Source organism: Sander vitreus, chromosome 18 (assembly GCF_031162955.1).
Source record: "Sander vitreus isolate 19-12246 chromosome 18, sanVit1, whole genome shotgun sequence".
In the NCBI taxonomy this organism is placed as follows: Eukaryota; Metazoa; Chordata; class Actinopteri; order Perciformes; family Percidae; genus Sander; species Sander vitreus.
This window is the reverse complement of record NC_135872.1, coordinates 17,182,210-17,326,388: the sequence shown is the minus strand read 5'-3', so window position 1 is coordinate 17,326,388 and position 144,179 is coordinate 17,182,210. Positions and strand designations below refer to the sequence as shown.

At 40.5% G+C, this 144,179-nt stretch overlaps 6 protein-coding genes across 25 annotated transcripts in view; 2 read left to right on the top strand and 4 right to left on the bottom strand.

Annotated features, from left to right (window-relative positions):
- epb41l2 (erythrocyte membrane protein band 4.1 like 2) overlaps positions 1-23,321 on the bottom strand; it is a 50,469-nt gene extending 27,148 nt beyond the window's left edge. For 9 of the 16 annotated variants that reach the window (XM_078275115.1, XM_078275111.1, XM_078275119.1 and 6 more), the window contains exons 1-4: positions 20,532-20,668; positions 4,972-5,195; positions 4,605-4,802; positions 3,057-3,335 (exon numbers count right to left, since the gene is read on the bottom strand). In XM_078275115.1, the coding sequence (XP_078131241.1) occupies positions 3,057-3,335; positions 4,605-4,802; positions 4,972-5,181 (687 nt within the window). In that variant the 5' untranslated portion in view covers positions 5,182-5,195; positions 20,532-20,668. Of the gene's footprint in view, positions 1-3,056; positions 3,336-4,604; positions 4,803-4,971; positions 5,196-8,646; positions 8,846-20,531; positions 20,670-23,238 lie in introns of those variants that run through there. The other 7 variants (XM_078275124.1, XM_078275123.1, XM_078275125.1 and 4 more) reach the window with 4 other exon arrangements.
- Positions 23,322-29,814: 6,493 nt separating this feature from the next.
- Positions 29,815-58,357, top strand: LOC144533015 (inositol-trisphosphate 3-kinase B-like). 2 transcript variants are annotated; one of them, XM_078274042.1, is made up of 12 exons: positions 29,815-30,304; positions 35,021-35,219; positions 35,827-35,989; positions 37,096-37,380; positions 38,706-39,683; positions 50,967-51,066; positions 51,255-51,292; positions 51,415-51,590; positions 53,050-53,254; positions 54,703-54,804; positions 55,514-55,585; positions 56,169-58,357. In XM_078274042.1, the coding sequence occupies exons 2-12, from the start codon at positions 35,173-35,175 to the stop codon at positions 56,376-56,378; spliced, it is 2,376 nt and encodes a 791-aa protein (XP_078130168.1). In that variant the 5' UTR covers positions 29,815-30,304; positions 35,021-35,172; the 3' UTR covers positions 56,379-58,357. The 2 variants fall into 2 exon arrangements, with proteins under 2 accessions (XP_078130168.1, XP_078130167.1); XM_078274041.1 differs by having other exon boundaries at positions 35,824-35,989.
- Positions 58,358-60,333: 1,976 nt separating this feature from the next.
- coq8aa (coenzyme Q8A, genome duplicate a) lies at positions 60,334-87,403 on the top strand. Of its 4 annotated transcripts, none has more exons than XM_078274068.1 (18): positions 60,334-60,876; positions 66,503-66,572; positions 68,033-68,132; positions 68,726-68,808; positions 68,951-69,210; positions 69,306-69,483; positions 69,618-69,684; positions 74,547-74,624; positions 75,382-75,510; positions 78,901-78,986; positions 79,205-79,345; positions 80,119-80,200; positions 80,411-80,504; positions 81,947-82,088; positions 82,746-82,853; positions 82,979-83,044; positions 83,405-83,491; positions 85,502-87,403. In XM_078274068.1, exons 3-18 carry the CDS (start codon positions 68,039-68,041, stop codon positions 85,790-85,792), a joined length of 1,986 nt encoding a protein of 661 aa, XP_078130194.1. In that variant the 5' UTR covers positions 60,334-60,876; positions 66,503-66,572; positions 68,033-68,038; the 3' UTR covers positions 85,793-87,403. The 4 variants fall into 4 exon arrangements, with proteins under 4 accessions (XP_078130194.1, XP_078130192.1, XP_078130193.1 ...); XM_078274066.1 differs by having other exon boundaries at positions 66,503-66,659; XM_078274067.1 differs by having other exon boundaries at positions 66,503-66,754.
- A 7,327-nt stretch (positions 87,404-94,730) lies between these two features.
- On the bottom strand, positions 94,731-108,007 carry stum (stum, mechanosensory transduction mediator homolog). Its single transcript, XM_078275414.1, has 4 exons — positions 107,619-108,007; positions 107,016-107,262; positions 98,553-98,735; positions 94,731-94,765 (listed from the first exon to the last, which is right to left on the bottom strand). The coding sequence occupies exons 2-4, from the start codon at positions 107,212-107,214 to the stop codon at positions 94,731-94,733; spliced, it is 417 nt and encodes a 138-aa protein (XP_078131540.1). The 5' UTR covers positions 107,215-107,262; positions 107,619-108,007.
- A 6,366-nt stretch (positions 108,008-114,373) lies between these two features.
- LOC144533636 (C-C motif chemokine 4-like) lies at positions 114,374-115,821 on the bottom strand. Its single transcript, XM_078275151.1, has 3 exons — positions 115,644-115,821; positions 114,976-115,087; positions 114,374-114,611 (listed from the first exon to the last, which is right to left on the bottom strand). Exons 1-3 carry the CDS (start codon positions 115,726-115,728, stop codon positions 114,515-114,517), a joined length of 294 nt encoding a protein of 97 aa, XP_078131277.1. The 5' UTR covers positions 115,729-115,821; the 3' UTR covers positions 114,374-114,514.
- A 16,676-nt stretch (positions 115,822-132,497) lies between these two features.
- The window catches only part of ehd3 (EH-domain containing 3), a 15,833-nt gene continuing 4,151 nt past the window's right edge, over positions 132,498-144,179 (bottom strand). The window contains exons 2-8 of the mRNA XM_078275024.1: positions 143,841-144,017; positions 143,090-143,187; positions 137,804-137,945; positions 137,540-137,639; positions 136,795-136,965; positions 135,242-135,406; positions 132,498-135,140 (exon numbers count right to left, since the gene is read on the bottom strand). Of these exons, the coding sequence (XP_078131150.1) occupies positions 134,613-135,140; positions 135,242-135,406; positions 136,795-136,965; positions 137,540-137,639; positions 137,804-137,945; positions 143,090-143,187; positions 143,841-144,017 (1,381 nt within the window). The 3' untranslated portion in view covers positions 132,498-134,612. The remainder of the gene's footprint in view (positions 135,141-135,241; positions 135,407-136,794; positions 136,966-137,539; positions 137,640-137,803; positions 137,946-143,089; positions 143,188-143,840; positions 144,018-144,179) is intronic.

Here is a 144,179-nt window from a genome sequence, read left to right as displayed (position 1 = left end):
AGTTAAAAAGAAAAAAAAAAAAAGGGTACTAAACAACAGTTGGTGACATTAAAGAACGGCTTGTTTATTGCTAAGGCCATATGGTCAAAATGAAATGATATAATAATAATAATAATAATAATAATAATAATGTAATAACTATAACTTATTTCACTAGTAAATTGCTGTTGAATGAGAAAAACAACCACCAGATGGGAAAAGGGCCTTTAACAACAACTTTGAATGCACCACGAGGCTGTAGGTTACCAGTTTCATTGAACGCACCGTCTGAGTTTTTTCGACAACGGCAGCGGCACATTGCATCCCGGTGTTGAATCCTCTACAGTAAAATACAGTCACACTTTACACCGTTTAGCGTTAGCTGTCAGCATTGTAACCGTGTTTAATCCAGCTACTAGCTAGCGGTAGGCTAACGTTAGCTGCTGCGGTGTTTCTGTTTTCTGCCCTAATTTTTATACATTTTATTTATCAGAACTTGAATATATTTTGATGTTCCTCTGTTCCGATGTGACAATAAAACACACAGGTTTATTTTTAAACTGCATTATCATATTATTTTAGTGAGGGCTCATAAATAACGTTAAAATAACTAATGTTAGGGAAATCTGTTTGTTTTGTTACGCGTTCCTGGATTTAAAAAAAATATATATATCGGCCGATATATCGGATTTTTAAATCACCAAATATTTGTATCGATATCGGCTTTAAAAATCCTTTATCGGTCGGGCTCTAATATACAGTACAAAAATGGCTTTTAAACACTTTCCCATTTTACAGCCTGTACTCCAAGCAACAGAAATGACGAAAAGTTGAATCCCTACAGTCACCAAGAACCAAACTGCTCGAAACGTGAGATTCATTCGAATGGATTAATTTGAATATCATGAAGAAGTCTAAGACCATAAACCGATCATATAAGAGCTAGATGGCTAAGATGTATCTTGTTTTTCTGTGTAAACATGCACTGCTCTATGCATCAAACCTAAAGCAACTGTGTCTTGACTCATGTCTGAAACCTAATGAATTCTATGTAACGGTACTTAAACCGTGTGACACCAAAATCCTGCTGAAACCAATACTAATGGAATTCTTAGAAACAGCATTAAGACCATGTGACACTAAGACTCTCCTATGAAATCCAGCGAGAGGCAGAAAACCTCTGGACAAGATTTTCATTCAGGGCATTACAACTAATAAAAGATGCATTAAGTTATTACACTGGAATAGATGTGATGCCATTGGTTAATAAATAGGACAGATGGATAATAGAAGAATAGAAGTTAAGAGTTTGAGTAGAAACTGGCGTGTGTGTGTGTGTGTGTGTGTGTGTGTGTGTGTGTGTTGGAGGCCTGCTGGGCAAAACAGAAAATTTAATCTCTGGAATGCATTGTGCATCTCTCCCTCTCGCGACCTAACTATGTGAGTGTGTGGAGAATGGGATGGATGTGGATGTGGATGTGTGTGTGTGTGTGTGTGTGTGTGTGTGTGTGTGTGTGTGTGTGTGTGTGTGTGTGAGAGAGACAATAGTTAGTCGCAGTATCAGCGTTTTCGGTTGTGAGACAAAGCAGCTAGTGTTCAAACAACCGTAGACACTCACAGGCACGCTGTTGGGCGTTGGCATACTGTAGATTAGGGTAAAAGGGGTTTCGCTGTGGTAAAGTTGCCAGTTGAAATCCCCAAACCAAATGGGAAAACCGAGACCTGTTGAAATGCTCCTATTCTGTCGAGAGACCCTTGAACCAGGCACTTAACTGTTAACAGTTCCAGTGGACCTGGAAGGTGGCTATTCTGGGCAGCTTCCCACTGAATGTGAGCGAGTGTGGGAATGTGAGGAGGAGTGTTGCTTAAAAAAAATAAAAAATAAAAAGTGAATGCTGCTTGGGAAACAAGTTTTTTAACCAGAAGATGTGGAAATAATGAGAAAAACACTCATGTAAAAAAGGACCATCAGATAATAAGCGATAGTGGAGAGACATTTCTCGTCAAATTATTTATTCTTCTCTCACTAGATTTTTAGCAAAGTAAATACCAAATTAAAACATGTATGGGGTTGTCACTCAGGGAGCTACTAGAGAAATAGTTTTAATCACTATTGATAATAAATGGTTACAACAGAACCTGTGACACCAGCATGTGATGTTGTGTGTAGAGGGGTAAAGGACACGTGCTTGTGAGGGAGTAACAGATGCAGGAAACTAATCTGGAGGGACCCCCATAATCTGCCAGGTTTCTGGGTTTCTGTGTGTGTGTGTGTGTGTGTGTGTGTGTGTGTGTGTGTGTGTGTGTGTGTGTGTGTGTGTGTGTGTGTGTGTGTGTGTGTGTGTGTGTGTGTGTGTGTGTGTGTGTGTGTGTGTGTGTGTGTTCTGGTCACCAGACAAGCCCCTGTAGCGCGCTCTGCATTTATCCCCTAAACCACGCCCCAAACAATGTGAGCGGGTGCTTCTGCCATAACTGCACTTTGAGTCTAAAAGTTAAATACCCCCATGCTCATACTTACACAGACACACACACACACACACACACACACACACACACACACCAAATCTGATCCTATTAGCAATTGCATCATTGACACACTGCCACTCACGTGTGGCCTACTCGACTAGCAAGAGGACACAAGACGGACAATGTGTAAATCTCCGTCAGTAGCTACTTGAAACCTTCAAAAAGACAACAGCCTGGTGATTTTCCCATCGATTCCCATTACAGAATGCACAGTATGTCAGTGTCTAATCGGTCACTCATACACTGAAGTGGCCGCATCAAATGGAGAAACGCAGATTAGTTATAGAGATTCTTTTTTTTTTTTTTTTTTATCTTGCATCATGACACTTCAAAGTGGAAAATATTAAAGTGGAGAACTACAAACATTCTCCATGTTCTAACAGATTCCGCAATTTTGTATACATAACACATTGATTAAATCCAATGTGATCGGAACACAACTAACCTCTATCCACTTGTTTTTCTGATCTAAACAGATGTTAAGGAAATGTGCTTTAACACGTGGCAGCAGCATCACAGCAACCCGCCTCAGAGTTTTGGCAAAGTCTTACCTCCACCTCGCAGGTGAAGTCGGTCCCGTCCAGGAGGGCCACGTGACAAGCCATCAGCTTCATCTTGGTCTTCCTCACCAGACGAAGAGGAGACTGGAAAATTGAGGTGTGGCCTTCTTCTTCTTCTCCTCCTCCTCCTCCTCCTCCTCCTCCTCCTCCTTCTTCCTCCTCTCCTTCTTGCTCCTTCTTCTGCTCCTCTGCCCCCTCTCCCTCTGTTGTCACCGTGGTCTCGTCTGGAACTTTCTCAGCACTCTCTTCCACCTTCTCCTCCTTGGCAGGCTATCGGAGTTTGCAAAGGAAAAATAGCAGAACAACACAATTATATCAAACCACAGTTACACACAGGGCTCCCCACTGTGGCTGTCATGTAAAAAAGTCATCATTTGTTTAGTAGCGAAGGAAATCACATAAAATCTGACTGTCCAAAGTAAGTAACAGGGAAGACTGTTCTCTCTCTCTCTCTCTCTCTCTCTCTCGTTATTCCCCTTCTAGTCTGAATTTGCTCTTAAAAACGGCAGGCGTTTCTGTTGGCCTGATTACTGAAATGTTGATGTCACTGGGTGGGCCTGGGTGGCCTGATGTGATCACTGGATGGAGCAGTGTGTGTGTGTGTGTGTGTGTGTGTGTGTGTGTGTGTGTGTGTGAGAGAGGTGTGTGTTTTAAACAGTCGGTGTGTGCTACCGTGCCTTTACATGATTTGAGCATTGTGAAAGATGCTATCTGACTATCTAACAACCTCTCATCCCTAGGTTTGTTGTTCATTGCAAGCATGAGTAACTGAAGTCGGTGTGTGCAAAACAATATGCGGCTGACTGACAAAGGAGGACATCTGTTTATGCAAAAATACTTTTCACCAGCTTACTGTGTCTGGTAGTTTCTCTTTACGAACTAACTCGCAGCAGTTTTGCTATAAATCCAATATTGCCAATAAATAAGGTCAGTTATAATGCCACAATCAAACTCTTTTAGCTCTATTCACAATAGAATCTGAATGGCCAAGCCATTCCTTATACATTTACGTACTGTACACATTTCCTTTGGTTTAATCAGAGTAAACTAAATATATGCATGTCTTCTGAAAAGCAGTATGGTTATAGGTGGGCCAAACTACTGCAGTATACTTTCACCGGCAGTGATTCTCCTCTTCATATGCAAATGATTATGTTAAAGGAATAGTTCGACATTTTGGGAAATTCACTTATTCGCCTTTCATGCTGAGAGTTAAATGAAAACGTCGACAGAGGTTCCCAAACCCTGGTCCGCGGACCAGTACTGAGAACATATGCAACTGGGCCACAAGAAAACCATATGATTTGGCATGAAAGCTGATTAATAATCAAGTGAATTTGTACTCAATTACAGGCTATTTTTTTGCCATTACCTTAAAAACTCTGCACAGCCTGTGCTGTGTTTGGGGGGGGTTGTTGTTGGGACAGACCTGCCCCCACTGCTAAAAATCCTGAAGGAAACACTGCCCCTGTCTACTTTATCTTCCAGCATGTGTACTGACGCCGTCTGGAGAGAAATGACGCTACGTCCTACCAATACCTCAGTGTCTGCGCTGGCGGTGGAATGAGATTCTGCTTCTTTTTCCTTCACTTGCTCTGAATTTACTGCCTCCTTCTCTTCCTCCTCTTCCTCCTCTTCCTCTGCGTGACCGTTGACTTCTGGGGCAGGCCCGTCCTCTTCCTGTGTCACCTTGCTGACCGCTTCCTCTGTGGGTGGGACCTCCTTGGTCGGCGAGGTCTTCATGGGTCAGAAAAAAAGAACAGACATTAAAAATCTGTTAAAAACAGTTATGACTGGAACATAAAACGATTGCTGCTTAATATAATAACTTATGTTAATAACTTAAGCAAGGTTTTCTGATCCGCCATGCCAATATACTGTAGTAAGTCTATAATGTGAATTGTACCTGGCTCTGAGACTTCTGCTTCTTAAGCCATGTTGGCAGGTATCGAGCTATTCCTTTCCCCTCTTTCTCCTTCTCTTTCTCCTTCTCCTCTCCCTCAGCGTTGGGTACTTCCTGGGTTTCTTCCTTTACCTTCTCCGATTGGTCCGGCTGAGCGGCTGACTCCTCGGCTTTCTCCTTCACCTCCGTCTCAGAGCCCGCTTCGGTTGTCATGGTGACAGGTCAACCTGCAAAGTGAGGAAGAAGAGCGATGGAAGAGCGTCAGATTTTAAAGTATCACATAGTGACAAAAGTATTCCGTGCGAGTATTTTTTTTTTTTTTCTATGAATATGGAGACATATCTTATATTTAGGTTTATTATTTATTGGATCTTAAAGGATTTGTGCAGAAATTCTTTTTTTATATTCTGTGATATTCATATCTTAATGATAGCATTTTGTTTTGGCTGCTGGTATATCACCAAGAGCTGGAGAAAAATCAGACTGCCCCACTGAATGTGGCACAAATATAAATTCTTTCTTACTTGAATTTTAGTCTGGAATAAAATCAAAAAAAAATTATAAATGAGCCACATGGTCCCATGGCTTTTTGAGAGTGATCAATGTTTCCTTCTACAATGGGAGTAAGACAGAATGGTAGACAAATATACCAATATAAAAAATATCTCTGGAAATATAAAGTGAATAGGTCCTTTAGTCATGTCATGTGGGGAATATGACACAAATATGAAATATATTAGGGTTGTTAGTTATCTGATTCTGGCCCTTTGGCTCATAGCTGTTAGCACATGAGCTCATATCTGTTTGAAACATTAGCTCTTGGATTGGAGTCATCCAAGTCCTTTTTACACGAGAACACAAAAACAGAGTTGAGGATGTCATTATGTCATACAACGAGTTTCATCTGGGTCAACAGCTGGTCACGAGGAGAGACACACATACACACACACACACACACACTATGAGGGGAAATTACTCAATTCTTAATATCTGAGTCATTGGTTTTACCCTGCAGCTGTGATCAACACACACACACACTTCAACCCAAATATCTTTGGCAGCGCTGTCCACACACACCCTATCAAGGCACAGCCATAGTTATTCAGCATGACACTAATTTGTTGATAACACTAGATGACCATGGCGGTCTTGCGGGGACATTGAGGTCATAATGTGCAAACCAGCCCACTGAGGGTGTCTACCTACATAGTCTGCTTTGCTTTGGTACAGTGTGTGTGTGTTGTGTGTGTGTGTGTGTGTGTGTGTGTGTGTGTGTGTGTGTGTGTGTGTTCCTGAGTGGTTTTACACAAGCAGGCTGAGGGTTAAGCATTATTCATATACCTTTAAGCCAGTGTCATGTCTTTTCAATCTTTCTCAGCCCGTTTTCCTTACACCATGTCTCTCTGGCTCCCCTCCCCCTAATTCAATTATTCATTACGTTGCATGCATTTTACTTTCTAACCATCTCACCAGTTCTCAGACTCTCTCTTTTCTGCCCTGCCACCTTCAATAAGAGCGGACACACATACACATCCACAGTGCAGCAGCGGTGTGTAGGGAGGGGGCGGGGGTAAAAATAGTACAGGTCTCCTCACGCATGATCGGCTAATGAGGCAGTGAGGGGGGGTGGATAGAGAGAGGTGTATGTAGGTGTGTGCAAATGTCAGAGAGGCAATAGAATACTATGTGTGCTTGTGCAGATAAGGAGAAAAAATGCAAATACAACTGACCAGTGACATAACAGAACAAACTGTACTCGGCCCCAAGTCCTTCGGTTCCTATTAAAGCATAACATAAATATTCAAATCACGTCGCAAATAATTTTTTTAACCAGTGTGGCTGTAGGGATGCAGGGCAATATCTGTCCATTTCAACAACCATTGGATGGATTACCCTGACATTTGCAACAGTCCTTTCTGATGGCAAGAGGATGAATCCTAGCGACTTTGGTGATCCCTTACTTTCCATCTAGCGCCACCAGCAGGTCAACATTTTCACTTAAAGTATCTATATCTAGTATCTATATGAAGACATTCATGGCTCAAAGAGGATACATCTTGGTGACTCTGCTGAGTTTAATCCATGTTGAACCACCTTGGCACTGACCAAAGTGTAGCTGTAACACAGGGTTTTAAATGTGCAATACTTTGCGAAAGTGTGCAGGCTGCCATCTGTGCATCCAAATACATTTTAGATAAACTTGAGCATATTTTTGACCCTGTGTATGAAACGATAGATTTGGGTCATCACCAATTTGTTCCTTCATTTGTCCAGCCCTTAAGTCAAGTCATCAAAACAGGCCCGCTAGTACCTACTTACTGCATTTCCCACTCCTCTAAGACACTGCTTTTCTCAATGAACTAGCTAGCAGAGCATCTGCGTGTGTGAGTTGGCATCAGAGTGCAGCTTTTTGCAAGATGTTCGTCACGGCCTCTTAGGCCTGCTTTAAACCATCTCTCTCTCTCTCTCTCTCTCTCTCTCTTCCCCCCCCACCGGGAACCTTGTTCTACCTCTCTCACAACTTAGCACTAGCACACCCTCTCCTCTCTCTCTCTCTCTCTCTCTCTCTCTCTTCTACTCTCCAGCCCAGGGTTCCTCATTCTCTTTTCCACTAAATCTCTGCACTCATCTCTTTCCTCTCCCAATCCCTTTCTTCCGGGCCCCCTTTCAAAGCCCTCCAATCGTCCGCTCGCATTATCTCCCCCTAAACCCCTCCCCTGCCTCTCTTCTTCCCACAGTCCATATAAACAATACCAGTGATATTAGTATTTTCTGTCTCTTCATATAAACACATATGCACACACGGAATGGTTTGTGACAGTAAAATCATCTGCATAGCATCTAATGTAAGTCAGTGTTGGGGGCTGTCATCACAGTACAGTATTCTAGTATGCGACAGCAGGTTTTTTTTTTTTTTAATGAATGGGTAAAACATGCTTTCAGCAGAACTGCGTCATAAACTTCTCTCCTGTATGAAAGGGGTTGAACTATTTCCAGACATTATGCGTTTTCTTGTTTCATCATGAAAGTATCTCTACATTTGCCTAGAGGCGAGTACTACCCCTAACTGTCGTGCTGTTTTCTCCGACTATTTCACAGTCAATTAGCAGCGTTCAAGTAACCCAGTTGTCCAAATAGGCAGGAGAAAGGCCTGCAGATTCATGATAAAAACTCAAGACACACAACTACTCCTGCCAGTTGATTCAGACGAAGTATTTCTGTGTTTGGGTACATGCTTTTTTTCCTCTCTCCATCGGTTTCTCTCACCTAGCATATCTCGACTCTCCTCCTCATCTTATCTATAAGCTTACATATATGCCGGCCCTTGCTCTTGGAAGCAGCTTATCAGTATTTATTTTAGTTTTAGTTAGTATTACTTTAATCTTATTATTTGCTTAACTCAAAATCAGATTAGAATATGATGTTTTCTTGACACAAATTCCTCCTGCTGTAAGTATCCGATGAACAGCTGTTGCATATGATCGTCACAGCAAAGATGAAAAAGTAACTTCTACAGGGATTTACAATGACTGGACTCTTTAATCTTTGCCTTAGTAAACAGCTCCTTCAGGCTTTACTGCTGTACGACACAAGACACTAAATCCAGCCTTCTAACACCCGTTACTTTTTTTCAAATGAATGGTTGAATGAACTGATGGACACAACTAATGACCTTACCTATCGTTGCTTCTGTTGCTCTCTTTTTTTCCCCCTGTAACTTTCCTTTTTGCCTCTTCTCTTTACTTCTTCTCACCTCCCGTTTTCCTTCTATTTGTCCTCACTTTCTTTTACTCTTTTTCTCTTGCCTATGTCTGTCTTTCCTTCACTTCCCACCTTTTAGCAAAATGTCTGCCCTACAAACCGTCATTGCCATTTTCTCTCTTCCATCCTCTCTCGGAGCTCAGCGTCTGCTTCCCTCGGGACTATCGCTCAGAGAAACAGGGCGGCGAACGAGAGGGTGGGGGGGGTGAAAGAGAGGAGCAGAGCACAGGCAAACGGAGTGCTGGAGGAAGAGAGATGGAGGAAGGAGAAAGGACAGAGAGAGAGAAAGGACAGAGAGAGAGAGAGAGAGAGAGAGAGAGAGAGAGAGAGACCACACCCAGTGTGCATGCCTCCTGTGGCAGATTACTAATGGATACTACCATGGACTATCCAAAATCCCTCAGGGAATCTCCTCAACACTGAGCGGCCATTACCTCACGTTTTTGGCCTGCAATATTTTGCAATTACATCTTCTAAGGAAAGAAAACATTACTAAATAAAATAATCAATTAAACAGAGACCTTTCAGACAATAACACCAGGGAAGAAACACGATACAAACGCTCTCCCACTTACAACTTTATTGCTGTCTGGGTTATAGGGGTTGTCGTCATAGTAACAACAACTTCCTGCCCTGGCCTGTGGCCCAGAGATAAAAGTTTACGGAAGGACAGACACAAGACTAAGTGCAAGAAAAGGAGAGAAAAGACAGAGTTAACCTACTGGCTTTAATGGTTTTCGCATTTGTGTTCGGTTACTATCCGATAAAGCAGATATGACAACTCGCAGTCTAATAAAAAGAAAACTCAATCTAAGGGGCAGAATGGGGGCAGAGAGGGGAGGAACTGGTTTCCATGGCAACGACATTCATGGCCTACAACAATAAATCCCCATGGAGACAAGAGATTACCACAGCAAAAATACAGATTAGTGGACCAGCGTGGAAGTGACAATGGAGATTATTACCGTGCCTAAACCCATTTTAAACCACATCAGATTTAAAGCAGATATTACATGCTGCTGGACGTACAGGAACTGCAGCAGCTACTTGCCCCTCCCTCCTCTCATCCTTGCTGATGCACCACACCCACTTGAACAGGGTGCTTGGCTTACAGCAGGCCTGCAAATGATACTTATGATATCCGTCCGCTCTATGTCATTAGTAGTAGTAGCAGTTGCTCCATGTTGAGTGCGTTGAGCTACTTCATTGTTCACTGTGAATTTTCAAACCAAGCTTCTCGGCTTCTAATACTTGATCCTCCATCAGAACAATCAAGCGAGTATGTTGCAACAACTACAACCATTGCAACCCTCCAACCCACTGGACAAAGTACCAGAGAGAGGGTTTGATGAACTATTCACAAAGCCAAAAGGGCAGAGAACAACAAAACCATCCCACTTGTTTAGATTCTGGCCCGATGTCATTTCCAACCATACAGCTATTCATTCAACACAAACCTCTAAACCGCTTGATAAAATTTGAGAAGTGGGCAGTGATTCAGACGTCTGAAAACAGGCTAACCAGCCTTGTGTGTGAAAGTAGTTACAGGTGTTTTTATACCACAACATACACATCTTTTCAAGGGATGTGTGTGTACACATGTGCATGTGCATGTCCCACACACACACGCACGCACACACACACACACACACGCCACACACAACACTGCCGACAGCGAAGACCCCAAATACTGAAAAGTATATTAAACCTCAATCACAGTTTGTAACCAGCAGCACTTCAGGGGTGTAGTCTACATGTAAAACTTTGTTGAAATAGATGCAAAATAACCCATGTATCCCTAAAGCTGCATTGTTTGCTGTCAGTGTGGATATTATTAATTGCCGTTTGTTCGTGTCACTGCTGTGTGTTAAACAGTTAGTGTTTTAATTCAGCTAAAAGGGTTGTTTTTGACAGTTGGTGAACACTAAGGGCAAAAGGGTTCCAATAAACATTGGAAATCGACTGGCCATCATTCAGCTCAGACTAATGAATTAAAACTCCAATCCAGCAGATCGCACTGGGACATCCCAAATGCTGAACGACCGCCACCACGGTCCAACAGCTGACAGCTACTGGCTCCCAGTTTGGTTTTGAAATAACCACACACATACATACACACACACGCAGAGTGCAGAATCCTAATCTGTGCTGTTCTCTTGTATGATCTGTCCATCTGTCACACAATGACACATGCATACACAGGCACATATACCAAACACACATGTAGGCACATACTCACAAAATCACTGATATACACACCAGCTATGGGATCACACACACACACACACACACACACGGTGTGAAAAATTTGACCATGCTTGTCCCTTTACACTGCACTCTGACCCTCAAACTGCGGATTACACAAAGGATAATCCCTGTGTGTGTTTGTGTGTCTGTCTGCCTGCCTGTCTATCCATTCATCCCTTCATCTTCCTCTCAGTCTCCGTCCATCTCTCCCAGCTACACCTGCTTTCAACACTTCCCCGCCTTCAAAGAATACATGCACTGACACAAACTATGTCTCTTTGCTGCCTTCAGTTTGAGCTAAGCTTAAATGAACGGTCAGCTCATAAGGTATGTTTAAATGACCAATACTATGTCATTACTTTTGTTACCGTATTATTACGGTCATAACTGCTATTGTCAGCTGCAAAACTATGTGGCAGAACCAATTGAGTTTTACTCTTCAACAACACCAAGACGCTCTATGCTACTATAACTAATAATCATCACTTTAATATGGATATGTATGGATGCTATGTCTTGCTATTTTGCTAATGCTTTTATTGCAAAGTAGAACAAAATTCCATTCAATTAGTTTTGCATTATTGGTAAACACTATGAAATACATTTGTGGGAAATGTTGGATGAAAAAAGAAATGTATTAGCAACTACTACAACTAGATTAAATAATACCACGACATTTTTATGAACCCTACCTTCTAGCAATATAAGTCTGTGTGTGTGTGTGTGTGTGTGTGTGTGTAATGGGTAAGCTCATAATGACTATTGTTAGCTGCTAAACTCCCCTATTCAACGATTAAAGCAGTCAGGCGCAAGTGCCCTGTCTGTGTGAATGACTGTGTGTGTGTGTGTGTGTGTGTGTGTGTGTGTGTGTGTGAGAGAATGACTGTGCGTGAGAGCGATAAAGAGCGAAAGTTTGGGTCGGTCTCACATATGCACATGAGATACAGTTTGCAGTGTGTGTGTGTGTGTGTGTGTGTGTGTGTGTGAGTGAGTGAGAGAGAGACAGGGAGTGAAAAAGAGGGGAGAGAGGAAGAAAGCAGGCATTATCTGGGAGGAGAGAAAGAGGGAGCATGTGAAAGAGAAAGAAAGACAGTGCAACTCGTGGTGGAAAAAAAAACGCTCGCCGTGGTCTCTCCAGAGTAGCAGTGGGTGTGGTGTTACTATGGCAACATACATCCCATAGAGGGTGGTAACAACAGGTGCCTTGGCAAAACAAAATTATATTATAGCCATCGATGCTCACTATTACAGCTGCCTGGTGAAGCAAGCAAGTAAAAACACATGAAGTGAACATCCTACCCCTCAGGCACAGATAGACGGAGAGCTTTCAAATCTGTTAGCACACTGTTGAAACATGGTATTTTTAAGAGCAAACTGGATTTCTTAACACAATAAATCACCCTTATCCAGACTAATGTCACTAATAGGACACAACAAATAAGAAGGTGGCGCCACATCCTAGAATTAATGGCACATATGTAATCATTTAGTAACAAGATGAGAGGCATCGGGTTCGTTTTAGCTCTGCAGGTGATTGATCGATTGATCACATCTTACATTTGCTTCACAGCGATTAATCAGAGAAGCACATCACAATGTCAGAGGAAAAGAAACCCCTACAAGTAAATAGAACCTTTATTAGGATGTGACCATGCATTTATAGCTGCATCAGTAAATATAATGCAACAAGTAGCAAGCTTGGTCAGGAGCAGTGATGCAATAGTGGGAATGTAAGGTACTCCGACACACACCAACTCAGAGCTGCCTGACATTTTCTAACTACTAACCTTTACCCCGTACTCTAAGATTAGCCATTCCCCTTGTGAATGTCATAAGATGTCCTCATTACTGAACATCATCCGGTTTTTCTCAATTACTGTGAGGACACGTCGCCTCTAAAGTCACATTATGTGAAATATGTTGCCGCAACCGGCTCTCCGCATTTGGTCAATGACATGACCAGACAGAGTCAGCCTAGTATCAGTTAATCCCAGACCGGTGACCCCCTGACCCCTAACCAGGAAACAGGAAGTGTGGCAAAGGGGGCAACTTTAAAGCCGGCTTCTCCCGTTTCGCTCGGTTAATCTCCATCTTTGTCTTCAATTCTCATTTTTAGCCACACGTAATATCTCAGTATCTGCGTCCCTCTCCTTCGCTCTCATTAGGAACCTGTCAACATAAAAACAGGAAGTGACAGAGTGCAAAACATCCGTACAATCTCAATTTTTCTCTGAACATTTGTGGATAAGGAAAACACACACACACACACACACACACACACACACACACACACACACACACCCCTATTTGGGTGTTTCCCACACACAGGCTACATCGTGGCACACAGAGAGCCCAAGTTACACCCCTTCTCCTAGTTAACTAACTTCTGTCACTGAATAGGTATTCTCGTAGTTTTGACCTGTGGGAAAAAACTGTCTATTGACCCTGCTTTCTGCCCCCCCCCGCTCCCTCATTCACAAACACACACAGTTCACTGGGTTCTTTACACTCTAAGATGTTTTACAAACTTCAGAGCTGCTCAAAGGCTACTAATGAGAACAAGTTAGATGGTCTGCACTCCATCTCAACCCTGTTGCCCCAGACACTCCTCTCACTTCCGTTTCCTCCCCTCATCCCTTCCTCATTATCGCTGCGCACTGGTATCCCACCTCCTCTGTGCTCCCCACTTCTCTTCCCTTCCCGACTTTTGTGACAGCCCGACTGTATGAACCAACGAATGGATATTCAACACATGATGAATGAAGTTAAAAGGTATGCTAAGCAGCTTCAGTTATTTTGTCAAACAGCTACCCCTAGAGTCGCTGTGGAGTACTTTTATTTCACGTTACGGTTGTAAATACCACTCACGCAGAGCCGTCTCTGCACTCACGGCCTGATTCCCCCGTAGGACTGGTCTTATTATCAACAATGGACGAATCAACAACTTTGTGTAAAAACTGACATACAACAAGCAAGCGCAACAACATACAACACAGAACGCAAGCAAGTTTACTTGACATGTTGATCAAATGTCGGGAGTACAGTCTTCAAGATGGCCTTATTAAAGTCTCCTGCGATTATGTGAACACCGTCGGGGTGGGCCCGCCGCTGTTCGTTTATGGTGTTCAGCAGGAGAGAGAGAGAGCGCCGCGTTTACATTGGCGTCGGGTGGAATATACACAGCCGGTACGATCACTACCGTTAGCTCTCTCGGTAGAAAAAAAGGCCGGCATCTTACAGACATGTACTCGGGAACAGCGTTTATCTATAATTGTCCCGTTATTACACTAGTTCTCATGCACGTACATACAGAACCAACCTCTGCTGTTACCGGAGTCCTTAGTCCTGTCCCAGCGGAGCAGAGCGCGGCCTGCTAGCTGCATGCTAGCATCGGGTATCCCCGGGTGAAGCCAAGTTTCAGTGATAATCAAAACACAGCAGTCACAAACATAGTGATTTCCAGTGCGTTGTAATTCCAAGTTGTCCGTTTTATGCACCAGGGATCTGGCGCTGGAGAGATACAGGCTCGGTAGAGATGGCGTGTGTGCTATGGTAGCCTTAGCATAACACCGGACCTGCGGCTCCGCTATTCCTCTCCCTCCTCCGTCTGCGTCGCCTCCTAGACCCGGAAACAATCCATATGAGAGCCCGGCGGTCTCGCTATGTCGTCTGGGATGTTGTGCGTATGATGAAAGACACTCCAAATGGATATCTGGTGCTGGTCAGCGATGTCCAAAAGGTTCTGGCGGGTGTAGCGGATGTTCGCAGAACCGATAGCAGTAAAGCAATTTGTGATTCGCGCGAGATTTTGGCAGGGCGCCATCTCTCAAACCTGCATTGCTGGTTTGGCCAGCAGCGTCCCGCCACCGCTGCGTTGCTATCGGGATGATTCGCCCTACTACGAGTTTGTTTACCATCGCAATGACTTCGAAGCTCTTATTTTAAAAAGGTACAAATCTTGCATAGTGTGCCTTTAACGCACAAATGGTTAAATGAATGAAATGATTAAAGAATCCTTCAGTCATCAATCAGTAAATGAGTGAATTTAAAATGTGTCACTATGTTCTATCATTTTATATGAACTGAACTGATTGATCGATTTAATCGTTAGTGGAAGCCCTTGGAGTTGGCCGTTTTAGAGTACAGAATTTTGATTCATTTATTTTGACATTACTGTAGGTCCATTATCCCACTTTTGGTGTGTGTTTGCTGTCCTCTTATGGTCTTGTCACATATAAATAAGCCATCTAACCATCTCATCTTGATATCCTGAACTTGCGTCAAATACCATAAAGGGATGTTGACATCTGATCTCAGTATAGCACAACATGAGCCGTTTTTCTGCTGATCTAAACCTCAGCGCCAACATTTCCTCCTGTTGCTCACAAAGATGTGGCCTTTAAAAGATGAAGGCTGTGCCTCGTCCTGCCATGCTCTGTTCAGCCTCTCTCTGGGAGAATGTGACCCTATGCTGATTAATCTGTTTTTAACTGTGTTTGGCCCCCTGCCAAAGCCACAGGCCCACGCTCTTTCTCTGTTTTTTATTCTATCGCTTCTTTCAGAGCTGGTCACTTGTGGGTGAAGGCAGTCGGCCCTCTCTTTATGCGACCCTCTCTGATGTAAAATGTTACCCTTCAACACAAGGATTTTCTATTCTCCTCTAATAGGCCCTCTTGTTAAACTAGAAAAATAGACTAATCTCCACAAACACACTATCAAACTCTATTCTATTTAATTAGATTAAGCTCGTTAGTTCAACGCAGTTAAGATAACATTTATTCTCAACTTTACAGGCTACAATAAAGTTTGTTTTACTATCTACACTCTAGTTTTCACGTTTAATTTTTTTTGGCATTTAGCTGACCCTCTTACCCAGAGAAACTACACTCCCTCCCTCCCTCTCCCTTTTTGTCCCCTCCATCACACACACACACACACACACACACACGTCCTCTACATCTCTATCCCCCTTTCACTCTCCCCACCCTCACCCTCTCTCACCCGCCCTCCTTCCCTCACTGTCTCTGTGGCTGTAATAAGCTGAACATTGCAGTACAGTTTCCATTCATCCGTGCCGCTCTGATCTTCTTTGCATGAATGCCAGTCCTGTGGTGCCCGCTGGCCGAGCGGCTCTGAAAGCTAGAGGCTAACACCCGCTGGTCACGGCTGACTGCTACACTGTAAAATATGTCCACCTTTAGTAATTGTTGTGAGGAGATGAATGCTTTGAATTGTGATTTGGACTTGAAGATAAGATGTGCTAGTAATCCACACTGTAATCAATCTTTTTCAGAAGGAAACATGGGTGACAGCTTCAAGGAGAATTACGTTTCTCTGTATATGCTTATTTTCTAAAAAACACAGTCAGCACTCAATCTGATGTGACAGTAGGGCTGTGTGTCGGAACACACACACACACACACACACGTTCCCATAGCCTTTCCGAATGGTTAAGCAATATCTCTCACTCTCTGTCGCTCTCACTCAGTCTCTCATTCTCCTCTTGTGTCCAACTCTTCTCACTTCCTCGCTGCTGTGTCTGTATTCCCACCTTTCTCATTTTGTCACTCCATCTCTGGTTTCCTGTTTTTGTCTCTCTGTGTCTGTCCAACTTGCCCATGCGCCCCTCAGAGAGTGAGAGAAAAGTACAGAGTACCGTACGTGCATTATGAAAGTTTTCCTTAAACCAATGCGGCAGTGTGACAACACATCTAAGTTATAAAATATGAAAATAAAAGCGTGATTCCGTTATACTGTCCCCTTAAGACAGTGACAAGTTAGTCCTTTCTTTCACAGCGCAAGCAAGATACCTACTGTTCCTAATTATTTATAGCCAACACCCGTTTCCAAGATTTTATCAATTCTTCTGATTCAATTTCTACAGTTCTGACACCCAAGTTTTGTGACGTTAGAAAGAACCAAGCCACTGTAAATACATACAAAAAAAGAATTCCATGAAACACACAGATGCCAAAATGACCAAAAACAAATGGTTTTGCCCAACAACTGCGATATTGAGAGGGAGAAAAATCATGCACACATTCTGGCTAACCCAGACTTAGTTCCAGCTTCCTTTAATGAGCAGATTCTCCCACCAGAACAACCAATTAAGGCTTCTCATTAGTGGGTTGGACAGAGCTGCCACTGTTCTCCACATCCTGAGAGTCTGAGAATGAACATGGCGCTGATGATTATAGATAAACTGTACACACCGTGACAGACGTTCTCACTGCTGGATTTCCCTAATAACTTACCAAACCAAGAGTCCTTCCTGCTTAGTACTATGTTGAGTATTGAATATTTGTTTAATATCTGTTTTCATGATGGCCGTTGTGTGTATCCACACTAGAGCTGGGCAATATATCGATATCGTGATATGAGAGTAGATTTTGGATATCGTAATATGGCATAAGTGTTGTCTTTTCCTGGTTTTAAAGGCTGTATTACAGTAAAGTGACGTCATTTTCTGAACTTACCAGACTGTTGTAACTGTTCTATTATTTGCCTTTTACCCACTTAGTCATTATAGCCACATTACTGATGATTATTTATCAAAAATCTCATTGTGTAAATATTTTGTGAAAGCACCAATAGGCAACCCTCCAACATCGTTGCTGTATCGATAGGTATTTGGTCAAAAATATCATATTTGATTTTCTCCATATCGCCCAGCCCTAATCTGCACATTGACCACCCAAATGTCCCTGTTCCCATGTTCCTATGCATATTATTTGTTCTATGAGGCTGTATATGTATCATGAAAGCTTTAACCTATACTGAGGTGGGTTTTCTTGTTCTTGATTCCAAGCGCACCCAACATGTGTGGCTGTGCTAAATAACCTGAACACCTGTAACACAATATCACACAATAGCGCTGCAGAAAATAATACCTTTGTGAAGCATGCAATGTTCAACTGCTGTTGAGACTTTGCAGAGAGGGGTGTATTTAATTAACACTATGGTCATTTCCGGGTGCTTAGTTTGTTTGTGCCGTTGTACTGGATTATTTGTCTCCATTCACAAACTGATCAGTGGGAACACATTCGTAACGCCGAAAGACCTTCGAATATTTGGATACAAACCTTAGAAAAGTCTGTTTGTTTAATATATGCCTCAGTCAGAAATCCACACAGAACGAAGAAATTCATATTTAGCTGGCTGGCTGTGTGGCTAAATGGATGGATGCTGACTCTGTTATGCAACTTGTTCAATTCCACAGGGTTTCCATTGGGCTCTTAGAGAGGTTTAGGTACCGGGTATGTGCAGAAAGATTATAGTCTTGTCTCCATATTCAAACAAAAATAGAGATGGGTTTACATGAAAAAAAAAGAAAAAAAAAGATCGTATGTGTAAAAAAATGTCACGTTGTATAGTTTATGCCCATCACATTAGAATAAATAGTTATGAAAAGTCAAACAGGGTCTACGGTCTTTAGCAGGTATCCTTGTGTATTTTGGAAGTCATAGGAGGAGAAATGTGACTTGGTGATTGCTTTGTGCTCATTTTTCATGGAAAACAATGCAATTGTTACAATGACATACAATAAAAGCATGAATAGACATTTTCGTAGTTCCGAAGTCCCACATTCATCACCACAGCCGATGACATTGTCCCCGCCCTGATGTCCTCCATTTCTGTCTAACCTACCTTCCATTCCCTCAGAGGAGAAAAGACAAGAAGGCGGCAGGCACCAGAGCCGAGTTGTGCTGATTAAACTAATGAGTAGTTAGCCACACACACACACACACACACACACACACACACACACACGTAAGGGTGATTGTTAGACGCATAGCCCTAATATTAGTCTGTCTTTGTTGTTCTCAGGCATGGTAATGCTGCAGCACACATCAAACTCTGAATTACAAAAGCAGGAGTATCAAACTGCATTACATCTGACTGTGGCACCATACATACATTGATTTAGTTCCTCAAAATTGAATTACGTCGATGTAAAATATATGTTTGCCAACTGCCACTGACTTCTTACACGTCATCACAATCTAAGCTCAGTCCAGTGTGTCTGCCAGCCTTCCCATTTGCCGGTGAACTATTAGAAAACATGACATCTGTCAAACAAAGTATGACTTCTAATACTCCGCCTGGGAATAAATATACACACACGTTAAGTACACACAGTTCTGTCTGCAGATAAGTAGTGGTAAGAGTATGACGAGAAAGAAAGACAGAAACTGTGGTGGTGCAAAGGCAGACCTGTCAAAATTGAAACAAACTTAGTTTCAATTTCAATTTTAACGGCTTTAAATCCATTTAAAGCCGTTAAAATCAATACTTTACTGCAGAAATGTTTCCATACATGGTATGGTTAACATCATCTTCTAGTTACATGGTCAAATTCGAGCCAATTTGAGCCACTTATCAAGCAAAAAAGGTTTGCTGATTACTTTTCTCAGTTTCATATCTTTATAAATTAAATACTAATGTTTTCGGGATGATAGTCAAACTAAAAGGCTTTAACACGTCAGTTTTGGCTCTGATAAGTTGGTATGGGATGTCCTCAACCTTTTTATATTATCTTTAAAATAATCAATAAGGTACACAACAGACTAATTGTTAATGGATAATACCATTCCACAAATACTGTTAATTCTTAATTCGGGTGGATGCTCTCTGAATATCTCGGTTGCCACCGTCCCACCTGGGACGAAACCCCTTTGGAATTCCGTAGCCAAATAGGACTGCCTTTCCCAGAAATCTGTGTGAACCACTTTCCAGAATTAAACCATATGAAACGAATCCCTTCATAACAGTAAAACGTGTTCCAGTGTTGCTAACGTTACTGCTAAAAGAGGAAGCACTGTCTATACACAAGGAAACGGACACGCGACAACGACAGACAAAACGGCTTTAAATTAAATGTTGTAAAACAGCTTGATGCCTTCAAACAACCACCTACTAACGTGACTTGTTATCTCGGCGTTAACAAACAGCTTCATGAATCGTCCCACCAAAACTGTGACGGATGTTTGAACGGTCTTCAAACGTAACGAGTGCACGATTAGGAGAAGAAACCGCCAACGTTAACTCACCGTTAACGTGACATAGCAGTAGTATTCACCTAGCTACACCAGGAAATACAACCACCACCAGCAACGGACCGGGGTCTATTCATTTAGAAAATGGCTTTTAACTAAACATGTAATTTACCCTGGTTTTACCTAGCTAAGCTAACGTTAAGTGTCTCCACGAAACCTCTGATGCTAACCGCATAAAACCCATCCGAGCGAGATGAAGCGGGACATGAAAGTAGTTTATATGATGTGAAGAAGATAGTCGCCATGAAAAGCATTATATCGAAGGTATGACTGCGACTCCAGATAACGGATTTCAATAGGAAGTGTGCGGTTTGCTTGACCATTTCGAAAACTGCTTCTGGTTACTGTGGTTGTTAGTGCAGGTTGTGCACCTAACGTTATACCTACATACGGCAACAAAATCGACATTAAAAACGCTAAATACCCAAAAGGCATTGAAGCAATCGCCAATGTATAGCTAAATCGCGTGATTTAAAAGGTGGTGAAATCAAACGTTACCTGTTGTGATTTTCAACGATGCGCGTGGGAAACTTTTCCAAACGTGGCCTCTCACTGTGTTCTCCTCCAAAAAATAACGTACGTCCCACTATCTCAGCCTCCAAAATCTCCACTACACACCGAAAATCTGGCCAGGGCTCAAAGCAGACGTATCCATCATCTTCAAGAACCGCCCAATACAGTGAAAAAACATCTTTTAGCGGTCTCTCATTGGCTCAGATAGGGCACTGTATTAGATCCTGAGATGTGATTGGTCGCCCGCACTGTCCATTCGCGTAGGGAGGGACGTTCGATGCAGATATGGCAGTGCTAGCGTGGCAGCCCCCTCTAGAGGACGAATAGCATCACTGCAATATGGTGATCACTGTTTTTATTTTATTTTTTCTAAAAATTTTAAATTCAGAATTTTGTGACCACAGTTGTAGTTACAATTGGAAAGGTGGTTACAATTTTTGTTTTTCAAATCAATCAATACATTTCTGGCTGGAATTAATTGAAAATTAATGGATCTTTGCCCTTTTGTTCAAGACATATTGCCTCTCAAACTTTTTTCAACTTTACTTGTATTATTTATTGATAGAAGTTGATGAAGCTCATCTCTTCTGCTTTGACTTTGCTAACCATTTTTTTCTCAGCCAGTTCTGAAATTTGAAAAAATTGAAAATAGGCATATTTGCGAATAATGTACAACCCCGCATTTGAGAAACAATCTAGTTCAGTGATATGAATATTAATGATCGGTTGTCAGCAGTGACCCCTTGATGAAGCTACGTTTGGTAATTTGGTGTTCTGTAAATCACAGTATAGGAGGGTTTTAATTTCTTTTCTTTTTTTGATGATGATTTTTGATTGATGATTTTTTTTGGGGGCTTTTTCCGCCTTTAATTGACAGGATAGGTGAGAAAGGGGAGAGACAGGGGAAAGACATGCAGGGAATCGTCACAGGTCGGAGTCGAACCCTAGACCTCTGAGTCGAGGCATAAACTTCTAAATATACACTACCGGTCAAAAGTTTGGGGTCACTTAGAAATGTCCATTCCACTCCATTAGAGACAGAATACCAGCTGAGATCAGTTGCATTGTTTTTTTTTTAAACCAGGGCAGCAGTTTTCAGATTACATTATGTGTTTAACTGCAAAAGGGTTCTCGACTGTTGTAGACAGAAGTGGCTGAAGAAACGCTTGAAATCCATGCTTTTTGGTCTAAACGTCATACCCAAATGAAAAGTGGTACAGCTCCCATATACTTTGACACTCTGGGGTTTGCCTGATATCATTGAGATGTGATTGGTGTGGGTGTGTTTGTGTATTTGAGAAGTGTTGTATTTTTTAGTTTTTTGGCTTTTTTCTTTGCACCTTTCAAATTGAAATAAAAAAAAACATTTTTGAGTCTTTTGGCTTCTGGATTTTTTTCTGTAGTAAGCTGAGACATGTGGCTAATGCCCTGTGTTGTCTGTTGCCTGTCAGATGTGTTTACAGCAGTGTATTCTAATCATTTTACAGATGTATGACTTGGACGGAAATAAAAAACCTCCATTCTAGGCTCTGTAACTCTGTCAGTAAGGCCTAGAATCACCCTGACACTTGTAACAAAAACTTGAGAATGTTTCCTTTCTAATGATATCAGGCACACCCCAGAGTGTCAAAGTATATGGGAGCTGTACCACTTTTTATTTGGGTATGACGTCTTCAGCCACTTCTGTCTACAACAGTCGAGAACCCTTTTGCAATTATGTAAGCACATAATGTAATCTGAAAACTGCTGCCCTGGTTAAACAATGCAACTGATCTCAGCTGGTATTCTGTCTGGAATGGAGTGGAATGGAAATTTCTAAGTGACCCCAAACTTCTGACCGGTTGGGTTTGTGCGCCTGCTCTACCCACTGAGCCAAAGAGTTTTAATTTCTGAGCACCGAGGAAATAAAAATATATGTACAAGGTATGAAATTGTTAGAAAATAGCAACTGATGCTTAACATCCGTGTTAAAAATATCACACTTAAAATCTTTGATGATGATGGACACAATAATTGATCATTTGATTGTGTTGATCTACTTCTTCAACACAGTTATTCTTTCTCTTCTCAACATATTCTTAATTTATTTGCGACGTGTATTATGGTTCGGATTAAGATGCTCAAATGCAGTTTTCTAATTAATTAACGTGGAACACATGACAATTGAGCCATTGTGAGAAGCAGTTCATAGTATGTGAGGTGCTAGGCAGTTGCCACACATGTGATTATGCAAAACAAACAAACTTCTGAGTATCTTTCTGTTTAAGCTTTCTTAAGGCAAGACACACCTATGACTGTTTACTCATCACACACACACACACACACACACACACACACACACACACACACACACACACACACACACACACACACACACACACACACACACACACACACACTACTGTATACACCAACACCCACACTCAGATTAGAGAAGCTCAAGTAATTGGCTTATAGCGTAAGGCAGCGTGGAGATTTGACATCTACAAAAGAGGAGGAGTTAACAACCACATTCCCAATGTATACTTGAGAAATACAAACAACTATAAGAGAAAGTGGAGTGAGTGGAATAGGCTACTAATAATACTAATTAAAATATGTTATCACAAAAACTGTCAATAGAAAAAACAATTAGATTTTAAGCAGAAATAATCAATTTTGCAGCAGGTAGGGTGTGTTTTAGTGAACTCACCATTAGTAGAGTAGCATGGATCCAGCAGAGCAGCACAGCAGGCCAGTAGAGTGTGCACACACAAACACAGAGGAATGGAGAACAGAAAATCAGACATTTCTTTAAACTCCAGGCACATCTACATGTTTATTTTCTGAGCTGCATCTGCTACAGTTGCATTCCTCAGATTTAGGTGCATTTCATGCAATAACATTACACAGATACAAAAGGTTGCACTGGCTGTTTTGTTACAGTTACACAATCCCTACATTATGAAGAGAAAAAAAGTGACACAGCCGATTCCTGTCCACCCGTGACTCTGAGCATCCAGACCAGTCATGAGGAAAAAAGACAACACGCAGCAGATCTCCTCTCTGGTTTGACAGCAAACAGTCTGCTATCAGTCTAATTCTATTAGCATCCACATGTTAGGAGAGTGACAGGAAACACACCCACATTGGAACATTTAGTCACACAAATAATAAAGAGCTGAGTGAATAAAGGTCTCCTCCCTCTGTTCTGTCCCTGAAGTCATTCACCCTTTGGCCTCACCAGTCCGTAAATTGAATTGCAATTTACTGAGGAGGACGCACACAGAACAGTTTGACCTTTATCAGTCTCAGTTTGGATCACAGGGTGCCTAGAGGGTAATATCACAATGAAAAATGTGAAACCCTTTTCTAAAGCAAAACCTGAGAGAATATAGAAGACTTAAATCCCAATATATCATAGAGAATATAACAATAGAATCAATGTGTTTCTTATGGTTTTCTGGGTTCTCCTGCTTTTTATTTTACCATCCGTTCACAAGATATGACATTTAGAGCACTGATAAGGTTACAATAAAGACACTAGTGACAGAAATATAGAGCTACTCCTGCATGTTGTTCCAGAGCTCTAATGGAATAAAAAAAAAGTCAAGAAAGTCAGAAAGGTGTACCTGCTTGTCAAAGGTCCCATATTGCAGAAATAGTTCCCACACTGAGATTAAGTCTTGACTCTACACCTAATCAGCCTGACCTTATCTTTTACCTAAGGTCTCTATCTATCTCTCTGTCTCTCTCTGTCTCTCTCTCTCTCTCTCTCTCTCTCTCTCTCTCTCTCTCTCTCTCTCTCTCTCTCCTGTGCTAAGTCTCTCAGAACACACAACAGTTACCTCTTTGCCTTATGCTGAACGCTTAGCCTCACAGTGTGGAACTGATCGACTTGCAGTGTCCTGGCTGTAAATCAACAGATCGTGCTAGTGTCGATAAGCATAACAGATTTGGCTATCAGAAACACAGTGTCCTAGCCAAGGAGCTACAGTAGGCTAGCTGTGCGGTTTCTCGTGCAGGCATGCCAGAAGCCAGTGCAGATTCTCTGGAGGATTAGTGGCGAGCCCTTCTGAGCGGGAATTACCCTGACACAGCCATCTGGACAGCAAAACATTGCCCACTGGACCAACTATAGTCCTGCCAAGTCTGTGTGCTGATGGAGCAGTGACATTTTGCTCAGTCATTCTACTATCTTGACCTGAGAACAGCAAAATTATTCAACCCTGCACCCTGGTTTAAGAAACTATCCATTCACCGGGTACATAGTAATTGAATGCATGCTTAATTTGTTTTTATATTTTATGTTGATTGTAGCGACAAAAGTGAGTTATTTCATTTAAAGTTCAATATGTTTACATGTAGCACTCTTTCGGAGATTATATTTAAGTTATTCCTGATTGGAATATAAATAGTACTTCATTATCAGTCTGAGCTTTATGATGTGAGATCTTAGAGATTGTTGTGTAATGTTCAAAGATTTTAAGGCTACAGTGCTCTACAGTTAGGATCCCAAAATGATGATGTTTTTTCATTCACTGTCTCCCGTTTTTAGCTTTTACGCAGTGTTTAACGCAGGTATTTTCCTCATCATTAAAGCTTCTCTGTCCCATCAGCTAAACAGTAATAACATCACTCTAGTATAAGTGAACACGCTACCAGAACATTCCACGTGCTCCATAAGAACTCAGCTGAACGCTACCACATCCTCCCAACCCATTAGCCAGTTCACTTGAATGAAGCCTATTTTTGAATTTTGAATCAATTTATCAAGTAAAAAATATATATTTTTATCTTACTATTACTATTGTGAAGGTGTGTCAAAGTGATTTCCAAAAGCTTCTTTTTACTCTGGGCAAATAATACCCATCCATACCACAACATGTAGCAGCAAATACCACATACATATTGTTATCTATTATATTCCTTCAGACACCGCAATGCTGGAGGAAACATATCCTGTTAATCATGTTTAACACAAATAAACCAAAACTCTTACCACATACCTTATCGTAATGCAAAAACCACCATATGTGGTCAACAGTGAAGGAGATACTCTTTGCTAATTTTTCTGACATTTTACTGTCAATAAACATCAAAACTGCAAACTAAGTGGTATTTTCTATAATCTTATGGATACAGCCAATGTCTGCGCTATTTTCTGAACTCAATTATAGAAATATCATACTTCAGTATGCTTGGATACAAAGACACATGCACAAACATCCACCCTGAAAACCTGCACTCAGTGTTAACTAGTACAACACACACATCAAACTGTATGTTACCTGAAAACCAATTGATAATCAGCTGGAACAAGCTGCTTGACTGGACTGAGCATTTCCTTGTAGGACTCCACTTATCTCACTTGCCCTATCTTCATGTGTGTGTCACACAAATACCAAGACACTGAACAAATACTCTCTCTCTCTCTCTCTCTCTCTCTCTCTCTCTCTAACCACCAGCTCCCTTCCTCCCTCGCTCGCTTCCTCTTGCATGTCTTTGTGTTTGTTGTAACTCTAAACTGCCGATCAGGTGTCAGCTAAGGAAGAGAGAGATGGAATGTAGTAAAGTGAAACAACAACCTGATGGACAGAAAGATAAAGAATACGGTACACTGAGAGAAGAGTAGGCAATAAATATAGAGAGAGAGAGCTTTTTGCAGGGTGCACCCATGGGTGGCACCTCTACCTTATCAGGACAGGGTATTCAAATTTTAGTTTACACTAAAAACTTGTTCTTACATACTGCATATGTCATTTTGCCTGTGCTACAATAGTATAAATTTAATCAAAGGTTTTAACTCTGTATGTGTGTGTGTGTGTGTGTGTGTGTGTGTGTGTGTGTGTGGGTGTGTGTGTGTTTGTATGATGAGTAAACAGCGATAGGTGTGTCTTGCCTTAAGAAAGCTTAAACAGAAAGATACTCCGAAGTTTGTTTTGCATAATTACATGTGTGAGTATGGCAACTGCCTAGCACCTCACACCCATATACTATGAACTGCCTCTCACAATGTTCCACGTTAAATAAACTGCATGTGAGCATCTTAATCCGAACCATAATACACATTGCAAATAAACTAAGCACTAACTCAAAAGGAAAGGAGTAACTTTGTGAGCCGTACTTGCTGTACAGATTGTATCCTGGTACTGAATGCCCTATAACAGACAGGCAGTGGTGGAAGAAGTGCTCAGAACTCAGTGCCACAGTGTCGAAATACTCTGTATTACAAGTAAAGTCATGTATTCAAAATTGTACTTGTATAAAAGCACAAAAGTATTAGCAGCATACTTTTCTTAAAGTACCAAAAATTATAAATATAAATTGTTATGCAGTATGCGTATTATAGATTGGATTATGATTATCGATCCATTAATGTGCATATAATATTTCATGCCTACTCATACTACTATATATTTTATATGGTATTGTGGTATATAATGTTGATCTTTAACTGGAAAACTTAATGATTTACCACACTTAAATTTCTGTTTCCTCACATGACTTTTTAACTCAATTTTCCAAAAGCCCTGTGCAGTGGTAAAGAAGAGCAGCCTCACTGACAGCCTATAATACTGAGAGACCACTAGGGGACAGCAGCTCCTCTTTACATTACTAGGGTCTCATCTTCAGAATTAATGACAACAAAAGGGGGGGGGGGGGAGAGACAGCTTCAGTGTCACTGTATTTGGACCAAGTGTGATGAGTGTAAAAAATATACTAGATTATCTTTTAAAAAAAAAAAAAAATAAAGATTTGAATTAATTTGTCTGTGAGAAGAGCCTTGTTTTCCTCAAGTGGTAGACCACTGGATGTGGCCTTGTTTTTTTTGTTTTTTTTATTCTTTCGCACTCTACACAAAGTCACACAGTCTTACTGAAGCCTTCCCAGAAAAATGTGAGGAATTTTGTGTATTTCATACCAAGAGAGCTGAGAGGAAACATGTCTCAGCCCAGCTAAATACTGTAACTGATTATGCTTGTAGGAAACCCCGACAAATGTCGTAGGAATGTCCATGTTACTGACTTAAAATGGGATGGAATTAAATGTTAAGAACATTAATGTGAAATCAAAATGATTACTTTATAAGGGGTTGACACGTCTTTGGCTGACTTACATCACTACTCTTCCATGTCATACATCACATTGTGAGAAGTAAAAAATATTATTCCCAACGCCTCAACATGTACATATATTTGTTCTGTCAAATATGAAGGTTGTGCAATGCTGTTTATTTCAGCTGGATGGTATTTCCAGTTGTACTTTACTTCAGCTTTTTATCCGTTTTATTCTAAATCATCTTAGATGTTGAGGAGGAGCTCTATAGATTCTTCCAGCAAACGGTTGTCCAGACTCTGCCCCCGCATGTCTCAGACAAACTTGATGTGAGTGTTTCCTATGACACTGGAAAGAATTTCATCCTCCAGTATCCATGGCAACTTCCACAACCAGGATTGAATCTTGATTCTGGGGTTTTTATATCTACTGTAGTTCCCCGAGGAGATTGCAGTGTGATTTCCCAATAAAGATACTTAGGCCTACTTGTCATCCTTTAAAAAAATTGGGTACCACTATACCAATCACTATTTCACATATCTACAGCACACACTATTGAAGAGGTGTGTCTATCCTTAAAGTGTTCCTTGAATCAGAGGACTGCATCCACACCTGTGGTCAACATTTCTCCACCCCTGATAAAAACAGCCTGGGCAAAGTCATAACGCACCCTCCTGAGTTATCCGATGGTGTACCAGGACCTCTTAGAGGCCAAAGTCCCTTTATGTGGCCTTCCCAAACAATTCCCAGCCGTACTCTTGAGTACAGATATTCATTCGTGGACACGTGAACAAAAACACACACAGGTACCTCAGTTGTAACGACTTTTGCCTGCTTTAGTATCTTTTAGGGGAAACGTATTGTTATTTAGAGGTTTTATGATAAAACAACTGAATTGTACTTGTGCTATTAAAAGTGTTCCCTTTTTTGCTTAAATGTTATGGTTTGAAAGTGAGCAGTTGATGACTAAACACATTCATTTATTTAATATGCATAATGTAATAATAACATCAATTGGGATATTAAAGGTATTGAAACAGGATTTTGACGCATGGCCCCTCAGCGAAACAGGACCTCATGACAACCCATAATTCACCCATACAGGTGTTTTCACTTATGGTGCCTGATTGGACCTTTCTCAAGACTGTGTGGGTTGTACAGACTGTCCTTGATTGACAGCTTCGTAACGCTTTTCTCAGCTCTAAAGGCTCTTTTAATCACAAACGACATGCCCCATGTGAACCTGAGCCTTTATTATACTTGTGTAGTTGTATAGTCTAGTAGCTTTTAGTGCATGCTGTATAGTGTATAAAGAGTGATAATGTGTGGATCAGGTGTCGTCTTTTTATACATTCTTGCAGTTGTGATAAGAACTGCAAGATAAGAACTGTGATAAAAATACATTTACTCAACTACTGTACTTGTACTAGCTTTTCCACAACTTGCTACAACATTAAAATGGGTTTACATGTTAATGCATCGGTATTAATACTCCAATAACATAATAGGCTAGATACTAATACAACACTCTGAAGGCGACCTTTCTGCATAATGAGTAGGCCTACTTTTTGATACTTAGCCTGCATTACATACAAAAGTAAATTTAGCTACTTCTACTTGTAATGAAGTTTGTTTGTTTTTTACAATGGGGAAGCATGATTGGTAGAAGTATAGCCTACTCGGATCTGTTACTCAAGTAAGCAAAGTAGCAATACTACAGTATAAAAATACTCTGTTACAAGTCCTTACAAGGCGACATTATTTTATTGGTAATATTACATTAGTATTAGCATCAAAATATGCCTAGAATACCAAAAGTAGATGTAGTCTAGGCCTACTCAATATGCAGAATCCTGTCATATCACTAGATAAGTATAGCCTACCCTAATTAGTGAAGTTGATATATTAATGTGTAATGTACTTATATACCTGAAAAGTAGCCTACATATGCAAGTCTGGAGAATCTCTGTCACTGTTAATGGGAAGTTAAAGTAGTATTTTCACTTTTTTGAGTGCTGGCCCTTCTGATTAAGTTCCTCACGCGCTTGGATACATTACATCTGAGGGCTTCCCTGTACTGCACGTGCGTGTACAGACTTGCAACTTCAAACTTTTCATCGTTTCAAACAGAGAGAGAGAGAGAGAGAGAGAGAGAGAGAGAGAGAGAGAGAGAGAGAGAGAGACACACACACACACACACACACACACACACACTGTCTAGTCGCTTCCGGCTTCAAACTCGCAGACAAACAGCGCTTTACTACGAGCACAGAGGTGTCGAGCAGCAGCACGTATGACAACAGAAACCTCCCAAGAAAACTATGTATCCTGAGAGCAAACTGTGAGAGGATTTCACTGGTCGGTACGAAATGCTTTAAAGTTTTCCTGAAATAAACCATAGAGACAAAGACATTTTGAAATATACTTCTTTTACTGTGGAGGAGGATTTTTTTTGGTGAAAAGGCGAAGAAGCGAGAAAGGACCGGCGGCAGCGTCGAACAAGTTCGTTTATGGAAGAAACCAAAAACACAACACAAGAGGAGCAGATGATAAGTTGTTTTGGTGCACAAGGAGCCGTATCTTTGTATGTTTTGTGTTCCAAGTGTCAGACACAGAGACAGAGAAGAGTCATCCTCGGCTTGTTGGTATCTGGCTGTAATATTACTCAGACCAATACAAGTGTCCGGGAGAAGCCTTGGAGAGGACGGGGCAGCGCTGAGGTAAGATAACACAGAGCCTGCTGTCATGTCAGGACCTCCATCTGCGGAGATTATTGTTGTTGGAGAAGGTTTATTACACTTGAATACACCCACCTCTATTGTAGATGCAGAGGTAACCGTGAAAGTTGTCAGGATTATAGGCCTAGTTATCCGTTCAGTGGTGGGGAAATGTGGAAACCAAACAATTTTGAGTAGTGTTAAAATAATTTGATCCTGTATCTCATTTTTAATTAAACGGGTGTCCTACTTCAAAAGTATATGTCTTCTTCTTGAGTCTTATGGATTTACCTCTTAATATATGTTTTGTGATGACAGATGAACTCATTTTTAAATTACATTTGCTTTCCAATGTAATACAGCACTAGCCTATATATAAAACTGTATATAGTAATAAAAAAGATAAGGTTATTGGACATGATTTTATGCCATCTGAATCAAGAATTGAATCATTTTATCAGTGCCAGATCATTTCAAATATCTTACCAAACCCATGTATGTTTAGCTTTCAACAACTGTATGTTACAAAAGTTATTTACGCTAAAGAACTGAAATTTAAATATTGACAACCAAATAACTGAAACTCAGGTTTTTCCATGTTTTGTACAAAGTTGCTCTTCAGCTAAACAACTACCTCTATGTTTTTTTTGTACATCACTGTTTATTCATAAAAAAAAAAAAAAAAAATAAAAAAACAGCTGGAGCAGACAACATATTTGTCAGACCTGGGGCTTAATTCATGATTTTATTAGCTTGCAACCAGATGCAAAATGGGACCAGCAATAGGAACCCAGCGTTGCATTATATTAGCATTAGATCATTAGACTGAGAGGTTAACTCTGTAGCTAATGACTATTTTCATTATTGATCAGTCTGCCAGTTCTTTTCTCCATGAATGGATTTATTGTTCGGCCTATAAAATGTCTGATAATAATGAATAATGGTCATCACAGTTTTCCAAATGTCAGTTTATTTGCTCCAAAACCCAAAGATATTCAGTTAACATTCATATCAGAGAAAAACAGCAAATGCTCATATTGGAGAAGATGGAACTGTCAATTTGGTGCTTAAATAAAATTACTTTAACGATTAATCAATTATCAAAATAGTGGCTGATACATTTTTTTGTCAATCGACTAATTGATTAATCGACCAAATGGTTTATGCTCTAGTTATTCCTACTTTTGTTTATTCCCCCTCAATGTCCTCCTGAGGCTTTTTCTCCTTCTGGGAACCATTGAGCTTTAAGTGGTGTTCTCTGCTTTGAGTATTCCATCTGCTAGGAGAAGGTCTATTGTGGTATAATTAAAGATCGCACTATTGATTGTGGTATAGTCAATTATCTAGAAATCCCACAGGGGCAATGTGGATTAACACATTAAATTAACAGATATCAATGTGTGTTTGTGGCCAATCTTGAGTTAAATACCCAACATTAATGCAAAAATCATATAAAAAAAATCCAAATTAGTCCTGCTCATTGATGTGTAACATTGTGTCTATATATATATATATATATATATATACAAAATATCTGTGTATATCATCTCATTGTATTATGCTGCCATATTGCCCTATCCTGCCTGCCATCTGCTTTTCAATTTCAAGGAACAATCAGCATCAGCATCTTTAAAACTTTTTCTCAGCTGAGTTGCTTTTAGCATTCTGTACGTGGGTTTATTGCCCACTTGTGTAGGCAAGTGGACAATTTGAATACTCATGCAGTCCCACTCAATCTGACATTAGGCCGCGCTGAAACACAGACAGCACTCGGGAGGTAGTTTACATGTGCGATTATATCAGACTCATCGCAACCAGTATTTGTTGTTTAAATTTTAGAGTGCTACTGGCTGTATTTTTTTATGATCATTATGGCATATCAGCACAGTACAAAGCCATGGTCAGAGCCGTGGTTTGCTTCACTATCCTGCTTCACGGCTGTTGTTAATTGGTACTAATATGATATCTTAAAATGTTTGGAATGTTAACATAGTGATGGGTACTCCAGCATACTTTCTGCTGAAAGTTTTCTCCCAAGATATGTACTGCATTTGTATTTAAGCTGGCTAGGGTGCAGTGGATGTCCTCTACGGTGAAGGCATTTTGTCTTATGAAGCAACTTTAAATGATGGATTGACCAAGAACTGAATCAACACAGACTTTAAAAATCCCTTCTTTTTTTTTTTATACCTTTCTATACTTTAATAACGAATGAAACCTAGTTGATCCCAGTGGGGGAATCTGACCTTTTGGCAAGCACAGAATTCAAAGAAGCTGAGCCAGAACTGTCCTTTAGTGCAAAGAAGAATGAAAAGTCTTTGGGATTCAGCAAACCATGTGCAACATGCAGTGTGAAAATGGTTCTTGATGCCCAGTGCTGCTTCATTACAGCAACTGAGCCGTTTCACTGAAAGTAAATCCGCTACTTCTGCATGAAAGACTCAGAATAGACAACTAAACCAAAATAGCCTATAAACACCTCTCCTTCCCTCCTCGCTCTTCTTTCTGTCTCTCTCTCTCTCTTTGTCCCTGTCTTGCACTGTCTCCTTTCCTCACTCTTTCTCTTAATCTACTCTAGGCCTGAATCGTGTTGCTTTCACTGAAACTTAGGGGAAGTTAGTGTCCAATAAACAGATAGAAGTGATTATACAGTGTGAAAAAAGCTGCACTGGTGGTTAGTAAACTACTTTAGAGACCAGCCATTAAGATTGTTTCCTGCCTCTCTCTAACTGCGTCACTCCCCAACAAGGAAATCCCATGTTTACCCTGTAGTTCATGACCTGATGTCTTAACTTTTCTGGAATCAAAACACATCCCAAGGCATTTTTGGCAGCTCAGCACATGACAAGAATGCTGGTATACTTGAATGAGCCACAGAACTGGACTGAAAAGCATTTGTTTACTAGATGTTGGCGCTTGAGTTTGTTCTGCAAGACAGAAGTGTTTACATGGTGTGGCAAAAAATATACAATGTGTTTCTCTTCAACACACGTATCCCATTTCACTGCCAGTGTACTGAAGTATGAAAGAAAAAAATGATCCGATATGTATTTTAAATTCTCATCAATTCCTGAGAAAATGATGACTTGGCATTTGAAATTTGCAAATGTGCCATTGGGAAATTGCAAGTGTTGTGTAGTTTGACCACTGTGCATCAAATACCAGTTGACAGTGACGGTTCTTTGCGTAGCTTATTTGAGTTGTCACTACCTGTTTTTAGCAGGACATGATACTACAACCGGCTGCTCTGTTTAGAGTGTAAACTGAACCACATAAAGCACTGAAATGATGATTGACAACTGTGTTGTGCTGTATTGTGAGTGGAGCCCAAGTGTGTCCATCTAATTTACTCTGCAAATAGAAGATTGTAGAGTAGTTTACCTTCCGACCGATCCTGATTCAGGAGCTAAAAAGACGGCTTTTGGTTCCTCAAGGTTGTTTCTTACCAAGAGTACAAGACCCCTGCACTGTTGCACAGCTAAAAAAAAGAAAGCACAGTACTTGATTTATTCTGAAAATCAAACTTAACTCTTTTTTTAATTAAATGATCCTAAGATTCTGTATCATTACAAGCACGGGACAACCTAATTTTCAACAGAAAACGTAACAAACCCAACACAGCATTAGTCTCCTGTGACATGATAATTACTTACAATTTCTTTAAACAATCTTGATAAATCTGAATACAAGACCAAAACCATGCTATAGTGAACACGCTGTCTTTTTCGGTGCTAATTCAGTGACTCTGGGTGTCTCTACACGTCTTTATCAGCGTCGGGGAGATTCCACAGCTGAACTTTTGCCTTTTCTGTGTGTTTTCCTTACTCTCTAGCTTTCTTTTACCATCTGTGTTTAATTTTGCTGGCACTTTTTATCTGTATTTCTCTCTCTGTGTGCCTCTCTCTCTCTCTACCTCCTGCCCTTTCTTATTTTCCCTTTCGGCATGTTTCTCTATATCTCCATCTTTTTGCCTTTTTCCATGTGCCTCCCTCATTTTCTCCCTGAAAGAATGTTACCTTAAAGAAGCAAATTTCAAACATACAGTGTGGTGCTGCATGGAGCAAATTATTGTCACAGTTTGGTCAAGCTGAACTTTGGCCATCGTGTTGCTGCTCCTTTTAGAACAAAGACGAGTTGGGTACAGCTATGAAACAAGAGCACGGAAAGGTTTATACAGTTAAATATATGAAACTCTAAGAGGGTTTTTTAAAGACATTCTGGTGTTGATTTACTAGTTGCATACTTTCGAGAGGAGGATTGTACTAACATTGTAATAAAACAGCTGTTTGATTCAAATAAGCATTATATAAATCTCAATTTCTATCAAACATTAACAGGAGAAAAGGCAAATTATTTCCAGTGATGTCCCATACTAATTTTCTTCCAATATTATCTGATCCCCTTTCAGTTTCCCCTTTCACGTTCTCTCTTTTATTTAGTTTTAATCCCAGCAGGAACAATGATATCATTTATTCCGAGTTAACAACAGGACTACATGAATAATCTTCTTTGTCCATGACGCAGTTAGGGATGGCTTTCCAGGAATGGAACATTTCATTTCCAGTGTCTGTCCTTTTTGAAAAAGGGCTCTTTAGATTTTTCTTCTAAAAGAATGTTTCTGATTTTGAAACTTACCCTTTGGTTGTTTTTTTTTTAAATAATTAGAAAGACTGGACACAGTAAAATTAACTTTCCTGGCTTTATTTTTTATTTTTTCAGTGGCGGGTGCAGATTTCCTCGTAGTGTGGAGGTGCCGCTGCTGACTGAATGCAGAGGAAACACTGAAAGCTGTTCTCCAGGCCTCCCTGCAGCTTCAGGGGAGATTGTCAGATGTGTACCCAGCATTCAAAGCCCCTGGTCTGGCCACGGGGATGGCAGCCTCTGCCCTGAACCTGAATGGCCTTGGAGTCATGAACAGGTCAGTGCTTTTTTTTCTTTTTTCTTTTACAGCATATGCTACATTTATGGCGTTTATTGTTTAAGACTACGTTGCTTTTTTTGGAGAGTTTTAGAGGAAATTCATACTTAAACATGTTGGTTGTATGGTTCGTTGCAGTTGATAACCTGTTTGACTGGACTGGTAATATTACTTTTTATTTATAATACATTGTGAAACAATTGATAAAGCCATTCTGCAAGATTGTAATGATTTACAGGAAAATATTCTATGCATAAAATATCCCTCTATTCAACAAGCAATTTCTCTATTTCTTTTCATCTGTAATCTAAGCTTTTGGAGCTTCACACTATGAATGTATGATGTTATGATCAGTTGTCAGATTACAGGTTACCAATGCAATTACTTTTCTGTCCAGATGCTTAGACATGAGACTTGTTACATTATGTGATACCAACATTATTTAAGTTTTCAAGCTATAACCTACTACAGTATGACATTTCTGGGTATATTTTTTCTGTGAAGAAGCACCAAAAGGCAACATTTACTGTATAATTCAATAGTTATAGTCTACTGTAGCTACACACAAACCAACCAACCCTCTCTTTTCCTCTCCTCTCCACAGCAGTAATCAGTTTCACACCCAAGCAGGCTCCTCTAGTACCACCTCTCGAACTAGAACCAGTCCGGTCGGTCGACCTGTGCTGCCAGTTCCAGATCGGAGCACCTACTGTCAGTTACTGGGCGGGGGAACGCCGGGTGGAGGTATCTACAGCCCAACCAGCCCTAAGGTATCTCAACTGCCACATCCAACCTGAGAGAGCTAAATCTGAAAACACTATTTATGTGTTTTTTCATTATTGATTTCCATGTCAAAAGTTCACAGTTTTTTTACTGGGTAAATTACTGCACTTTACTGACATATTGCTCCAGCAGCTATAACACTAAATCTTCAGAGAAAATTCTCCTGATGGTCCCAATCATCCCAATCTGCCTTTTCCTTTCACGCCCCGCAAGCTTGGAATGAGCTGCCAGGCATACTGAACCTGTTCTTACAGAACAAAGTTATTGCTTTCAACAGGTGCCATTATTTGCCATGATTTCCTTTGCCTCTGATACCTGTATGTTTTGTGTCTGTTGTTGTGTTTTGGTATGCTTTTTTTGGGATCCTATCTGTCCCTGTATGTACTTAATGTATATGAAACTTCTTTTTTGCTGCCCATCTTGACCAGGACCCTTTGGCAGAAGAGATATTGTATCTCAATGGGACCTTTTTGGTTAAATAAAGGGTAAATTAAAAAAAGTGATTGACTGGAGAATATAAACAAAAAGATCCATCTTAGTGTGAATTAAAAGGCAACACAGTTACATGAGGATAGTGCCCTTTAAAGCAAGACTATATCACTGTGAAAGACAAAATAGTACATATCTTCGCTTACAAATGACAAGTTGAACTCATAAGCAATAAAATGCAGTTTATCGGTGTTTTAAGCCGAACAGGCGGCCTGGAAGGAGACGTTGGGGGCTTAAAACAACATCGAACTAAAATGCACCATTGGTCAACTCAGTACACTCAGAGGTTTTGCTGCTACAGCCTTACTTGGTCTGGTATGACCAGTAGCTTATGGTGGATGATGTTATCAAACTTTAGATATATATTGTTGTATCACTGACAATACAACTCTTGTCTACTTGTGCCACTGTTTCACTGTGTTTTAGTATTTAGCGTAATGCTGTAAGAAAAATAAGTAACTGCTTTTGGTTGTGTTGGTAGTTTTTGCAAGATGTTGCCAAATAACTGCAGACCATTGTCTCTCAACCAGAATATTAACATCAATTGATATTAATGAGTCGTTTTTGGAGCCCCCTTAATCCCGTGTTGTGTGTTTGCTCCTAGACGAGCCCCCGAACCCTGGGTCCAACCTTTGTCTTCCCTCCTTCATCCTCGCTTTCCCCCAGCCCCACCCCTCGTGCTCGCTCCCCCTCCCCGCGAAGCCCGGAGCTCCTAGGAGTCAATGTGGGCCAGCGGGTTCGACGACTGAGCTCGCCCAGCGCTGAGGAGAGAGGGGAAGGAGAAGGGCAGGAGGAGAGGGTAGGAGAGACGGGAGGAGGAGAGAGGCGAGAGGAAAGGAGACGTCAGGCACAGCTGCTGCAGATACACAGAGAGCTGCAGAACGTTGAGGTGATTTCACATGTGCTTCTCTGCTTAACCACTACATCTATCCCTCTCTGTCTTTATCTAGGAATGCAATACTTAAGCAATATAGAGCAATGTATTCAAGCTCTGAAGAATTTACTGCTTCATTTTAAATTGGCTGGGCAAGTCAGAACAATGGCAGTAAGAACTACTCTCACCCTTCTCCGGTAATTCCGAAATGCTACAGTCAAGCCGCCTATACATGATAGGCGGCAAAACCGCTTTGCGCCGGCCGTTCCATTGATTTCCTATGGGGAGGGCGGTGCCGCCCAACTATGCGCTGCGCTACCCCTGGCGTTGCGCACTGCTCAGATTAGCCACTTTGCGCTGCGCTCAAAATTCAAATTATTTCAACTTTGACCTAGTTGCCGTTGACCTTTCGAAAGCGCAACCAATGAGATAACAGCATGTTGTTACCTAGCAACGGGAAATAGCTTCCTTGCCACCCTTGATGACGAATACTTGCGCTGCGCTTTGCGCTCTGCCCCTTGCTCTGCACCCTACCTAGCGGCGCGCAAAGAGCAAATCGCTTATCATGTGTAGGCGGCATTACTGAATCTTTGAAAGCTTAGCAGAACAAAAAGGAAAAGTGGTAAACCACACAAGTGTTTGGACTGGTGCTCATACAGTAGTCATCTTTTTCTTTTATGTTTTTACGATCAGAAAGATGGAAAATTGGACTTCCATTCTGTCATAATGAGAATGGGCTGTCATGCTTACTCTAATTCATTTGAGCTTTTTCTACCATCATCATCATCCATCATGCCTAAACTCAGAAAATAATCTCTTCAGTAATTGAGTGTGATGCCATGTGACTTTTGTTTTGCTTTGGAATGTTTGTAAAATGTAAATTAGTGCATTGGTTAACATAACTATAGACCACAATGTGGTCATCAGATATCAGTACAGACTACTTGGTAATAAAATTGTGATATGATCAATATACAGTATAGTGCATTACAACACTGCGTTATCTATTTAGTTTCATATTTGTACACTTGTTCTTCTTTGTATTTAGTTGAAATCAATGCACATTTGCAGACTGCATACAGCCACACATTGAATGTGTAGATACCAACAGTTCAGTCTGTTTAATGCCAAATATTGGAAATCTCCAAAGGTTATTTTAATTGTCTTAATATTGGTAGTATTACCAATATTAGTATTAGGTGATGACTTTCTGTCTCACACCAGTGCTCCTATGAAATGATAAGCACCTAAACCAAATATGAAAAAAATGTGTATACAGTTAGACCAAGGAAACCAAACTGTAGCTGCATTTAGACTGTTATTTTCTCTATGTCTTCCAGGTCAGGGGAAAAGTGGGCATTTTCGAGGCCCACATTTCCGGAATTCGTGCCCAAGTGCTAAACACTGAGCTCCAGCGCAGCCCTCGATCTCCAAGACGATCGACTAGCCAAACCCCTTCCCATCCCAGCCAACAAAACACAGCCCTTGACTGCCCAATGACCCACCCGCTCGAGAGTAAAGTTACCTCCGTTGTCCAAAATGGAAGAGAAAGGGAGGAAGACACAATGGAAGGAGAAAGGAGAGAAGGAGGAAGTGAAGATGATGAGAAGGACAATAGTGCTACTAAAACCAACACTGAGAACAAGACACTGATTGGTCAAAATGGCCGCCATTCAGAAACAACAATGCAAACTTCCTTAGTAGACAGAGCGTTTGTCGTTCCAGGTTCCCTTGAGACATTAAACCCAGATGCAACAACAGACAGAGAGAAAAAAGAAGGAGAAAGACGGGAAAAGGAGGGAGAAAAAGACAGAGGGGAGGTAGAGAACACACAAATGTCGGGAGACGAAAGAGAACAGACAGAGAGAGAAGTGAGAGATAAGAAAGAGGACCAGTCATGTCTTGAGATGCTGCTTAAGACAGAGACTGACAGGTTGGAGGTTAACCCAGGAACAAATGCTTTTCCTCAGGCGCAAAGCAGTGAGAGCACCCCTTGTTTGCTGGACACCGATCACACCTCCAACCACTCTCCCTCCATCCCTGCAGTCATTATAACTGACCACGGTTTGGAAAGCCAGCCTCAAAATTCTGAAGGCCCTGGCTCAGACCAGGGACTAGGCTGCACCTCAAGCCCCAGTTCTAGCCCTGCCTTCGGGACAAACTCCTCCACCCGCTCTCTCAGGAAGCTGTCGTCCTCCTCTGCCTCCTCGGCCGGTTTCTCCTCGTCTTGGGAAGAGTCGGAAGAGGATATTTCTAGTGATACAGAGAAAGGAGAGCAGCTTCTCAACCCTGCAGTCCTCACTTCTCAACAGAGAGCAGTAAGTGGAGCAATGGCAATGACCTTTGGAAACTGCATTAGCCTAGATTGCCAAATATCATTCACACAGGAAAAGTCAGAGAAATAGATTATCTGGGAAAGTCAGGGGATAACTGAGATTTTTGTCACTTCACAGGAATATACCAACATATTCTTAGCCATGCAATGACATGGCTCTAGGAATGGAAATGTTGGCCTGTAGGTCGGACCACCACTTTGGTCCAGACTAAAATGTACAGTATCTGTATCTCAACAGATCCTATCTGATGGATTGCCATGACATTTTGTATAGACATGCTTGGTCCCCAGAGCATGAAGCCTACTGACTTTGGTAATCCTGTGACCTTTCCTCTAGCGCCACCAGCAGGGGAAACATTTTACCTATCCTTTGAAATATCTTAACATCTATTACATAGATTGGATTGTAGTAGATTAGCGCAACATTTGGTACAGTACTAATTACATGCTAATGTTAGCATGCTAACACGCTAAACTAAGATGGTAGACATGGTACTTGATAAACATCAGCATGTTAGTGTTGTCATTGTGAGCATGTTAGCATGCTGATGTTAGCATTAAGCTCAAAGCCCCTATACAGGCTCACAAAGCTGTTATATGGCTGTGGACTCTGGTTTCATATTCATTGCATCCATTTATTGCATTCGATCATAATTTTCAGATGCTACATTGTATAGTTTAATTTTGACAGCAAGTTCAGCTGTATTGGAACACATACAGGAACACATTTTTTAGGTCACAGAAGTATTCATTTGTGAAAAAAGTAGGGCTGTCAAAATAACGCGTTAATTTTGATTAATTAATCTGAGAAAAAATAATGCATTAAAAAAAATAGCGCAGATTAATCTATTCCATATTGACGTTTGACCCGGAGCCGTTCTAGCCACCATTCGACTGTAAAATGAAGGAGGGAGATGAGAATGTGTTGCCTGGATCATTGATTGGAACATTTACTTGTAAAAATCTTCTTCCTGAATAGGGTTGGCTACCGAAATCTGGTGCCACTGATATGTCTCTCTGATGCTCTGAAGACGATACAGGCAACACAAACACCGCTGCACGTGACGCTAGTTAACACTATACTCAACAGCAGCTAACGTTAGCCTACCGCTAGCTAGTAGCTGGATTAAAAACGGTTAAAATGCTGACAGCTAACGCTAAACGATGTAAAGTTTGACTGTGTTTTACTGTAGAGGATTCAACACCGGGATGTAACAATCTGCAGCTGCTGTTGTCGGAAAAAAACACAGACGGTGTGTTCAATGAAACTGGTAAACTACAGCCTCGTGGTGCGTTCGAAGTTATTGTTAAATGTCCTTTTCCCATCTGGTGGTTGTTTTTGTCGTTCAACAGCAATTTATTAGTGAAATAAGTTATTGTTATTGTTATACATTATTATTAAATAATTTTACCATATGGCTTTAGCAATAAACAAGCCATTCTTTAATGTCGCCAACTGTTGTTTAGTACCCTTCTTTTTTTTTCTTTTTTTTTTTACTTTCTTAAAAAGTATCGGTTCAGGCACCGTTAATTATTTATGCGATTCATTTTGATTAATTAATCACAGAGTATGTAATTAATTAGATTACATTTTTTAATCGATTGACAGCCCTAGAAAAAAGTAAAAGTTCCTGTACATTTCTTGGTAGGAACCTTGATATTTCTGATAATTTTAAATAGGAGTTTGACAAAGGTCATAAATCAAAACTCAAAACCTAACTACTGCAGAACTGGTGATTTTGCAACTAATCTTGCCAAATCTGGGAAAGTGTGTGTCTCGACGTGGATCTCTGTCACGATTGTGCCTGAAAATGTGTGTATGTCAGTGTATGTGTATGTATGTGTGTGTTGTTTGTTTGAATGTGCCCATGCATGTTGCTGGGTGCTCCTGTGTTAAATTGGCCACTGTTCTCTGCCTGAGTATTGGTTGACATTCAAAGTAACAAAGCTAGCTCTGTGCCCCGACCTGTGTGTGTGTGTGTGTGTGTGTGTGTGTGTGTGTGTGTGTGTGTGTGTGTGTGTGTGTGTGTTATTAGTGTGTAGGTAATGTGAGGGTGTGTGTAAGAGAGAGAGCACAGGTGATAGAAAAAGGGAAAGCAAGAGAATTTGCCAGTCACACACACTTAGGCTTTGCCTGCATTTGGGCGCTGTTCAAAGAGGAGGCTGAGGCCTGTTAGGGTATGTGTGTGTGTGTGTGTGTGTGTGTGTGTGTGTGTGTGTGTGTGTGTGTGTGTGTGTGTGTGTGTGTGTGTGTGTGTGTGTGTGTGTAGGTGGGTGGGTGGATGTGTTTTGATTTGTAGCCAGGATGAGTTCATGGGGCCATTTCACTTCTGCTTTGAAACACTAAACCTTTTTTAGGACTTAACAAAAATATTTATTTGGGCTCATATTGAATTTTTATCAGTTGAACTATCACGAATCATATATGAGCTTTAAAACTAAGCAATGTGCATTCACCCTGCAATCAATACGGCATCACTTATTTCTACAAATATTTTGGAGATAACATTTTTTAATCTTGTCATGATTTACGAGACTCCAGGTTATGTATGATGGATGCAGTTTTCTCGCATGGTTAGTCAATTGACCCCTCCCTAAACCAATGTCCCAGCTCTCCCAGGTGAAATGAATTCCAAAGTATTTGTTTAAATGAATTTGGCTGATGGATTTGAATAGTGTTTGTCTTGCTCTTTGCATATTTCCGGGCGTTGTTTTTTTTGCTTAATCCAGGCAAAGAGACAGAAGCTCCTGTTTGAGGTTGCAGCTGACTGAAGGATGGGGTTTATAGTTGCTAGTAAAAGTCTGGATTTCCCCCATCGTAGCACAAAGATGTCAAACATGCGGGTGCTTTGTGTTTTTATCTGTAGCCTGTCACAGCCCCTGTTCTGTAGTTTTAAGGAAACCTGGTGTATTTATGCAAGAGGCAAACATGCAGAAACACATAAAGAATGCTTGCTTGTGTGGGAGGTGTGTAGGAAAGAGGAGAGGGACAGAGAGAAGAGGAGTGTACTGAAAGAGATAGAGAGGAGAAACAGAGTGAGCTTAAGACTGGCAGAACGAGAAAGACATGAGAGCATATATTTACCTTATTATATTGTTAGCCAGGTTGTCTTGACATTAAGGGAAACATATCTCTGTTTCTCATGGCTATGTATTGCAGGAGTGACTTGACTTTATTTGGCATATAACATTAAACACAACACTTTATTATTACATTATTCATACTCTGGGAAATACACAGACGTATAAGATAAGTGTAGCTCTGGTAATATTATATACACACCAAAGTTGCAGAGAAAGATAGATGCATGCTTCGTCAAAAATATAATAATAAGACCAGTGCTTTCTGCAGAATCCATTTATCACAGTTATTGGTTTACATTCTGTATTGAAGAGCTCTGCATTTTCTTTATCCTCACAGCTGAATTCATCCTCCCCAGTAGTTTTAATCCATTAATGGTCCTTTGTGTTATTCACCCAAGTAAGCATGACATTTTTATTTTCCGTTTAAACACATCTGCTTTGCTATGGTCATCAGCTTTTGGACTCATTTTTTGAAGAGTGTACACGCTTAACTGGTAGCGGCTGGAATCTGAACAGAGCCATATATAGATACTACTTGGCTGATCTTTTGACGGTTGGGCATCTTTCCAAGGTTAGAAGGCACATATGTACTGCCAGTGTTTAATTGACAGCAAAAGGGCACCTGCAATAGATTGGCATCTTTGTTTTTTTGTCAACATTTCTGTTGAGTTCTGGGGAATGAAAAGAGAAATATCTACCAGCAGCAGAGGTACGTCTTTGGTGAGGTGACACCCTGCTGTTTGCTTTTATGTGTAATTTTACCTTTAAGCATCAGCTCTGCACCCATCAGAGTAGTTTTAAACTAACTCAATCGATTACAGGATCTAAGACAATAAAAAAGTGTTTGACTACAAAATGTAGCAATGTAGCAATAGCAATAAAACTGATGATTATGTGCATAAACGAGTAGGCCTGACTAACATGCAATTGTACTTGCTAATAAAAATGTAATCACCTTATTTCATTAGTTTTAACAATTAGTCAATTGATCAATAATCTTCTACAGAAGATTAATCTCAAACCAACTTTGGCATTCCATTAATACTTTTAACTTAATTATCAAGCACAACATGCTTAACAGGTTCTTGCCTCTCTAGTTTGAAGTTTTCTGCTATTATACGTTCCATGTCATAATAGAATTAATGTCTTTGGGGATGGACTGTTGCACTGACAAAAACAACAGTGTGCTTTCAAGTCTACGCCTTGGACTAACTTGGATAATTTGTACTGCTTTTATGGCATTTTATAATCTAAAAAATGAAAGATAAATTGTTCGTTGCAGCCCTAAATAACTGAACAGCACTTTTTTTTACATTCTACAGCTTCAATTAGTTTTTAATATAAACTTGCTGTCAAAACTTAGTGGGAGCTGCGCTTAAACTTGTGCTAGGTACAGAAAACCTCAGCATCATGTTTCAGCTTTTCAGAAAGATTGATGAAAGAAACTAAAGCTAGTGAAGTAGAAGCTACAGTAGAACGGAAGTGGACTTATGAAGGTCTCATTATAAATGATGCTGTTACTCATGCTGTCTGTACTGTAATTAAAGCTCGGGACGCAACTTTACATTTTTGGACACATTTCGATACACCTGTGGTTCTCAAAAATATGCATCCATTAAATAAACAGATGTGTCTTTTGGAATGCAGACTGCACCCATAACGTGAAAAACACACTCACATATGCCAACACCGACACACCCTCTGCGCACTCCACATAGTCTGCAGAACCACAAAATACTGTATACACACAGAAAGTGTTTTCTCTAACTACCCTACTGTAGCTAATGTCACACTGACTCACATCCCTTTTTCAGGATCCCTTGAAAAGTGGTCACACACTGACCCAAACATTAATCTTCACCTCCACCTCCTGTTTATTCAACCGTGAATGTGAGCTCATTTCCAATACCAAAAAAAGAGTTTTTGTGGTGGACTGGACAAAAACTCATTTTTATGTCATTTTAACTCAAGTAACTCTCTCACACACACACACACACACACACACACACACACACACACACACACGTACCGTTTTCACAGCAGTGGAAAATCTTCACTACCACGGCGGCCGGTTGCCTAGCAACCCTGTGACGTCAAACTGAGTTTCCCTCTCACAGCTGTGTGTGTGTGTGTGTGTGTGTGTGTGTGTGAGAGAGACAGTGAGTCTAAGTTTGTGAGTGCATGTCCAACTCTGTGCGTGCGTGCGTGCGTGCGTGCGTGCGTGCGTGTGTGGGTGTGTGTGTGTGTGTGTGTGCGTGTGTGTGTGTGTGTGTGTGTGTGTGTGTGTGTGTGTGTGTGTGTGTGTGTGTGTGTGTTACAGAGTGCCTTTTTGGTTAACTGTGAGAGGGGAAACACCGGTCAATTCTTCATTTGGTATTTCTGTGTGAAGTAGCTGGTAAGAGTATGTGCATGTGCATGTTCAAGTAACCCCCCAGCTATGAAGGAGTCGGGTCAGCCTGCAGTTACTGAAGCTGACATTTTTGGTGAAAGAGTGTATAGTATGGGATCCAGTGCAGAAGTGAAGTGTGGTTTCACATGGTTTCAGAGCTGTCAGAGACACACTGGGGAAACCCTCCTGGGATACATGAATGCAAGGGTTGTGTTTGTGCAGAAAAAGGGATGTATAGTACGTCTCATAGACTGGAGATCCATGGGTTTCTAAATGCAATGGCTACTGTATATTATCAATACAATTTGTCAAGACTTTTTGGTTTATTTCTGTGCTGTTTTCATAAGCCAGATTTGATAATTGCATATTAACATGACCATGATTTAATATGTTATTCTGCTTGTTAGTGAGCAAGTGAAGAAAACATTAAAAATCAAATTGTGTTTTCTGAGTTGAGGCTAGATCTAAAGTCAGATGTGCTCTTTAATGTTCCATAGTGACCTCAATTTGGAAAAGTCTTCAGACTACAATATTTAGTTACAATATCACAAATACCTAACCCCCGTTTTATTTTAGGTGTCCCTTTTTCTTGCCCTCATATTGCTGTCGATTTTGCAAAGCTATTTTTCCACTGGCCAGCCTTGGTTGCTAAGAGATTTGTCATGCACTCTCCAAGCATCTAATGCACGTTGTTTAGCCTGCATCACACTCCCTGCAGTTTAATTTTATCTGTGTGTGTTTTGAGTGCGGTGTGTATGCGTGTGCCTCTCAGTCTAAACTTTGCAGACTCAGACAGTTGCAATATTTGTATCTGCAAGGGGACCTTGTGGTGAGCGATATCAGGGTTGTTGTTTCCTCAGTGCTTCTCTGTTGAAAACATCAGCATGCATCAGTGTTTCCCCTGCTTCTTCACAGTACACATTTGTAACCCAGAGTTACCCTTTGCCCCAAGGTTTTTTTCACCATTCTCACCACTTTCCGCCTCTTTTCATTCCTCCCTGCATGCAAATGAGTGATCTGGTTGACCTATGTAACCCTACTTCTCCTGGTAAAAAGAAAACCTCTAAATTTCCTTACGTTTATGCAAATTGTTTGTAGCAACACCCTTTTCAATACTATATGTGATATTTGCACAACTTAATAAATAACTTGTCTTGTGCAAATGTATGTTGTGTTAAAACATCTGCAGATGTTGAAAACCTTGATGCACATTTCTAGAAGATAATCAAGGGGCCAATAGAAACTCTTAGCCTCATTGCTTCTTTTTTCCTCCGTGCTCTTTCTGTTGTTTACAGAGGGCAAGGCCTTTTTTTAGTTTCTTTTTTTGTTTGTAGTCAGCGGCGGATGTGGAAAATACTGTCGCTGAGGCAAGCGGCAACCCCCCCACTTCCTGTCTGCAAGAAGTTCCTTCTCTTACCATTTCCTCTCCTTCTCTCTCTCTCTCTCAATGGAAACTTTACTGTTTTTCCTTCTTTTCTCATGTCATCCAGCTGGTCTGGGGATAGAGATAGGAGAGACAGAGAGACAGAGAAACAGCGGGAGAGCAATTAGCCGACAGACAGCAGAGCAACAGACAGGCTGACTTTGAGGCACGTTTTAGGCAGAGAGAGAGAGAGAGATTAAACACTCAATAAACTACATGAAGCTGGAGAGTTTTGAGTTTTGATTTCCTGGTGGAGACATCCATTTCTTCCCGTGTGTCCGATGATTGACAGTCAGCACACACTGATATGGGAAAAAAAACACGTAAACACAGGCACTCAGAATACCAAATTAGATGGATCATCAAGGAAAGGGAATTTTCAAGTCTGTCAAAGTTAGTTTTTAATACTGTGTGGAAATGAACAGCAACAAATGTCTTCTGTAAAGGTAGGAGTATCTCAATGAAGGCTATACTGTGTATTGATTATTTGCATAAACCACCTGAAATGATATAAAGGAGAAAAAGTGTAGAAGATTATCTTTATTAAAAAAAAAAACTGCAGTATTATGATTATTTTAATCAGGATAAAAAGCTCAAAATGACAGCAAAGAGGGAGCTACCCTTTAGAACAATTTGCCTAAGATTGGACTGGACAGATTGACTTTAACTAGATAACAACATTTGATTTCTGCTTGGATATTTAATATGTAGTGCTCTAATTCGTGAGCTGGATTCAGCTGTAAAGGCAGGGTTACAATTCTGGATCGTTGATTTTCACACATGGTTTCCTGCTTTCTTTTATCTGTACTCGTTTATTTTTTAAATTGCATCATTTCTTCTTAAATCTTTTGTGTATGTAAATCATGTAAATCTCCTTCTCTGTGTCTTTCAAATGCTGTGACCTGTGTGGAGATTTGCATGTGCAGATTATGTTTGTCCTCTGTTTTGCCACTCAAATGATGCACAATTGTTTATCCCTGTACAAACACACACACACACACACACACACACACACACACACACACACACACACACACACACACACACACATACACACACGTGTAAATCTTGTGGGGCATAGAAAAAGGAGCATGTTCTAGCCTGACATACTTAGTTTTCACAGCAGAGAGTTTGGGTGTGTTGAGGAGAGCTGAACAGATTTGACATTTGACGTCAGTTTGTCTGACAGAAAGCCCATCGGCCATGATGTGGTCTGCATGGCTGTTTTCAGTGTGGAGTGTTGTTGTGTCAGTCGGAGCCATCTTTATAATTGCCATCATCCACCTCCGCACCAGCCACCTGCAGGTATTGTCAGCCATATAGCCAGTGTTCAGGTTTGCATTTACTGTCAAAGGATGCTTCTTATACTTGGATTTAGTTCTTGTTTGGGGATGTTTGACAGCTCTCTTGTTAAAGTTAGATTTTATTGAGCAATAATAATCCTGGTAATAGTTGTAGTCATTATTTTTTTTCATTACACACAAACCAAACTTCTCCTTTTCTTTCCTCCTCCTGATTGCATCTTAATGCCTCTAGCTCCTAAATCTACACACTGTGACATCTGTTATTACTCAAACTTGAGCTAGTCCAGACTTTCTCTTTTCTGTCTCTCTCTTGCCCTCCGCACCTCTTTCACACAAACACACACACCCTAGCTGTAAGTGGGCAACATGGGAGATGGATGACAGTCTGAGTTGACAGAGAAAGTCCAGACCCTGGCTACTTACCAAGATGTAGCCTGATACTCTTGCACTCTTGCTAACGTTCTTAAGATGGTGGAAAAAATGAGGAGGGGAATACCATTCAGTTTGACTTATCCGTGCCTTTCTGATGGTCTGAAAAACGTAATCAGAATCGTATTTTTATTTTTTTTTTATAACTAGAAGCCAGAAACAGTGATTGACAATCTGCTGATGAAAATGTGGATCTAATGACAGCGGATCAGAGGGCAAATACAAATCACAAAAGAGTCGATTTCAACCTTTATTTATTTAGAGAAAACTGTCAGTGCATGTGTTTCTAGTCATACCTACGCATAGACACATGGAGATTTCCAGTACAAGCTGCTGGATGTTACCTTTCGCCTCCAGGTCACCTTACTTGAAACCATATTTAATCTCTCTTTTCTCTCTTTAATCTGAAATTACAAAAACAGCATTCTGTTGTATATCAGCTGAAGCACAGCGTGGTACAGAATCATTTCAAAGGATTTGTGTCCATGAAATCAATTTGGTAGACTTCTAGAAATATGGAGCATTGCGATCAAACTTTGCTTTCAACAGGCAAATGCCAATAATATTGTATAATGTAATACTGTAATATGTGTATTGTAATATCACAGGGTCATGATATCTCTGAGACACATTTCAGCTGACCTACACTGCAGTTAGTTTCCACCATGTGATCTGCTCATGTGTGTGTGTGTGTCTTACTTTTTGTAGGGGGGTGAGTTTTTTTCAGTGGTGGAGAGAAAAAACCTTCATGTGACTCTTCACTACCTTAACAGAAAGAGAGGGAGAGGGATAAGAAAGTGTGTGTGTGTGTGTGTGTGTGTGTGTGTGTGTGTGTGTGTGTGTGTGTGTGTGTGTGTGTGTGTGTGTGTGTGTGTGTGTGTGTGTGTGTGTGTGTGTGTGTGTGTGTGTGTGTGTGCACGCATCTAACCATAGATAGTCATGCTATCAGCTGATGAATTTTCATCAGGTCCAGATTATGTGACATGGGTTGTATTTCTCCTTCTATGGTCTGCTTCTCTCTTATCTTATCCATCCTCTCCTCTCATCTCTATTCTTCTCTCCTCTGGTTATTTGTAGACATAATATTATTTCTCCCGGTATTTGGAGACCAGAGGAAATGTTCTGTGTCTGAGATCCCACCATTAACAGATATTTTGCACCTGTGTAGGATAGGGAAGTTTAGCATTAATATTATATTACACTAGATGCAATCACTCACCAGATGTGATCATTTATTTTTACATTTTTACATATATTATAATATTTTAATTTAATGTTGTAGGGGAAACTCACAAAACATTCAGAATTTTCTCAGTTTTTAGTGCTGCTTCATCCACTTTTACCTCTGTCACAATGTTGCACAGCCAAGCATTGTTTAAACCCACATAACAAGACATCTGGAGTTTTTCCATCTGATGTAATGCTGCAGGCTTTGGTTTGAATATGTTATTCAATAAGAGTGTGATATACTGTAGCTTCAATTAAGTATTGCAACATGTAGGAAAATAATAGATTTGAACAGGATGATTTAGGAGAAGTAACTTTCGGCTTGTGTTTTTGCTCATCTCAATATGTCACACAATTCTTTTTTTAACTTGTCATGTACTTATCCAGAAACATAACAGGGAACAGAGAGTTCTTTCAGAGAGTTAACAGTTAGGTATTTATGTATCTGTAGAAGGAAAGTCTTTCCATCACAAAGACCGAGAACTGGACTGGAGAGCTGGAGAAAGTGAGAACTAGACTTGAATCAGTCTGTAGTCACTGAGATGAAAACGGTTGATGAAAACAACTTGCTGTTTGTGTTTGTGTGTTGAAGACAGCATATGTCTTAGTTTGTCAATGTGTTTGTTTGTGTGTGTGGCAGGAGTCCCGCAGTTCAATTTATCCTTGCCAGGGACAAGGAAAGCCCTTGGAGAAACTTTGTTTGGGTGTTTGTGTGTGTGTGTGTGTGTGTGTGTGTGTGTCTGTGTTTGGTTGTGTGTTACCAGGGGAAACCCCAGCTTGATCCTTCATAGTTTAGTTAAAAGAGTAAGAAAGAGAGAGAAAAAAAGAGTCTGGGAGAACCAGACAGAGAGAAACTGAAGATGGCTTCCCCCGGGTCAGGGATGTGCCACAGTGTGTGTGTGTGTGTGTGTGCGTGTGCGTGTGCGTGTGCGTGCATGTACTGTATGTATTAAAAACTTGTTTTGCTCATGGCCATTAAACGAAACAGTAAAAAAGCGCTGGATCAGCCAAAAGTTTCAGAGCAGAACTTAAACTACTGGTAATCTGTTTCCTGGGTTATTTTACTGCACATTGCCATCTGAGCGATTGAGCATTTGGTGGAGTCGCCTAAATTTTTAAGTTTGCACAGAGTTGGTAAACTGCCTTATACCATAATCATACAGTATGCCATGTCTTCAAAAGGGTCCAAATAGTTAGCATAACCACAAAACATTGACTCAAATCAATTTTACAAACTGTTTGGTTAAAACATGTTCATGGTGAACCCGAGGCCACCGATCATAAATACGAGTCAGGCAGGCCGCATTACGGTAACACTAAAGCAGATTCTGGTGGAGCATACGGTTGTTAAATTCCTGATTCAAAAGCACATTGTTGGTGAAACATCATTCTGTTTGTGTGTGTTTGTAGCACAAGTCTTGGAAGAAGATTAAGAACATGGTCCACTGGTCACCGTTTGTCATGTCCTTCAAGAAGAAATATCCCTGGATACAACTGGCTGGGCATGCAGGTGTGTGTAGATACAAATAACATGGTTCATAAGAATAACACGATCAGGCTCATAACACACACATGTTGATGGTCAGCTGGCCAAAGTTGTTATACTGTTTTTTTAAGGCTAGTTTTTTGAGGTCAGGGCCGATCACTGTATCGTAACACTTTCTGCAGCTGCTTCACAGTAAAAGTGTGTCTTTACAGGAAGCTTCAAGGCGGGAGCAAACGGCCGTATATTAAAAGTAAGACCCTTCCACCAATCACACCTTCTTTGTCATTGCACAGAGGTACCACATATTGTTAATACTGATATACTGTAGCCATGGGTATATAACTACAATAACGTGTTGTGGATATCCTTTAGAAACACTGTGAATGTGAGCAGCGCTGTTTGTCCCTCCTGATGAGGGACGTACTGCGCCCGTACGTCCCTGGTTACCATGGAGACGTAGAGAAGGATGGCCAGAAATACAACCAGATGGAGGATCTGCTGGCCGAGTTTGACTTCCCATGTGTGATGGACTGTAAGATGGGAGTGAGGTGAGAAGACACATGGCACGACATGGTATACATTTTTACATAGCAGGGTGGTGTTTATTTGCAAAGTGCCAGAAGTGGGAGTAAGTCACACATGTGCAAGTCACAAGTCTTAACCTTTAAGTCTCAAGTCACTGTGGTGAGAATCAAGCAAGTCAAGTCGAGTCCCTGCTATAAGTCAAGCAAGTCACGAGTCAAGTCATACAAAAAATTGCCGTTAACCGTAGCTAAAAGACACATTCACGTACATTCGTTTGTGTTGCTTGAAATTAAGTTGGATGTTGTGGTTCTCGTGTCTGTAATTTTGGAGTTACAATCCTTGCACACCGCTGTTCTTTTCTTACAACGAGCATCGACTAAAAACTCCTTAAATCCGAATTTCACTATTTTGGGCGTAATGACGACTGCCTCCTACGTTTGTCTCTGATTGTCTGCCACACTCTGGAAGGTTGTCTAGCAACTTGACAGGGTGGCGCGTCGTGAGGTTCCGAAAACAAAACGTAACTTTTCAATACCTTGAAAAAAGGTATACGGACCTGGCTAATACATTAATAAAAAGTCAAGTCCTTTCAAGTCACCTGTCTCAAGTCAAAGTCAAGTCTCAAGTCTTGTGTACCAAGTCAAAGTCAAGTCGAGTCATTTATCAATGTTAGTCAAGCAAGTCTCAAGTCGTCAAATTGGCGACTCGAGTCAGACTCAAGTCAAGTTGTGCGACTCGAGTCCCCCACCCTTTGAAAGTGCCACTTAACCTCAGAAAACAATGATGAATTGCCTTTAATGTACTTTACTGTGATTCCCCACAGACACACAATAAACTACACACTTTTCTGTTTCTTTAATCTGCAAGGAGATAGACAATTAAAGGTGTTTAATTTTAAACGTGGGTCTTATAGTTTTGACCATCATTTTTTATTGATAATGATACTATTATACTGGCAAAAATAATTGTTGAGATGTGGAAATAGGGCGACAATGTTACAACAAAACGAAATACTGTAGGCTAACAAACCCAAGCATTCCCCCCTTTATTTGGAGTTGAAGGCCAAAGTGTGAGCACCTGAAATGTCATGTAATAATCCCTCATTGCATACAAAAACTGCGGCAAGTCCGAGCCGTGTCTGTAAACTGTGATGGATGTTTGTGTAATGATTTTTGTTGCGTCTTCCAAATAACTTTGGTTTCTTTATAACCTGTATGATCGTCTCACTGCTCACATTTCTTGCCTTGCCAGACTTCTTTTTTATCGATGTCACTGTGTTCCCAGATCTCAGCACTTGTAATAGATCTCAGCTGTGTATAACTGTTTGGAAAGAGACATCTCTTCTTCACACCTTTGCTTTCACACTCTCTGCTCAGCTATACCACCTCATCCTCTTCCCTGTGCTCATGTCTGTCACCCATCCTTTCTTCTTTTCTGTCTTCTTCACCGTCCACCACCTGTTTTTTTTCCCTCACGCTTCAGGACCTACCTTGAGGAAGAGCTGACTAAGGCTCGTAAGAAACCCTCCCCGAGACCCGACATGTATCAGAAAATGGTTGAGGTTGATCCCGAGGCGGCTACGCCAGAGGAAAACCTCCAGAAAGCCGTGACCAAACCTAGATACATGCAGTGGAGAGAGACCATAAGCTCAACAGCCACCCTGGGATTTAGGATAGAGGGAGTCAAGGTAAGTCTCACAAAGAGAAAGGTGTGTGTGACCTTCCTTCCCTCCTTTCTTCCAGTATTTTGTGTGTGTGTGTGTGTGTGTGTGTGTCCTTCAAAGGCATGATCTTGCGTCCTGTTTTGAACAGAAACTTCCTCTGAAGTATATGTTTGTTCATGAAATCCTTTGTCGCACGTGAGGCCTGTCCGTGGCAGCTCTATATGCCTTGGCATCTGGCACTGACGTTGTACACACACACACACACACACACACACACAGATCTCTCTGTCTCTGCTGTCTTTATTTGAGGGTTGTGGCTATATAAGGACATTCACGGTCTCCCGGTGGTCTGTTGCCATGACACTGAGGGTTATCCCCAGAAACAGACATATGTGTGTGTGTGTGTGTGTGTGTGTGTGTGTGTGTGTGTGTGTGTGTGTGTGTGTGTGTGTGTGTGTGTGTGTGTGTGTGTGTGTGTGTGTGAAGAAATATAAAGTGTGGATGTGCAGTTCATGAAGTTCATGTGGAGTTCAAGCTCTGTTTTTGTAATTGTGTGTCTTTGTATCTGTGCGTATTATATAAATTGTGTAAGCTCTAATGTTTGTGAACAGTGTGTGGTATTAATTAGGTGTGTTGAGAGAGAGAGAGAGAGAGAGAGAGAGAGAGAGAGAGAGACCTAGCTGTACTCAGACCTGGACCATAAAGGGAAAAATAGTTTTTTCTCCAAATAGTATCTAGTTGCCTGGCAGCGATCAGAATAAGAAACACTCATTTATTCTCTGACTTCTTGTACTGCTTCTGATGCTATCTACTGTACTATTGTTACTACTGTACATGTGCTACTGATACTAATGCTATAAATCCAGTACTAATACTACTATTGTCCCACTACTATCTCTACTAGTGCTTCCACTTTGCTATCCCCAAAGGTGGAGAGTAACGTTTACATGCTTTGCTATATTGTTATGTATGTTGTAATAGTTTGCTTGATTAGTTCTTTTTCGTGAGACCAGATATTTTGACTCCACAACATTTCATAAGAAAATAACTAAAGGCTTGTTACCAGGACCCCAGAGACAGAACTGTGCATTGATTCGACGTCGACTTCAGAACTGCAGGTCACACGATGCCCTCAGCTACAACAGCTGTAAAGGCTGAAACGATAACACAATCAGCCGATCAACAGAAAATCAATGGCCAACTAATTTGATTATCGATTAATTGTTAAAGTCATTTTTTTAACTAAATATCTTAAGGTTTTAGACTGACAGACAAAACAAACAACTCTGGGAAACCAGGATGGCCATTTGTCACTATTTTTTGAAGACGTAGCTGTGTCTCTGATCAGTGAAACCAAGTCAAAGACCCTTTCCTGCTTTAATTCCTGGCTAAATCTCTAAAAATAAATTCCGCTCCCTCCTTCCTTTCCTCCCCTTATTGTTTCCTCTCCTCTCCTCTCCTGTGCTCTGTAGAAGGAGGACGGGACAGTCAACAGAGATTTTAAGAAAACAAAGACGAGAGCGCAAGTCACTGAGGCCTTCCATGACTTTGTCAAAGGAAATAAGGACATTCTGGTGAGTGTGTTTGTAGTTTGCTACAAATCAGGGCTTTTAATGTTTCCAAAAAATGCATGTCTGTTTTTATTTTAAGTATGCCCACCCCAGTTCTTCAGTCTACCATCTGAAAATACAGAGCAGACCTGAGGCAGGACGACAGATGACCCACTTACTGACTGTGTGTGTGTGTGTGTGTGTGTGTGTGTGTGTGTGTGTGTCTCAGAGTGTTGCTACCTGAACAGTTATGTGATTTTCACACACACACACACACACACACACACACACACACACACACACACACACACACACACACACACACTAAGCTTCCTTGGCCAGAAGAGAAGGGAAGTCCTTGGGAACTCCCTGGGCCTCTTCACACACACATACACACACACACACACACACACACACACACACACACACACACATGCACACTATTAGTATGTCACAGCATTGTGTACATGTGTATGCTTGTAAGGGTGTGTTTTGTTTTTTTTACTTAAATACATGCATTACATTTTGAAATTAATCCAACACCCATGTTTTAATTAAAAGCATAAAAAGCATGTTTTAATATTTACTTTGCAGCAGACTGGGCTGAGAACAGATCATCCATGATGCCATCAGCAGCCCAGTTCTAGTACAGACAGCACAATTGGCTGCACCAGAAGTGGGCAAAACTGGGCGAACAAAAAATAAAAGCTTGTTTTTTTTTGTTTTTTTTCAGAACGGTTATCTAAGCAGGCTGAAGGAAGTAAGAGACACTCTAGAAATTTCCCCGTTCTTCAAAACCCACGAGGTAAAGACAGACTGTTGTTCATGTGGTGCAACTCCAAGACATACTTAATAAACTTAAAACTGTCATTTGTTTTAAAAGAAAAAAGGAAAAAATAAAACATTATTTACAAAGAAATTATGTGAAAAATGTGTTTGTATGTATGTAATATCATGTATATTATAGACATGCTAAGACCCATTTTTAGGCTTCCTAATGCCTGTGTAACTATTTTGATAATCGATTAGTCCGTTTTTTTTAATGAAAAAAAGTCAAACTTCTCTGATTGCAGCTTCTTAAATGTGAATATTTTCTAGTTCCTTCACTCCTTTATGACAGTAAACTGAATATCTTTGAGTGGTGGACACAACAAGACATTTGAGGACGTCATCTTGGGCTATGGAAAATAATGATCATGACATTTGACACGACATTTTATAGACCCAACAACTAATCACTTAATCGAGAAAATAATTGACAGATTAATCATCTATAAAAAATAATTGGGACACAAACACGTAATGTTTAGTAAAAAAAGAAAGAAAACTGTTTGAGTAATTATTTCCTGTTTTCTTATTCATCCCATTGTCTTGCTGGGTCTCTGTAGGTGATTGGCAGCTCCTTGTTATTTGTTCACGACAGTAAGGGACGGGCCAAAGTCTGGATGATCGATTTTGGGAAAACTACGCCTCTTCCTGAAGGGGAAGAACTAACCCACCGAGCATCATGGCAAGAGGGCAACAGAGAGGATGGTTACCTTTCTGGACTTGATAGTTTGGTGGACATCATTTTATCCATGGTGAACTCTGAGACTTGAAGTCTGAGGGTTTTTAAAACGAAATCCAATTGAACATTTGGACACACAACAACCACTTCCATTCATTCTTCCTCTCTCTCGGGAACACTTTGGACTTCCTCAGGATTCCTTCACAGGCATTTGTCCTCATCCACCAAACCACATCATCACAAAACAATGCGTGGCCAAATCCATTCATGGATGCAGCCTTTCTATTCATATACAGTGGTTATCAATATCATGCTCTTTCCCATCCATAGCCCTTTTGATCCGATACCCTCAAGGGCAGGCTGTAATAGGCCATTTTTTAAGACTAACTTTTGAACTTTAAATATTAAAGATAGCTCAGTTCCATTATGTCTCCCAGTAAGCCATCCCTGTAAAAAAAAAAAATTATTATACCTGCAAGACAACCTTTTTACTAAAGAAATTACACTTAAAAGCAAAACAATGTAGATTGCCTAATCCAAAAGTGAAGGCTGGTGATATGATTATATTTTTTTGTTATTGTAAACAAATCCCATAAAAAGACCAAAACAATCATGTGTTACAGTTTGTTTTTCTATATCTGCCCAGCCTGTCTGTGGCTCTCACCCCCAAGACCATTTGTTCCAGCCGAAGATGTGAACCTTTAAAAAAAAAAAAAAAAAAGGATTACACATATATGGTTTCAGATTTGATAAAACAGCTGGACACTTCTTTTTTTTTTTTTTACATTTCTGACTTTGGCGCTACCTGGTGGTAATATCAAAAAAGACACTAATTGTCTGATTTTCTATATGACGCTATCCTAATTTGAAAGATGCTGTAATCACATACAAAATGTAACATGTCATGGCTTTTAAAACTCCCTTATTTGACATTAAATGTCTTGATTGGGTACACCCCCGCTCTCATGACTTTTAAACAGTTATACTCCTTTGTATATCTGTTAGATGTATCCCCATTCAATCAGAGTTAGATTGTATTTCTTCCTCAGCTCATCTGAACTCAATTTTATTGAAGTTTTTTTGTCTGTTTGATAAGTTTGACCACAACTTCAGCACATTGCCCTTTCTTTTAAAAAAACAATCTGCACTTGATTACATTTCCGCTGTTAGAGATTGTACAGTTAAGTGTGTTTTACAGTGGAAAACAAAACTAGTCTTTTAGCTGTTTTTTAACCTCTGTTTAACCAGTCACACTTTAGATACTGTAGGTTGGTCGGTGAGGTTTTCAGTGGCAGCCATGTTTGCTCCACAATAATCTGGCAATGACTGGCAATTATGTGGAGCTAAATTGTACATCTCACAGTAGTTTCAGTATGTTATGGAGGGCAGTGTTTCATATGTAACATATTTACAGTGGTAGTACTTCCCTGGCCAATCACCCTATTCACACTTTTGTTGGGATTGTTCACAATGTACAATGAGATTTATTATGTTTGATGTAGTTTTTGTAACATTATTTTAGTGTACTCAAATCCTGTGGAACACTTACAGCCATGAACAATCTTATTTAAGCTATACAGTGCCTTGACATTACAAAGCCAAGTCAGACAACTGAAAATATGTTCTTATTGTAAATGTTATGATGGACTTTTCTCCTAGTCTTAACTGTCAGTTTTTGTGTGTAGTCTTGGGTGCATGTTTATTATCCTCTTAAAGTTCGGGCTTAATTTGTATTTCATTCTGTTTTTATTTATAACATCATATTATGTGTTTTTTTTTAGTTATTGGGATACTGTGACATTTTGAACTTTGGGCTGTTATGTGGTTTTGTCTTCAAGCATGTGTTACAAGATGAGTGGAAGTCAAACTGTGGGGCAGGTCAGTGACATTGTGGACATTATTGAAAACATTGAATATGGCTAAAGAAAAGATTGATAATGTTCAGATAATGATTCCCATTTACTTTAATGGAGAATGCAAATATTCACTTTGAAAATGGTTGGGCAGGAGGGGGCGAAAAATATGTCTCATAATGTATGGTTCTTGATGAACAATAAAATCTAAATAGTTCCATTAGTAATTTGTTCCACTCTACCACATATTTAAAATACCATGGTTTTCATTTGATGTTTGCAGTGACATTAGACGCAGAAAGGACTGATAATAATTCCATGCAGTGCCTTCTTAAAGAAGTAGTTTGACATTTTGGAAAATAAAACGTATGCTTATTAGCTGTTTTGATGAGAGTTAGATGGGAAGATTGATACCACTCTCATGTCTGTTTGCTAAATATGAAGCATTTGCCAGCAACTGGTTAGCTTAGCTTAGCATAAAGACTGGAAACGGAGAAACAAAACCAAGTTTTTTGATTAAACATTGAAGATATAACAATGATATGTGAACTAGTGAGCTTTAATGTTATGGGTCAGCAGATTTTATTTCCCATGGACAGAGGCTAGCTGTTTTCCCCTGTTTCCAGTCTTTTCCTTTATGACAACCATTTTAGCTATTGCATATGCTCCCCAATGTGCACTTAGGGTTGTTTGTTAGTACTGTAGGTATTATATTGTTTTGGCTATGCAGGCTTGTGTATTTATTATTTGTTGCTTTAAAAAAGTGTGTACTTGGTAAACAAAGAAAATCCTGCTCCATGCGTGACTTCAGTACATTTCTGGGATCTTATCATAGAGGTCTTAGCATCATCTATCTGTCAAATGTCAATGAAAATATCAAATCATCAGTCAAGTGTTTGATTAATCCATACTAAAACTTGTAGGAAATACGGTTTATAACGAAACAGCTCAGAGTATTTGATCTGCTAGGAGGATCCAAACCTGACCTGACCTTGTCCTGACCTGCAAACCCAGCAGCGTGGTCACATTCATTATTGTGGTTGCATGGACGTCGTTTGCCATTCAAATCACACCTGTCCACAACAGCAGCAGCATCTGGAGCTGGTGGGAAAGAAATGACATCATTCAGGAGCAGAGAGGTTGTGGATGGAGAAAACACAGCTGAGATGTGATTTTTTTCATGGAGAGGGGTGTGGAAGGAGAACTCTTTAGGGTCTTTTGAACATGCAGCTCCTACTGTACACATTTCGAAAGATATTTACACTTTTTTATACTCTCTGGCCACTCATTGCCCATTTTGTGCATTTTTTAAAGTTGTTATATTTTATAACTAAAATGACCTACACATATACTCTTTGCATTAGCTATGTCCCCACATGACAGAAGTTTTAGTATCCTTAAGCCTTTATGTCCCCTAGTTTAGAGCCTGTATGTGAGACAGGAGTTGTCAAACTCAAGAGGACCAGTGAGCTCATTTAGTCTGGGAAAAAGTTTTAACCTCCTTTACATAACAATGACATGCTGTGTGGCTCTGTGGCGCACTCTGCTGTCACTTTAATGACACTGCGGAGAGACAATCATCTCAAAAAGTCAAAGTCAGGACCCAAATTTGCATTATGACAGGATTTTAAAAGAAACTTTTAATTATTGTCTGAGGAAATTGCTTATAACTTATAATTATTTATATTGCAGTTGTGCATTTATGTGTACATTTTACTACAGTTATTATTTTAACTGCTTCATTATTACTGATATTATATTTTAATGTCAAATTATCACATTGTTAAAGCTATAATTTCTTATGTTAATTGATTAGTAACAGTCAAACAGGGCAGTGTCGGGGTGCAGCTGTCCTACCAACAACAGATGGCAGCAGAGGCTAATTTCAAAGCCGAGGTTATTATTTGTATGGTTTGGTTATGGTTTGTGTTGAAATGTGTCTTTTTCTTTTTTTATTGGTCGTGTGGCCCTTGTATATCTGGAATTAATTCTCGACAGAGAGACCGCAGATTATCTTTGTTCTCAATACAGCGTCAGGCTTTGAGATGCAGCACAAACTTTGTTTTTCTTGCGTGCTCGACCAATGAGAAGCCGCGTTTCAATCCCAACTTCCTGTCAACAGACGACAAGGACCAATAGGAGAGGATGAGTGGGAGGGAGGAGAAACACCAGAACCGTGCATACATAAAGTTGAGCAAAGCAGGCATGGCGCATGTCTGCACGTGGAGATAAACTGTAGCCTACTGCGTCTATACGTGCTGAAATGAGGTCAGGTTAGATTTGAAGGCGAATTAATGATTAGAGGGGGGACGGAAGGGAAGAAAGGGAGAGAGAGTACAGGTCTGATCTGCAAAAAACACTGTAGCTTAATTATTGAAATGCATACATGTACTGTATAAATGTTAAGCAAAATGTGCATGGTAAGCGCCTGTGTGCTAAACAATAGAGAGCGGGTCAGGTAGTGGGTTGCGTCAATGCACGGCTCTGGCTGCTCTGTGAAGTTGGTAAATAAGGCTTGACCGCGCGAGAGAGAGAGAGAGAGAGAGAGCGAGAGAGAGAGAGAGAGAGGCCAGCAGCTAGCATAGAGAGGAGGGCGACAAACAACCAACCTGCAACTCCTGCTGCAAGCAAACGCAAAACGTGCTGTTGCATACTAAATAAAGAGCGGTTAGTTTGACTCGCGCTCAGACCGTTGACCTCTTCAGTTGGAGAAACAAACGGAGACGACAGCTGCTGGTGAGTATCTAAAATGCTATCACTAATTAATATGCATTAGCTACTAAATATGCGAATTAAAATAGCAGTCGTTTGGTTAGTCCTGTAGCTTCGACATCCTACAATAACAAATTATCTGCAGCGTGCAGACGTGCCTGTCGTCTATGGCTGCTTTGTCACTTCTGAAAACTCTACCTACCCACGTAGTGCTGATTTATTTTACTATTTAAAGTACAGTTACCTGAGAAGTATAACTTGCTCTCTTTTTTCAATCTCAGTCGGTTATTCTGATAATATGCGCATGCTTTCTTTTTACAGGAGCTGTATTGTTTTTAAATAATGACCAACTATCAGCGTGGCACGCGTTTGTTATTGCGGTCTCGTGGCTACACTCCAAGGAACGAGGAAGTTTATAATCACAGATTTGACATGTGCCAGCTTTGTTGGTTTGTTGGAGTTATGTGGAATAACGCTCATAAAGTGACACGGTAGTAGGCTACCGTACTGCGCTGGAGGTGTATTAAAGAAGTTTATATTTCTGAAATATGATATGCTGAGAAGCCAGCTAACCAGTTCTGAACGTAAACAGTGTTGACGCCATTTGTAAAGTTACTCCTTGCCCAACAGAAAACCGTTTTGCCTTGTAGCATAAATCATAGTCGAATATTTGCATTGATTCAGATATGTGTCAAATAGTTTATGTACCTTTTTTGCATAGTATATATGTCTTTTAGGGTGTGTGAAAAATCTACTTAGGGACCATTAATGGACAAAATAGGCTTTGGGCCTAATCTTTTTTTTATGTATGTGAACATATCTCTTACATACAGTAATTAAACATAATGCAATGTGTACACTTTTAGGGCATTTACATTACTGTTAATCAGTCATCACTTGATTACATATTGTATTGTTCTCATCTCTGCTGAGACAAAATAGACATGCCATTTCCAAAATCTTTCATTTATTGTCAGAAATACCATATTTTCAAAAGCATCACTTTCATCAAATTGTATATGACATATTTCCAGTAGGCAACTGACTGCAAGTAGGCACATCAGGACACAAACGAGCAGTCTTATGTGCTGGGGCTGAGCCTCGGAGAGCCCCGGCCCAATTTAACCACTGGTTGTAGTCTATATTGTCGACGTTCCACTTCCAGGATTGCGCCGGTGCCGCAGGAAATTCCGCCGGATGCATGTCTCTTTGCCAATGTCCGCTTCCTTCTGCTTTCTTTGTATTGGAATTTTAAACTCTGGTGGATTTATGAGGACTATGGTTAACTGCTCCTCAGGTCTCTGCATCATAAATTAAGACAGCTAGCTAGACTATCTGTCCAATCTGAGTTTTCTCTCGCACGACTAAAACAACTTTTGAACGTACGCGTTCCACCAAAACAAGTTCCATCCCGAGGCTATTTTGCAGCGGCTCCGTGCGGAGCGTGGCACCGCCCAAGACGATTGTGATTGGTTTAAAGAAATGCCAATAAACCAGAGCACGTTTTTCTCCCATCCCGAAAGCAAGTTTTTTTTTTGTTTGTTTGTTTTGCAGGATGGTAGGTAGAGATGGTCCGATACCATTATTTGCTTCCCGATACCGATTCCGATACCTGAAATTGCGTATCGGCCGATACCGAGTACCGATTCGATACCAGTGTGTCATATATTTTATTATGTTTGAACAACTGTATACCACTATCCCTGTATGGATGTGATATGATTTATATCTTTGTTGTCGGTCTGGCTCAGGTTAAACTCTTTGTGAAACATGAACAAACACAAACAATGAATGCCACAGAACTTTCTTTTATTATCCAGTTTGACAGTCGGTCATAACGGAAAAAGAACATAAATAAACTACTTTAACGTAGATTTTCTGTAGGGCTTTATTACGTGGTATCGGATCGGTGCATAAACTCCAGTACTTCCCGATACCAGCGTTTTAGGCAGTATCGGAGCCGATACCGGAACATCTCTAATGGTAGGGGAAGACTCATGATTATTCATTAGGGAACTCATCCCTGATTGGCTAAACCTGACATTCTTACCCTAACCATAACCAATCCTACTCCTCTTGCCTAAACATAACCAATCCCACCAGAGCAGGCAACGAGTACTAGCCATTCAGAGGGAGAGTAGGGCGGGTTCTTCCCCTACCATCCTGCAAAAATCCCGAAATGCTGTGTGGACTAGCTAGACCCTCCTCCGCTCCGCAGCGTGTGGATGGTCTGGCAAAGCGAGACTAGTATAGTTGTGACTAGAGCTGGGCAATATATCGATATTATATCGATATGAGACTAGATATCGTCTTAGATTTTGGATATCGTAATATCGTAATATGGCATAAGTGTTGTCTTTTCCTGGTTTTAAAGGCTGCATTACAGTAAAGTGATGTCATTTTCTGAACTTACCAGACTGTTGTAACTGTTCTATTATTTGCCTTTACCCACTTAGTCATTATATCCACATTACTGATGATTATTGATCAAAATCTCATGGTGTAAATATTTTGTGAAAGCACCAATAGTCAACACTACAATATCGTTGCGGTATCGATATCGAGGTATTTGGTCAAAAATATCGTGATATTTGAATTTCTCCATATCGCCCAGCCCTAGTTGTGACAGTCAATAAGTAGGAAATTGCAGCACAGAAATGCTGTACTTGATGATGTACTTTACATAGTTTGTTCATTAAATCTATCAATCAAAATCAAATAAAAAAAATCCAGTAATGATCAGGCAATCAACTGATAATTTCCATTCTGTTGTGGCCAATACAATACATTAACTGTCACAATTATTTTTGCCAAATCATTTATGTAAATTAATCTATCATCTGCCTGTGACAGTATACTTTCAGTGTTTTGTAATAGTCACAGTTAATAAGGCTTGATGTTATCGGGCACAATTATCAGAAACAGAAAATTGGAACTATAACAATAATTTTCTTATTTGCTGAAGGCCACAGACATTCTGTATCCTGCATCCCTACCGTATGTTACAGTACTCGTCTGGGTTTTAGTATAGGTTCTTATCACAATAATTAATTATTGGGTAATTTCTTAAAATAAAACAGACTGTCCTTTGCTCTGTATTGTAGGCTTCCCTGTTAGTGGTGGTGAAGCTGCAATAATAGGGGAAATATTTTCCACTTTTGGCTCATGATCAGTAGCGAAGGGCAGTGACGGGAGGCTGTGGGTCAGCCATGAGTGTACTGAACAACAGCATTCAGATATAGACACATACTCAGGCTGCGATGCCTGGCTATTTACATAGCAGTGAGTCAACAGCTTGTGGAGCCCAGACAACAACTGAGGCTTAAGTGTGTGTGTGCATGTGTGCCTGTGTGTGCGTTTGTTGCCATGTGTAATCGCAGGCTGTGCTTTCACAAATAGGCTACCTTGTAGTGGCTTCTCACCCACTGGGCATCAACATTGACCTTTTTAGTTTTCCTGTCTGTTACATTTGAACTCAGGTTTTAATATGTAGATAGTGTCCTCTCCTCTGTTTCTGATAGTTGACTTGTTAGCACTGATGCAGAGAAAGAAAGCAGCTTGTAAATAAACTACTGAGGCAACACACCCACATTGACAAATGGGAAGTTGCTCAATCGATTACATTTGGCAACAAACAGAATATTTTACCCTGTTGTATCAGATCTTCCAACTTGCATATCCTGCAGAAATTCACATTGATTAAAGTAACATTTTAAGTATGTTGTTGGAGCCATGCCTGCAGCATGAGACTAAACGTCTTCCATTTGCATTGTGCAGCTTTGTGTTGGTAGGTTTCTTTGCGTCAGTACAAACTTCCTACCTAAATTCCCAACCTACATTATGCAGGATCTTGCTGCAGTGCTGCGTTGACTCAGCACAGTATTGTCATAATTGTTGTGACAATAAAGTACAAAGAACTTGTATTGATATTTCAAACATGCTGATACCTGCAGCATTACTGCAGTCTATAGTCTGTGTATTTGCAAAGCACTGACTTTTAATCATTATTCTTTGGGTCCAAAGACAATCATTTCTGTTTTTTATTTAAGTGGAGATACTAAGTTTGGCACATCCAATCATTAATTTGTTCTAATCACTTGCTCAGCATTTGTATCGATGATATTGTTATATAACTCTGTGTGTCGTCCGCATGATTATGGTAAGATATTTTGTTGTTTTAAATAATCAGCGTTGGTAAGAGCATCTAGATGTTGAACAGATGAGGCCTGAGAATAAAGCCTTAAATGTTGAGACCCTTGAGATGGTTAAGTGCAGAGTGTGCCTCTTATTGTGTGGGCTTTGTCACATGCTGAGTCACTATGTAGTTCTCCAGAGTACCACTAGGCATGGGCCGGTATGAGATTCTGACGGTATGATAACCTTCAGCAGAAATATCACGGTATTACAATTGCAGCTATAAATGTATTATTTTTTAAATGTCTGGGTAAAAAAACAACTTTTTTTTCCATTGAACACAATGTATTTTATTTTTAAACGCACTGCACACTGGCAGGGACAGGGATTTCTAAACTGCACTTTGTCCTTTTACGACTCAAAGAAACAGCTCATGCCTTAGGAACGGTATGACAGAAGTTAGTTAGTGGTTAGTGGTTTTGAAACTGTGACTTTTTCAAACCGCACTATACCTTGAAACCGGTAACCGGCCCATGCCTAAGTACAGCACAGCTTTTCAGTGCTGCTGTCCTGGGTGTTGTCAACATGAATGTTAAAATCATTAACAATCACTTAACAGCAGTTAAGCACAGTCATCAAAAAAGTTTGCGCAATATTTACAGCAAGTGGCCTGTCGATTTTTAAGAATACAGCTTGATATGTGGAATTGACCTGAAGAGCAACATATTCAGACGAAGCACGCGTTAACAGTTAAATGATTTATTTTTATTTATTTATTTTTTCACTCTTGCACATTGTACAAAGCTGCAGAGAGAGTCTGAGATGTGTTTCTGTTATTTATCATCTTGGACATAAATTGCCAATGATTAAAATAAGATACAAATCAGGGCTTTTAATCAGTCTGTTTTTATTTTAAGTATGCCCACCCCAGTTCTTCAGTCTACCGTCTGAAAATACAGAGCAGACCTGAAGCAGGACGGATGACCCACGTTGTGTGGGTGTGGGTGTTTGGGTGTGTGTGTTTGGGTGGGTGGGGGTGTGTGTGGCAACAGCTTTTCCATTGGCCCGACTCCCAGCTGAGCCTTGTTGAAGCATGTCGCCACACCCACGAAACAGAACCTGTAACACACTAACAAATGTACTCTGGAATATTGCAGATTGCAACAGAAAGGAATACACAGTGTTTCCCACAGATTAGAAAGCAATTTGTGGCGCGCGGGGGGGGAGGAAAATACTTATTTTCGTAACAATGAAGTATCAAAAACTGAGGAGGACACGCTGTTGGATGCTGTCCTCCTTTCCTACTCTTTCTTCAATGCCTAACAAATCTCTCTTTCTCTCCCAGTGACCCTTTCTTTCTGGATTGACATAACATTATATTCAGCACTTTTTAATATGCGATTGTGTAAAAGTGTTCACGCGATACCAACCTTTCGTGAACTTGTGAATTTCACCAGCCGTCTTTCTCTCGTTTTGTGTGTGTGTGTGTGTGTGTGTGTGTGTGTGTGTCCCGCAGTTTCCACCAGCTGCGGATTGGCTCCGCTGCGTGTCAGCCCCGTGCTTGGCCGTCCTTCAATACCCACCAGGTCCGGATTTGTTGTGGAACGGCTGCGGCCATGATTGACAGCTGAAGTCACGAGGACCCACGAGATCTCGCAAATTCACATATGATCGTACAATATAACCGGATGTAGTTTCTATAAACAGAACCACAAAACCAACAACAGTTTGTTTCAGGCCTGTCTCTGCCCATTATGACGTTTTCAAGGTGTAGTGCAGGGAAATATGATCCGCCGTGAGCACGGTCTATTTTATTTTGAAAATTAAGCGGATGTTTTAATTTGTTTCTGTGCTCGACTTCCTGTCCCGCACAATCTGCCCTGTGCTGAATTCCTGCGAAGCTCTCCGGCATCTGGGAAAAATAGAAGCTCTGCGTATCTGCTCCAGAGGGCTGCGGATCGCCGGAGCTAGGACGGAGTCAGAACGCAGTCAGTGAAAATACACACATTGACTTTAATGGAAACGTAATGACTCCGCCGCCGTTCCGGAGTGGATCCGCAGCCGTTCCGCAGTTGGTGGAAATTGAGAGACGGAGGAGAGCAGGGAAAGGAAATGCAGCTGAATGAATACGCTGCGTGTTTTAAATAGCGTTAAAAAAACAAAACAAAATGCAATATGTGGTGGCCGGTGTTGATTGTATGGCGCACCGCCACAAATTGGTCTGTGTGTGGGAAACACTGATACAGATGGAGCTCTGTTGTTTAGATAGATTGCTTTTACTTGTGTCCTTAATGGACCTTGAGATATGTTCACAAGCATTATCATGTTACAGTTGAAGTTAGTCGTAACTATGAAAAGATACACTGGATGATTCTTGGAAAAACATGGTAGAACATTTTAAGATGGGCCTTTTTAATAGAAAACCATCTCCCAGTCCTATCAGTTGCAGAGATTTTGGGAGAGGTGACGTGTAAACCTTGTACATGAATTAAACGTGCACCCACATTCACTCGTGCACAGAAGTAGCTGGAACAGGCCACAGCCAGCAACTCTCAAACTCCGCCCTCCTAGTTTCCAATGACATTTTCACACCCAGCCTTGGACCACATGCACATATCTGCACAGCACACATGCATGCACAGCATATACCTCCTTCCTTTCGTGTGTGTGTGCGTGGGGCTTGCTTACACAGGGATTGGAGGTCATGAGTATTTTTAGACAAAGTATTAAGGTTACCTCAAGATGTGACCGCTGTGTGCGTGTTTCTGTTTGGCAGCAAATTTGTGTTGACAACGTTTTATTTCTCTTTCCATCTGCTTGAGATCGTCCATCAGTATGCCTTTGTGCTCCTCTCATCTTTATTGACAAGTTGTTGTTACACACTTAGATATCTGACCTAATTTTTGTCTATATGATATTGTTAGTGAACACTACAGTATGTACCTTTTTTTTTTTTTTTTTTTTTTTTTTTATAAATGCTTCCCGGCCTTTGGAAAGAGACGTAGCATAACTAATGGTATTTTCCTGTCCTTGTCTCTGTCTCCAGTCCATCATGGCAGGCGATATGATGTTACTCATGCGAGGCTTGGCAAAGTTGAGCCAGGCAGTGGTAGAAACTCAGGGTAGCACCCTGCGCAGTGGAACAGGTGAGTTCAATATACCGGTTTAGTTCCTTAATTGGACACATTGTCATACGATGGGAAAAAAAATGTTCAGCATTTGTCTTGAAGCCAGTCTTTACTGCCTTGTTAGCATTCAGTGTTCTGCATTAAAACCTTTAGCTAACTTGCATATTGCTAATACAGTATTTTTGTACATTGTAACCTGTTGTACAAATAAAATGCTTTAATTAAAAAAGGTTTTGTTTTTAAAAAGTATTATAATAAAGCAATATTTTAAATACTAATTTATGATAAATACATAATGCTGTTTTTCAGCTCAAAGACTTGTACATTATAGTGAATTATTCCGTAAAAATAAAAAGCTATACAACTAAATGTCAATAAATTTTAACACGGCTAATAAGCCATAGTTTTGTAAGCAGAAATGGTGATACAACTTCCAAATTATTGTGATTAGATAGCATTTAGTTTGTTTAAACGGAGTCTGACTTTCATTTTTATTATGAGGCAGGCACTTATTTTGCACAGTAACATTAATATGTTGCTGTATGGTTAGTTTGTAGTCTACTGAAGTGCTAGTAACGCTAATAACAGTTATTTTGTTAATTGTAACTCAGGGGTTGCAGGAGTTGATGCTGCAGTCCAAAGTGTCCAATTGGCTGCTGAGCAAGGCCTCTCTGCCGCTATGATGAAAATGCAGGTGTGTGTAGGTGTAAAAACTACTGTGCAAATTGGCCGCATGGTTTAGCATTGATAAAGAACTGTATATCGCGTTTGATGTCAAAAGAATACTACGAGTATGTTTTCATTTTGTAAGATTCTTCACATATGTGTCTGTCCAGGAGCTGACTGGCCAGCAGCAGACCTCTTCATCAGAGTCCGAATTTGACTTTCCTCAGGATGAAAGTGCATTTGCAGCTTCAGAGTTCAGGGAGGAAGGTGTAGACTTCACAGCAGATCACACTGGAAGTAGTGATGATGCCGCAGCCCTTCACAGCGCAGCAGCAGGAGCTGGCCATATCAAACGGTCATTGTTTGAGGGATACAAAGATCCCAGCAAACAGTTTAGTGGACACACCAGATCTTACCACCAAAATACCAGGTATAAAAGGTCTCGTACTCAATTGCAATCTACGGTATACACATTTTTGCTGTTTTGGAGGATAAAGGTAATAATTTTTGCTTTGGGTGTGACAGACATTTCTACAACCACAGTCTGAACAGGCATTTGTGGGGACAGCTGTACTGTCAGCATCAGGTCAGTCCACTCAGGAGCTACCATCAGGACCCGTCCACAGTTGGAGGGCTGACGGCTGAAGACATCGAGAAAGCAAGACGGGGCAAGAAGGCTGAGATCAAATCACACAAACAAATGGTAATTCCTGTTCCTCAGTTCCTATTTTTAAACACAAACCTACATCAACATAGACATTGATGTAAACATGTACCTTTCCATACTCACTTTGACATTTTTAAAGAAAGGTATCTTTACTTTTCTGTCTTCTTTAGTTGAGTGATAGAGCCAGAGAGAGGAAAGTTCCGGTGACTCGGCTCGGCAGACTGGCCAACTTTGGAGGTACAGTAATACAACTCTTTGTTACTCTGTCTGAATGCTGATTCATCGGCTGTGCGTCTGACTGTATCTGCAGGCATGTGTGTCTGCGTGCAGGTCTGCAAGTACAACTTTCTGTCTTTTTCTGTGGATACATACATGCATACATACTTAAGTAGCGCAGAGCAAAGTTTTGGTGAGCAGGCATATATGGAGATGCGGTGTGTCAGATCCATGGAAAAGAGAAGGCAAACTGTTTTGTAATTAAGGTTTTAGAATTAGAAGTCACTCTTGCTGATTAACAGGGCTCAGTGGGCAAACATGTCACTCCCCCAGAAACCTCTCTAAATGCACAGTAGGGCGCAGATTCTAGAGTTTTTTTTTTTTGTTTTTTTTTAACAACATCTTAGTTAAAAACGCCCTATCAGAACTAACTTACTAATATCGGTGTAGGAAAAACCACATCCCTTCAATCGTTGGCTGTGTGTCAACACTGCATGTCCTTCTCAAAGTCTATACAGTAATTAATGTCAAGACGACACCACTGCATGTACTGTATATACAGTATGTACAGACACATTCAAATGCCAACAAACTCAAAACAACAGAGTTAAAAGGAAATAAAGGAAAAGAAGGAAACATAACATACAGGAATGTAACTAAGATAAGTGTTTGTCAAGTATCAGACCCTAGACCTGCACTTAAACAAACACTCTCAGAAATGAGATCAAGCATATCTAGCCGTTGTTAATGGACGTGCCCCTGTCAAGATAACAACACTCCTTGATAACCAGCTACAGACTGAGAGTACAGCAGCAGCTGTAATAAAATCTTTGTGTGTTTGCGCTGCAGATTGTTGTGCGTTAGTTAATCTTCTGTTTGACCATGGTGTCTGTTTTCTAAGCCTATTAGCTTTTACATAGCGATAAGATTATCCAGCCAAAACAAATCACCAAGCACATTGAAAATCTCACAACTAGCCTCAGACGTAGTTTAACATGACAGATCAGAGTTTGTACTTAGATCAGAAGCTTGTAGCTTAATTTCAGATGGATGCGTTAACAGGTGGCATAATGTTGGACAGGTTGGACGGATAAGCTAAAAGCACAGAGTGAGGGTAAACAAACTGTGTACAGAAGTGAACCCAGAACAGAGTCTCAGATGAGACAGACTGGACTGCCAACACAAATAACACGCAGCAGAATTTAGCCGCAGCTCATACCAAATAAACTGCACTTACACAGGCAGGCTACAATGCGACGCAAAAAGCAGAGCCGAGTTGATACAGCATTTTGACAGTGGTAACATTTAGAAGGTGTTGGAGAAAGGTGGGGAGGGGGTGGAGGAATGTGTCCTCTGGCTGTCCTTTGTTCTCCTGCAACATTTGTTGACAAAGTTATTCAAGTGATTTTTTTTTTTTTTTTTTTTGTTCTTCAGCTTGTGCTGTTTTATTCACAGCGGCGAGTGGAGATAATGAATGCAGGTTTTAGTCAGTTTAGGTGAGAGGACAAGCAGCAAAGTGATTTATAGCATCATAAATATGTCGGCATGTTTCCTGGCAACAGCGATTATAGCAACCTTGCTTAGACATTCCTCACTGTTTTCATGCATATCGCCACTTTGAAAGGTTTTGCTGAGATTTGTGAGGAAACAGGACTACATATTAAGGTTTTTCTGGTTCTGAATATTAAATGAAGAAACGGTAATTGTCTTTAAAGCTTGTAAGTCGTAACTTGTCAGCCTGTGTAAGATAATACTACATAAGGTTACACAAGGTAATACACACACATGCACAAAACAAAGTGTGATTCACACCCTTATCTCCTTTCTGTCCTGTCTTCAACAATAGAGGTGATGACACACATTTGACCAATGAAGACATGCTCAGCCAACTTGTATACAAGGCACTGAAGCATGCTGTGTCCTTATTTGACCATCTACTGTTGGATCTCAGATTTGTCGCTTCAGAGACGGCTGACTAACTGATTATGTAATGCTGAGTTATGTAAGATAGAGACCAGGCTTGGAGGAACTCACGTTATCTGCTAAAATAACCCTCTAACCTTTTCAAAGGATTAAGTATTTTATGAGCTTAATTGTTAATATGATTAACATGATTTCCATGTGCTCTGTTGGGTTGGCAGTGGAGCTGTTACAGTTCTGTCATTGCACACTGCCGAGTTGATCAAAGTGCTTATCTGCCCTTGTTTTATTCCTCGTATGTTCAGTTTCATATGTTGTTTTGATGGGAATCACATTCTTCGGAGGCAACAGAGACATTACTGAACACTGAAATATTCTTACAGATTTATGGTGAAGGTCCCATTGAGGCATGAACGCATGACTGTGCTTTTATGTCTATCATTTTACAACATGTTCTGTTACATTATTACATTGTGTTTGATTAGATAGGTACTTTATTATTGCCACGCAACAATATATATATATATATATATATATATATATATATATATATATATATATATATATATATATATATATATACACACACACACACAGAGAATGTATTAAAAATAAGAGAGTAAGAATTAAGATAAAAAGAGCAGATTAAGTAAAAAAACTGTCCTTGTGACGTGAGGTTTTGGTCTTGATGGACCTCAGCCTCCTGCCAGAGGGGAGTGGCTTAAAGAGTTTGTTGCCGGGGTGGGAGGGGTCAGCCACAATCTTTTCAGCACATTTCAGAGTCCTGATGGCGTAAAGGTCCTGGAGCAGCGGCAGATTGCAGCCAATCACCTTCTCAACTGACCGAATGACACGCTGCAGTCTGCCCTTGTCCTTGGCTGTGCTAGCAGCGTACCAGATGGTGATGGAGGATGTGAGGATGGACTCAATAATGGCTGTGTAGAAGTGCACCATCATTGTCTTTGGCAGGTTGAATTTCTTCAGCTGCCACAGGAAGTACATCCTCTGTTGTGCTTTCTTGAGGAGGGAGCTGATGTTCAGCTCCCACTTGAGGTCCTGGGAGATGGTAGTTCCCAGGAAGCAGAAAGACTCCACAATGTCAATTGTGGAGCCACAGAGGCTGATGGGGGCAGGTGAGGCTGAGTTCCTCCTGAAGTCCACAACCATCTCCACTGTCTTTAGAGCATTGAGCTCTAGGTTGTTTTGCTTGCACCACTTCACCAGGTCGTCAGCCTCCGACCTGTAGGCGGGCTTGTCTCCATCAGAGATGAGTCCGATGAGGGAGGTATCGTCCGCAAACTTCAGAAGCTTGACAGACTGGTGACTGGAGGTGCAGCTGTTGGTGTACAGGGAGAAGAGCAGGGGGGAAAGAACACAGCCCTGAGGGGATCCGGTGCTGATGGTCTGTGAGTCGGAGAAGTCTTTCCCCAGCTTCACATGCTGCTTCCTGTCAGACAGGAAGTCAGTGATCCACCTGCAGGCGGAGTCAGGCACACCAAGCTGGGAGAGTTTCTCCTGAAGTAGAGCGGGGATGATGGTGTTAAAGGCAGAGCTGAAGTCCACAAACAGGATCCTGGCGTAGGTTCCTGTGGAGTCCAGGTGCCGGAGGATGTAGTGGAGGGCCAAATTGACTGCATCATCTACAGACCTATTGGCTCTGTAGGCAAACTGCAGGGGTTCCAGGAGGGGGTCAGTGATGGCTTTGAGGTGAGAAAGCACAAGGCGCTCAAAGGACTTCATAACCACAGAGGTCAGGGCGACTGGTCTGAAGTCATTAAGTCCTGTGGTCCTTGGCTTCTTGGGAACAGGGATGATTGTTGAGGTCTTGAAACAGGCTGGCACGTGGCATGTCTCCAGTGAGGAGTTGAAAATGTCTGAACACTGGAGACAGCTGGTCAGCACAGTGCTTCAAGCTGGATGGGGAGACAGCATCCGGTCCAGCAGCTTTCCTGGGGTTCTGTCTCCTGAACAGTCTGACGTCTTCCTCATTGATGGAGAGAGTCGTCACTGAGGTGGAGGGGGAGGTGGAGGTGATGCACTGTAGCTGGAGCGGTTGGGAGGTGTCGCGGTGGATGGTATCAGGGAAGACCCTTTTGTTGGGAGGTGTTGAGGGGGATGGTTACAGGACTGACCCATTGTCCATCAAAGCGACAGTAGAACTCGTTAAGGTCGTTGGCTAGGCGTCGGTCGTTGGTGGATTGGGAGACTTTGGGCTTGAAGCTGGTGATCTGTTTGAGCCCTCTCCAGACAGAAGCAGAGTCGTTCGCTGAGAACTGGTGTTGGAGTTTCTCAGAGTACCGTTGTTTACCCTCTTTCACCGCCTTGCTAAACTTGTACTTTGCTTCTTTAAGTCTGTCTTTGTCCCCACTCCTGAACACCTCTGCCTTTCCAACCTTAGCCTTCTGAGTTTGGCTGTGAACCAGGGTTTGTCATTGTTGAAATTCACCCTGGTGCATGATGGAACACAGCAGTCCTCACAGAAGCTAATGTATGACGTCACAGCCTCTGTGTACTCATCCAGACTGTCCTGAACACATCCCAGTCAGTGGAGTCCAAACACGACTGGAGATCCTCCACAGCTACACTGGTCCACTTCCTTGATGTCCTCACTACAGGTTTGCAGAGCTTAAGTTTCTGCCTGTAGGCGGGGATCAGGTGGACCATGACGTGGTCAGATAGTCCCAGTGCAGCATGGGGGACGGCGTGATAAGAAAGGTAGCTTAGTTCCACTGCAATTGAAAGGGAAATAAAGCAAGCAAGCAAACCGGCACCATAGCCCATTACAACAATGCACCCTAAAAGGAAAGGCTTTAAAATCTATTATATTTACAGTTCAATTCCTCAGCATATCAAGTAGCCCAACAGGCAAAAAGTATGTTTGATGTACCAGTTCAAACAGTTGTTTGTATATTAAGCCAGTCCACATTCATTGTGTTGTTTTTCTGTCTGTGTGTTTCCACCAGGTCTAGCTGTAGGTTTGGGGTTTGGAGCCCTGGCAGAAGTTGCCAAGAAGACCATGATCAGACACAGTGATGCAGCAGGTAACACAGACTAACACACCCACACTTGCTTACACAGTATCTACAGTTAGCCTTTTTACCAAACACCTAAGTTATACATGTAAATAGCTATGTTTGCTTTTGCATTATTGTTAGGCCTTTTTTTGTGAGAATCAGACATTCCATTTTTGTGTTGAAATTATGAACTATTTAAGGCTAATAGCAGGTTATTACTGTCTAGGATAGATAATCACGCACATGGCCAGTTTTACCACCACTGCTTCTTTCTGAATGCATTATGCTATAGAATTGTGTAGACAGAAGAATGCAGAACAGAAATGCTGTGTTATTGTAAAGTTATTATTGGCCACATTTGAGAGTTTTGTGCCTGTAAGGACAGATGTTTGTGTTTCTGTTTTATTATGAGATTTTGCAACTGTGTTCCTGTTGACTAGTACCACTGTAAAAGCTATCATAATTTTTTTTAGTACCCATCCTTCATGCATGTTGGTACATGCTACACACCTTTTTGTATGCCAAGTTGCCAACATAGCACAATTAGGCCGCCTCACACCAACCTGCCAACTAAACAGACTTTCCTGCTCTGCTGTCTGTCTGTCTGTCTGTCTGTCTGTGTCTGGACTCACTAAAACACATTACCTGACGACCTACTGACATATATATATACTCACAGACACAAACGACTGCTGGGGCATGTGTGTAAACACATGCATTGGTTGTACATAAACCTGAACCTTAAACTAACAAAATCCAAATCCTCTGTTTTGTGCTTCTGCAGGTGAAAATAAGAAAGGCATTCTGGACTCCAGCCCATTCCTGTCAGAGGCCAACGCTGAACGCATTGTCAGAACCCTGTGTAAAGTCAGAGGAGCTGCATTAAAACTGGGACAGATGCTCAGCATCCAAGGTGTGTGACAAACACACCCATACATACAGTATATGCATTAATTAGGGCCCGAGCGCTGACAGCAGGGGCTTAACATATTCAAAAACTCACCAAAATTGGCAGGCGCATCAAGTCTGGTGAGAATTTACGTATTTTAAGGGTTTCGGGAATAGGCACACAAAAATGGCTCGCTAGCGCCTCCTACAAAGTTAAAAAAATTGAGCCCCTGCAGTGTGTTTCACGTAGACTCACGAAAGTTGGTACACATATGTCACATGTCAAGATGTACAAAAAGCGTCATTGGAGCCATACCCTAAACCCAACAGGAAGTCCGCCATTTTGATTTCAAAGTTCGAAATTAGTGTGATTTTGGCCATTTCCACGTCGTACTTTAACGAACTCCTCCTTAAAGTCATAGCGCCCCCTAGTGGCAACAGGAAGTAGGCCTAAAAGTCAAGGTGCTATACTTTAACGAACTCCTCCTAGAGATTTCATCCGGCGGACTTCCAATTTGGTCTGTACCACCTCAACACCTTAAAGATGAAATGTTATTAAAAGAAAAACTTTTCTTCAAACGGTGTGGGCGTGGCGGCCATTTTGAGTGTTGAGTGCGATGAACAAAGAAATTGTTGTAACTTGAGTGTACGTTGTCGTATCTGCCTGAAATTTCTCACGATTGACAAGGGTCCAGGGCTGAGGACATCTACAGGGCAATATTTACTTTTGGTAATAGCGCCCCCCGCTGGCAACAGGAAATGCGCCTTATATGACAAACATCATCCGATTTACATGAAACCTATGTGTGGTAGACATGGGATACTGAGCCGCCTCCTATACTTTAACCATGCTCACTTACTCAGGCCACGCCCCCTTTCATAACATTTGAACCGTTTAAGGTAGACCCTTGTGTGAGGTATTATTGAACTCAGCAGAGACTTCCTTCTTCATTGGTGATGGTTTGGCCCGCCCCCTATAACTTAGCCACACCCCTTTTCACAGCTAATAAACTGTATGACGTAGAGTCTTGTGTGAGGTATTGTTGAACTCAGCAGGGAGTTCCCTTTTCATTGGTGACGATTTGCAGTGTCGCGCAAATGCACGGTCGCAAGGAGCGACGTCCGCCAGTAACCCCGACGCGCGCAGAGGCGCGTGGGCCAGTCCATCGCTGCTTGCAGCTTTAATTTACAGTTTGCTGTCATTTACGACTGGTGGATTAACTCGGATGTAGTGTCGGTGAGCTGTTGGTGGTTTTCTATACGCTCTTTCGGAGTTCTGACACTGACCTGCACACAGACACAAACATACAGGTAGCAGCAGCTGAGAAAATACTGAATTGATTGAGGTTTTTGTTTTGCACTTACGGTATAAGCCAGACGTTCAAGAGTGGAAGGCCAGTGGCTTCCTGGCACAGAGCAAGTGTAGTGCCAGATCAGTAGGGCTGCAACTAATGATTATTTTAATAATCGATTAATCTGTCGATTATTTTTTCGATGAATCGGATAAAAAAACATTAATTTACATCAACTCAATACATACTTGCATACATACTTGTTGTTTTAGTTAATAGTTGTGTAAATGTAAGTAAGTAACCCAAAGAGCAGATGCGCGCGCACACACACACACACACGTTCACTTGAAGCTTATTCATTAAATTATTACCATCATTGTAAGTGCAAGTTAAGTTCATTTGTACACCACATTTAAACACAGCTTAAGATGACCAAGTGCTATAAAAAGAACTTTAAAATTAAATTAAAAAAGTACAACACACACAAATATATTTGTCAACAATAACTGCTATGGAACAAAGCACAGAATATATACATGACAATAGATTGAAAAATGAATGGGCCAAAAAAGGCGAGTGAATAAAAACGTGTCTTTAGTCTTGCAAATTATACGACCCCTGCTTTACTACTGTTATTAACGAGCTAACGCTAGCTTGTCATGCTTGTCAAGCTGGATAACGAGTAAATACCACACCAGCACCAGAAGAGCTACTGAAGGGACGTAACGTTCCTCACTTCAAAACGGAACAAAAGTAGGATTCTGTAGTGACTTTACCCTGCTGTTGAACTCCCTTCCTCCTCATAAAGGACTCCAACATGTTTACGATTTAGGTGCTGAATCATCACCGTGGTGCGCCTGTGCCATGCCATGTTGCTTCTGCTTATCTTGCAATTAACACGTTTTCGATTTTATTTAGTGTTAAATGCTCCCACACCTTGGATGACTTAGGTCGTACTGATTTCTCTGCCTCCGCCATGTGTTTCAGAACAACGTTACAGGTCTCTCCGGTCTCTCTCCGTATTTTCTCTACCCCCGCTCTGCTCTTTTTTTCTTTGCTTTCGTGCCGCTCTGCGCTGCTCCGCTCTGCGCTGCTCCGCTCTGCGCTGCTCCGCTCTGCGCTGCTCCGCTCTGCGCTGCTCCGCTCTGCGCTCAACTCAATTTATTTTTTGTATCTCCGCGACTGAGTGGCATATTGATACAACGAATCGATAATGAAATTCATTGCTAACTTTTTTAATAATCGAATTTTATCGATTCGTTGTTGCAGCCCTACAGATCAGGAAACGGCACTAAACACATTATTCAATTTGTATCACTGTTGTCCCCACCCTTGTTCTTTTGGCATTCATATACTGAGATCAGAACATGCAAGCGTAAACTTTACACAGTACAAATGTAATAAGCCACAAAAACAGTAATAGGAAAGATAAAGACATTGGCTACCCAGTGTTTGCTAATCATTTTTCAGCACAGTGGATTGACCTTGTTTGCATTGTTTATTTGTAGAACTGTCATAGCTTTACTCTATCTCTAAGGTGGTGACAAGCTGATTCTTAAATCTAAAATGGACACAAAGGTCACAGTAGTCTTCTGTAGCTGAACACACACACACACCGGATGATTGTGCGTTCAACCATTATACCCTTTAGTACCAGTCCAAAATAATGCTCACCTTGAGGGGGCTAAAACCTTTTCAAAACTGATAACAAAGTTTGTAGTACGGATTGCTCATATCATCAGCAATGTCAGCAAAATTAATCTTTGTAGCTGCCCAACAGTATTATGTTTTTGCAATGAAGTCTTATTGATAGTAATTACCTGGAATCTTAGATATTTCATTTGAATTAGTACGATTGTATGGCTTACACTGTCAAGCTATGAACCCATATTGAAGGTGTGCATTATGTCTATATTATGTTTGGCAGTTTATGGTCATCTAAAAGCATGACCGCACCTGGAGTAAAAATACTGGCATTTGCTTGTATAGCCATATTTGACAGCAGTTTGACAGCCCTTGGAAACTCTCAGAATTCAGATTGGTTGTGAAATTTTCCGGCCTTTGCCTCTCGACCTGTATTTCTGTCCAGTTCAGATAAACTCAGATGTGTTCCTGTATTTCAGATGATGCATTCATCAACCCTCAACTCGCCAAGATCTTTGATCGCGTAAGACAGAGTGCTGACTTCATGCCAATCAAACAAATGACCGTAAGGGCCTTTCCTTTTCTTTAAACTGGCAATTATTATTGACTAATGATTTAATTAGTATAATAAAATTAGTTCTACCTCTGATAGTATTACATTATTGTCAAACCCATTGTAATTCCACCAGTGAAAAACTATAACATGGACATTTTCTAATGACAAGCTATCAAGTTGAATTTGAAAAGCTGCAAAAAATGTCAACTATTTGTGTCTGTCTGTAGAAAGCGTTGAACAATGATTTGGGTCCTAACTGGAGAGACAAGCTGGAATCGTTTGAGGAGCGTCCATTTGCAGCAGCGTCCATCGGCCAGGTTCACCTGGCGAGGATGAAGGATGGCAGGGAGGTGGCCATGAAAATACAGGTACACTGTGAACATTAATGGGAACACAGCACATTCTCATGTTATTAAAGGGGGGCTTTGCAGATATTCAACCAACTTTGTATCATAATATTGGTAGTATGTGTAGTGAACTATGGCAAACTTCCCTCCAGATCTCCCTACTCACAGGCCAGCAGAAAAACCTCCAAGTGACGGGTTTGATGCAAAACGAGAGAGAGAAATATATAAAGCAAGATTTGGTTACTGTATTACCTACTTTTCAGAAACATTGTAGTGCACTGTTTGGCTAAAATACGATAGTTTGTAAACAGGAAGTGGATGCCATACTGTTTCCTACATTGCTGCCATTCTGTGTACGAAAGAGCTCAATGTGCTTGCATTATGTCACCCATCAGTGGGAGCGTTTATTGGTCTGGTGCATTCTGGTAGTTGTATGTTTTTTTACCTTTTTGAGTGAAAGGGAATATCACAGCTTCTTTTCTCTTTCTCTCTTTTTCTGGAGGATTTGCAAGTCATAATTAAACACAATGGTATTATTGTAATCTCATGATACTTTGTAGATAATAATTGTAATCCCAGTGAAAGCTGTGGTCACATTATACCATAAAGATACATAAATCATTGGATTACCCGTAACACGATACAGGGTCATTACAGTATTTTAACGTGAGATTATGAATAGAAACGGCACAGAAAAGTTAATGACATCAAATATGGTGTTGTTTTTTCCATTCATTTTATGATCAAATTCAAGTAAAAAAAAAAAAAATGTTCTTCTGTTTGTTTGTACCCAGTACCCTGGTGTGGCTCAGAGTATCAACAGTGACGTCAACAACTTGATGGCGGTGCTGAGTATGAGCAATGCCCTTCCTGAAGGTACACATTTAAAAAAAAAAAAAAAAAATCTGTCATGCTCAATCATTTCTCACTTTCTAATTAATATACGAACAACACACATGCACAACTGCACTCGTCACTGTGTCCACACTCTACATTTCTCCATTTGCCCCTGTACTCTGTACACCACTGTATACCATACTGTACTGTGTGTGTGTGTGTGTGTGTGGTGTCTTTGTCTCTCTGTAGGTCTGTTTCCAGAGCACCTGATAGACGTAATGAGAAGAGAGCTAGCACTAGAGTGTGATTATATTAGAGAAGCCCAGTGTGCAAAGAAATTCAGGTAAGTCTTATGTAGCATATGTTAAAGTGTATTTGACACAGTCTAGAAAGTTAGTGCCCACACAACTTCACCTGCAACTTTTCTTTCCATTGCATTGATTTATGTTTACATACATGTGTATATACATTCAGTTGTAACTGCTGAAAATATGACTGCTTTTAGTAATTTAGTTTTTTATGTTAAGGATTTAATCATTATAATTGCAATGGATGTGGAGCAGGCCACAAGCACTTTTATGGAGGGCATTGGTGGGGAGGCCCAGGACCCTGCTGAGGTGGGGGAGGTGGAGGTGAAGCACAGTGGCTGTAGCTGTAGGGAGGTGTCGTGGGGGATGGTGTCAGGACTGTCCTTTTGTCTTTCAAATCGACAGTAGAACTCGTTCAGGTCGTTGGCTAGGTGTCGGTCATTGAAGGAGTGGGGGGTTTTAGGCTTATAGGTGGTGATCTGCCTAAGTCCTTTCCAGACAGTCGCAGAGTCGTTCGCTGAAAACTGCCGTTGGAGCTTCTCAGAGTACCATCATTTAGCCTCCTTCACTGCCTTGCTAAACTTGTACTTTGACTCTTTAAATCTGTCTTTGTCCCCACTCCTGAACGCCTCTTCCTTAGTCAGCCTTAACCTTCTGAGTTTGGCTGTGAACCAGGGTTTGTCATTGTTGTAACTCAACCTGGTGCTTGATGGAACACAGCAGTCCTCACAGAAGCTGATGTATGACGTCACAGCCTCTGTGTACTCATCCAGACTGTCCGACCAGTCCTGAATACATCCCAGTTAGTAGAATCCAAACACGACTGGAGATCCTCCACAGCCTCACTGGTCCACTTCCTTGATGTCCTCACTACAGGTTTGCAGAGCTTAAGTTTCTGCCTGTAGGCGGGGATCAGGTGAACCATGACGTGGTCAGAGAAACCCAGTGCAGCACGGGGGACTGTGTGATAAGCATCCTTGACTGTGGTGTAACAGTGATCCAGAATGTTCTCCTCTCTGGTCGGGCATTTAATATGCCGTCTATATTTAGGAAGTTCATGAGTGAGGTTCCCTTTTATTAAAGTCTCCAAGGACAATAACTAGGGAGTCCGGGTTGGTCCGCTCCACACACAGTATCTGGTCGGCAAGCATGCGCTGTGCGTCCTGCACGTTGGCCTGCAGTGAGATGTAAACACCGACCAGAATGAATGAGTGGAACTCACGGGGTGAATAAAAAGGCTTACAGTTTATGATGAAATATTCCAGGTTTGTGTAGGTAACATATTACATACACAAAGACAGGTTCAAATCTACAGGTATATCGCTAGCTTATTCCATTGCCTCATTAAATTTCCATCTCTTTGGTTCAACGTCAGAACAACTGCATCTGCCAGCCATATATTTATTTATTTATTTATTTCATGGACTACCTGCCTACTTAACCTGGATTTATGTGTCTACATGTCTGTCTGAACCAGGGAGCTATTGAAGGACCATCCCTTCTTCTATGTACCAGAGGTGATAGAGGAGCTGTGCAGTAGCCATGTCCTGACCACAGAGCTTGTCCCCGGGTTTCCCTTGGACCAGGCTGAGAACCTCACACAGGAGCTGAAGAACGAGGTAGAGATTTTCAAACCAGACAGATGGACAGAAGGGGTGGATAGATGTTTAGCTGACTAATGTGTGCATTCATCTGGGGAGGAAGGAGTTAATGTGTTCAGAGGTGTATTTGTGTGTGTGTGTGTATGTTTGTGGGAGACAGAACTAGTTTCTTTGTGATCAATAACTACATGGATGGATGTGTCTCTGGTGGCAGGAAAGGGAACTGCTTCTGCCTCCACCTGTAGAGCTGGGCCATGTGAAAAAAAAATAATATATTTTTGACCAAATACATCAATGTGGATATTGCGGCGATATTGTAGGGGTGATTATTGGTGCTTTCACAAAATATTAACACAATGAGAGTTTTGATAAATAATCACCAATAATGTGGATACAATGACTAAGTGGTGAAAGGCAAATAAAACAGCTAGTAAGTCTGGTAAGTCCAGAAAATGACATCACTTTACTGTAATGCAGCCTTTAAAACCAGGAAAAGACACCACTTATGTTGTCTATCATATTACAATATCCAAAATGTGAGACGATATTGATATAATATCGATATATTGCCCAGCCCTACCCATCTGTTTCCACTTTTACCCCATTTTCTCCCCTCTCCTTTCATTTTCTCAAGTCCCTGCTTTCCTCACGTCCTCATGTTTGTTTCTGTCTCAGATCTGTGAGAACATCTTGACGTTGTGCCTCAGAGAGCTGCTTGAGTTCAGGTACATGCAGACTGACCCAAACTGGTCCAACTTCTTCTATGATCCACAGACACACAGGGTGAGTCTGTCTAAAGGCTAAATGTTACGATACGACAGTTACCTCTACTACGATAATATTAGGGAACTGACAGTGAGATTTAAGAGTAATGAAAATTACAAGTGATCATTGGATTGTGTCTCTAGGTGGCGCTGTTGGACTTTGGAGCCACGAGAGGATTTGATCTGAGTTTCACAGACGCCTACATAGAGGTAAGATCAGTCAGCCTCATTCTTACTTTTCTTTACTTTTATTTTTAACTGTAATTCATAGACAATATTATATTCTTGATCAACATAAAGCTTTAGTTACTGTACACTACCCGCTGTACACACACCCTTACTGTTTTTGTTTTTGATTTTATGCAGAAAAGACATTTTGACATTTGTACTCTGGTTTAATTTGCAGTAAATCATTAAAGTTGTAAACACTTACTTGCATAAGATTCATGTCATGTCAGAACTAAAAATACTTCAATTATACAGATTTTGTTTTGCCACACATACGATATTTAAACATGTCTCAGAGATGGAGAGAAATTTATTTAAGTTATAACCTGTTTGTGATTGTAGGTAATCCGTTCAGCTGCCGAGGGCGACAGAGAGGGAGTTCTGAAGAAATCTATCGAGATGAAGTTCCTGACTGGGTATGAGTCCAAGGTAAAACTCTCTTTACCGGACTGCCTGTCTGTTTATTCTGCATCACAAACGGTTTTGCCACTGGTATTGTCATAACAAGGAGAAATGGGTCGTAGTAGTTAAAAACTCAAAAACAAATACATCAGTGGTTGTAGTAAAAGCAACATATGCAGCGATAGATGTAGATGATGTAGAGAGATGTAGATTTGGAACTTGTTTGCTCAATCGTTAGATGCAAATTTCACTTAAAAGTTTCAGCCCTCTGTGTCTGAAATTGAGTTTGTTGGTTTTGCTACACAAGTAAAACCAATCTGAGAACATTTGTTTCTGCATCAAATACTCCTATTTTATAAAAGTGACCCATGTTACTCTACAGCAGGAAAGGGCATCATTGATGATAGAGAGGGCCACAAAAATGTCATCCTCACTAACCGAGGGCCAGATTGTGACTGTGCACTTCCACCAGTAGGGTACTGTAACCCTTATCATTCAGTTAGCCAGGTATAGCTACTAAATTAATGAAAACAACAAAATATATACCGGTAATCAAATCAATTTAACCAGCATCTCTAATTTTTATGTTTAAATGCACGTATTATTGCTTCTATTCATTTGATGAACTTAACACAGAAACAAAATCTCCACATTGCTGAGTGATATACAGTTATTTCAGTGCAATGACAAAAACCATCGTTTAATAATGTACAACTATTTTTAAATTTTTACAAGTTCCACAATCTACTGCCACTACTGCTAACCTACATTTAAATTACTGTATCACTTAGTTCTGCACATCTCCATCAGTAGTCTGCTGTTAAACTGCTGATCATTTACTGTTGATCCACATTACACTTTTCATTCAGTTTACCTTTGCGTATTAATTTACTGTTAATCTGCTTTGCATGTTTCCATTTTTGCACTTACTCACCATACTATGATTCTACCTCGCACATTATTAATTGCACATTTGCTGTCTTTCTATGACTCTTGCATTTTTCTAATTACTTACTCTGTATTTATTTGTATTACTATTTCATTCTATAGTAGTTTTACCTCTTTATTTACTGTATTTACTCCCTATTTTCTTACTGCATATGGAGCAGTAAAGCCGCATACACAGAATTCGCGGTAAACCCGGCAAATCCAGTGTCTTCCCTGCATTGACGGAGCGCCATCGGTAGCAACAGCTGAAAGCTTGTCAAAGCCCGCACACTCACGCACAATTTTAATAGCGTTGAAAGTAGGGCTGTCAAACGATTAAAATGTTTTAATCGCTGAATGTCTATAGTTAATCGCATATTTTATCACATGATTAAAATTCTATTATTTTGCATTTCAGAACAGTTTTTAAGTACATATTAACAATGGAAAGCACTTTTTACCAGTGTATCTTGATTGGGAATCAAATGAATGCAAAGAAAGTTACTTTATGAAGCTCAAGGGAAACGGCATAAGATGCCTTGATGTCAGCGACGCTAGCGGCTCTGGCAGCTACGGTGTAACGTTATATGTCGCATCTGTCTTTTTGCGTGGGGTTGTAGTGGCGACTCAAGTTGAACTCCTTAATGGCTGATTTTGTTTCCATGCACACTAAGCACATAGGCTTGCCTTTTGAATTCCGTAAAAAGATAATCTGTTTCCCATCTTGCCTGGAAGACACGATTCTCTTGGTCCATTTTTTTTTTTTGGGCCGCTCATGTCTCTCTTCGTGCCGTGGGTCGTTGCGGATGAGGTTGACCAGTCAAGACCTGACGAGGCCGCAGTTGCTTGGCAACAAACCTCTTGCATTTCGAGGGAGCGCCCTCTTAATGGTGGACAGTATAATTACAATTGGAATGTAATGGGCCGCTTGCTCCCAACGCCTGTGAAACCAACAATTTATTGATATTTGGAAATTGATTCGCGGGCCGCACTGAGTGAGAATGAGGGCTGCATGCGGCCCGGGGGTCGCTAGTTGCCCATCCCTTCTCTACAGGATAATCATTAGTGGTGACTAAGTATGCAATATGTTTTTTCCCTTTTTGTGTCCAGGCAATGATAATTGCCCATGTTGATGCGGTGATGATCCTTGGTGAGGCCTTCGCCTCCACAGACACATTTGAATTTGGCTCCCAGTCCACCACGAGGAGAATCCACAACCTCATCCCTGTAATGCTCAAACACCGGCTCACCCCCCCTCCCGAGGAGACCTACTCACTCCACCGTAAGATGGGCGGCTCGTTCCTTATCTGCTCCCGGCTGAATGCAAAGCTGCAATGTAAGGACATGTTCCAAAAAGCATATCAGAAGTACTGGGAAGGCCGCACACCACCCTCTCACTAAGCCTCAGCCAATCCCAAGTGTCAGGCGATTTGATGGACAGATCCTGGGGCCAATGGCAAAGTGCAAGCCAGTGGTGAGGTCGTGTTGTGAAGACGCACAACAGCAAAGCAGATGCCATGTTACCTGCCCTTAAATAGTCATCGAGCACCAGCTTATCTTTCCCATTTTGGGAACCCCACTACGATGAGTTTTTCAAAGGCACTTGTATGTACTTGCATCCATCATTTCTTTGTTTGAGAGGGAGCAGCATCATGGCGTCTGGAGTGCATTAAGACAAAACTCTATCTATGGCTCAGACAGGACAAACTGAAAAGAGGTGGATGAAAGGAGAGAGACAGCCTTGCAAAAAGTAGTTCAGTTGTAACATGAATGTTGAAAGGTTGGAAATTGATCTCTCTTCTGATGTTTTCAAAATGATTATTGCATTTTCTTTTGTTTTGCATTGCTGTGTTTTATTGATCTTTTGGAAAATCCATCCAACTTTATGTAATGGTATGGAATTATTGAAAGACTAAAATTTAAATGTAAACACACAGTCACATAATAATGGAGTGAATACAGTATATGGGCTGTATGAGTCAGACCAGAGCCAGGACCATCGTGTCTGGGAAGTTTGATTAGATTGTCTGTCTGAATATAAATAATAAGGTTTGGTCTAAATTTAGACAGCAAAGTAAATGTAGCAGTTTGGATTATAAGAAAATAGTTTGTCACGATGTAGCCAAGCGATCAGGTTCAGGGTGATTTGTAGAAAATGTGACAAACTGGAATTTGTCAGCATTTACACACAAGAATGGCTGACTTTTAACGTGTGTGTATTTTCTGTATCAGTGTAGCAATTCAGATATCAATTGCTGTTTATAGTTTTTAGCTTTTTAGGGAGACATTCTAGTGACATTTAACCTGACTTTCAGGATATGTAATTGTTAATGAACCTTGGGTTGAAGCGTGATTTTACTCAGTTTGGGTCTGGTAATAATGATCTACAGAGCTGCTGCTGTACGTTTTTGTCCCTTTATGTCCCATCTGATGATTTGTCTTCAACCATTGGCAATCTGGGGATGATTTAGCTTGTGAATTCCAGTTGATTTTCAACATGTTGGCATTATAGCTTTTTTTTTAGTACCGAAGCATGATTTAACTGTTTGTAAAAGCATATAGAAATGAAACCATATTGATCCATGTTGCTCACTGTAAGAAGTCTGACAGAAAGACACATGGACCTGTGCTTAGTCATGAATGTTAATGAACTACCGGGATGGAAGAAGCTCCTCTTGATATCGCTCAGCTCGTGGGCACACCTTGTTTTCACAAGTGGGTAATCTCTCCACGCCTTCTCAGGTGTTGAAAATCCTCCGTCACCTGGCTGGTGTGCGACTGTCAAACTTTGCTATGCTGTGTGAGTACAGTTATAATGGTCTATGGTGTAAAGCTGAAAAAAAAAAAAATAATTCTGTTGCACAAGGTGCCTGTAGTTTCCAGTGGAAATCTCAACTTTATATTTCATATCAGGACTCTGCGAAAAAATAGCTAAAATGTTCTAATCAAACTAAATGTTGTGATAAAAATATTGTATGAAAGGAGTAAATGTTTGATCTGCTGTATACTTGTCATGTGGCTCTGCGTGGTTTTGTGTGTGTAATCTTAATATGTTCAAAACATTTTAAAAGGACTGCAACTTTTTAAATAGTGTCAGTGTAGTTGGGGAAAACTGTGTGTGTGTGTGTACATATACATAATACCCATTAAGAGGTTGCAATCTGTGTTTAGAACCGAGAAAATACAGTAGGGGGAGGCTGAAAGAGGGCTTATCTTCCTTATTTAGCAATGTCTTGGCCAGCAATGGGGGGAAACTGGAAGAGAGCCTGGGAAATGAGAAAACACAAATATTCACAAAATATTAGTACTCATGCAAAGGAAAGTGAGTGGTTTCGAGTGAGTGCATGTAGATAGACACATCCTTCCCCTCTTTATTTCTCTGAGTCAACCTTTATGTAGGATAAAAGGTATGTTCACACATACTCCAAACTGTTGTCTTTCAGTGTCAGGTCTGTTGTGATTCACCTCAGTGTCCAGTATATGGCGCCGTAGTGTTTCCACATAGTGATTCAATAGGTGATGTAGAATAAAATAAAGCTCCATCAGTTCCAGAAATACTGACATAACAATAACAACAACAAAACATTACCAGCCTAAAGCGAGCCAGATAATTAAATGAAATTCAGCTGGCTGTAAGAGTGTAATTTCTGCTTTATTAAACCATACCCGGTAAGCAGAGTTGTGAGAAATGATTGCACAAAGCAACAGTGGTCATTAGGTGCTCATTGACTTGATATATAATATTGATAGCATGAGTCTAAAACCCAGAGCCTCGTGACGTGTGTTCTTTTGTACCTGAAACATTTCAGGGTAAAATTATATATTTGAGGCTGAATAGGCTAATCAACAAAACAAAATGCTCTCATTTTGTGGCTGCCAACTTCATAATCTACAGCATTAATAAAGTGTATTTTACTGCAAGGATTTAATGTTCTTATGGAAGCATAAGCTTGCCAAGAGATTCATGCAATTTCATTAATTCCAGTCAAATACCATCTGCTGTTATCTCAGAATACATTTTCTAAAACGGTTATCTAGGAACCACATTTGACTCTCATTCAGATCTCTGAGAGTATCTTAACTATGAGGTCAGGACCCAAGGTAGTTTAAAAGGCACTTTCTTGTAAATATATATCGTGTGATTAGAATACTGAAGGTTATAATGAGGCTGGGATGTCGACTGCAGTTTGGGTCCCGGGTGGAAAAGGTTTTCTATCCGGTTTTGTCACTGCTTTACATCTTGATGAGCTAAATGTGTTTTGACATTGCAACTTGCTGAGCTGAGATGGAAACAACTCAACTTTGGTTGTGTTTACACTACAGAGAGGATGGTGGGAGTGTTAGCAGGGATGTTGTGCACAAAGAGCAAGCGTTGAGAAATCCTTATTTGGCGAGAGAGGACAGTGATCAAGTCTGGGCACAATCCTTAAAGGCAAACACTCTCACAACACTTACTTAAAGTGGCTTTATGTAACTTTCAGTTTGTGTTGATTCTAGTGGCCGCTTTGGACAAAAGCGGTAGAGTTTTTACCACACCTGCTGTCGTAAAGATCTTTTCTTTACGGTGCTTTATTGCCCACTGTAGATTACTGAGTTAGTGTTACCGAGAGGTCATATAGTTGTGATGAATATATTGCTCAGAAAGAAAATCATTCATTTACAATAAGATAATACGTTACAGATGCATCATCGCATTTCAAGTGTTGCATACGGTAACTTAGCCTACTTTGGATGTATTGTGAGCTAAACCGGGTAACACTGTCACTGTGCCACGAGCCAAAGCATTTAACAACGAACATAATAATTTAGATTTATATAGCGCATTTTATGAAACCCAAGGACGCTTTACACAAGTACAGGGGAACATAAGGGAAAAGAAAATAGTAGGCCAACACAGACTAGAAGGAAACATGTCCGGGCTAAATGGAAGGGGTACAAGCACATTGCGCAATCTAAAGTTATTTTATGAATACAATAAACATAGTACATACCTGAGGGGCAATTCGGGGACGTTTTTGAATAGTTAACAATCCTGTAATTGTCTCCATCCGTTGAAAGTCCGATCGAGATTGCCTCGGTTTCGCCCGTCGTCTTTAACGTTCCCTTTTAGCTTTTAGTTGTTCTTCGTTTAATTTCCTTCTTTTCTTCTGGCCTTGCCCAGTATCAGCCATAACTACAGCAGATAACTTCGGAAAAAAATGAAAATACAATTAGGCCTATATAAAGAAATCTCCTGCTACCTTTTACCTGGCTGGATACAATAGCACAGGCTTTTCTGGTTTTAGCCAAAACATTCTGCGTCCCATCAGAAATGTCTGCTCTGTAGCCCGGTCTACATGCCTCAAATCATTTAGTGACTTAGTGGGAAAAATCAGACCCGGGTAAAGGCATTAATAAAATCTATATAAAACTAGCGTTCTTTTCACTGTTAGTCTCGTTTGCTGTTACAGGTCATTTATGATCATCAGATGAAAAATGACGCAGTTTCAGAAACATTTAGAAGTTACATACAGTCCCTTTAAGCAGTTTTGTCAGTATGATTTTCATCTTATCCTCAGCATCCCTGCATATGGTTAATGAGACTATTTTCATAATTGCCATGGAAACTGATTTTATACTGTTTTAGTATGGAGTACTCAAGAAGTGCATTGAGCCTTTAAGCTTAATCAAACTCGCTTCCTAACTGTAAGCCTGAAGAAGGTGGCACTCAGCTGAGCTGTGGAATCATTAAGATATGCCAGTTTTACTTGAGAGATTGTCACAAAATGTATTTTTTCCTGTGCTTTACTTCTAACTAGAAATTCACACATTCTTCTGATTGTACTTTGAATGGTGACCTTTTCGACAGAATCATATGGAAATGAATTCCCATTTTAGGTATGATCTGCTGACAAACAAAAACAAAGAAAAACCATATGGACTCCTTTTCAGTGGTAGTTAAAGGTGTGTGCCCGAAATACTGAAAAAACATTGCTTCCACACAGCTCTCAGAGACCGTTCTGTGAGATGCGTGCAAGGCCGGACTGGCCGTCAAAACAAAGAATACAGAAGCTCTTAATACAACACACACAGAGGGAGTGCGACTTTATTCTCTGCTCAGGTCGCTATTACCTTACTGTATCTTCTTTACCTTGCAAATATTTGTTTACTGCTATATTATTGTTCTGAATGTCGAGTACAGCCCCTTGAACAAAACAAAATGTCATACTGACGTGTACCCTGTAAACAAGACCAAAGTTATGACATCTCACTCCAAACTACATATGTCAACCACGTGATGACGCCATGATGAACAGTCATAGAATCATCAAATTAGGATTTTTTTCTTCCCGTGGCAACCACGGCAGCCAATTAAGCAGTTATTTCAGTTTTTAGACAAATTGGTCGACTGGAGGACGTTTTTCATGTGGCAAAAAATTGTGTTTAAACAGATGAATCCGACAATGGTGCTCGAGAAGCAACAAAATGCTCTCCATGCACATTGAAACGTCACTCAAGGTTCTGAATGAGCAATTAGTTTGAAAAGCAAAAAGTGAATTTATAGCTAAAGAAAAATAAAACAAACATACCACAGCTAGCACAACTTTGACAGTTGTCATGGCATTGTCTGTAGCCATATTCAGAAGTGTATGTTTTGTTATTCCTTATGTTTTGTTATAACCAATTCCTTAGTTTCACCGGATAAACAGTCTACCCATGAATCCCTCAAAATACTGATTCACATTAAATCAAGAACATGCACAATTCAGTCAAGTATTCAGTGATTAAAACCATTTTTTTTTATTGCAAGTCACCTCAAACAACTTCAAATAAAACCAATGTTCCAAAGTCACAGAAAAAAGCTACAGTCCTAAAATAGTTGTGTGTGTGTGTGTGTGTGTTCTTGTTTAACTATATTCGTGTGCTCCAAAAACCGGGAATACAGTATACTCCGGACAGCTTTGTGGGGCCAAAGTGCTGGACCCCACAACTTTAAAGGGCTGTTTGAGGGTTAAGACTTGGTTTTAGGATTAGGGTTAGAATTAGGTTATGGTTAGGGTGAGGGTAAGGGTTAAGGTTAGGCATTTAGTTGTGATGGTTAAGGTTAGGGTAAGGGGCTAGGGAATGCATTATATCAATGATGGGTCCCCACAAAGACAGTGAAACACACTGTGTGTGTGTGTGTGTGTGTTTTATTACAGTGACTTGACACCAAAGCTATGCATGCAAAAAAATTGTACATGGCAGTATGTCCGTTCTACAATCTAGCTAGCACAACAACACCATCATAATAATAAAGCGTCCAAATAACAATGATTCAGATCTGTAAATTGCACCTGAACCCAAACAAAGCAAAAAAAACACTTCTGGGAGAACATGGTCATTTTGTAAGGCATAAAATATCATCACCATTACAGACATCATCATCCTAATCTGTCTCATATACAAACACTGTACAACATAAACACAGAAAAACATTGGTGTTGTCATCCAAAATACAGCAGTACTCTTAAAATAAAGGCATTTGGATAAGATAATGAAGATATTTAAAAGCTACAGTGATCACAAAAAATCAGTGAATATGAAGTTTGATTTCTGTTGCGGGACAACAAAAATTATAGTCTGTAGTAAGTTGTAACTGAGAATGGGTCTGGGAAGGGTCATTCACAGCCCATTTCCAAAGGGGCGTCACCAACTGACGCCACTCAAATGCCTCTGGGCACAATCGGATAGTGCTTCAACCGATTGGTTGTCCAGCAATCCTGGTGATGTAGTAGCGACAGCGGCATCAATGGGTTGCTGCGCTTCGGTGGCCGTCATGTTGAATGTAAAGAAAAAGCTGCTTGCTGTCGCTGCGCTATCGTCATCGTGTAAAGCCCATCTCAACGGTTGTGATTGGTGCCTCGATTTGGAAAAATTGGAAATGGGCTCTTGGCCAGACTGACTTGCAGAGCAAATCTCAAATTTGCCGGAAGTTCGTCAGGGTTTTCCCAGGCTACCAAAATTAGGAAGTCGCCATGAATAAATATATCACGAATATATCATTTGCTGAATCCGTCCCATATTATAAAAGTGATTTTGATTTAGTGCCCCCACTTTAGTGTTGCGTCTAAATCTAAGCTGGTTTTATTATTTTTGAAAAAGGCTCTTTGACTTTTGATAGGATATTTTGCAAGGAAGTGAGCCAATGATACAGTCAAAGCCCGTCTACGGACAGCCGTTCCACTCCCTATTCAGCCCCATTGTACCTACTTTGGTTGCAGTTCCACCAGAGTTCCACTGGGGGTGATCGCGGTCCAGTGCTAAATGAATGGGACTCTATGGAGCTAGACGGCTAAATGTGTCTCTTTCGCCTGATTGGCGTTGAGGAATCTCAGATTTGATTGTAGTTTTTGCAAGTTCAACATGGATTATAGGTCAAAAGTTGAATGAACGAGTACTTGTGTCCTTTCGATTTCTTACAGGTTGAGTCGTTGTTGCCCATAACACGCTAGCATTCTGCTAATGAATGCTGATTGGTCAGTGAAGGACTGATTACGATCGGAGATCCCGCTTGACGGCATCCAAAGCAGAACCAGAATGTCAGAGTGAATATTTCGGCGTGGTCTTTAAAACATTAGCAAACCTCTTTCTAGCACGTGTATTAACAGGGAGAGTCTAACCTGTCAGCTGTGTTGTCGACGCCTCGAGAGAACAAAGAGCTTGCCGTAAAGCAGTATCTCTGGCCGTATATGTGTATGACGTCATTGACATTTTGAGGGGTATAGCTCCATAGAGTCCCATTCATTCTGCACTGGCCTGTGAGCGCCCCCTATATGGAACTCTGGTGGAACTGCAACCAATTCAGAAGCCGGAAGTAATGAGAGAGTGGAACTTGTTCCCTTATTAGAAATTCTTTGATACAGTGCATGAGAAAGCTGACGTGGCATCATGGCACAGGCTTTGTTTGGATCGATAGAGCCAAGGCAAGTTGTGTTAAATATTTTTAGAAAGTCTTTTACATAATACACACCTAAATATTTCAGATTTTAATATTCATCTAATCTGCTTACGTGAATTTTTGAGTTTACATGGATGTATGATCCTTATCGACCAATTCAGCCTCAAACACAATCACAATCACAGTAACTGTATCTTGGTCATAAGGAGCAGGCAGGGTGATGACTATGCTTCCAGAGTGGCATAAAGGTAATTTGATACAATGTTCTAAAAATGTGTAATATCCCTCTGACACTGATTTACAGGTTTAAGAGGTGTGAAAAATGTAAATCATTTTGCATTTTGTAATTTTAGGATGACACAGATATTGTGACCAGCAGTGAGAGTCAGCGTGTTAAAGATGTGTTTGAAATTACAGAAAAACATTGCCTGGAAGGAAACTATTGTAGCTACAATAACTATAGGCTGATCGATTACCACAATTAAGTTCAAACCTACTGAGTATCAGATCCATTTACAGTTTGATCACATGCCCCAGTGGAAGACATGTTTTGCTCCACATTCATGTAAAATAAGTGCTCAGGGATTGTCAGATTTAGTGGCAAGGCAGCATGACTTTGTACCGTGTGTAAACAGTAACACCTTAGAGAAGATGGAACATGTTTTATTGTGAAAGTTGATTAAAGTGAAACAAATTCACCTCTTAGTGAAGTACACTACAGTTACTCCTCAGAACAGCGACGTGGTGTCACTAAATCACACCGGAGGCTAGTCAGTCTTTCAAACAGACCATGTTACAGTAACACGCCAATAAATCCAGTAACATCTAAACCTGAAATAAACTGCTTTAAGCGGAGCGACTGCTGCACCGGGCAGCCAATTCAGGGGCAGTGAAAACTGATGACGCTGGTTCTGGTTATGTATGCACAAATACAGAAATAAAGCTCCTTCTAACACAGTCATGCCAACACATCTTTCTTTCTTCTACCTTTTCTCCATCCTGGCATGTAGGAAACATTTAGTCTGGTCTAGTTTTTTTTTTTTTTTTTTTTAAAGATTTATGTTTTTTTCAAAAAGATCAAATAAAAAAGATCAAAAGACAGAATAAAAATTAAAAAAAATCACTCTTATACAGTAATTACTCAACAACACATTGTTTTTCTGGTGACTGTACAGATTTAGTCTCTTTTTCCTTATCATTAAACTTAAATGTAAATGTGGTCTCAACCAATCAGCAGCGTGCAACCAGAAGCAGTCAGCTGATTCTTTCCTTTATTTCCCTGTGTGGCTAATTTATTTGAACATCTCTTCTCTTTGGTCCGGCATTTGAAAGACAAACCGCCACAGGTCATCGCAAAGACAAAGGCCACCGGCAGCCACTGTCCATGTGATCCATCAGCAAACATAAAGGCAACTTCTCTCAGACATCCTGAGGAAGATCCTGGTCTTTATATCCTGAGGAAGAAAAGAGAAAGACTTTTGGATGCTTGTAGACATGATTGTAAAATCTTTTATGGGCCCAGTTAAGAGGGTTTTAAGGCGCTACATGTAATTACTAAACAATTATTTTGAACTTTTGACAATAATTGCCTTTCTCTATTTCGTTTAATTGAGAGAAATGAAAGCAAAGAGGTTGCCAACAAACAACAACAAGGAGCTTGGCTGGAGCAATAAGAGCTAATGCTCAATTATCGGCTGGCAAGCCATTTCCCCAGCTTCCCCCAAAGTGGCAAACGATACCAGTCTGGTTTGTATTATGATTTTAAATAGATTGGAAACGTTAACAACTCTGTCAGTGATGAATAAGAAACTTATCTTGTTATTAATGAGCCAACATTTCCAAACACAGAAGTGTAACAGCGTCACAAAGCACGCAGTTGTTGCTTCACTCATTGTGTTCTGCTAAGCATCAACAAGCTCGGACAGGTGTTGTTGGACAAGTGCTCCTGTAACTGCAACATCAAGAGGAATCCCTCCTATTAATCTTCACCATGTGTTTTTAAAGGTACCCTGTGCATTTGTTGACTACTAGTAGCACTATGGAGCAATGTTTTTAAGAGTAGGTCCCTGTTTTGTTATCATCACATCCACTCGTACAAGGGCACGCATGCATTCGGGTTTAGTGATACACCACCCTGCCGGCGGCTTCACGCGTCTCCATTGATCAACAGGTGGTGGCGGTTACACGCCAAGAAACTGAGCAATGCGCCAACAAGGCAGGGAAGAAGAATACTGCTACCAAGCAAACATGTAACATGTAAACAGTTAGTTTCAAAATTTTGGGGGGGAAATTCATTCAACATAACTAACAAAACTCCACAGGGGACCTTTAGTTGAATATTGGTAACTGTTCAGGAAACATCACATTTTTTCATTTTTTTCTATTTCTTTTTCATTCAATTCCACAAAATGTAAATTCTTGTTTAACGTGTAGGTGAGTTAGATCATCATCTACATTATCTGTAACCTGACAAAAATTAAAATCGAAGCTTATGATTTGCCACGACCACTCAAGGTCCACTTGATTAGCTTCTTCTGGAGCCTTTAAGCCACACATACACATTTATCAGCAGATGGAATTTGCTAAATTGTCCTGGAGCTTTGAACAATATTACATGTTCTTCATCTGCTGATCAAGTCGGTGTAATTAAAGCTCTGGAAAGGCTAGTAAATGGACCTTTGATACACAACTTTTTTAAGCCAACACGGATGAGACATCCTTAAAGTGCGTCAAAAGTGCCACCTCTGTGACAATTCAGCAAACTCCATCCATTGACTTTCAAGTTCAAAGCTTATAAGCTAGTAAGTGGACGACTATTTCCAAAGTTTGCTTTAATGCCTTTGCCATCATCTGTGTTTGCTTGTTTGTGTGCCACTTGTTTGTATGTTTGAATCATTTTTGCTTAGGCCTGCTGTCATTATAGATGTAATGTCATTTATTTTAATTTGTTAACCATTGTATTTTAGGATGCATATTTGTCAGCTGGTCGGGGACTACAGCTGGAAATTAGCCGTAGAGGCTAAAGCTACTCCTTTTATTGTACAGTGTATTAAGAGGGACTGTCCACGACATTATAAACTAATAAACTAAACTTAACTTAGTTCAAGAATGAACTTTAATGCCTAAGTTTATGAGATGTTTGTGAAGATACCAAACATAATACGTGAATCCTGTCCACCCAGATAAAAGATCATGAGAAAGTATTTCTAAGCCTGGGAAATGGGGTTATTTGTTTTGGCTTTTTCGGAATCTATGTTAAAATTAGCACTGCTGACTATTATTTCAGTGACGTGCTTCTAACAACACTCACTCTTCAGTAAGGGAGAGAAAAAAAAGAGAAACACCTACCATCAGAAACTTCAGTTCATGGAGAGAGAGAACAGAGGGAGGAGACAAGAAAGACAGTTAGTGATGAAAACCATGAGCCTCGTTGTTTAACACTTTTTAGGTATTATCATACAGAAGTTAACTGTAAAGGCACAAAAAGAGAAGTTCTAGTCATTTTCAAGGGAAAAGAAAAACATTTCAACAAGATCTGACCTCGCTTTAACTCAGATACATTACATGATCAAATGAACACACATATGTTAACATGAGCCTGGTTTGCTGGATTGACTGGCAGAAATATGGAGATAGGGATGAAAAAAAAGAAGACTGAAGAAGAAAAATGTAGCGGAGAGGAAGGCTGTGGGGGCAGAGAGTGGGAGGAATACTGTGCGAGAGAGAAAGAGAGGGAGCAAGATCAAATAGGAACAATCATTAGATAGAGAAAGAGGCAGAAGGAAGGCGATCAGTGGGAGGAAGATAATACCATGATTATTAGATAGATAGGAGGAAGAGAAGAGAGGGAGGGGGGCACAAGAAAGAAAAGAAGGAGGGGTGCTTGTGGAGAGGTATGGAAAGAAAGAGAACATTGATCATATGGAACATAGGCTCATCAGAGGGGGAAGGAGAGATAAATAAATATGCCACATTATCATAGGGATTCACTGCATGAAGGAAGAACGAGGGAATAGCTGAATAAGAGCCTCCCAAAGCTGCAAAGACATGTATTGTGGTGATGAATAGTTGAATAATAATTCATCTTAGAAGCAAAAGGCATGCATGATTTCAGCCTGGCCTTCACTGCTAACATGGTAATGATTTACATATTCAATACTATTTGTGAGCGCAAACAGGAGTATTTTTTACCAGCAACAATTAAATAAGATATGTGCACAGAGGCCACAGTGGGGAGCAGTCAACAAAAACACACCAGGGGGGACGCTCACTCCCACACACACACACACGCACACACACACACACACACACACACACACACACACACACACACACACACACACACACACACACACACATTCTTGCTGGCATGTACATACCAACACGCATTGGGTTGCACATGCAGGCAGCAATTACCTCACAAATACATAATCGTACACACAAAGGAGAGAGCACTGTGGTAATTCAAAGGCTGCCTGTGTGCAATGAGAGAATAGTGACTTTGCGTGTGCGTGTGTGTGCGTGTGTGTGTGTGTACTTGTTCATGCATCAGTGCCTGAGGAGAACACTACTTTCTGACAGAGAAGGCAGTAAAATTACCTAACCTCTCTCTGTCTTTCTTTCTTTCTGTCTGTCTTTCTCTAACAGCTGGACACTGTAGTTTTCAGCAAATGTTACTCAAACAGCAGTAAATAGTGCATTTATTGGGGACTACTATATCAGTTGTGGATTAATACACATTTGGTGCATAGTGAGTATTTACGGCATCAGGACGGTGTATGCTAATAAAATAAATGACATTCATTGTAGTTAAGAAACATGTCACCCAATGCAATAGCACCGAGGAATAAGGCAACACTTGTTAGTAGGATCAGTTCATTGCTGGTTTTTCATGGGATTTGTTAAACACTAGAAAAGCATAGAATATCACCAGACTTATCCTTTAAATATATTAAAAAACATATTAAAAATAACTTAATACTGAAATAGCATGTGAGAAAAAGCACCTAGAGGTTAGTAGAGAAAGTTAACTCTCAGTTTCATTGGCTGATTTCCCACATTTCTACAGGCTGTGGCATGCTGTGAATGTTATTTTTTGTAGTTGTTTGGATGAATGCCAACTACTGCATGTCACATGTGAGACAGACAAGCACAAGAAAAGGAGACAAGACGAAAATAAAAAAGAGAGGTGAAAAGAAGACTGTCAGACAAAAAGATAAAGACAGATGGACAAGTACTGACTTGCCAGGATGACCATGTCCATTCCCCAGAAGATGCTCATGATCCATCCAACCATGATAACAGCTGTCAGTATCTGGATGAGGGCTGCTGCCACGTTGAGCCAGAACACACAACAAACACCTCGCTCTGAGATCAGCTCGCTGCGAGCGCCACACAGCACCGTGAACGCTGAGATAAAGGTACCTGCGGGGAAAAAACAGCAAAAACATCCTGTTACCAAACATTTATACTACATAGTTCATTAAAAAAGATTTGTGCATTTGGATCCATGATGTGTTAAGCCCAGCATGATCCAAAAACTTGAAAGGAGTTTTTGTCTTTGGTTCATTTCCCAGTGAAGTATACCAGACAACAGACTTTCTAATGAAATAACCCAGGCAAAGACACAGACTGAGAACATGATACAAGTATATTCCAGTGTAATTTGAGCTAAATGCTAATGTAACGTCAGCATGCTAATGTGCTCACAATGACAGTATGCTAACATGCTGATGTTTAGTAGATTATGTTTACCAGTTCACCATCTTAGTTTGGTGTGTTAGCATTTGCTAATAAGCACTAAACACAATGACTGATGGGAATGTCATTAGTTTTGTCATAAACCAAAGTATTGGATGACCAAAGGTTCGTCGCTTTATAAAAATATGGTAAAGAGAATAAAACTCCCCTCTGTCCAGAAGAAATAACAGGTTTAGATTGTAGAGTGAAGCTGCTTGACACAGCTATATCTCACACCGTCATGTGTCAGTATTTCAGTTATCTGGCTACGGCAGCCATGAATCTTTGCCTTGGAAGAGAGAGCATAGAAAGACACGGACACATCGATGCTCAAATCCACTTGGCTAAAAACAGGATTATCTCTGTGGACAATCCTTGTCTGCCTGAATGAAATCCAATATCACTTATCTGTTATCTGGAGACCTGGACCTTACCAGGCCCCACTCACTGTACAGTACAGTGTATGTGTGTGTGTGTGTGTCTGTGCGTGCGTGCGTGCGTGCGTGTGTGTGCGCGCTGAGCATGTGTGAGTGACACACAAAGAGGCATGTCTTTGTCTCAAAATCTTTCAAAAAATGTATTACAGGATGTTTCCATGACAACATTCCCTCAGGAATAGGATATATAAAATATGAATTTTACTCTGTGTATTATGGGTCTAATGACAAATTCAGATTTGACAACTTCATTGTACCAGCCTGCAGTATTTTCGCTGTCACTATTTCACATTCTAGCAGTATTTGTTTCAGCCTACCTGATCATTTTTGTGAATGGGGCATGGCATTCTTTCAAATGCAGCCTATTTTTCCTAACTCTATTATCCAATTCTGAGAAATTGGCCCTAAAGAAAGCTCCTGAGAATAATTTGCCATCCAATAATTTTTTGCACCCAAATCTTGTTCCCAAATACATTTAAGGGGTTTTGTAATAATATTCATTTTATTTCACTTCACGGGCTTGTATTATTGAGTATGTTTTTATTCCTAACTTTATTTGTGAGACATGCCAGTTTGCATTCATATAATTCAGAGTGTATAAACAGCCTTGATGGGATTCTGCATTTTACAGCAGTTATTGTTGATAAAGGTGTCACTGAACTGGCTGGTTAAACGATGAATTGAATGCAATAAGACAATAGTCTTTTGGTTCCACTCAGAATGCATTAATTTAGTTAGTATTTATTCACAAAGTCTCATTGAGTATAAAATTGTAAAACTGCCTGACTGTGAGGTGTTTTGTTAACGATTGACTCATTAATAAGTCCTTGAAATGTTTTGATTTTATACAAATATAAATTTTTTTCACAGAATCAGTTTTCTCTTTGCAGGCTTTCTTTTGCAAATACTGAACTGAATACTGTGAATAATGAATGCCACACAATAAATGCCTGGTGGGCGTTGCGTGCACCATGGCCTTGGCCCTTCTCTTTCTGCAAGCTCCTTTTCTTGTCACATAGGAAGAATTCGCAAAGCCGAGCAGGTGGGGGGAGGGTAGGAACAAGAACGGCCAGACCGCCAGTTGCATCTCGTTTCTCGGGAGTGAGGAAAGGCCAAAGTCGACTCATGTTGAAGTTTCTTGTCACTTTTTCTCTCTCCGTCTGTTACTCTGTTTTTCTCTCAAACTGTCAAAATCATATCTCTCTTTCTGATTAGCTGTAAGTTATCAGGTAAACTAAAACCTGAAAGCTCTGTCATGACTCTTTCTATAGAAACACAGACATACCGATGGGTCCCATAATCTCTGACGAGTCTGAATGTACACCATAATATTTACTTGCACATGCCCTGCACTGGCCTTATTAGGAATGGTTTCCAAAAACTCTGGTACAAGCACAATAATGGGCGGCTGTGGCTAAGGCGGTAGAGCGGTCGCCTACCAATCGGAAGGTTGGTAGTTCGATTGCTGCAGTCCCCTTCCCATGTCGAAGTGTCCTTGAGTCCAAGACACTGAACCCCTAATTGCTCCTGATGCTGCGCCACCGGAGTGTGAATGTTCTACGATGTAAAAGCGCTTTGAGTAGTCGTTAAGACTATAAAGTCCATTGTCCATACATTTACAATCCCAGAATAGAAAGCAGCCCAGAAAAAAGTAAAGATCAATTAGATATTTACTTTTCCTTTCAAGCTTTTAACCGATGCTCTTTTCAAAGCATCTCACGGAAAGAGCAACATTGGGCTAAAATGAGCTTCCACCCAGAGCCGATCCGGTCTGATCAGACAGAAACATTTTTAGGTCGCAGAGGTCGCGCCCACCAGCAGATGCTCTGGCTCCTGCTGGAGCTGCCCACCTCCACACATTAGCCATGATTGACAGCAAGCTGGTGGCTGAATGGTTAGCCTACACATCACTTCCATCTTTGGCATGTAAAACAGGATTTATATAGTCTGGAATGTTTTTCAGATACCAGTCGTGTGTGTTTCAATCATCAGTGTTGAAAAAAATGTGTGTTTGCTATACCTGCCAACATAACATGATCAACATGTAGCCTACGTCAATTAGGGCTGCAAGTAATGATTATTTTCATTATTATGTATAAAATGTCCAATAGCCAATAGTGAAAAGCAAAAGGGGCCTTTTCTAAATGCTTGTTTTGTTTTATAGTCCAGTCCAACCGATTAGGTATTCAAGAAAATTAGCAAATATCTACACATCTGAGAAATTGAAACCAATAAACGTTTTAGTAATTTAATCCATCAAAAAGTATTGATTAAAGCAGCTTTAATTCACTTTCAAATTGGGCAGCTCTATTGTCCAGTAAAATTTCACCTGATATGTGTGATCCACCATGACGCTTTCACAGAGCAAAGCTGATCTGCTGTGGTTCCATTTATCGGCATCCATCCAAGAGATCAGCATCAGATTTCTGTGCTTTCTCGTTATCCTACCAATGTATCTTTGTTTCAGAAGTTATTATTGGAACAAAAGTCATGGCTGTGAACATGGCAGCTGTTGGATGTTAAGGGAAATATCCTAAATCATTGAAAGGACATTTTCTGTGAATGAAAGATTAAATCTACACTACAGGCAATATAAAGCAGTAACACACACACACACACACACACACACACACACACACACACACACACACACACACACACACACACACACACACACACACACACACACAAAAACTAGCTCACTGTTCCACACTTTGCAGCTGCTGACCTTTCAAACTGCACTATAATGATCTGAACAAGGCAAACCATCAAGGAAATAGCTTGCTGTATATAAATGTGTGCATTTGGATGAAAACTATTTAACCTATATATGTGCTCAACAATCCTCCACTGCAATAATAATAATAAAGGTTCATTAAATCTTTAATTGTTTCAGTTTGAGAAATCTACTCAAACAATCCACCATGTGTGAAAAGCTCTTGGATGTTGCATGTGAGAGATGTGTGTGTGCGTGTGTGTCTATGTGTGTGTGCCTAGATATTACCCAGACTAATGACTATAATTACACAGAGAACTCTACAAAGCACCCACTGGTAGAGTGGGAGGTTAATGATGGAGTGTGTGAAAGACAGAAAGATAGAAAGAGAAGGAGACATATAGGGAGAGAAAAAAAGAGGGAGAAGGCAAAGAAAGGGAATCAATTGAATGTGAAAGACAGGTGAACTGTAAAGCAATCTTCGAACATAGGACTTTTCAAATTTTATTAGACCAGAAGAATCAAATTCTGATACTACTGTACAGTCGGGAAAAAGTCTTTTGGGCCAGTGTACACCACGTGCAGTAATGACTGTGATTGATGTGCCAAAATGGCCTCACAGCCCAGTACTGTTCCTGGTGCTTGCTCTACAACCACGCATCGTCTGTATTTAACAGGAGTTACTAGGAGGCCAATTCTCCACTTTCCACAGAAGCTAGTCTCCTCCCCACACCTCCAGACCCAGTAAATCAGCAAACAAGCTGACCCCCTTAAAATGTCAAAGCAAAAGTGTTACAGGGATTAGAAACTCCAAGGCAATAACAACATTTCAAATTGTAATCCATTACACAAGGTGCTGCTAAAAAAAGTACTGTAATCAAGTAAAATGTTACTGCTCTACACTGCTGTAAACAAGATAAAAGAGAGACAGAGCGGGGTGGGAGGGGAACTATTTTAGTCCTATACTGTAAGTCAAATGTATACCCTTTTAGAATGCACACACACATTTTAAATGTTTAATTTGAATCTGTCAATTACATTAGTCTACAGGCCTCAGCTATTAACAGCTGTCTGCTACATTTTGTTTAGCTATTTTTCTGTTATTTTTCTGTCAAATATCAGTATCACTAATCTGCATTTCTATCCTAGCTCGGTGATATTTGCAACCAGTGACTGGTACTTGATCAGTTTATCATAAAAAGCGTCATCCATGTACAGGATCTCTATGATTAAACTTCTCTTCGGCCTTCACCTACAAAAACAACATCAGTCAGGTCATGATGAGAGACATTAAACCATCCTGGCATCACACGGGAATGTTCACTTCTCAGCAGCAGCAATTAAATCAACTGTACCATGTGCCATGCCCTGAAGGATAGAGCCTTTTATAAGCCTTACAGCCATCCACAATATGTGCATCTGATTTTAAGTGTTGACCAGAGTCAGAATACACTATACTATGTGGGTGGTGATTTCCATAAAAGTGAAATGCTTTTTCCCAAACCATAACCCCTAAAATGAACCTTATTGACATTTTACACAGTCTTTTAAAACTAGATCAAACTCCAAGATGGCTGTGACTTTTGACCTACATCTTACTTTTGTGGTGAGCCCATTCAGTCCTCATAAAGATAGAAGTCCTGCGGTGAGCTGTTGCCCCCCCCCCCTCCACAATAAGTATGTGTAATTATTTACAAGCCGAAGGCTCTTTAATCAGTTTACAGTGCATAACTAACAGCTTCTCTGGTATTAAATAGATTTTTTACTCAGTCTTCATTACGTTGCAGGGGCAATCTAAGGTGCTGGCAACATGATGCCAGGCAGGATTAATGTTAAAAAAGTGGACCTGAGAGAAGGAGGTTGTCAGCTTGAATCCTTCAAACTCGCTGTAGAGCTCTTGGTGTAGAACAAAGGCTCTTTATATCCAGTCTAGAGTGTAGAAATTCTCATAAAATCAAACCTGCTTGTTGATTTTATATATTTATATGTACTGTATGGACCCATTTGTTTGTTATCTGAACTGTCAGAAAACAACACGTGGCTTTATCGCACTGTATGTGAAATGGTGTTTTACTACAGTATGAAGTTGACAATAGAAATTGTTGTTTGCATCCTTACTGTCCTACAGTACCAACAGTCAACATTTGTTTCTTCAACTACGATTTGCTCCTAACCACAATCAAGTACTTTTAGTTGCGTAATCGTAAAGGTTGAATTATTCAACATTTTGAGAAATATTCGTATTCACTTTCTTTCTGGGAACAGATCTCTCATGTCTGTGCGTTAGTACGGTGCTAGAGCTAGGAATCAGTTCATCTTAGCATTAAGACTGTTAACAGGGGAAACAGCTAGCCTGGCTCTGTCCAGAGTTCAATAATATGCTTATCTATGATTTGCCAAACAACTGTTTATTTATTATAATAACCGTTTGTCTGTTCCACAAAATGCCCTGAATAGAAGAAGCTGCAGTTTTCAGTCAATTAGACCCAAACGCCCTGACCCACACACTCACAAACAGACGCATGTGTTTATTTCAGTCAGCGTAGTCATGGCAACTAGTCACAGCTATTCAATAAAATGTCAATGCATTCAGGCCAACCTACATACACACTCACACTGTGCAACACACACACACACACGCACGCACGCAGACACACACACACACACACACATACACACACACACACACACACACACCTAGATGAGGTGTCGCCTTGATGCTTTTCATACGTGTTGGAGACAGTTTTTTAAGCAACATGTCAGGGCAACGTGCCTGCCAAAACGCGGGGAAACAAATCATTTCAGTAACAGTGTTTACTGACCTTGTTTTCATGTCTGTTTGTGACATTTTCAAGCACTCAGTGATTTGACATTTACTGTAGAAAGGTTGCAGCAAACAGACTGTTGAATGTGTGTAAGAGTGAGAGAAAAAGATCTAATGAATAAGGAGAAGAAAAGGAAAAGAGAAGATGGATGAGATGACAAACACACACATACACCCACATACATGTGATAAGTCTCCAGAGAGTTATGGCCAATAGATCAGAGGCGAGGTATGGAGGGGACACACTTAGGTTATTTGGTGATGGACTCGGATCTGATTGATCACTTTGTAGACATCAGGCTCGTAAATCCTTCAGAGAAAGACATCACTTTGTGTATCTCTCTCTGTTGATTTGTGTTCTTTGTATGTGTTGTTCTCAGTCTGGCTCCACAGGCTTTGTCATGTACAAAGTGAGGATCAATATATCGATGAGGCTGACACTGCATGCCGTGTGTATGTGTGTGTGTGTGTGTGTGTCTTTAGCCACCAGCTGTTCTAATCTTAAAAGCTAATACACAGAAATGCATGCTCAGACAGTAAACCAAGTGGAGGATTTAGAGGCAAGGAGAAACCCTAACAATAGAAAATTTGTGAATTTGCATCAAAATACACGTACTGAAATAGTGAGACAGACATTCTCAGAATACCTAAATCTCGAGATCAGTGGGGCTTTTAAAACGGGTGACTTACACAAAGTTTAAAGCAAGTCAGACTCAGCAATACTGAGTTATAGCCATTTAAATTGAACATTTGCTGGAACGCCAATATAGGTAAAATGGCTTCTAATTGTATTGCTTGTACATATGTTATCAGAATTTGCAATTGCACACTGTATCCAAGTGTTATGGCGATTTATTTAAAATGGACACCAACAATTTGGTAAGTTATACAAAAACAAAATGGGATATCCAAAAATGAAGAACTTATGTTTTTCAAAATACACTCAGTGACCACTTTATTACAGTACACTTGTCAAATCTAATGCAATCTAATACAACAGTTGAGTAAATTATAATTCAGTAAACATCGCTTCACAGAGGTATTAATCAAAGTCTGTTGCCATTTTAACATGTGACTCTTACAACTTATTTACATTGAGTATATAGTACCATACATTTGCATGTATGGGTAGTGTATCGTATATGTTGTGGGTGTGCCTTCTGTAGTTAGATTTTGAGCACAAAAACTACAACAAATGTGGTAAAATAAACCTCTGTCTTGGCTGCGGAGTGGATCATCTTCTATGATCCTCTAGGAGGCAACACGGATGGCATTAATTCATTTACAAGCAGAATCTTGGGTATCATTTCACAGCCGAAATAGATGCCAAAATTCACAATGTATATAATTATATGCATACTTTCCCCCTGATACTGTTTACAGTAAATATCTTGTATATGTTAAAACTACAGTGTCAAGTATTGTGATGATGTCTCTACCTGCTGTGATGATGTACCAGCTCACTGCGATGATGTCGTTGCCCATAATGATGACACCTGTGATGGATTTTTATACCTAGAGTCATGCAATTTTAGCACCCCACATTCCCTGTGTGCATTTACACCTGCAGACTGAGGCTCTGTGTATTCACGTGCTGACACGCTTATTATAGCACAAGGTGTGAATGGGGTCTCTCGCTATCTTTCTGAACCATTTTCTCACACAAGTAACCTGGACACAGTTCAGGTTTACTTTCCGGCATTCTTTTTTTTTTTTTTTTGGTACTTTCCATGCAACTTTTCTGGTCACTCTACATTCCCCTCTGATTGCCTTCATGTTTGTTTATCTTGTTATTGGCTGGGATGTCTGTGTGAGTCTTCCAGTTTTACGACCGCTCTGTCTCTTGTTTTACTATTTTTTCTATTTTCTTCTTAACTTTATTTTCTTCTGTCCCTTTCTCAGTTCGCCTGACATTTACAAGCACGTAAGCAATGAATTCAGAATGAATTACAGATGGAGAGAAGAGGGAAGTGTGATTCCCAACTTACCGAGTCCAGGTATGAAGGTGTTCAGAAACAGACAGATGACAGCCAAAGGGAATGGCATTGTGGGTATCGCAGCCCGCAGAGGACCCTTCTTCTCCCTGACCTCCACCACCACTCCTCCACCTGCTGCAGGGGCCCCAGCAATGGCTTTGGCCCCAAGATGGTCCCCGGTCATAACACGGAACTGCTCTTTCTGTGCCATCTCGCCGTCTTTCTTTTCCTCTTTCTGGTTTATTAGGTCTGAAAACAGCTGGAAAATATGCAGGTAAGCTAGTTGAGGGTATTTTGAAGGTTTCTACAAAAGGATTTGAATATTTTTTCCTCTCAGTTCCTCTCCCTCTAGTCTAAGAAATAGAAGCCGAAAATAATCAATCTTGATTCAGTGTATCCTTTGAGAATTGGATACAATATTCAGCAGTACATATCAACAGCTCACAAGTCACCACTTATGTCACATTCACTAGCAAATAAGTAACAACTAAAAGGAGTGTAATTCTATGGTAAATTGGTTGAAGAAAATCATCTTATGTCCATTGATTAACCAGAAATGTTTAAATCTTTCAATAAAATATCCTGTAATATTTTCCCAAAGTGAACTTTAAAAACCTTTAGACTGATCCAGCTGTCGAAGTCTCAAGAAGTCATAAGTAAAGCAAGACTTTTTCTTGGTGAAAAATCTCTTCAAGACTGTTGACTTCTCTTCAATTAAGTCCCTTTAAGTCCTTAAAAGTGAGCACAGTGTCTCATCAGAGGTCAGTGATATCTGACATGTGTTTCCATGTCCAACGTGTTCTTAAGAAATGTTGACTAAATGACAGTTCCTCTTTAAAAATGTTGAAAAGAAATCCTCGAAAGATGTGTAGCTCTTTTCAGTAATTTCACTTCCTTCCTTTTTCTTTTCTTTCTTTCTTTCTGTCAAATCACGCTCAACCCACACACCTCTCAAAGACAAAGAGAAAGTGCACACACAAGCCCCCTTTTTCTACTACTTCTCTCTCCTTCTCTCTTTCCCTGTCTCTCTCTCCCTCTGCTCCCCATCCTCACCCTTTATTTAAAGGAACAGTGCACCTCTCTAATTTCATCGTTCCATAAGAGCACATTCAACAAGCTCTCATTGAGTGCGTCTGGATTGAATAAGAGATTAATGGCATAAATGCATTCAACTGTTATTCAAATTATTCCTGTATGAGATGGACACAAAGAGGACCTATGAAAATGTTTTCTATAGTGTAATGCTATGAGATTATAGTTCTGTTTGTTTCATTTATTTAATTAATTTACAAGAAATTTAAGTGAGCAGAAAGGGATGATGGCCTAGATAAAAGAAGCATCAGCAAATGTCCCCAGTCTGTCGTAATTGCTCATGATAATATAATATTATACAGCATGTTTTCAAATTCATGCTTTGCATGAATATATAACCATGAGTATAGACAGACAGATTTGGTTGCATTACTCATGCAACCAAATCCCCTAAAGACGATATTTTTCTATCCCCTCATCCCCCCTCCTTCGACCCCTACTGTAACTATGACTTTTATTTAATTCTCTCTATTTCACTTTTTTACCTCTTCTTTTTCTTCCTCACCTCTTCTCCACTCTGTCAGGATGAGCTCCACTTCATCACAAATGGCAAGAAAATCTGTGCAACCCTGAAATTATTCTCTGCCTCTGTTTGTGGGTGTGTGTGTGTGTGTGTGTGTGTGTGTGTGTGTGTGTGTGTGTGTGTGTGTGTGTGTGTGTGTGTGTTTCCCTCTCTCTCTCTCTGGCGATCTCATCTTCTTCTCTTTCCCTCTCTTTCATTTCTATTTGGTCTCTTAGCAACCCAGGAAGCTGTAGGTAATTAGACGGAAGATATTTATCTCAAGGTTTTTAGTCCCTTCTCCCTATCTCCCCCCTCCCCTCATCTGCCTCTCTCTCTCTTAATTTCTTTTTCAATTCCCAATTTTAATTTCCTTTTAATCTTTATCACAAAAGACAGCCGCCATATAAGGTGGTTTTACTTCTCTTTGTCATTCAAAGCAGCATTATCATGTGTCTGACGGTGAGGGACTCTGAGAGAAATCTGGACCGCTGAACTCCATCATCATTGGATTGTTCAGCCAAAGGCATGCAGTGTCATGAGCTGATGCTTATTACCATGACAACGTGATGAGAAAAGTTATACGGCAACCATCTTAAAGTGACATTTTGGTTTTGAGATTTATACCAGTTACTCAGAAATGTACCTCTGTTGGATTTGTTAGATATACACTCTAATTTCCCCTTTCAGCACTTAAAAGTGAGCATTGTAATAACCTAATTGTGTGTGTGTGTGTGTGTGTGTGTGTGTGTGTGTGTGTGTAGTGTGTGTGTGTGTGTGTGTGTGTGTGTGTGTGTGTGTGTGTGTGTGTATCATCAGTCAGGAAAAGCTGATATCACACACCCTATATATATACGTATGGGTGTCTGTGTGTTCATATGTGTATGTGCTACTTATGACATCCCATTGTGTTTCTCACCCTTGACTGGATCACACACTCTTTCTCTCACCTCTCTTTTACAGTCACAGCTGACGCTCACTGGCTTTTATGTTTCTCTGTTCTACCTTCTCTTCATTTCTCTCCCATAACACCATATGAATCCTCTGAAAGGGTGTATAACAGCAGATTGCGTTTTCACTCAACTTTTTTTTTATAAACAGACATTATTTGATTATTAATTATTTGATTATTTGGCTCAACATCATCTGAGCTTTTTTAGTTCAAGCTCACTGGCTCATTATTTTGTGGCTTTAGTGATCATTAGATGGGTTTGTGTATCACCACATCTGAAAAAAATAACAAATATATCTTGGTTGACACACACACAAACACACATTTCTGTTGAGAAATTAATAGTCCTTTCTATAGCTAAAACTGATACTTTAGGGCTGTGACTGTCAGTGGTGGAAAACAACAAGTACATTTACTATTGTAAGTAAGTACCACTATACTTTTTTATTTATTTCATGTGAGTATTTCTATTTCATGCAACTTAAAACTTTTACTTTTACTGGTAAGCTTATATATGATGAATTATAGATTAAACACAACAAAGCTGAGTCTAGTTGGAGCCCTTTGTCACATTTCAGATGTTTATGAATTGTTGTTGCGAGACACATGGGTGGCAGTGAAGGTCAGGGGCCTCGACGGACCAGACCCGGGCAGCAGAGGCTGGCTCTGGGGACGTGGAATGTCACCTCTCTGTGGGGGAAGGAGCCGGAACTTGTGCAGGAGGTGGAGCGCTACCGGGTAGATCTGGTGGGGCTTACCTCTACGCACAGTCTTGGTTCTGGAACCATACTCCTGGATAGGGGTTGGACTCTTTTCTTCTCCGGAGTTGCCCAGGGTGTGAGGCGCCGGATACTCACAAGCCCCCGGCTGAGCGCCGCTACGTTGGAGTTTAACCCGGTGGACGAGAGGGTCGCCTCCCTATGCCTGCGGGTTGTGGGGGGGAAAACTCTGACTGTTGTTTGTGCATATGCACCAAACAAGAGTTCGGAGTATTCGGCCTTCTTGGAGACCTTGAGTGGAGTCCTGCATGGGGCTCTAGTCGGGGACTCCATAGTTCTGCTGGGGGACTTCAACGCGCACGTGGGTAATGATGGAGACACATGGAGAGGCGTGATTGGGAGGAACGGCCTCCTGATCTTAAACCAGAGTGGTTGTTTGTTGTTGGACTTCTGTGCTAGTCATGGATTGTCTATAACGAACACCATGTTCGAACATAGGGATGCTCATAAGTGTACTTGGTACCAGAGCACCCTAGGCCAAAGGTCAATGATCGATTTTATAATCGTTTCATCTGATCTGAGGCCGTATGTTTTGGACACTCGGGTGAAGAGAGGGGCGGAGCTGTCAACCGATCACCATCTGGTGGTGAGTTGGGTCAGGGGGTGGGGGAAGACTCTGGACAGACCTGGTAAGCACAAACGGATAGTGCGGGTAAATTGGGAACGTCTGGAGGAGGCCCCTGTCCGACAGACTTTCAACTCACACCTCCGGCGGAGCTTTTCGTGCATCCCTGTGGAGGCTGGGGGCATTGAACCCGAGTGGACAATGTTCAAAGTTTCCATTGCTGAAGCTGCGGTGAGGAGCTGTGGTCTTAGGGTCTTAGGTGCATCAAGGGGCGGTAACCCACGAACACCGTGGTGGACACTGGTGGTCAGGGAAGCCGTCCGACTGAAGAAGGAGTCTTTCCGGGATATGTTATCCCAGACGACTCCGGAGGCAGTTGCAAGGTACCGAAGGGCCCGAAGGGCTGCAGCCTCTGCCGTGAAAGAGGCAAAGCAGCGTGTGTGGGAGAAGTTCGGAGAAGACATGGAGAAGGACTTTCGGTCGGCACCAAGGTACTTCTGGAAAACCGTTCGCCACCTCAGGAGGGGGAAGCGGGGAACCATCCAAGCTGTGTACAGTAAGGATGGGACGCTGTTGACCTCAACTGAGGAGGTAATAGGGCGGTGGAAGGAGCACTTTGAGGAACTCCTAAATCCGACTAATACGCCCTCTATGGTAGAGGCAGAGCTGGAGGATGAGGGGGGATTGGCATCAATTTCCCTGGTGGAGGTTGCTGAGGTAGTTAAACAACTCCACAGTGGCAAAGCCCCAGGAATTGATGAGATCCGTCCAGAAATGCTTAAAGCTCTGGGTGTGGAGGGGTTGTCTTGGTTGACACGCCTCTTCAACATTGCGTGGAAGTCTGGGACGGTGCCTAAAGAGTGGCAGACCGGGGTGGTGGTTCCCCTTTTTAAAAAGGGTGTGTGCCAATTACAGGGGTATCACACTTCTCAGCCTCCCCGGTAAAGTCTACTCCAAGGTGCTGGAAAGGAGGGTTTGGTCGATAGTCGAATCTCAGGTTGAAGAGGAACAATGCGGATTCCGTCCTGGTCGTGGAACAACGGACCAGATCTTTACTCTTGCAAGGATCCTGGAGGGAGCCTGGGAGTATGCCCAACCAGTCTACATGTGTTTTGTGGATCTGGAGAAGGCGTATGACCGGGTGCCCCGGGAGATACTGTGGGAGGTGCTGCGGGAGTACGGGTGAGGGGTCCCTTCTCAGGGCCATCCAATCTCTGTACGACCAAAGCGAGAGCTGTGTCCGGGTTCTCGGCAGTAAGTCGGACTCGTTTCAGGTGAGAGTTGGCCTCCGCCAGGGCTGCGCTTTGTCACCAATCCTGTTTGTAGTATTTATGGACAGGATATCGAGGCGTAGTCGGGGTGGAGAGGGGTTGCAGTTCGGTGGGCTGGGGATCTCATCGCTGCTTTTTGCAGATGATGTGGTCCTGATGGCATCATCGGCCTGTGACCTTCAGCACTCACTGGATCGGTTCGCAGCCGAGTGTGAAGCGGCTGGGATGAGGATCAGCACCTCTAAATCGGAGGCCATGGTTCTCAGCAGGAAACCGATGGCGTGCCTTCTCCAGGTAGGGAATGAGTCCTTACCCCAAGTGAAGGAGTTCAAGTACCTTGGGGTCTTGTTCGTGAGTGAGGGGACAATGGAGCGGGAGATTGGTCGGAGAATCGGCACAGCAGGTGCGGTATTACATTCAATTTATCGCACCGTTGTGACGAAAAGAGAGCTGAGCCAGAAGGCAAAGCTCTCAATCTACCGGTCAGTTTTTGTTCCTACCCTCACCTATGGTCATGAAGTAAATGAAGAAAAATGAAGAAAAAAAATAACTGCTCAAAGCCCAATCAGGTTAAAATGATTATTATTTTACAACAAAGCAAAGCTTAGAGAAAAGTCTAAAAGTAATTACTAATGTGGCCCTTGGGTGGGCCCTGACCCCTAGGTTAGGAGCCACTGTAGGCGTACTAAACTACCTAACTGTTTTTAAAGTAACCGGTTCCAACATTGAAATGCTACCGATGAATTGTTGCATGTATTAACACAATCTAATAATGTCATATATTATATATGATATGAAATCACTCACAGAATCAGGGCTTAAACTACATTTAGGATTTTAATGAATGACTTTTACTTGTGAGTATTTGTACACTTATGTACAGTATTTGTATTTTTACCAAAGTAAAGGCTCTTCTTCCATCACTGGTGACTGTAAAAACCTTTGGCTGCTTGCTTGTGTCCTCATTTCTTTTAGCTACAGGTAGGTCACCTGACAGACTAATTTAATAGGACATCTCCTCATTTCCTTCGTTGTCTCATGAATTAGTATTTTCACCAAACCAACAGCAAATCCAAAGTGTTTAAGTGAGATATGGTGGCTTTTAACATGATTGGTGATGATTGTTGATTTACAATTGCAAAAAAGAAGTGCTTGACTGCTCTATCTCCCGCCTGATTTATTTCCCTCATTAATATGCAAAGCTATGCAGTAAGGTCTTCCAGAATCTAATTAGACCATCTCCTTCAATGGGTCACCTGTTGTGTGAGTGTAAAGCTCATAAGATTGTGTATGTTCACACCCATATATGGGTAATCTGGGTTTGAAACTATTTAAAGATAAACTGGGCGATGGCGTCACCACGTTGACGTCATTTAAGGCGTTGTTCTGGGACAGGAAGAGAATTTTTTTCAGGTCAATTTGTCTTGAAATGTCGAGGAAGTCGAATAAAGTAAGAGCACTGGGAGTTAAACTCAAGTGTGTAATTTTAGCATTGACCCCAGACAGAAGCCATCTGGGAGGGCTTTAAATTGTTACATTTGACTTGGTACATAACTCCAATATTACACATGGTTTAGCTGATAAAAAACTGAGTTGAGATAAATCAAACATGCTCTCACTGAGCTGCTGTTCTCATGAGTGCAATTAAAATTAGATTAAGCAATTCCTCATTCTTGCTGCAGTCGACATAGAGCAATAAAAAACAAAGTATAGAATTTGAGAGAGAAGAGAAAAGAGAGAAGAACGACATCTGCTGGTCACAAAGGTGCATCACACAAACAAATTAGGGCGCTTGAAGTCTCTCTTGCAGGGACCCACTTATCTGAAAGAGAGATGGACAGGGACCCCCGTCTATATGCATTGTATCAACGGTGGACCTATCAAAAGACAGGCATAAACAATCACATTAAAGAGTTAAATGTGATTGTTTATGCCGAGCCTGTGGTGCACATCTGAATTTCCTGTGGCTTTCACTGCCAGAAACCTCATCAACTCTAAAGTGTCACTACTGTTTAAGAGCCTTTTAAACAATAGTGAAGAATTTCATTATTTCTGATCAAGGTTTGCCTTACATGGTGAATTAAAACAAAGAGAAATTAAGGCAATAATGTACGATTAAAAAAACAATCTTAGTATATCAGAAAACAATATTTCTATACATCAATTGAAACCACATTTGAACCCACAAAATAACAGATAATGAAAGAAGAAGTCATTTGAGGGGTTATATTTATTTTTAAGCTAATAGAAAACCCGTAAAAACAGAGAAAGTTATGAAGATAAATCACCAGTACACCATCACTTGGGCTCGGCTCAGTGAGCTGTTAAGTGTGGTGTTAAACCACACATTGGGTCAGTTGGATGGGAGCTTCTCTTTGGCCTGGATGAGTTTCTTGACCCACTGCAGAGACGGGTCGGCACAAATTTGAGCACCATTCTTCATCGTAAAGCTAAAAAAAGAGACAAAGATTGTCGATGCAGGTTTCAGTGTCAGTTATTTTGTAATGGATAGTGTGGTGTTTTTTATTTCCAATAAACGTATCAACATTTGAACTTATATTGTGAATTTTTTACCGTTTGTTGTTTATATGTAAATGCTTACATGCTTGTACGTACAGTTTGCTTACATTTCTGTATGTCTACACGTAAATCTTCCTGTGTATTTGTTCTCGGCACTGTGCATAAATATAGCTACTAAGAACCTGAGTCAATTTTTTTTGTATATTTAAACATATAAGGTCAACATAAGGTGATTCTGAATTTGATTTTGAACTTGTAAAGTTTAAGTTTTATAGCAGGAGATAAGACACTCACAAGACACCGTCCATTGAACACCGCTTGTCCGTGTATTCGTAGCTCAGCACCCGGTCTCTACGCAGCTTTGAAGAGACAAACTGAAAACAGCACTCATTTGGACCAAAGCTGCCTGGGAAATCAAAAAAACAAACGAAATGACATCAAAATAGAGAGAGACAACGTGGTATTCTACAGAAAACCATTATATCGACATAAAATGTGCACAGTTACCCTATAAATAACAATGCAGCTGCAACCTGCTGAGCAAGGCTGGCATTTGATTCTGATATGATTCAACATTTTGCTAAGTAACAAAAACAGTTAAATAATGTAAATGCTCTTAACTTATAACTTATATATAGCTTATTAACTTATATAAAGCTACTGCAAATTGTCATCACATCTGTTTATTTGTTAAATCAGTGACTGTTGATAATGTTTTCATTTATGAGATGTTTTAAGACCTTTCCGCTCCAAACATAACAAACAAAATGAGACAGTGTAAACCTTATTAGGCTGACTTAACTGAGTAGCTTTTGTTTGTTTTAATCTCTTTTTAAATTATGGAACCGTATCATTGATTATTTTGACCTGGTATCAGATAAGATAACACTGAATTGGTCCGCAAGAGAGATATTACTGTAAGAAATTATTACAGTGACTTAAGGATAGATTTGACAGCTTACCTTGATGTGCCAGGACAGCAAGAGATGAGAAAAGTAAGGCACAGGTCACCAGAATGATGGGGTTCTTCATCATCATCATCATCATCTTGATTGGCTTCTGTTGTTTATCTTGTTGTCTTAAAGGTGTCTGTCTCCTTTCTGTTCGCTTTACTCATAGCCCCTCACTTTTATTATGCTGCGTGTGTGTGTGTGTGTGTGTGTGTGTGTGTGTGTGTGTGTGTGTGTGTGTGTGTGTCGCAGTCATGTGGTCAACACTTCTCAGTAAAAAGAGAGACTGGGGGAAGATGAGTGAGGGGCGGAGGACAGAGGACGTTGTGGGTGAAAGCAGCTTCTCAGAATCTATGAAATAGAAAACATATCCCCACCTCAGCAATTTTGTGTGTATGTGTGTGCGTGTGTGTGTGTGTGTGTGTGTGTGTGTGTGTGTGTGTGTGTGTTTGCAGATGCACTATGGTTTGAAGTTCCTCTCCGTCTTGCTGGTTCATGTGGTTTTTTAAAGGATATGGTTTGAAATATTATCTTTAATCTAAGTAATGGGTATAAACATATAGCAAGATAACGTGCATAAAAAAGGCAAAAAGGTCTATTTCAAGAAGCAGTTCAAATCTGTCACTTTCTGAAAATGTACAGTATCCGTACATAGAGCCGGTTAGGAACTAATCTTTTATTAGAGTTTTATTTTGAAATCTTCTTTCTACTTATTGAAACTAAATAACCTTACAATAGTCTGTCCACATCAAGTTTATGTTGTGCTCCTTGACTTTTCATGCAGAGGATTGCTTATTTAATATATGTAAACATTTTTTGGAAAAAAGCATTTGTGGGACAAAAGCAATCTAACACGCATATTATGAAAATTTTAGGCCACAGAATTAAATGCGATAGGTATATTTTTAGGGTCTAAAATATCTTATATGAATGTCATTATATATGTTTTACGTAGCCTATGAAAAACATCATCTTAAAGACTTCTGACATTCGCGATATAATAGGAAATGAAAGGACAGAGGTGGAACAAGAAGTGGTTAAAAGTATTAAAAGTAGTTTCTCTCAACCACATACTAGGACACAGCCTACATAACTTAGCACATAGTAGGTCAGGTGAAATATTTTTTACACGAGAAAAGATCAAAGTTAGTTCAAAATGCCTTCCTGAATTTCATGACAGCTCATTCTGAACCAATTACTTCACAACATATTTGTATCCCTAATAGTTTAATTCTCGGCTGAATGTTTAGTGATTATGTGTCCACATCATTTCAAACTGTAGGCTGAGCCATATTGATCTGACTTGTTAGCTCAGTACAGCTGTAGATGTTTTTTGTTGCATTTAATGTGTGGCATATTCTGCGTTTGCCACTCTGTCTTCCAGTGTGCATTTAAATACACTGAAAAGAATATGCATGTAAAAATATATATTTTCTTCTGGTTATGAGTCATTGGTTATAGATGCACAGGTAAAGACATATAGATCAATAAAACAGATACACACACAAACATGAAACTTCAGAGGCTGCTGCTGCAGAAAACCACCCTCTGCTAACTCAAACTGCAACCTGTGGTCTGTTACAGAGGAAGGGGTTTGCAACAAGAATGCGCTAACATGGACATGTAAAAACCAATAGTAAAAAATCTATTCTCCTTCAGTAAGCAAATTTGAGCACAGACAAGGTTTAGACATGTTTACTGTATAAATGCTAAGCTAAAACTGCTTTATTACAACTATACATTTCAGGAAAAGATCGACAAGTGAGAATGTGTGACCAAACATTTTACATGAATAGAAAACAGCCTAAGATAGCCTCATGGTGTATCTGTTCTGCATCTGTTGGCAAAATTTTTGGTAGTAGAGCTGAAAATATGAAATAAAGTTACATAAAGCACTCTCCGGCTCCGGAAGGATCGGTGCAAAGACTAGGAAATTTGCTCAAATGACATCATTTGACTAACCCGACGCTGGGTTTGGAAAGTTTGAAATGGAAAGTCCGCCTTACAAATTGGGGTGTTGCGGTGGGTGGTGGGAAGAGTAGGGTTTTATTTGCCAGCATGACAAATCGAGGCTCATGGCAAATTAGTTGATCTTAGCTTCTTACCTTAGTAAAACTCCATCCACATACATCAGGCGAATTGGCAAATGAAATTATCTTATAGTATAAGAAAAGCCCATTTATACGTAACATGCTGTAGTGCTGCAATTGGTCAGCACATGGTTGGTATTTGGAGCCAGCATGAGTAGCCTAGGCTAGTGTTTTATTAGGATACTTGACATGCCACCAAGCTGGATTACTGTAACATGTTTGACATCTGTTTGTTTAATTCTGTAAGTAAACACAATGAAATACAAAGCAAATTAGATTAATGTATTAATTAATGAGCTTTAGAAGTGCTGATAGGTGGATTTAATAACCGTCGGACATAGCCATTAACCCCCTGTATCCAGTCTTAAAGCAACACTAGGTAACTTTTCCCGCTTCAGTCCCCCTACAGGTTGGAAGCGGAATTGTCCATTACATTACATTATGCAAGTTTGCTAGATCGGCTAGTGGATCTGTAGTAGCGGGTGACACAGGAATCAATTGTTGCTCTCATCCCATCCCGAGCCCACGAAAATACTCCCGTCACATCACGTGACTGGCCCCCCCAAAAAATCCTGTACTGCAAAATCCAGAGAGAAAGACTCCCGAATCCCGTCCCGCTCCTGTTTCGTTCCCTATGTTGTCTAAAGTTATCAGACTGTGTGTGTGTGTGTGTGTGTGTGTGTGTGTGTGTGTGTGTGTGTGTGCGCGCACACAGCTGCAGCGATGGCCCAAGGGAGCGAGAGCAGCTCCTCTGCTGCGCTGATGTTGTTGTGTGAATGCAGCGCTGCAGAGCCGTTTGTCTCTCACTGCTGGGTGGGTTAGGGTTAGGTAGTGACAATTTTTCGAGACTCCTGCGGGTCACGGTATTCCCAATCAACAAACGTATTGTGAGTTGTGAGTGGTTCTCTTTTCTAAAACGAAATGCCTCGCAATCTTTGGGCGCACTCACCGCTTTGCAGCGCCATTTTTTAATTTAATCTCCGGCTCCGTCCTGCTCCGTCCCGCTCCTGCCCGCTCCCGCTAATTTCTATGTTTTATCCGTCCCGAACACGTTACCAACAGTGAAATTGACTTCCGTACCGCGGGACTCCCGCGGGAATCATGTGACCCGCGAGAGTCCCGAAAAATTGTTACCCTCTAATCTGTAGTTTGAATGAACTGGACAATGTAATGTAATGGACAATTCCGCTTCCAATCCCTATAGGGGGACCGAAGCTGGAAAAGTTACCTAGTGTTGCTTTAATGCTAAGCTAAGCTAACTGGCTCATCTATAAACTCTCCACCAGAAAGCAAATAAACCTTAAGATCAAACTTAAGCAAGGCACACAGACAGAGAGAAGAAAATAAAAATAAAGTGATTCTTTTTGAGTAAGTAAAACTAGAATTTGGAGAAAGAGAAAAAACATACAGGTTAATAGTAAATATAGGTGAGATGTTAATATTACATGTATTACAGATCAAGAATATACCATCTAAATTTGAACTTTTAACAGTTAGAAAAAGTTCCTTTTTTTAATTAATTGTTTCACAAACCAAAAATCAAGATGCAAGTGGGCTGAGGCCGATAACTGGAAGCAGGCTATACACTGAGAAGTGTTCCACTGCACCTGCCTGCATGTCTAACCACAGCATGCAGTGACAACCCCTCACCCAGAATGACACGCCTCCGTAACAGGCCAGCGCCACTAAGCAAAAGAAAAGGAGGAAACAATCTACAACAGGAATTACTAGTTGGTTCATATACAACATCAACATAATGAATAAAGCTATAAACATTGCATGTAATTGACTAAATTCAAATGTGTCCTGTCTGTTTAATACCGTCACAGGTCTAAGCCATTTTTTCCAATATTTGGTTCGTCTGGTCTCCTTGTATAATAACGCTTGTATTAGCTCAACCCTGTGATAAACAATCAGTTATGTTCATTATTTCTTTCAGGAGAACCTGGGCTATCAGGACATGTATGATGCAGGGATGTCACATAAATGTATAAAGTGTGACTATAAAGACAAAAGAAAAGACTATACAGAAATAAATCTCTTAGAAATGTATTGAAATCACACAGAGAACAATAATGACTAAACCTTTTGGCTTTTGAAAATTGACCTTTTTCACAGCAGACATTTTGACTTGTCATAGTAGGAAAAGCACAGCTGAAATTGATAACCTTAACGATGGCTCAATTCCATCAAGTGTCCCAGTGAGCTATTTCAGTGAGTCAGCATGCACAACACCAGGGCCTCTCCTAAGTGGAATGCAGCCATCATTAATGGTTTTGAACACACCTGTGCTTTTCCTACTATGACATGTCAACATGTCTAATGTTAAACTAATATCCAGTTTCATTGCTTGGTCACAAACTTGATTATGACTGACTGATTATGTTTTTGCTTGTCTGTTTCTGTTTTGTTAACTGTTGTGTCCAATTATGACTGTACTGTAGATTCAATTATTGTTAAGGACCCCCTCGAAAACGAGATGTGCATCTCTATCCAAAAAGGTTAGTTTTCTCATCTCAATTCATTTTCTATCTGCTATTAGACATCACCAGTAACCACTATTTTCTAACACACACACACACACACACACACACACACACACAAACAAACAATTATTGGTTTTGAATACACCTGTGCTTTTCCTACTATGACATGTCAACATGTCTGCTGTGAAATGTGATTGGTCGATACACCTATCAGTTAGCGCCATCTTGGATCCGAAACAGAGTGGAGGATTAGCTAGCTAGGCTTATTATTATTTTCATACAGAATGATTACTAAATAGTATGGATGTATTTAGAGAACAAATACCGCCCAGTCGTGAATTTATCGCTCTGGAATTACTCGTCAGAGTCTCCAAAAAGTCACTGTATTCACGGTCGGATTACTAAACTTCTGGAAGGGCTACAAAGACACCAAACATATTCCTGGAAAGCTGGAGCTAATGGCTATCGAAGCTACAAACAGACGTGATGCTGGGTTGAAAGGTCACGGAGCAAAACGGAGATTTGTGAGTTGATTTTTGGATTGATAATTGTTTATGCATATTAAAAAGACACTAAATTAATTCCACGATGGATTAAAAAAAGCTTCTGTTGATGGCCTACAATTGTTAGAGGACCTCGTTAAAACGGCGCATTTCTCTGCTTCTAAACAAAAAATATCTGGAGATATTAAATATTTCATTATAGCACGTAGCTTTATGTCGTATACGACGTCTAAAGTGCTGTAGAGTTTTGAACATGAAGCCTGAAATGTTACAGTAACTGAGACCACTGGGTGGCAGCAGAGACATATATGGAGAGGACAGGGAATTGAAGAGGAATTTAGTCTTTGCTGTTTCACTTTTAATTGTTTAATCCAAACCCAAACACGACTTATTGATGATTTTTGTGTATTAGCATTATTTTTGTTTGTGTATTTGTGTTGAGTTTAACACCAGAGAGGCCAATAGACTAGACTGATCTGATTACAGAAACTGTGTCTTGGATACATTTAAATGTTAAGATATTTTAACTTGGGGTTTGTCATCAAATATGGATTCCACAGTGATCTTTTTTGGAGATTTGGAATAGGATGTGAACTATAATTGGACTATCAACTTCAAAAATACTGCCAGGCTTTTTATTACCAGTGTTAATATTTCAACTTAGTGTTTTCTAAGAATACATCCTGTCTGTGTGTTAAAGAGGAGAATGTTTAGCAAACAATAACCACCGTCTCCTCTCTGCACATCCTCTCCTCATCCTGGCCCTTGACCAGTTCAGATAACAGACGCTCATTCATCAAGTGATACAGTGTTCCCTCCGTTTTCAGTCAGCGTGCTGGCTCTCCAGGACGACTTACCCTGCCTCCCGGAAAAATGCTCAGCTCTGAGGCAAACAGACAACAGAGCCAAATAACACAAATAAAGCACACCATGTTCATATCAGGCTACAAAAGTGTTGATAAATGCAGAATTAAACCACAAGTGGAGCAGGAAGTCACCTTTTGAGTTAAGAATGACACACTGACTGTAACAGCTTGATGTAAAAAACTCTCCATCAACCAATTCCTCTGCAATAAATTGGACAACACTTTCTCAAATGTTGGATAAAACTGTAAAAGTAAAACTGGTTGTTCTATAAAAGCAACAAGTGTAGAGAACTCCACAGCGCTGTGGAGATAGGTCTGGCAATGTGAGACTAGGAACTTTGTAATTAGATGCACTTGAGTGCAGTGCTGCATCATAATCTACTGAAAGGAGTATTCTAGCGATTTAGTATTGCATTTCTGTTAAGTTGGGAGACTCACAAGAAACAAATTAAAACAAGAATGGTCAAAATTGAATCATCAGAGGTCAAAATATTCTAACTTTTAGTCACTAGTTTGACTATAGCTCAAAACGCTGGATATTACATTCTCATAATGCAACTTGATAGCATTTTTGATTATTAGCCCCTCCTTGCCTGGTAATATCCATGTTTTAAATGCTGCGAATCCAAAGGCATTCTGTCAAAAATGTGTAAACTGGACTTAATGTGTAAAATCGGTTAAAGTGCCCCTTTAAGTGACAGAATATTGATTTTAAGATGCACTCAAAATGGTAGCTTGAACTTACTGTTCTCATAATAATCAGTAAGAATAATAGCGATGACTGATTACCGTCCACGCCTGAATAAAAGTTGTCTACAGCTGAGTCAGTCTGGTGCCTGCTCTTCCTAAAAAACATAATGTTCCTTGATAACCTGTCAGAGAATTCCTCATTCGGACAACTCTTAAAAACCATGTTGAAAACTCCTGTTCCTGCATATAGGCAGTATGCAGACATACAGGCACAGAAAAATCACCATATTTGGCATAAACTGAAGAGAAGGGAGTTCAAAATACTTTTTTTATAAATGCATTAACTGACTGCAGGCTTAAAGGACATAATACAGAAATGGATAGACACCACATGGATTAAACACAAATTTGAACAGTGAAGGAAAGAGAGATTATGATAAAGTCAAGAAGAAAAATGTCCTGAGAAAGTAGAATATCTGAGGTGTGTCTTGACATTTCATCTAAAATTCTGATACAGCAACATCCGGAAGGATAACTGCCAGGAAACTAGAATACATTAGAGATCACAATAGTGTAATATGTTGTCTTATCGTAATGTGTAACAAGAATGTGAAGTATTGTTGTGTTGTCCGTATACAGGCAGGAATCTTTAGAACTAAAACGAGTGACTGAGACCCTAACAGGCTGAACAGGAACAAGCAGAACTGACAGCAGCGTATGCGTTAGTTTGAGATATATACTTTACGGGAGAAATTCTTAATTTAACACAACAATAAGCTTTATTTGTCCACCAGTCCAAGAGTCTGAAATAGTACAGTCGTAACAGTGGTAACACTTTGGTTAAAATTAGTCTCTGTCAAAAGGTGGTATATTTTTGAAATGGTTCCCAGTTCCCGAAACAAAGGTCAGACATATTTGGCAAGCAAATGGCACAAGAGATTCTCTGAGAAATTATCGACTTGAGATGGGCACACATTACAGCATCCAAATAAATGAATGAATCTATCATAAATGCATGTGTGTTTTCACAGGATGTTGACCTCCTCTATGGCCTCTGTTTTAGCCGGGCTTTGGACTTTGGGTTACACACCAAAACACCACAACCAAGTATTAACCCTCAAACAGCCCTTTAAACTTGTGGGGTCCAGCATTTTGGCCCCACAAAACTGTTGGGACCCCACAAGTATACTGGACTCACAGTTTTTGGACCCCATGAATATAGTTAAATACACACACACACACACACACACACACACACACACACACACACAGTCTCTCCCTCTCATTTTCAACTTAATTCTTAATCTTTTTAAATTCACTTCATGATTTGACAAAATCCAGAGTTATTTAAATGAACCCTGGTAGACACTTTGTAGTTGAAATTAAAGTACAGTCACCTGTATTACATTTTTTTTTTTTTTTTTTTTCTGATTGCTAAATGGCAGTGGGCACAACTGGAGTCACATGTGCAAAACTCTAACCACAGTCTGCACTACCAACAGTCACCTGAGCTAAACAGTTCACATCATACATCAAACTGTATTCAAGCAATGAAAAACTAATTAGAGTTTGGTCCACATGAACTGCTGCTGTGCAGACTGTAGTTAAGGTTTTGCACATGTGGCTCCAGTCGTTTAGCGATTGAAAAAAAAAAACTATTGAAAAGTTTCTAATTTGTGCATTGGTGTTTGACGCCAGTGTTTTTACTCTGTGTGTTCTGAGTGACAGTGTATGTTGTCTCAATGAGGACTGTTCATAGTGTTTCGCTGCACTGAGCCTGTTTTGAAGTGTTGTGTTGCTTGGAATGTGATCTGTTTGGCTCAGGTGACTGTTGGTAATGCAGACTGTGGTTAGAGTTTTACACATGTGGTTCAGTTGTGACAACTGTTGTTTAGCAATCGGAAAAAACTGTAAGCGAAGTGTGAGTGAAAGAATGAATTTTGTTATTGTGTCCTGCGCTCACACTTTCCTTCACCATAGAGACAGGGGGCAATTAACAGTAGGGTGTCACCCCTCGACTGACCTTGTGACCACCCCACCCTCAAGCACGCGCACACTATCGAAGCAGCGATGAGCTGTGACTGAGAGTCACAAGTGAATGTGTCAGTGTACTTACAGTAACTACTCTGGTGTGAGTCAGGTTTAGGCCCCTTCAGAGGGACCTCCTCGACTTGGTCGTGTTTTCCAATAAACAAAATTAGCAGGGTTAGTCGATGGGAAGCTGGTGAGGGATTATTTCCTTGTCCGACTCTGGTTGTTGGAGCTGCCTGCACATGGGATAAATCTGAGGAGATGGTGTGAATGTAGCACAGTTGATGTCCTACTGGTACAGCTCATGGCTGGCAGGTTGAAAGAAGCAGCTGATGACAATAACTGTCACAGAGGTAAAGTGTCTGCCTGCAGGCCTTCTCAGGTCGGACTGCAGAGCTTTAGAAATGAACAGAACTGGAGATTAAAGAAATGTGGGTGGGGGGGAAGACACGTTTATCTTGAATTTATGTTTTAAAACAGAAGAGGAACAGCTGTCTAACTCATACATACAGTATATACAGAACTTTAATGCCAAGGGTTCGATCTAGAGATGCACAGATTACAATTTTCTAGGCCGATTCCGATTTTTCATTGAGTGTGACCTGCCGATACCGATTTTAGCCGATTCCGATTTAATTTTTTCTAACCACTTTACAGCACACACAAACATTTATTTTCTATCTTTTCTTGAACAGATAATCAATCGCTATAGAATAGAACTATATAAATTAATTCTGGTGTGGGAAATTCACACACATTTAAAGTGCAATGTTATGGAAGAACCATTTTCTTCTTTTCACATCCAATATCCAACTTAAAAAAAAAAGGTGATATTTAGCAAACTAAACTTCTGTATGTATGGAAACAGGTAATGGCAATAAAATAATATATAAATAACATAAAAATAAAATAAATATAGCCTTGCAGTATAAAGATATTTCTCAAAACACACACACAGGCCTGTTTGAACGTCAACAGTAACGTTACCTGAAAACAGCGTGTAGTTCCTTTTTTAGCAAGTTTGCTTTATTTGTCATTGTGCATAAATATGAACGTTAACGGGCTTATCTGCTAACGTTAGCTACCGACGGTTACCTCGGAACAATCCAGCAAATAGACAGTACCCTAGCTGCGTTACCTGAAACAGATGATTTAGTCACCACTCATTTTACACACAGTTTAGCAACAAAACAAAACGCTGAGGGAAGATTACTACGTTTTTAATGTTGGTTTTGAGCAGTATGTATCCTCACTAACCTGGAAAGTGTTTTAAACAGTAACGTTAATACAGCGTGTTGGAGGAACACAGCGTCTCCTGCAGCGGGGCGTCAGAGACAGAGGGGCCGCAGCGTTCGCTAACGTTAGCTTCTTGTCTCATCTAGGGTCTGATAAACAGTAAATTCATCAAAGGCAGAGGGACCGCAGCGTTCGCTAACGTTAGCAGTGTGTCTCATCAAAGTCAGTGTGCCCAACGCTATTTTCCGATAAACTGCAGCTTAGGGTGACCAGACGTCCCGGTTTCCGGGGACAGTCCCCGGTTTCAGTGACCTGTCCCTGGCTGGAGCTGTCCCCGGAAATGTCCCTGGTTTTCACTGTGACTGACAGACCCGAAATTAGAATGAAAGAAAGAAAACATTGACCAAACGTATATTCGCACACAGGATCAATTACTCTACAGCTAAATGTTATTAAATCACAAATGACGCATCTTTCCTACCGTAGTAAGGTAAACAACGAGCTAGTGATGGGACGTTTGACACCGAGGCACCGAAGCTTGTATCACTTCCGCAAAGCATACTGGTTCGAAGCAGTGTTGGAGCTTGTATCAAATTGAAATAAGCACGTGACTGATGACGTCCGAAGCTTCGAACGTCACTGAAACTCCCGAAGGGTTTGCTGGATTCAAATTTTTGCCGCTGCACCGATACCCCGGGGTATAAGAGACGCGCACACACAGAGAAGTTTTGTTGTGTTTCATCGAGTAGACTTGCCTATTTCAGAGCCCGTTTATTCAAAATACAACATGGACAACACAACAGGTGTGGGAACATTTTGGTAATAAGGTAAATTGCTAAGTTTTATGGACTGTTGTATTATTAGGCCTATTTATTATTATTATTATTATTATTATTATTATTATTATTATTATTATTATTATTCCCGTCATTGTCATTCAGACAACATTATCTGCTTAACAAAGTAGCCTAGATGCATTAACTACCTAGTAATTCAGATCAAATTGGCTATTATAACAGGCCAGTCCAGGTTTTTATTTCTAAACGGTCACACTCTTTGCATTATTTGAAGGTTCGGTGTTTACTGTGCCCACAAGAACTGGCATACAACAATAATACCTCTTCAATGTTGAGGCACCTCCGTGCAAAACGCGAAGCAGCAGCAGCTGCAACATCCAATGCTCCACCCAGCGGCAACATTCAAGGCAATGTTCATTCTGGCCCTTCGTTTGGTTTGTTTCATGTCGTTTCATTATTGTGATCATTATACAACACACAGCCTATTAATCTTGTCTCACCCCACCAGGAAGGAACACGCAACAAACTGGGCGAAAGGATATCACTAGCAGTCCTCACTCCTTGCAGAAATCACCTTGATCGCCACCCTTGATCGCTTTATAGCCTTTCAAATGTCACCTAATTCAAACAACAATGCTCACTTCACTTTTCAGTTGTGGTTTCTTTCTTCAAACATTATGCTAGGCCTACTTCATGGCTACATTGTTTGTCCCAAACACTGGCAGAATGTTTTCCTTTTGATAAGGCTCAGAATTCACATTTAAAACATGCAAACACACAAAAAGCAACTGTTGGATATATTTTTATATCCATATACATTTGCTGCATAATAATGAAGTAATGAATAATTAATGAATTAATATTGTCATTTATATGATGCTTCTTGTGTGACAGTGTCCAGGAAACTGGAACTCAAGGCCTTTGTTAATCTCCTGGATCCTACATATGTTATCCCTGGGAGGAAGACCTTGAAGGCAATGCTGCAGAGGAAATATGAAGTCACCAAGGAGAAGGCTGTGGCTGAGCTTGGGAAGGCATCCACAGTAAGCTTGACTGCAGACATGTGGACCTCTATAAACATGGATGCCTACTTGGCAGTAAAATGCCACTATGTCACTGAAGAGGCCAAGCTTTCCACTGTTCTTTTAGGAGTGAGGAAGTTCCCTGACACGCACACAGCAGCTAACATCGCTGAAGCAAAGTCAGCCCTAATGACAGACTGGGGAATTAAATGGAAGGTAACAAGCTTGGTGACCGACTATGCGTCAAACATGATTGCATGTGCTAATATGTTACATCTCCGCCATGTCCCCTGTTTCGCACGTTTTTAATCTTGTGGTGAAGCGATCGATTGCTCTAACCCCTGAGCTGGAAGAAATGCGGTCTCGTGCACGCCGCATTGTACATCTTTTTAAATGCAGCACAACTGCCAAAGAAAAACTGTGTGAAATCCAGCTACAGATGGGTAGACCTTTGCTGAAGCCAATACAAGAGGTGGATACAAGGTGAAATAGCACCTATGCCATGCTGCAGAGGATTCATGACCTGCGAGAGCCTTTGGGAGCAACTTTGGCTAATCTGACCAATGACATCACTCCATTTTCATCAGAAGAATACGACTCCATCCAGCAGTGTCTGCTGGTTCTGAAGCCATTCAATCAAGCCACTGTTGAACTGTCTGAAGAAAAACGAGTGTCTGGCTCCAAAGTCATTCCCATGGTGAAGATGTTAAGACATCGTACTGGCAGACTTTCTACAACAATGGCAAACCCGTTGGCGCAGAAACTGGCCAGTAATGTGCAAAGCACTCTAAATGATAAGTGTGCCATTGTTGAAAAAATGACTGCTCTCAGTGTGGAAAATTCTTTTGGACCCCCAGGTACAAGGAGATGGGTTTCTGCAGTGCAAACTCGTCTCAGGCTGCAGTGGAGAGACTCACCAGGGAATGTGCGAACATCATACCATCACCACCACCACCACCATCCTCACAGGAGTCTTCAGAGCAGGAGGACAATCTCTGGGCCCTGCTTGACAGCCACGTTGGCACACAACGTGTTTCTAACGCAACAGCCAGTGCCATTGCAGAGATCCAGAGGTAAATTGTTGTGATTGGTGGTTTCCCTACAGACATAAAAAAATATATAATGAAATAAATTGTATTTTCCATCTGCTTACAGGTATTTGAAAGACGCACATTTGCCTAGGTCAGAGGACCCTCTTAAATACTGGGAAAGGCACCAACTTGTCTTTCCAAATGTCTCTCAAATAGCCATGCGCTATCTGTGCACTCCAGCATCCTCAGTGCCATGTCAGAGGGCAGCCGACAAAACCGCCTCAAACCAAGCACCATAGAACACATTTTGTTTCTCAACAAAAATCTGGAAAGAAAAACAAGTATGCAATAAGCATTCCCCAAACTGTCATTCACAATCCCCGTTACGGCACAAGCACCTTCCCCAAACCTCCTTTGTACACAAGCACTTACGCACAAACGACCTCTTGTATTCCACATAGACCTGTAGCACAAGCATTTTCCACAAACCCCTTTTATGCTTTCTGAATTGTAGCAACCCTGTATATAGCCTATGCCTCTGCTGCAACTGCATTCTAGATTAGGTTACTGCTCAAAACGTGTTGCCACGTGTCTAGGTTACTCAGCAAGAATTGTTGTAAAATAACTTTGTTGCAACAATTATAGCGGAATAAACTAGACACGTGTTTTTCATACAGCTGTAATAAGCATGATACACCTGCTCCACATGTAACGGTAGTGGGAATCATACATCAGGCATCAGATTGACAGTCCATAGCGTTGCTTTTCCTCCAACGTAGGCTATGTAGCGAGACAAGATTAGATTAAAAAGGCATGTGTAGTAGGCTAAGCATTCACAAGCTTCACTTCATGTCGCTGCGTGCTTACCAACGGCCCGTTAGAATTCACTGGAACATCGCGGGGTTTATGAGTGGCTTGCAATTTATTTGATTAACCTTTTAATGGAAATTAGCCTACTTACATACACCTGTGCGTAATTCTACGTAGCGGTAGAAGGTGGCATTGTTGCTGCAGTTTATTGAAACCATATTTAGCCTAATTAAACATACTTGCATTCAAATCCTGATCACAGTAGTTTATATTATAATGTTCCATTCAAACATGGGCTTTATATTTTTAATTCAGTCATGTCATGTTCATGTCATTCCATATGCATGTGTCCATTCTGTCTCTCCTATGTTCATGTTATAAGCTTTGTTTGGCTGTGTCGAGTTCATAGCCGCTGTCATTTCTGCTGACCACCAGATGTCACTGTGTTGTCTTCGATGCTTTGATGCTTCGGATCATTTTGCAATACAATCAGGAAGAAGCTTCAGAAGCTTCACAAGGCTTCGTTCGCCCATCACTACAACGAGCTACAAACTCATTTTCATCAAAACGGTGAGACGGCAGTAAGACGAGTGCTTAGGGACCGTCTACAAACTACAACACCGAAAAAGAGATACAACAAAAATATTTATTAATTATATGATTAAATAAGGTAGTGTCTCCAAACTTACCTCAATTATAACTTGTCTCCTGCTAGTTGTACTACAGCACTTACTTAAAAAAATCGCCCTAGGGGGGCTTGTGCCCCAGTGCAGCTCTAGGCCTAGTGACGCCGTGTCCAGTGTCCCCGTTTTAAGTTTACAAAGATAAAAACATTACCTGTTTTGGAGATATTTACACTTCTGAGCTGAAAATGTCCCTGGATTTTGTCTCAGAAATCTGGTCACCTTGCTGTCACCTTGCTGCGGGTCCCTTGTCATATTTCACGGGACCCGCGTGAGTGCGGTTTTCATGTTCCAGTTGTTTCAGAGGGGAGAGAGAGCAGCTGACTGTTCGCCTGAGATCAGTAGAGCAGACGACTCTGCAGAGCCGTGTATAATTACGACTTCACGACTTCATGACGTTTCATAAACGGCTGATGGAGCGGCAGTGCGCTGCTGCTACATGCATATAGCGGTAACCCTGCGTGTGCACGTGTGATGCTGATGTTGCGCGATGTTAATCATGCGGCGCCTGAGTGCATTTGAGCGGCATAAAATCTGCATATGTCAGACTGACCGAATTACTGAATTATGAGTAATTATAATAATGCTTTATGTTATGCATTTTATGTTGTAATTAATATCAATAGGCTGCAACTGTTGTATGTTAGAGGCTTGTAAATGTATATATTACTCATTCATAAATCAATCAATCAATCTATTATGTAGGATGTTTATTGATAGCGTTCTCCTTTTCTCTCCTTCATGACAACTGAGCCAACTCCCTTTGATGTGCGATGCAGTAGAAAGCTAAAAAAGCTAATAAGTGGACCGTGAGTTAAGATTTTTTGATCTATTGTTATCTTTTACTAACCGTGGTTGCACAAAGATGTTAACTTGACAGTGACATGTATGTGAGTTTTTGAGAGAATCATCCACACCCAGTGTTCTCAGAAACCAGTTCTCCCATGTGTCTGTATAATCCTGATGTATAGCTTTTTTCCATGCGTGCCCCTCCACCAGACAAACGCACACATCAATCACACACATTCAATGCACGCAAACACACATACATGTTCATATATCACTGTTGACTTCTCCACATTTATTACCACTGACCAACCAGTTCAAGATGTGTTCAAGTTCTGTGTTTCCTCCTGAAAAGATAAGATACCACCCAAAGCCAGAGACAAACATGTTTCAGCTTTGTCTGACTCTTTCTCCCCTCTCTGGTCTGCGTCCGGTCTCTCGCCATCATTCTTTCTCATTTCTCCACAATTTCCAGGAAACACTAAAATATGTTACTTAAAAATAGTAAAACCTGTTTTTTCCCCATTACTTTTTCCTAACTACTAACCTTACTAATTTTGGTTTTATGATCTATATCATAAAACAACAACACTCACCACTACAATTCCCATACACGCACATAAAATCAAAACCTGTATGGTCTCTAATCGCTGTTACAGTAATTATTCCCCAAATGAAAAATCTGGAGGAAAAAAAATCAGGATTATGTTGTTACCTAACCACTAACAACTGCACATCAGCTTTGATACTATTTGTATCATTAAAACCTGCATATCTAGTGGACTCTTGCAAGACAGATTTACATACATTAAAACTTTAATATCTGATGGAGGGTGTGTGTGTGTGTGTGTGTGTGTGTGTGAGAGAGAGAGAGAGAGAGGGTCAAGGTGGGACAGAGGAAACGGCAGACAAAAACAGAACTTCCTGTTTGAGAGGAGAGAGTGCTGCATCTTTCCCTGCGTGTGTGTGTGTATCTGTAAGGGGTCTCACAGTCCGAAGGGATGCTTTGACTTCCTGCCACACACACACACACACACACACACACACGGAAATCCCTAGATAATAGTATAATGTTTAATATTTCATGCTGTTTCCTGTCTTTTTTTTAATTTATTTTTCATGTTATGGTCAATGTCAGTGACTCTTGATGATAATGTGAAAATTTGTCCCTCATTTACATACAGAACAGAACATTTTAAAGGACAATTGCACAAACTCACTGACTTACTGCAACATTGAAATAATATCTTGAGTGCATCTCATTGATACACTCTTTAAATAAAAAAATATGGTTTTATTCAGAGACACGCCTATCTCAGCACACAGTGTACAGCCAGTTTATAGGTGACATTAAGCCAATCATGTCTGAAAATAAAATCCATTCTTTACATATGTTGGGAGATGTTGCTCCCTACATGTCTAATGTAAAGCTCATGACTTGCACATTAGAGACATAATGTCAGAAAGACTGTTAAGGCTCCTAGTGGGATTTTACTTACATTTTATCACAATAATTGTAATCTAATATTAAAATATGTCCCCTTCAAACCAAGTTAGTTTTTTAGTTTGTCAGATAAGATATCTTATTAGAATGGAAAAGACAAACTCAAAAAAGAAATCTGGCGATCAACCTAACCACTTGCAGAATGCTTCTTATTCTTACAGTTTAATCATACATTTACTGCATCTTCTAGCATGTATCTCACAACTAACCAAGATAAAAGAAAGTCAGCTTAATATACACATTTGTTTTTCTTAAAGGTCTTTTTCTTCTGAAATTATAGCCACATACCACTCCGATAGCTCCAAACACAAACAAATTGAAGCAAGAAAAATTTAGTAAATGAAAGTTTATTACACTTATGTCGACAGAAAAGCAGTGAAGTACAGATTTAGCAATGCATAACTATCTTAGAACAGAAAAAAAGCCATAACGCCAGTGTTTCCACTTAGTGTATTTACCAGAACACAGGATCTCATGTTGCAATTTGTCAGGGTATGAAGAGAACTCAATTTCAAGGACTTTGTTTTCCAAAGGAATCCACATTCAAACAACTTTATATCTGATCTGGCTCATCTGTGAAATGTGAGTAAGCACCCGAGACGATGTGGATGATTTCTCAATATGTGTTTATGGAATGAAAACAGTCTTAAAATGTACAGTAGATTCACAGTAAGAGCACAGAGACACACAGGGAGGGGCAAAATATGTCCATAAACTGGAAATATTTGTCATTTCTGTAGCTTAACCTGGGTGAATACTGTCCGACTCATAAAACACATTTCTTATCATATGGGAACCCACATTTAGTTAGTTTAGTGTTTCATCTTATGATCAAGACACATCATCAACCACAAATATGGTCCTAATGTAAAATATATATACAACATACATACTGGCATATCGCTAGAGTAAATCAGATTACATTTATTACATGTATACAATTTAAAAACACATGGAATGGAAAGCCACATTTCTATTCAAAAACATTTGAAAAATGTGTTGATTAGTGTTTTGTTATCACAAAAAAAAGACACAAACAGCTGTGTGTTCACTCTCTGGACTGTTAGGTTACATCACTTTCAAGGTGAACAAAAACTGATTCATCCATTTTCAATGAACAGCCCACTGGAATACTCCCGATACTTCCAGTAGCCTGTGAGATGCTTAAGACTTAATACATATACGTTACAAATAATACCACCAATACATGTGGTCATATGCGTACATAGTCAGGATGAGACCACACAGAACAGTGAACGTCTGCACATTCAACACAAGTCCTTACAATACATTTATACTGAGACTGTCCGCGCACTCGTGTGTCCAAACAAGACCCATTATATAGTTCCATAGTATAGTCACAGTATTCCCAAACATGTTAATGATATTTAGAACTATGTAAAAATCATAAAATAGACTTAACACTTGCCATCCTTAGTTTCTCCCATGATTGTTTCCCATTAGAAAAACATTTTCCTCCTCCACTGCATTAGGTCAATCCAGGTGCTACAGTTAAATGATGGTGATGTCATTTAAACAAATATATTTGTTTTAAAGTTGATGTAGGCCATTTTCTTGTTATAATAACTGGTGCTCCACACTTTCTATTCTCTCCTCTGGTTAAACAATATAACTAGAATGTGTTAATTTTCTGTGTGTGTGTGTGTGTGTGTGTGTGTGTGTGTACGCTTCTACAAATTTGTTTGTGTGTTTTTTCCAGCGACTTGGCAGGAAACCTTTGTAGCTCTTTAATATGTGCCAGGAGATCGAAAACAATGCAGGAGCTCGAGATACAAGGACTGTGGCATGTTTTTGGCGGCCGTGTAGAATCTTGTAGTCAAACATGAGTTTACTGTATTCGTTACAGATAATACAATATTTTTAATTTTTATATCCCAATCTTCCCCTCTCCCAGAATGATCCTATCAACAAAACCTCTTTCTTTTAGTCTTCTCATTTTCACATCTCTCCCATTTTCTTCCAGTAGTTTAGATCACCTTACATGTTGTTTTATTCCAGTGTTTCTTGTTTTAGACTTAATTACCATATCAGCTGTCCTAACATCTCAAAACCCAGTTCTACCTAACAGCTCCTAATATATCATACTTAAAAGGACTCAAAAAGTTTTTCTACCCTGGTAAAAGCCATTTCAGCACTGCAATAATGTAGCATTTAAATCCAAATGCTAAGTCGATTAGCATTCATTATCATTCTTTATTTGACTGAATATTTTGTAGTAATATTTGCCTCTTGAAGCTAAGGAAAGACTGCAGATGTGGGGAGGACAGCATCTTTTGCTCAGGTTGGAATCCAACAGAGTTGGAAATGGGGTCTAATTTTGTCAAAAAATAATAGTGTTTTTTTTTTAATTTTGATAAGTTTCTTCTGGGTGGAGGGGTGGATCTAGTTACAGGTTTTGGGGGTAGGGAATGATGTAATCTTACATTTACTCAGGTATTTTCCTCTTGGAAGGCGGCACCAGGTGTGCAGGCAGGTCTGATGGCAGTTCATGTCCCTCCAGTTTCACTTTTATCAGGTGATTGGCCAACGCAAACTCCTCATCATCAAGCATCCCATCCTTATCGATGTCGGCCAGCTTCCAGATCTTTCCCAGCACCGTATTGGGCAGTTTTGACTTCACCATCTCCCTCTTAGCGTTGGCTCCGGTCACCTTCCCATTGACGGGAGACAATGTGTAGAAAATCTCATCGTAAGCAGGTTTGTCACGTGCGACGACCCAGTCTGCTTCGTCGATGCCTTCGCCGGCTCCTTCGCCATACCCGTGACCAAACGGGCCGTCCATAGTGCCGTCGAACGCACCGCCCTTCACGACTGGGTTGGGACGCTGGTTTTCTTCTTGTCTGACCAGGACCATTAAGCCAGCGATATCGTGGGCCAGCATGTCCTCCACTGCCTCCAGGAGTTTGGGTTTCAGAGGCTGGAATTTGTTGAGGTCCTGAGCTTGGAGTTGGTCCTGAAATAGATAATACAGAAAACAACCACATCACAAGTGTAAGTGTCATCTATCTAAACTTTTATCTAGAAATCTACATTCCTTTGGTCTTTGCCATTTACCTGCATCTTCTTCAGATTAGGAAAATCTCCAGGTGATATCTGATGCTCTCTCTCTATGCGTTTGTAAATATCGCCAAGGCTGCCGATCAGTTCTTTCTTCTTGTTCTCCTTCCCAAACACAGAGGGCATGTCTTTCTTCAGTGCGCTGATAATGTACGCGTGGACCTGCATTGTGAGGGGGAAAGCTCATTTACTCAACAGCAAATTTACTGGGACAGCAAGTCGACCTCTTTAAAGATCCAGTATTTAAAGTTAGAATCTTCAAGATTTCAGTTGTGGTTGTGTTGGTGACACCTGTGGTTGCCAGTCTTAAAGGAGAAATCCGTTCCGTATACAGGCAGGCGCCATCTTGGGAAAATAGTCACGAGCAGTCGGACGACGGACGCTGTGTTTGAGCTATGTTACTGGTTACTGGTTACACGGCGTTCGTCGTTCGACTGCTCGTGACTGTTTTCCCAAAATGGCGCCTGCCTGAACACATGAACGGTACAAAGTTCTCAATGCTTCGTTTACATGTAGGGACCCTCATTATGCTACCGTGGAAGTGTGGTGCTATTTTGAGCCTTGTTAGTGGTATAGAAATAGCGATTTCTTTTTACTTTATCCGTGTCCCGACGACTAGCGTTATAAGCTAATTAGCGCTTTGCGCTAAAACTAGTCACATTCAATTAGCATGAAAACATATCCCAGAGAACAGTCGACTTGGTACACATGTGTGATTAACCCCTAGGTTCATTTTGCGCCAGTTTTCTCCTTTTAATAATACTAATAATAAGTCCCAGAGTTACTTTTAAAATGACATTTAATGATCTCTGGGGGGAGGAAATGCACTTAGAGTAGTCAGAAATACAACCGCATTTTCTGTGAATGTGCTAGACATTTTTGGGATAAGAACTTTTGATAAATGGCTCACATGTAACATCATGAGCAGCAGACTGTTGCAACCCTGGAGTCTGGGGACACTTAACACTGCTTTAAACCAGATTAGTCAAATAGTAAATCTCTCAGATTACCTTTGCTTTTAATATTCAACACATACTAAACATAGCAAAAGTAATGGGAAAGCACATATTTATTATGTTGCTGTGGTGATATGTGTGCATTTTCCTGAGTCCACCTTGTGTCCTTGAAGCTCATCACAAAACACACACACACACACACACACACACACACACACACACACAGACACACACACACAAAAACTGATAGTTGACTGCAGTTTTCCTGTTTGACTGTCTGTGTGTCTACTTTTCCTCGAACTACAACATGCAGTGAACTGTCGCCGCTTATACCTGACTTCCTGTCCGGAGAGGAAGCAGGAAACAATTCATTCAGAGGAGAATAGCCAATTTATCTGGTACTATTTGTTCTGTGCCAGCGACAAGCTTTTTCTGTCAAGGTTAACAGCTGGAAGGGGCAGGGAGAGCGAGTGAGTGATTGTAAGAATAAATAAATAACTTCCCCAGACAAAGAATTATCTCTTGCTCTAACGTCAGCTACAGCTGTGCCATTAGCAGATTCTCTATCAATGAGTGTGTGGTTACTTTTTTTACCTTGGCTAGTCTTGCCCTCTTAATCAGATCGTTGAGTTTTCTAAGTGCTGCATTTCTCGGTAAAGACTGAATGTCCTTAAATAAGTCCTGTTCCTCTGCTTCAAACAGCTTCCTGTTGTCTGGAATCAACAGAGGGTGGGACCAAAATGACCCAATGTAGACGCGGATCACCTGTGAGTGAGAGAGACCAACAGAAAATCAACAAGACAGAAGACATAAAAAGGCATAATCTAGCTAATAGCATCTTATTTTTGACTATTTAAGGGAACAAGCAAGCAACCACAATGATCAGTTTGTTAGTCAATAACCAATAATACACATGAGCTTAATGGGCCTTTAGATGACAACTAGACACCAACTCCAAGAAAACTTCTCTCCCAAAATAAAAAGTCAAATTTTCCACAGAGAATTTTAGCAGGCAATTCAATAATTTTAAAATGTAATGTTTTATAAAGATGATATCAAGGCATGAAAAGAGGTGCACTGTATCCAGAACAAGCCTTAGGACAACCATGGTGTTGAAACTTTGCCAACAAAGCCTGAGGGAGCCATGATTCCAGTGTTCAGGTTATCTCTACAGCATACTGCATTTCCATTCATATTTTGTATTATTATCCAGCATCAATCAAGGTTTTGTGGACATGCACACAACTTCACTTGCCCAAATTTAGATTGTCTGGCCACAAACACCAAACAAGGGGGGGGGGGGGGAGACTTTAAACCTATCTCCTCCTGTTTACTATACCTCAGGGGTGTTGACTATTTTCCCCAGTGACCACATCAGGGCACCGTACACTCTCATCAACTGCTGGGTCTCTATCTGGTCAGCCTTGTTCAGAACAACCCTGGCGAAGAATAAAAACACACAAGAAAGATCAGTGTTGATGTTGACTGAAATGAACGTTGCATAAATATCCTGTAATTTTGATATAAATGTACAAAGAGAGCAACTTTTCACGTGTCTGTTATCTAGAATTGGACGTCTGTAAGTCAAGCAACCCTGCAGTACCTGATCTTGTCTTCATGGTTCTTCAGGGCTTTTATCACATCTGAGAACTCATCAGAGATGTCCAGTTTGTGAGCGTCAAACAGTAATATGATCCTGTCCACTCGCTCCGCAAACCACTCCAAGACAGCCGCAAAGTCATAGCCTGAGAGAATGAGGAGGAGGAGGTTGGGGTGTAAAATAAAAGGAAATGAAAATGAATATTGCAGATGAGGGACAGGAGGGTTTAGATCAAAAAGAGAATGCAAGAAGAAGAGGTAATTCATTGTGTATCCTTTTGACTTCCTGTTTCTTTGCTCCTGTCCCATACTGGTATCAAAATACTATTTAAGAGAAGCACTTGAACTTTTGAGGTATACAGGTCAGGGAGCTTTTATGTTGATGATCACCTGGACCTGAGCCATGAACATCAACTGTGATGTTGCAATATTCCCAAGAGGAAACTATTACAATGGCTTCAGGTCATAGAGGAGGCAATAAGGACGCCCATATTACAACATGCTGAGAGAAAAGAATGTCTGTTTACAGATGGAGGTGGTCCTGCCAAGGACCACCTCCATCCACTTAGGTCAAGTCTGGCCTAAGTGGCTTTAAAAAAACTAATATTTTATTGTCTTATTTGGCTCAGATTGTTTTGTGTGAAATGCAATCATGCTAGTAATTAATGCATAATTGAATGAATGGATGAGTGAATCCCTCCGTAATGCATGAATAGTGAATGAAGGAATCAATGATTAAGTCTGACAACAGGAGTACATCATTGCCTTGTTTGACTTTCTATTCTACTGAAGGACAAAACTGACTCCTACCTGGAGAAATTCCACAGTATATGAGAGGAGAACAAAGAACAAAAGGACAGAACGAAGGATTAGTGAGCTAATCTTTCAAACGAACACTGAAGGACGCATAAGAGATGCAGCCAATGGTGAACCTGTTACAGCTGAGATTATGGGACAGAAGGCATTTGCTGTCAATTGGCAGTAAGAAGAAGTAGCTTGATGTTAGTACAGTGAATGTCAAATCGATTTTCTAAAGAGCTATGGTGTGAAATATCTTCTCCCTTCAAAATTACAAACTACATATTATGGCTTTAAATCTAAATCTGACTCGCACTGATCCACCTTCCTTCCTCACAAGGAGGCAGCCTCACAACACAGACATACTGTAGCTATGATCAAATTCCCACTTTAAAACATAATCCCTGCTATACCTACAGTAGGAATAGTGCTATTCCTACTGTGGCTGCACTGCTGCTTCTCCCAGAAGAGGAATAGTTTACATTCAAGGTGAATGATTTCCACAATGGCTATGTGTATATTTGTTCTCATGTTAAATGGTAATGCTGACATGATGCCTTAAAGGTTCCTTTACCAACAATTATAGAAACCGGTCATCTTTCAGAACAAATGTTTTTGAGTGTTGTGTCAATAATTCCTCCCTGGGATGAGAGTAAAAGTTTAGCAGCTGTAGCAATAAGTATGTAAAACGTAGAAACTGGTTTTAGCTGCGTCTTTCTGCTGAGAGGAGACAGAGGTCACACTGCTGCTTGAGCAAAGCTGTGGAGGGTTATGAGAGCGAGTTCGATACATTGATATTTTGAATTTTAGTGGAGAATTCTTCAAATGAAGCACTTTTCACATGATGCTGGGAAGAACAAGACAGAAAGTCTAAAGGTCCACTATCGATAGCAATGTTCATTACACTGTGAAAGCTAAAGATTTTCCTATCTTACCATAGAGAGGCGAAAACATTGGAGTTTTTTTCCTTTCTTTTTTTTTGGGGGGGGGGCTCATGAATACCCACAATTCATTTTTCTGTTTGTATAACTTATGTACACAGCTAATATTTGGGCCTGAAGATGACACTACAGCAATGCTCGTGGTCATCAATTTTATTAAATTGAAGAAAATGTGTTTGAATATTTCCACCAAATTATTATTTTTGTAAGTGGAAATTTTGGTTTGATGTTGGTAAAAACGTTAGGATTCCTCCTTTTTACAACATACTGTTGATTGTTCGAGATAAATAAAGAAAAAAGAAAAATCAAATCCTCTGGAGAACACAAGAATAAAAAAAAAGTAACTAAAACAGATCCATTAGTTCTTGAGATATGTCATGGACAAAAGTGTTGGTCAAGGAGGAATTCATCACATGGTGGCAAAAGAAGAAAGGTCTGAGGATCACTGCATCTGGAAAGTTATTGTTTAAATATCTTGCTCTGGAAAAACCTGAAGGAAGGAGACACACTGTCTAAATGTGTCCATATGACAAATCTAACTAAAATAGCCAATTGGCTACCCAACAAGGTAAACTCAAGGACAAACATTTTTTTCTCCCCAAACCATGTGAAAAGAGTCGGCCGAAGAACAGTTAACAGTCCATAAATTCTTCAAAGTATCGCTTCATTAGCATTTTTGCAGCTGGTTGATGCCCAGCTTTATTATCTACAATACCTCCATAATGACATCTACGTAGGCAGCTATAGCCTGCCTCCTCATCTGGCCACACACACACACACACACACACACACACACACACACACACACACACACACACACACACACACACACACACACACACACACACACACACACACACACACACACACACACACACACACACACACACAGTTTAAACAACGCAACAGGGTAAAAGAATAATAGCATAAAGAAGAATGACACACAAAAAAACAATTGAAACATAGTATATACACAACATGCAATAAACAAGTGGATGGAATTGGATGAAAAGAAAAAAAACACACAAAAAAAGACAACACACACAACTGTCCCCAGAGAAGACACAGCTGTGCCGACTCAGTAGAAGTTTAACCTGTATTTTTATATATCCAACAGACGTTGACAGGGTGACACCTCACTGTGCTGTTTATTTGGTTTGACAGCATGTTCATCGAGACACTTTGACTGAACAACGCATGTGGGTCTGTTTCAATTAAATTACTTCGAAATGTATACAAAATCTGAAATTCTGTTGCTGCTGACAGAGCGTTCACTCTCTGTTTCTCAACGGAAAAGCTGCAGACAGAAAACATTCTCATGACAAACATTAATCCAGACCCAACCCTGCTATGAAGTCATCTGCTGAATTCAATAACCAGAATATGTTTTGTGTTCTTATTTAGCCTTTGGAGCTTCATAAATATGTTTATATATTTCATCATGTCAACACTGTGAATTTCATGATACTGTCCATGCACAATGTTTTTGGAACAACAGAGGAAATACTGCCTCGAGTGGGGATGGGAATTTAAAACAAAAGTCTATGAAAAAACTTATCATTACATCATTATAGTAAAATGGGAATAGTGATGCCTATCATGGCATTTACAACCAAACTTATATGACAGTATAATCTGTTTTGAGTGTAGGTAAATTCTACACACTGTTACAGTATTGTGCTTTGATAAAAGCATCATTACAACATACGTATTTAGTGTCCAGCAGTAGAATCAAGCATGAATGCCAGCACCCCTATGTTTAGTTTGTGTTGTTAAATCATTTAACATACAAAACCTACTTTCTTTGTGATACTACATTCAATGATTAATTAAGTGTGGAAACAGGCAGTAGAGTTGGTAGAAGAGACACAATCAATATGAGCCCCACTTGGCATAAGAAACCTTCAAAACAGTGCAACAAAGGGAGAAACAGACAGAAGAGCAGAGGGAGAAAGAGAGGGTGAATGTGGGAAAGAGTAAATTATAGCAGTATTTTATTATCCCAGCTCTTTTGTTCATGTCAGCAGTTGGTATGGCAATACCAGCATTAAGCTTTGGGAATGCCAGCCATGCCAGACACATATCAAACTGTAAGAAAGTCGGGAGGAATTCTTGTAAGCCTTTTACACCTAAACTCTTCCTCACACTGTAGTCTCTGCATTTATTTCAACACCACAGCTGGGATCTGTCCACTGCTGGTTCACTCATTTCAAAATGTAGATAAGAAGTTTGATTAAGAATAATATAGCTTCATGTGATTATTTCATCTTTCAATCATAGACTGAAGTCTTTTACTAGCAAAAATATTTAAGTTTTAGAAAATTCCCATTAGCTGACCTGGATGTCAAGAGACAAGCACCAGTGATAGCTTGCAGCTTCTTATATTTCGCCATCTTCATTTATATGAAGACACTAGCTAAGAACATTTGTTACAAGTCATAGAAATGTGTATTTCCCTCTTGTAGTGCAACAAATGCACACCTGAATCGCAGTCAGAGACATTACTCTGGCATTTTCTTGCAATCATTTTATAAAATAAATAAAGCGTCCGTTTGTCTTTCCAATTGGACCATAATAAAAAAAAAAAAAAGGTACCGTTTTGTGGTTACCTCAGTTTAGTTAACACGACTAAAGCTTTAGTGCATAACTTTTTGATATTAATAAACGTCTGTTACATTCAAGCCATTGCCAAATGAGTTGCTCCAAAACTAATTAGGCTGTGCAATCACGGAAGGCTTGTATCATGTGGACGCGGCAACAGTTTTGTTGTCATTACTTAGAATTCCTCATGGGGGCGACAGAAACTACGCACTATAGCTTTAATGCATCGCGTCTCGAGTGATACTGGGTTTTTTCCAAAATGTTATCTAAAATGTGCTGATGACATACATGGCTGCTACAAATAACATGTCCAAGCATTTTGCATCTTGTTTTTTCTCAATGTGAGTATGTTGTAGTCTCACCACAGTAAACATCACTAAGGAAAGAAGGGTAAACAAAGGAAAATCTATCAGTCCTTAGAATGCTTTTATGGTTCTCTGGTTGCATTTTGCGTTCAGCAAAAAGTTCCCGCAAATACTGAATTTCCTTTTCCGAGCCAAAGCTAAAGAATATGTGACTACTTCGACTTAACTGCATGTCCTCTTAAATGTCCAGCTCGGTTTGTTGCACGAACAAGCAAATGTGGATTGTGTTTTTGCATGTTTTGAAATCTGTACAGAACTGTACAGTGTTAAAAATAGTAAATCTGAACTGTGTGCATGCATATGTATGTGTGCGTGAGTGTGTGAGAAAGAGAGAGCACATTCAAAGCTCTTCTATTTGTCGCAGTTCCTGTTCTTTGAAATGAATGAAGCATAATCCTCCTGATGGCTAAAAGCTAAAACAAACACACACACACACACACACACACACTCTCAAAGGAAATGCTGACATTGTAGTTCAGAGTTCAGTGGGACAAGGGGGCTGAAGCCGAATGGGTCCAGTGAATAAACACTGAGACGCACACACACAAACACATTAACAGTGAGAGATAAAAGAGTGTGTTTTACCTCGACTGATCCTCTGTTTCTCTCCTGACAGAATTCCTGGTGTGTCAATCACACTGATGCTTTCCAGCACTGGGTTAGGCAGTTGGGCACACACAAATCTAACACACACACACACACACACACACACACACACACACACACACACACACACACACACACACACACACACACACACACACACACACACACACACACACACACACACACAGAGAGTTAAAAGAAACTGGACAGAAGTGTAAAACGTTTTAATAACAAACATCATCCAACACCAGAGCTCTACCTCCCTCTCTCATCTATCTCACCGTCTCCAGCTGTATAAATACTAACAGGTTAGCAGTCGTCCTCGCTGTGAACCCCCCTAATCCCCACTGACAGCCAGCGTTTCTTCTGTCTCCTTTCAGATGTGGTCGGCCCTCACAGCGAGGACACTATCACAAGAGTAAAGAGTTTTTTGGCACTTTTCCTTTTCCAGAAGGATGACTCTGCAAAGATGACTGGCTTTCTCTCTCTCCGTTTCTCTCTCACATACACAGACAGCCATTAAAGAGAAAAGCCTGACCAGTGAGCAGAGGGAAATTCAATCACAAAGGAATGTAGAGCTGTGGTGTGGATTCTCACTAGTACGCTCCCTTTCTTCTCCACTCTTTTCCCACTATGTCCATATTACTTTCCAGTACACACACCCCCAAAGATATCTGCCATCAATGTGCATGTCATCTATTGCATTGTGAAAGTGTGCAGGTGTGTTAACCTGTTGAGGAATGCGTTTCCAAATGCGTTCAGCTTTCTGAAGGGCTTCTTGGGGTCAACCACTAAAGCGTTGCCGGGGATGACTCCTTCTGTGTCGCCGTGCATTACCGCGATGAAGGAATCCGTGGTGGGTTCGGGGCCGATCCGCATTCCGGGAAAATCCTGCTCCAACAGGTAGCTGTACAGTAGGTGGGATAGTATGACATAGCATTACACAAAACAAGGCAAGAGAAGAGATGCTTTTGATAATGACAATGAACAATAGTGCACAGGGCATTGTGTAGCTAGCATACTGTAAGGCAACACCTTAACACAACAGATTAATATGACTTTATAAAGA

What these genes read in the sequence shown, in the direction of transcription:
- LOC144533636 (XM_078275151.1), bottom strand. Translation starts at nt 115,728, where the DNA reads ATGATGATGATGATGATGAAGAACCCCATCATTCTGGTGACCTGTGCC. An exon ending in TGCTGTCCTGGCACATCAAG is followed by an intron (nt 115,088 to 115,643) that starts GTAAGCTGTCAA and finishes TTGATTTCCCAG; the next exon opens with GCAGCTTTGGTCCAAATGAG. An exon ending in TGTTCAATGGACGGTGTCTT is followed by an intron (nt 114,612 to 114,975) that starts GTGAGTGTCTTA and finishes CTCTTTTTTTAG; the next exon opens with CTTTACGATGAAGAATGGTG.
- LOC144533015 (XM_078274041.1), top strand. Translation starts at nt 35,173, where the DNA reads ATGGCAGCCTCTGCCCTGAACCTGAATGGCCTTGGAGTCATGAACAG. An exon ending in GGCCTTGGAGTCATGAACAG is followed by an intron (nt 35,220 to 35,823) that starts GTCAGTGCTTTT and finishes TCCTCTCCACAG; the next exon opens with CAGTAATCAGTTTCACACCC. An exon ending in AAGGAAATAAGGACATTCTG is followed by an intron (nt 54,805 to 55,513) that starts GTGAGTGTGTTT and finishes GTTTTTTTTCAG; the next exon opens with AACGGTTATCTAAGCAGGCT.
- coq8aa (XM_078274066.1), top strand. An exon ending in CCGCTATGATGAAAATGCAG is followed by an intron (nt 68,809 to 68,950) that starts GTGTGTGTAGGT and finishes GTGTCTGTCCAG; the next exon opens with GAGCTGACTGGCCAGCAGCA. An exon ending in AGGTGGCCATGAAAATACAG is followed by an intron (nt 79,346 to 80,118) that starts GTACACTGTGAA and finishes GTTTGTACCCAG; the next exon opens with TACCCTGGTGTGGCTCAGAG.
- stum (XM_078275414.1), bottom strand. Translation starts at nt 107,214, where the DNA reads ATGGCACAGAAAGAGCAGTTCCGTGTTATGACCGGGGACCATCTTGGG. An exon ending in CACCTTCATACCTGGACTCG is followed by an intron (nt 98,736 to 107,015) that starts GTAAGTTGGGAA and finishes TTTTCCCCGCAG; the next exon opens with GTACCTTTATCTCAGCGTTC. An exon ending in GGACATGGTCATCCTGGCAA is followed by an intron (nt 94,766 to 98,552) that starts GTCAGTACTTGT and finishes TTTCTTCCTCAG; the next exon opens with GATATAAAGACCAGGATCTT.